The 113,827-nt window shown below is 47.0% G+C and overlaps 14 protein-coding genes across 21 annotated transcripts; 6 read left to right on the plus strand and 8 right to left on the minus strand.

Annotated features, from left to right (window-relative positions):
- Positions 1-1,069: 1,069 nt before the first annotated feature.
- On the minus strand, positions 1,070-7,463 carry hps3 (HPS3 biogenesis of lysosomal organelles complex 2 subunit 1). Of its 3 annotated transcripts, none has more exons than XM_087786748.1 (22): positions 7,405-7,463; positions 6,479-6,586; positions 6,323-6,394; positions 6,152-6,242; positions 5,992-6,065; positions 5,724-5,936; positions 5,564-5,650; positions 5,241-5,491; positions 5,105-5,187; positions 4,679-4,844; positions 4,539-4,620; positions 4,270-4,427; positions 3,194-3,299; positions 2,955-3,133; positions 2,717-2,891; positions 2,416-2,649; positions 2,155-2,343; positions 1,922-2,098; positions 1,755-1,859; positions 1,488-1,688; positions 1,334-1,418; positions 1,070-1,254 (listed from the first exon to the last, which is right to left on the minus strand). In XM_087786748.1, exons 2-22 carry the CDS (start codon positions 6,527-6,529, stop codon positions 1,127-1,129), a joined length of 2,907 nt encoding a protein of 968 aa, XP_087642874.1. In that variant the 5' UTR covers positions 6,530-6,586; positions 7,405-7,463; the 3' UTR covers positions 1,070-1,126. The 3 variants fall into 3 exon arrangements, with proteins under 3 accessions (XP_087642874.1, XP_087642873.1, XP_087642875.1); XM_087786747.1 differs by having other exon boundaries at positions 5,564-5,653; XM_087786749.1 differs by lacking the exons at positions 6,479-6,586; positions 7,405-7,463 and having other exon boundaries at positions 5,564-5,653; positions 6,328-6,388.
- A 1,820-nt stretch (positions 7,464-9,283) lies between these two features.
- fnbp1l (formin binding protein 1-like) lies at positions 9,284-16,504 on the minus strand. Of its 3 annotated transcripts, XM_087786753.1 has the most exons (17): positions 16,354-16,504; positions 14,889-15,004; positions 14,715-14,765; positions 14,497-14,644; positions 14,329-14,391; positions 12,749-12,853; positions 12,562-12,690; positions 12,347-12,493; positions 12,068-12,286; positions 11,794-11,925; positions 11,348-11,457; positions 11,143-11,275; positions 10,990-11,081; positions 10,770-10,924; positions 10,578-10,615; positions 10,379-10,499; positions 9,284-10,254 (listed from the first exon to the last, which is right to left on the minus strand). In XM_087786753.1, the coding sequence occupies exons 1-17, from the start codon at positions 16,375-16,377 to the stop codon at positions 10,247-10,249; spliced, it is 1,791 nt and encodes a 596-aa protein (XP_087642879.1). In that variant the 5' UTR covers positions 16,378-16,504; the 3' UTR covers positions 9,284-10,246. The 3 variants fall into 3 exon arrangements, with proteins under 3 accessions (XP_087642879.1, XP_087642878.1, XP_087642880.1); XM_087786752.1 differs by having other exon boundaries at positions 9,284-10,499; XM_087786754.1 differs by lacking the exon at positions 11,794-11,925 and having other exon boundaries at positions 9,284-10,499.
- Positions 16,505-17,806: 1,302 nt separating this feature from the next.
- On the plus strand, positions 17,807-21,405 carry LOC148083644 (uncharacterized). The gene is made up of 12 exons (XM_087786755.1): positions 17,807-17,879; positions 18,927-19,094; positions 19,162-19,358; positions 19,421-19,599; positions 19,656-19,736; positions 19,792-19,970; positions 20,026-20,218; positions 20,303-20,394; positions 20,466-20,622; positions 20,690-20,812; positions 20,865-21,065; positions 21,137-21,405. The coding sequence occupies exons 1-12, from the start codon at positions 17,860-17,862 to the stop codon at positions 21,212-21,214; spliced, it is 1,668 nt and encodes a 555-aa protein (XP_087642881.1). The 5' UTR covers positions 17,807-17,859; the 3' UTR covers positions 21,215-21,405.
- Positions 21,406-21,493: 88 nt separating this feature from the next.
- On the minus strand, positions 21,494-26,182 carry depdc1 (DEP domain containing 1). Its single transcript, XM_087786750.1, is given in 14 exon segments — positions 21,494-21,643; positions 21,698-21,889; positions 21,990-22,166; positions 22,232-22,404; positions 22,672-23,317; positions 23,320-23,373; positions 23,375-23,550; positions 23,646-23,693; positions 23,768-23,898; positions 23,972-24,081; positions 24,145-24,286; positions 24,348-24,613; positions 25,832-26,026; positions 26,123-26,182. Coding segments are annotated over 13 exon segments (2,289 nt in total). The 5' UTR covers positions 25,880-26,026; positions 26,123-26,182; the 3' UTR covers positions 21,494-21,517.
- Positions 26,183-26,421: 239 nt separating this feature from the next.
- On the plus strand, positions 26,422-39,648 carry aspm (assembly factor for spindle microtubules). The gene is made up of 25 exons (XM_087786756.1): positions 26,422-26,732; positions 27,635-27,778; positions 28,366-29,500; positions 29,560-29,661; positions 29,724-29,870; positions 29,948-30,181; positions 30,248-30,315; positions 30,396-30,537; positions 30,930-31,060; positions 31,130-31,305; positions 31,366-31,511; positions 31,575-31,660; positions 31,732-31,911; positions 31,972-32,173; positions 32,229-32,371; positions 32,428-32,556; positions 32,635-32,829; positions 32,911-37,752; positions 37,827-37,958; positions 38,049-38,240; positions 38,317-38,509; positions 38,707-38,861; positions 38,964-39,140; positions 39,209-39,369; positions 39,457-39,648. Exons 1-25 carry the CDS (start codon positions 26,460-26,462, stop codon positions 39,554-39,556), a joined length of 9,585 nt encoding a protein of 3,194 aa, XP_087642882.1. The 5' UTR covers positions 26,422-26,459; the 3' UTR covers positions 39,557-39,648.
- Positions 39,649-40,055: 407 nt separating this feature from the next.
- On the plus strand, positions 40,056-41,583 carry LOC148083647 (transmembrane protein 69-like). 2 transcript variants are annotated; one of them, XM_087786758.1, is made up of 3 exons: positions 40,056-40,198; positions 40,756-40,797; positions 40,869-41,583. In XM_087786758.1, exons 2-3 carry the CDS (start codon positions 40,756-40,758, stop codon positions 41,541-41,543), a joined length of 717 nt encoding a protein of 238 aa, XP_087642884.1. In that variant the 5' UTR covers positions 40,056-40,198; the 3' UTR covers positions 41,544-41,583. The 2 variants fall into 2 exon arrangements, with proteins under 2 accessions (XP_087642884.1, XP_087642885.1); XM_087786759.1 differs by lacking the exon at positions 40,056-40,198 and adding an exon at positions 40,218-40,241.
- A 41-nt stretch (positions 41,584-41,624) lies between these two features.
- On the minus strand, positions 41,625-43,984 carry slc25a24 (solute carrier family 25 member 24). The gene is made up of 10 exons (XM_087786757.1): positions 43,592-43,984; positions 43,383-43,509; positions 43,219-43,306; positions 43,033-43,144; positions 42,803-42,961; positions 42,591-42,743; positions 42,421-42,528; positions 42,184-42,351; positions 41,962-42,112; positions 41,625-41,886 (listed from the first exon to the last, which is right to left on the minus strand). Exons 1-10 carry the CDS (start codon positions 43,736-43,738, stop codon positions 41,705-41,707), a joined length of 1,395 nt encoding a protein of 464 aa, XP_087642883.1. The 5' UTR covers positions 43,739-43,984; the 3' UTR covers positions 41,625-41,704.
- Positions 43,985-45,756: 1,772 nt separating this feature from the next.
- On the plus strand, positions 45,757-66,091 carry fndc7b (fibronectin type III domain containing 7b). The gene is made up of 58 exons (XM_087786044.1): positions 45,757-45,807; positions 45,875-45,893; positions 46,030-46,290; positions 46,776-47,036; positions 47,098-47,361; positions 47,447-47,713; positions 48,739-48,857; positions 48,918-49,059; positions 49,145-49,408; positions 49,497-49,757; positions 49,823-50,083; positions 50,480-50,740; positions 50,800-51,057; positions 51,158-51,418; positions 51,498-51,758; positions 51,830-52,087; positions 52,148-52,402; positions 52,464-52,721; positions 52,782-53,042; positions 53,117-53,383; positions 53,442-53,705; positions 53,767-54,024; positions 54,092-54,352; positions 54,423-54,683; positions 54,762-55,022; positions 55,085-55,348; positions 55,413-55,673; positions 56,096-56,356; positions 56,421-56,678; positions 56,735-57,004; positions 57,072-57,332; positions 57,394-57,654; positions 57,714-57,974; positions 58,035-58,292; positions 58,356-58,613; positions 58,690-58,950; positions 59,049-59,309; positions 59,368-59,628; positions 59,689-59,946; positions 60,002-60,262; positions 60,326-60,375; positions 60,434-60,644; positions 60,712-60,972; positions 61,112-61,372; positions 61,435-61,695; positions 61,935-62,195; positions 62,264-62,524; positions 62,589-62,846; positions 62,923-63,183; positions 63,254-63,514; positions 63,571-63,834; positions 63,896-64,153; positions 64,213-64,470; positions 64,555-64,815; positions 64,887-65,174; positions 65,280-65,510; positions 65,569-65,631; positions 65,691-66,091. Exons 1-58 carry the CDS (start codon positions 45,757-45,759, stop codon positions 65,963-65,965), a joined length of 13,974 nt encoding a protein of 4,657 aa, XP_087642170.1. The 3' UTR covers positions 65,966-66,091.
- Positions 66,092-66,703: 612 nt separating this feature from the next.
- Positions 66,704-71,460, minus strand: LOC148083650 (fibronectin type III domain-containing protein 7-like). Of its 2 annotated transcripts, XM_087786762.1 has the most exons (14): positions 70,539-71,460; positions 70,453-70,468; positions 70,128-70,388; positions 69,809-70,069; positions 69,222-69,482; positions 68,866-69,132; positions 68,425-68,679; positions 68,110-68,367; positions 67,802-68,053; positions 67,486-67,740; positions 67,151-67,420; positions 67,043-67,072; positions 66,923-66,978; positions 66,704-66,838 (listed from the first exon to the last, which is right to left on the minus strand). In XM_087786762.1, the coding sequence occupies exons 1-13, from the start codon at positions 70,581-70,583 to the stop codon at positions 66,926-66,928; spliced, it is 2,484 nt and encodes an 827-aa protein (XP_087642888.1). In that variant the 5' UTR covers positions 70,584-71,460; the 3' UTR covers positions 66,704-66,838; positions 66,923-66,925. The 2 variants fall into 2 exon arrangements, with proteins under 2 accessions (XP_087642888.1, XP_087642887.1); XM_087786761.1 differs by having other exon boundaries at positions 66,704-66,978.
- Positions 71,461-71,649: 189 nt separating this feature from the next.
- On the plus strand, positions 71,650-77,140 carry stxbp3 (syntaxin binding protein 3). The gene is made up of 19 exons (XM_087786763.1): positions 71,650-71,785; positions 72,224-72,273; positions 72,345-72,426; positions 72,508-72,584; positions 72,667-72,739; positions 72,797-72,897; positions 72,977-73,122; positions 73,194-73,284; positions 73,505-73,629; positions 73,709-73,807; positions 73,898-73,955; positions 74,047-74,112; positions 74,212-74,292; positions 75,300-75,435; positions 75,503-75,609; positions 75,684-75,782; positions 76,528-76,613; positions 76,677-76,822; positions 76,877-77,140. Exons 1-19 carry the CDS (start codon positions 71,740-71,742, stop codon positions 76,978-76,980), a joined length of 1,773 nt encoding a protein of 590 aa, XP_087642889.1. The 5' UTR covers positions 71,650-71,739; the 3' UTR covers positions 76,981-77,140.
- A 146-nt stretch (positions 77,141-77,286) lies between these two features.
- Positions 77,287-79,193, minus strand: LOC148083652 (zinc finger matrin-type protein 3-like). Its single transcript, XM_087786045.1, has 3 exons — positions 79,014-79,193; positions 77,715-77,911; positions 77,287-77,422 (listed from the first exon to the last, which is right to left on the minus strand). Exons 1-3 carry the CDS (start codon positions 79,191-79,193, stop codon positions 77,287-77,289), a joined length of 513 nt encoding a protein of 170 aa, XP_087642171.1.
- A 491-nt stretch (positions 79,194-79,684) lies between these two features.
- On the minus strand, positions 79,685-81,371 carry kng1 (kininogen 1). The gene is made up of 8 exons (XM_087785769.1): positions 81,194-81,371; positions 80,976-81,125; positions 80,808-80,912; positions 80,672-80,747; positions 80,427-80,596; positions 80,252-80,362; positions 80,091-80,189; positions 79,685-80,001 (listed from the first exon to the last, which is right to left on the minus strand). Exons 1-8 carry the CDS (start codon positions 81,260-81,262, stop codon positions 79,729-79,731), a joined length of 1,053 nt encoding a protein of 350 aa, XP_087641895.1. The 5' UTR covers positions 81,263-81,371; the 3' UTR covers positions 79,685-79,728.
- A 2,070-nt stretch (positions 81,372-83,441) lies between these two features.
- On the plus strand, positions 83,442-87,202 carry mccc1 (methylcrotonyl-CoA carboxylase subunit). Its single transcript, XM_087786766.1, has 19 exons — positions 83,442-83,670; positions 83,812-83,855; positions 83,923-84,062; positions 84,126-84,221; positions 84,286-84,407; positions 84,475-84,622; positions 84,691-84,812; positions 84,879-84,990; positions 85,046-85,127; positions 85,190-85,317; positions 85,379-85,562; positions 85,620-85,729; positions 85,968-86,184; positions 86,253-86,339; positions 86,407-86,456; positions 86,517-86,654; positions 86,719-86,826; positions 86,883-86,954; positions 87,011-87,202. The coding sequence occupies exons 1-19, from the start codon at positions 83,615-83,617 to the stop codon at positions 87,116-87,118; spliced, it is 2,124 nt and encodes a 707-aa protein (XP_087642892.1). The 5' UTR covers positions 83,442-83,614; the 3' UTR covers positions 87,119-87,202.
- A 27-nt stretch (positions 87,203-87,229) lies between these two features.
- On the minus strand, positions 87,230-97,431 carry atp11b (ATPase phospholipid transporting 11B). 2 transcript variants are annotated; one of them, XM_087786765.1, is made up of 30 exons: positions 97,191-97,430; positions 95,669-95,785; positions 95,497-95,586; positions 95,334-95,414; positions 95,168-95,275; positions 94,171-94,299; positions 93,303-93,406; positions 93,197-93,244; positions 92,876-92,940; positions 92,726-92,807; positions 92,522-92,672; positions 92,246-92,443; positions 92,037-92,192; positions 91,764-91,951; positions 91,624-91,692; positions 91,364-91,437; positions 91,188-91,291; positions 90,928-91,109; positions 90,649-90,852; positions 89,928-90,081; positions 89,759-89,861; positions 89,542-89,687; positions 89,394-89,453; positions 89,106-89,233; positions 88,895-89,033; positions 88,766-88,831; positions 88,603-88,706; positions 88,377-88,542; positions 87,611-87,774; positions 87,230-87,548 (listed from the first exon to the last, which is right to left on the minus strand). In XM_087786765.1, the coding sequence occupies exons 1-30, from the start codon at positions 97,215-97,217 to the stop codon at positions 87,473-87,475; spliced, it is 3,483 nt and encodes a 1,160-aa protein (XP_087642891.1). In that variant the 5' UTR covers positions 97,218-97,430; the 3' UTR covers positions 87,230-87,472. The 2 variants fall into 2 exon arrangements, with proteins under 2 accessions (XP_087642891.1, XP_087642890.1); XM_087786764.1 differs by having other exon boundaries at positions 88,766-89,033; positions 97,191-97,431.
- Positions 97,432-113,827: the final 16,396 nt, after the last annotated feature.

A 113,827-nucleotide genomic window follows, 5' to 3' on the forward strand; every position in this document is an offset into this window, starting at 1 on the left:
TTTATTGAGTATTGTTTTGATTGTTTAAGCGCGTTGTGACCCTGGTCTGGAAAAGCGCTATATAAATACAAATGACTTTCTTACTTACTTATAATAGATATATGGATATAGTAAGTGTTATAATTTTTGAAACACAGTCAAGTAACAGTCATTACTTCTCACATGTTTCCAAAACTGACAACACGTCAACACACCAAGACACAGCTAACTTCATGCTCAAATGCTCACACTGTACACCACAATGCTACACTACTTTTAGAAATGCAAGAATACACCAGGAGCCACATTCCTCAAGATTTTTTAAAAATCCTCCCACAAAGCTATTAAAAATCCCATCACGGAGGTAGTTTAGGACTGATAGCAGAGCACTGTCAGCAAGGAATAGACAGGAACATTATTACTCTTTTTGTAATAATGTAAAAAGGATGAACCCCCAAATCAAACCCCTTGAAAATAAAATGTATCAATAATGTGTACTTGTAATTTATAATTTAAATAAAATAAAATGGCTTTTACATTAATATAGACTTATATACTATATATATATATATATATATATATATTATATACTATACTATAAATCAAAGTGTGTGCCAACTTAGATCCACTCAAATAATTCACTGCTTGCATTAATTGTTGACCGGCTTATTAGAAGCAGTGTTTGTTGGCTTTCAAATCTAACGTGAAAAGAAAGTCAAAACTGTAACGGAATATTAGCAAAGGTTTCATTCGAGTAAGAAATGCTTTAAGCCTGCAAATGAAAAAACAATTTCCATTCACCGTTGTAGGTAAGTAAGTAAGTAATGATTGGTTATTTCTAAAGACAATACACAGTTAAAATATATACTTGAAAAAAATCGAGACACATAAGACAAACACAGGAGTCCCAGAAAATCAGGGAAAAGCCTGCACAAATAAGAATCTCTTAAGATGTGTGGATACATTGAATAAAGTAAAATTAAACAGAATCTGACCACACAAGCTGATTTTGTGCAATCTGCGCGAAGCGATTTGAAAATGTCTTGGAGTTATTAGAATTTTTACAAAAACACTTGAAAAACATCTAAGAAAGATTTCAATTTTAACTTTATTTTACAAACTTCCAATTACTGATCAAATTGGGGGGTCAGGTCAGCTGGTGTCTCTGGCTGCAGGACAGCAGGTGTGGCAGGAAGTAGGCGGCATCACCATCATCGGGTATCAGCTCCAGAAACTCCGCCGGACTCGTCTCCATGGATACAACTGACAGCGTTTCTGGAGTCACAAATGACTTAATGACATTCATCAATCTAACAATCCTTCAATTCAGTCACTTTCACGTTCACTCATTCACCTTGTAGAGCTGCCAGCAGGATGTTGTCACGTGACTTTCTGAGTCGACTGCAGAGTTCAGGAAGTAGTTCATCCCACCACAGAGCCTGGACACAAACACACAGGCACAAACTAATAGCTATCCAGGATGGCTCCAGCAGGGGGCGTTGTCCTACCATGTGGTCGGCGGTTAAATGGTGGTTCGCATAGGCTATCAGGGCCTGTGGGCAGCGCTGCAGTAGCTTCTGGATGCAAAGCTTGTGCTGGCCCCTCCTGGAGGCACACAGGAGGTGCAAGCTGAAGCTCCATAAACTGTCCTCAGACAGCCCGTCAAGCAGAGGGAAGCCAAGAGGCAGGGACTGGCCACATAAGAGAGACTGGAGACAAGATCATCATCATCATCATCATCATCAACGCAGTGGCATCATTTCTCACACAAGCACCTGCAGCTTGAGGAGCGCTTCCTGCTGACAGCAGTGTGCAGCGTGGGGAGGACTGACCACAGCCAGCCATGGGTGCCGGGCGCCGTAGTGAACACACGAGTTGACCTGTAACATAGAGGACACGACCTGTGATGTCACAGGAAGTCTGGACAGCTCATAGGTCTCACCAGGTCATCGACGCTCCTCAGGGACTTGTGTGTCGGAGTGCTTTCAGAGCGCGCGAGACTTTCGACATAGAAGGACGCCAGACGGAGTAGGAGCTCCTGGATGACCGCTTCCTGTGACGAGGCGACAAGCTCCGCCTCCCAGAAGTCCACCTGCAAGCAGTGGTGACCGGACAACACCTGGACAGACGCACACGTGATCAGATCCAGGAAACGTGGCCCAGCAGCATACATACCTGGAAGAGTTGATCGAGCTGTTCCAGCGTCAACTTGCTGTTCTCATGAAGACCCACCAGGGCAGCGACCAGCAACCCGGGGTGAGAGGCAGCAAGTTGTTCCGTCAATGCCGTCGGTCGCACACTTGCGTGTACGTCACTTTGGAGCAACAACTGAGACTCATCGATGAAGCAGTACACTAGCTGCATCTACACACACACATGCGTTAACACACACATGCACACACACGTTTGTGGACCTCCAGGCCCCCCCCCCCCCACCTCTCCATGTCGGTCCATCAGTTGGCCGAAGCTCGCGATGTCACCAAGCTGCAGCATCATGGTTGCCATGGTGACTGTGAGTGGCACTTGGACACCCGTGGTGTCCTCCAGACGCTGAAGGATCTGATGGGTCCGGGCAGCGTTAACCTGGTTCATACATGGACTAGAACACACCCGGACCAGCTCAGAAGGTTCTGCTTGACTGAAGATATCTACCACCTCATCAGCTGCTTCCTATACACAGAGACACACAAACCGTGAGAGGTTCGGACCGGGAATAACCACGTTGTTCAGGTCTTACTGGACTCAGAATCGGAGTTCCCTCCAGCAGCTGGTGCTTCAGGTAGAACAGAAAACCGGGCCCAAAGGTCTGGAGGCTGTTGGGAAGTAGGCGGTTCCTCTCCATGACCTCAGTGATCGAGAGACCAGACATTCGATAGTAAGGTAGTGCCAGGTGGCAGAGGCGTTCAGCACCTCTAAACCGAAACGGAAGTGATGGTCAGTGGCGAGTCGTGGCGGTGGAAGAGCATCGTGGTCACCTGCTGAAACTGTCGCCCAGCTGGGCACAGTTGTCTCTCAGCGCCCCTTCCAGCTCCTCCCTGTCCGTCTCCTCCGCCGACAGCAGTGAGGAGCGAAGCAAGAGGTGAGCCTCACTGAGGAGGTGCCAGAGACTCTGAGCCTGAGGGTTCCACTCCGAGTACCTCTGACTGTAGTCCACCTGAAAAACACGCACACAGGTGTGAGTGTGTGTAGGTGAGCGAGTGTGCGTTTGCGGTACCATCTCTCTGTAGAGCTCCACTGGGGCCACTGTGTCCACCACATAAAGGTTCCATCCAGTTCCAGGAGGATTTGTCTCTTTGGGGGATGAAAGCGTCCACTTCCTGCTGCAGTTCAAGAGGTCACAGGGGACATGTGATAACAACAACGTGGATTTCCTACACTAAGGTTCAGAAAATGGTGCCCAGACGCAAATATATTAAAATACAAGGACCTTCCTTTGTATCCAAGATTGCCAATTGCATGACCAGAAAAATAAACTAGATGAAAACATGAATTTCAAATGGTTTCTATTTGTTAATAATCAACATCACTTACACGGATCACACACCGGAGCAATCAATCAGGGGCTCGTTAGGCACAAGATGAACAATTCCCTAACATTAAACCACAAATAATGATGATGACGTGAAGATAGAATTTTGGGTGCATATGTGCAAGGTTTCTGGTTGGTTTCCAGGCCAAGCCAACCTTTCCGTGTGGACTTGTATGTTCTCTGCGTGGGTTTACTCCGGGCACTCCGGTTTCCTCCCACAGTCCAAAAAACATACAGAGGTTGATTGAGAAAGTTGGGAAAATTGTCCATAGGTATGAGAGTGTGAAAGGTTGTCTGTCTTTGTGTGCCCTGTGACAGACTGGCGTCCTGTCCAGGGTGTAACCTGCCTCTCGCCCTATGATACTGGGATATGCTCCAGTCTCCCCACGACCCCAGTAAAGGATAAAGCGGTAGACAATGAATATACGGATGATCTTACTAAAAAAGGAACATTTTTAAGTTAAAGCGATCAGACGAGGTTCACTTTGGTAATTATACTGTGAAATATAATTCCTGCACATTCCAAGCATGTGGGTGTGTTAATTTTTTATCAAAGTTTACTATTTATTTGTCTCTAATGTGAGAATCTTAACATGAGCACTAAGTTCCACCACAGGGTCAGATATGAGTGAACGACAGCTCAGATGCCGGCGGGAGGTTATCAGTTTCCACGCTCCTTTCATTCTTGATACATATGAACTCTTACTTCATGAAGCCCAAGATGTCTATGAACTCATCAATTATGTGTATGAAATACTTACAGGCCTCGGCGAGGCGTGGCACGTTCGGGTTCCTCTGTGGCGGGAGCGTCTGCAGTGGAGAGTAGGACGACGTGTCGTCCGAACACAGACACAGACCGCAGTCCGATAAACATCTGCATCCTCAGAGCACAGACGTCCAGACTGGGAGAAGGACACGCCTGCGCACACAAACGTGGGGCCGGCACACAGTGAGTCAAGGATGGGACCAAACGTGAAGGTCAGGTTGAGGAAGAATGGGTCAAGGTTGAGGTGATGGGTCACGGTCGTACCCTAAGCGTGGTGTCTATGTACGGATCTTCCAGTCTGGCAACAATGGCGGAACATCGGACGGTGAAGCACTGAAGAGCATTCCTGAAGACACAAGGTCACATGATGATCTAATCCTCCTTGTCACCCTCTTCCTACCTACCTTGTGATAACGTGCAGCAGGTGGTCCGTCATAACCGCCTGGAGGACCTTCTCTGGGTACTGGTACGTGGAGATTAGCTGGACTGTGCCGCTCACGCTGTACAGGAAGCCCGAGTTGGGCAGCGAGAAGAAGCAGAAGACGCACGCGGGCTGACCTGAGGAATGACCTGTAAAGACCATCATCATCATCATCACTATCATCATCACTATCATCACCACTATCAGCATCATCATCATCATCATCATCATCATCACTATCATCATCATCATCATCATCACTATCATCATGACTATCATCACCATCATCATCATCATCACCATCATCACTATCATCATCATCATCACTATCATCATCACCATCATCACCATCACCATCATCATTATCACTATCATCATCATCATCAGACAGGGGAAGTGCAGAACTCACTGGTCACCAGTGGGTGGAGCTGAAGCGAGTGAAGCTTAGTTTCCTCGACACTGCATCCCTGGAAGAAGTCTGGAGAGAAACGTCTGCATACACAGTCAGTGACTGCCTTGTCTGACACACATACACGTGCACACACCTGTACAGAAGGTAAGTGAGTGTGTGTTGCTCCTCCAGGCTCGTGGACTCCACACTGACTGACACACAGCAGTCTTTGGCTGCTTCCCCGAGCAGCTCCTGGTGGCGGTGCAGCAGCAGGAAGTCGTCCTCTGCCTCTGTCTCTGTCTCTGCAGGTTCATGTGGCCTTGTGGGTCCAGTCGAAGAGCCCAACTTCAGGACCAAAACCTCCAGCTCTGTCTGAACTGCCACATACCCAGAACAGAGCGCCACCTGGAGGACAAAGCAGGGTAGTTCATGTCAGATGGACAGAGATAATCACTGACCCCGAACACTCAATAGAACCTGTCTGGGCTGGGTCTGATGCAGGTGCAAGATGACGGAGCGCTCGAAGTCCACGAACCCGGAGTTGTCCTGGAGGTTCTGTTGACCCTGCTTAAAAGTGGATGTGAGACCAACACATGGGGGCAGAGTAACTGAGGGGCCACAGGGGGGTAGATCTTACCGGGTCCCGCTGGTTCTGCCTCTGCAGTGTAAACAGAACTAAAGAGCCGCCGCAGCCAACAAGAAGATTCCCGCTGACGGGACAGCAGCTCAGGGCCAGAGGCTGCTCCGACATGGGGATCTCAATGATCTCCATCTGGGCTCCAGCCCGCGGAGACGCCCCCCCTAGCAGGTGACCCAGCAGGCGCACGCCAACCCGGGACTTCTCCTCCGCCTGTAACCTTCAGGGGGTTAGCTTTGGGTCCAAAGCGGACCACAAGATGTCTCACCTGGCAGCGCCAGTTGGTATAGGCTCTCAGATAGGTGGCGCCATTTTTCTCCTCGATGGTCACCAAATAATCGCCTGGTCAATAAAAGAAAAAACTCAACTAACAATTGACGAACAACACCAGTCATGTGAAAGCTGCTGGTTAAGTTAACTTCGCGTACCTACGACGCTGTGTTGCAGACTCTTGACGCAACCCATGGTGGAGAACCGACACACGAGGTGGCCACAGTCCTGGAGACTGAAGACCTCCACCTGAATCACACACACACAGAGTTACACACTCACACGATCATAGTGCATTAGTGGTCATGACAACAGCAAAGGTCAGCCACCTTACATCCTCCGGCCGTCACCACGAACAAGACTCCTCCTCCACAGCAGACCAGACCTGGCTCCTGATCCACCTGAAAGATCCACCTCGTTAGACATCTTAAGTTGTTTTTTTTTTAGAACCTAAGCGATGATGTCATGACTGAAAGTCGACTCACCTGCACTATGTTCTGGGAGGCAAATGGGTGACAGTTGTACACATGAACCATGTTGTGACTCGGTCCGCCAGGGGGTGAGGTCACTGAGCACTGATAGAGGGGCAACAACTGCAAACAATGAAACAATCGGTGACATAGGACAACACTAGAGAGTTCACATTTTATTGATCATTTATCCTTTCAATTTAGGCATTTGATTGCACAAATTTGAAACATCATTTAAAATAACACTTCAAGGGAAACTAATGTGAAAAACCCCAACTTTTGAGTACAATAGAGGTCCGAGATGTATTTAAGACACACTTAAATCAACACATTAGTTGCCCTTTAAGTTAAAACTCATCCACGATTGATAGTGACAATGTTAATAGTCTTGGTGATGCCTCATATATACTTAAATTGCGTCCCGCAGGCCATTTGGTTCCCATAAAATAATTAAGGGCCCCCCCAATGAAGTTTATACGGGTGTAAGCCGAGCACTGGCTCCACTTTTGTACAATAGTAAAATAGAGCAAGAATGCCAAACACACTTCACGTTCAAATTAACATCACAAGAAAAACAGGAGTTTATATTTATGGTGTGAAACAGTGACTACTGTGTGAAAAGGTTCTGCTTACTCACTATTCACTACATCTAACCCATGACAAGTAATAATCCAATGACTTGTGTTTATATGCACTAAAATAAAGTACTGATTTGAATTGAATTGAAGTGTGTGTGTGTGTGTGTGTGTGTGTGTGTGGCTCTCTCTGTCTATGTCACGTGACCTGGGATCTCGTGAGTGGCATCAATACATTTTGTGGTACCTTCACGCTACAGTCACAGAGAAGTCAACATCTTGGAGACTCCAGTCTAAACGTCATCGCGAGGACGTCTAAACGCAGCTCCTTGTCTCAGACCATAATCGCAATAATATTTGTCTTACTGGGGTTGTTTCCTGCCGCTCGCTTCCTTCACCGACTCGGAAGTTTCAGTGGTTAAACCCCGCCTCTGCGCTCGGACGTCGCCGTGAGTGGCGTCGGAATGAGCACATGACACCATGACGTAGGTGCTCACCACGTGTTCTCTAGCGCCCTCTTTTGGACACCCTGGGTAACTGACGAGCAAACGTCTGTTGTTGTTTTTTGGTGGTTCAAAGAAGTGTTCTTGTTGATGTACAATTAAAAAAAAAAAATTCTTTGTATATTAGCAATAGTATCAACATCCCCTACAGTTCCTTCTTGAGTTGTTCTCTCAGTAGTGCAGTTATTCATCCACAGTATCTTATATGTAAGTAAGTAAGTAAGTAATGTATATTTATAGAGCGCTTTTCTAGACCCCGGGTCACAAAGCGCTTAAACAATCCAAAAAAAAATACTCAAAAATATATACTAAAAAGATCAAGATAACACATATGTGGATAGTAAAACACAGAATCGTTTGAATGCATCGCTGTATTTATCATTTCTCACATTAATAGGCATGACTTAAATCCTCATTGAGACACTCTATTGATTAACTTTTCACAAGCCCTGTCCTCCATGGAGGGTTTTTTTTTAAATTTTGATTTGCATTACGGTAATGTAGCATTTGAATGTTTAAACATGTGTCATACTACAAATGTCTTGATCTTGCTCATACTTCTAATCTGAAAGGGTGACAAGGTGGTTCTCCTGCAGGTTGCTGTTGCTTTAGCTGGTCTGCTGGGGTTAGAGGTTGTTCTTCTCTCAAAGTGCAAAGGTCGCTGAACGTATTGGTGCCTCACTGGACTGATCTGTGTTTCCTGGATCTGAAATCCTCCCAACAACAGTGGAACCTTCATGACTGCTGTTTTCTGTACACTGTAAAACATTCCAGCCCTATTTTCAATGTATTCATTCAATTTATATTTAATCTATCTGTTCTTTTAACTCCAATCGCTATGATACATTTTGTGTTTTGAATTCAGGTTTTGTAGTTTTTCTAGGTTAATCTAAAATGTATTAATTGTCTTGGCTACTTGAAAACAAAACCTGCAACTCTGAATTAAACACCTAATTAAATATTCTGAATTCCCAAACACAGGTCGATTTCAGGCAAAAATATACTCGCAATTATTTGTTTTACTATTTTACAACTACAAGTCTTCAATTACACAAGTGTACCTTGTGGTTTATGGGTACAAATATGTAGTTACGTGTATGTGCATTTGAAGTAAGAGTACAGCTTTGGAATTACCCATTTTAACAGTGATTAAGGTGAAAAAACAATCTGTGACTCACACCTGTAGAATTTAAGAGGTTGTGTTAAGTAACTTATACTTGTACACTTAGATAATATAGTCAACGTTGTTGTTTTTTTGCTTTTTAAGTCTTCAATTATGCATGCGTACCTTGAGGATTACGAGTATGAATATGTAGTTACATCAATGCAAGGTAATATTACGAGTACGGATCTCATGTTACGGGTACGTGGGACATAAGCACCCGTTTCCACTTCATAGTCTTCATGATGACTCGAGCTCGCCATTTCACAATGATCTGTCACTGGACTTCCCAGAAAGAGAGGACATGCCTGGTTAATGAATGACATATGGCCATCCTAAAGGTTGACTGAAAATTTGAATTACAATAATGAAAAAATTGTGTGTTGCCCTGATAATTAATTGATAACCAAGTTTAGATAGTCGAAAAATCAACTTATAACTACTAATATAAAGCTATCAATCTCATCAAGTTCAGAACCTGGAGGTTTGAAATGGGTTTTTCACAGCGACCAAAGCTGTCACTAAACCAAAATCAAAGTAAAACTAATGGCAGTTCCAAGAATACTGATGACACACAAAAAAACAAGTGGACTGGACTTTAATTAGTGGTTTTACCTGGTCTCTGACAGAGACGCCAATCAAAGTAGAAAATCACAAAATCGAGTAAAAAAGTCATCAAAGTGCATCAACTGTCAATCAACAATCACCATGGAAACATTCGTATGTACAATCAAAAACTGTCACTGACACACAAGTGGAGGAGCAATGAGTACAGAAGCCTGGACTCGGAATGGAGCCCCCGTGACGACACACTGCGGGCAACAGGGGGAGTTAGAGATGATACAATCCGGTCAGCAGAGGGGGCCAGAGATGAGATGCTCCGGTCAGCACGGGGAGCCAGAGAGGAGACGATCCGGTCAGAAGGGGGAACCAGAGATGACGCTCCGGTCAGAAGGGGGAACCAGAGATGACGCTCCGGTCAGACGCGGGGACCAGAGGTGACGCTCCGGTCAGAAGGGGGAGTCGGAGACGTGACGGTCAGGTTAGCAGGGTAAGCCAGAGAAGACACGCTCCGGTCAGCAGGTGGGGGTGGGGGGACAGGTGTGAGAGGGTGACACTGCCTCCTGCTGGTGGCCATGCTGAAGTACAGTATGAGAGTTTCTGCTTGACATTGTTTGACGTCACACGAGTCGACATGCAGCAGGCGGAGCGGTGACGATGAAGATGACGACGATGTTAGTGGGTGGACTGCTGGCCACGTGAGCCAAACTGTTGCACAACATTCACACACAGACAACACACATGCTGACATACCACTCGTAGAGCCTTTAACCATGCGACGGGTCACGCGGTGCGACTCCACGGCTTGTTAATGACCATGACAACTGACGAGCAGCTTAAGACACATACATGCAAGTCACAGATCTGACTCGATCAAATTAGTGTTTAAACCAACAATGGATCAATGATGAGGATGAGCATGTGGCCCCTCCCCCTTTCTTTTTTTTTTACCAGCATGAGTCACCTGTCAATTAGAGTGCCCTCAGGAACCTGCACCACACACACACACACACACACACAGAGACACACACACAGATGAATTGTTTGTTTGATAGCTGCAGGAAACTCTGGTAGTAGGTCACTCAGGCAGAGCCTCAGATGTACGTCACAGCACCTTTGCTGTTCCTCTCCATGGTGATTTCCACGTAGGATGTGGGAACGTAGCCCTCCACGCCGCTCTGCTTCCGCGCTCTGGTCCAGCCGTCACCCTTGTCCTCCTCGATCACGTACAGGACCTAAACCATACGGATCAGAACCGTTACATTTATGCGCGACGATGCATTTGAACTTTGAGGAAACAGAACCAGAATCACCTCGTCATCCGAGATCACAAGAGTCCCCTCGTTCTGACCTGGACACACACACATGCATGTAAATGCAAACACACACACACACACACACAAGCATATATACACAAAGAGAAAGACAAACACACACGCGGAGTTAGTACACATAGACCTGATCTCAACAGACTTGCTCTAGCAGGTGGACCTGGCCTGACGTACCATCATAGGAGTAGAGGACTTTGCAGTGTCCTATGACGGGCAGCGGGTCGTCATCGTCAAACTCGTCTTCAAACTCGTCCACCTGTTTGTGTGGTGGACTGGATCCCCGTTGAGGAGTCTGTTCCTGAGTGTCATTGGTGTAGCTTCCCTCCGGACTGGAACCAGAACCAGGAGGTGAAGACAAGGAAGCTTGATAATAATGAGGACAGGCTGTAGTTACCTCTCTCTGCCTGCGGGTGGACGATGTTGAGTGTTGTCGCTGCTGTGTCTCCTGTCATTCCTCGACTTCCCCTCAACCTCCGACAGCCAGGACTGAAAACAAACAAACATTTACATTGCTGCAAGATTCGAGGGGACCGTCGGACAGCGCCACCTGGTTCTTGTGGATCTCGGACCGCAGCTTCTCCATGGTGAGCATGGTTTCTGAGATCTTGGGCTGCAGACTGTTCGGGTCACCCATCTGAGGGTTCTTCTCATATACGTCCTTCATCTTGTCAAGAGCATCTCTGTAACCATGGTTACCGTGAGTGAGCATGCAAGTGTGTGAGGGAGAGCTTGTGTGTGTGTGTGTGTCTCACCTCTGGTCTGTCTCCTTCTGCAGGTCTCTCTGCAGGTCTTCAATTCTCTGCTGGAGTTTCTTTCTCCTCTGCTCCGGAGGAAGGTGACCGAAGTCTTCCAGAGACGGAGGCTGGTAAGCACAACATAATCAGGAACCTAAACCAAAGGCCACAGTCCAACACCGCAAAACCAAACCCAACAAACAGACCCAGAGCCATAATCAAAACCACGACTAGAACCAGGCGCAGAGGTAGATGTATATGCTAATCTGAGCAAGCCTGTAAAGATTTGGTTGTCAGCTGCTCTGTCACGCCACACGCGCTTTGATCCGGACTCCGACTCTGGCCCCGTTGTCCACACCCCATCACCCAACCACCACAGATCACACTTCATCCAATCACATCATCGCAGAGGACAATGACATCATCAGTTCAGCAGTCCCCCGCCACTTCACTTCCTGTCTCACCACTCGTCGTAGCGCTCTCAGGTTTTGAGGGATTTTGGGGACGCTGGTCAGATACTGGCTCATCAGGTCGGACCCCCGTGCCCAAGACGACCCAGAGGAAGGTGGGGGGGGAGGGGGAGAGGAGTTGGGGGACTGAACACAAGGATGGCCCCCGCGGGAGGAGTGTTAGATTTCTCTACCCGGGTCAAAGGGCACTAAAAGTCACCACGGTGGCCCAGCAGGGGTAGCCGGTCACAGGTTCACTATCCTTCAGATCTCCTTCAGTGCAACCTACCTTTGGTTTCTTCCCGAATAGCCAGAGCTTGTTCTTGGTTCTGCCAGTCAGGTGTTTGGGATCTGGTCTCTGCACCGGTGGGGCCTCCCGCTCTATCTTAGGGGTGCTGATGGTGCCGTCTGAACCGGACCGGCTCATGTTCTGGCTGAAGTCCTCAAAGGGGAAGTCTTCGGGGTGCTGAAACCCAGACTTGAACGACTCGATGACGATGCCCGAGTCCTGAAAACAGACAAAGATCAGCCTCTGTTCTGGCCGCCTCTAGGAGTACCTGGAACTCACCCGTCGCTCATCCACCGCCTTGGCAGCCGCCACCATCCCGTCCCAGCATTTAGACACGATGGGGACAACGCGGCGCTCCGTGTCAGCAAAGCTCCGATACGTCTCGCCAAGTTTGATGGTCCGACGCTCGTCCATGTCCTGCAGGTTCTGGAGAAAAACCGAACAAAGCGTTTACTGACGCCGTTAGGAGTACGGTCTGTGTTCGGCAAACGCACCTTGAAGATGTGCGGGATAGCGTTGTTGAAGTGTTTCCATTGCTCGCCGTTGAAGTTCTGCAACTGTGCTGCATACTCGTTCTTGCTCTCGTCCGCCATATGTGTCCTGGTGTACAACTGGGCCTTGGCCTGAGCACCAAGAAGTGTGTGATCACCTGACCCGCTTCTGTGACCATTGCATGCTCACCTTTTCCACCTCCGACTTAGTGGCGTTGGCATCGTTGTCCAGCCTCTCGAATGACATGTGAGCTTTCTCCGCCTCCTTGCAATCGCGCTCAAACTTACGCTTGCTCTGCAACAAAAGGAACAAAGACCAAGAAACTTTAGTGTCTTTTAGTGTCACGTCAAGATGAAGCAGTGTGTCTGTCATAAATAGAAGATCCAATGACAGGTCTTCTATGGTGGCGGGGTGGCGGGGGGGCGGGGCAGCCGCCCTCCTCAAAATCTGATTGGCCAGCCTGCGGTGGCAGCCAATGATCATTGTTTGCAAAAGTTTTAGTTCAACAGTTGAACCAATGAACCGTGATGCACCGAGCTGCAACAAATGAAAGAAATGTTTTTTAAACTTTGTTAAAATGATCACGAGAGACTGCCCTACAACAACAAAACATGTGTGTTTTACTGTAGTTGGCTCTATTTCTGAATAAACCTGAACACAACTCCACTATTTCAGCAACATTTTTTGCAACCTGAATTAATAGTCAACAACAGTTGTAGCCTATCGTCATTTTTGCTACTATATATACACGATATACAGGTCTGTATGTACATTTTTTTTTTCAAATAAAAATTGTGATTGATGTGTTCGGTCAAATTTCTGTAAATGAATGAATCTGATATCTATTTTTATTTGCTCCTTGTGAATCACGGTATAAAACTTATGCTTTGTATTGTATTATAATTATATTATAACTGTATTATAATTATATTATAACTGTATTATAATATTATAGTACAAATAATCAAGTACAATTGATCAAAAATCGTAATCATGTAGTATGTGCAAGTGATGACTGTCGATCAATACTTTCAGATGCACAAAGGAGAAGACATAACCTGATGAAAATGATGAATCTGAAGGACACTGTAGCAGCTCAAGCAGTCACAGCAACTCCACCAGAAACAGGAACTGCCCGAGTTCATGCTACGTTCGACACCAAAGAGTCCCCGAGTCGTATCTTTATCAGAGGTTCCACTGGATTTTGAGCATGAGCTTCATCAAGCCAAGTGGATATTGAACAGAAGGGAACGAGGCATCTCACCAGGCCACTTCCTCCCACATCTCTCAAGAGGTCTCCTATGAACTTTTCATGTTGTGCAAAACTGCTTTGGTCTTTCCAGTGAGCACAGCTGCATGTTAACACATTTCCTCTGTGCTGCAACTGATCACATTTTTTTTAAATGCAAAGAGCCAAGCTGTGAGAACGAGTGGCAGTGCTGCAAGTGTCCTGATTTGATGTTGTTCGGATGAGCATCTTAAAACACAAACACTCAACTTATTATTCACTACTTATTTATAATCATGGGTTGGGGTTTTTCTTACTTTTTTTAGTGTTTAAAAACTTCTTATCGAACCGAATTACTATGTGCACTTTACACATTATTTCCCCCCCATCATTTTCGTGACTATTGGACGAACCGATGTTACCTCCTGTACCCCCATTTAAATGATTATGAACCGCCCCTGAGACCATCACAGGAGGGAATTGAAGAGAATGGCAAGAGAAATACATACGGCAAATAAATAAATAAATAATATACACTCACATTGTCCATCTGTTTCCAGCATTGGTCCAGGTACTGCTGAGCCTTCCTGCCCTCCTGGAGGTGCTGCACAAACATGCACAGATGCACAGGTTAAAGAAAAAGAAAAGTGTCATTGACAAGAAAAAAGGACTCACTCTCTCTTGCTCACTCACTCCTGCATTGACTCACATGTTTGCGCTCCGTCTTCAGATCCTGACTGTACCTCATCAGCTCCCCGTACACCCTGTGACCCAAGTCCTCGGCCACAACCTCCCTCTGACCTGCATAATCGCTCAGTTCGTTTAGGATGATGTAGAAGGAGGAGCAGGAGGTGAACCTGGACACACACACACACAATGAAGTCATCTCTTCCGGCTTTGCCGATTGGCTGAGACGGCTGTTCTCACCTGGGCTCCTCGTCCTTCGACCTCTTCGGACAAAACTTTTTGACCAGGTTCCTAAAACACAAATACACCCGCCTGGTTCGTTCATGATGACCTAGTTATGTGACCATCTGTGTTGACACCTGCATGAGAGTGTGTGTGTTTCAGGGTGTGTGGGGTGTTTATGTGTGTGAGTACCTGAGTTGTTTAGCGTAGCTCTGCTCTATCTCCAGTCGCTCCTTCACAAACTTTGCGTATCTTTCCAGGAAGTCAATTCCCCACTGAGTGTGTTTGTCCAGATTATCAAACTGGTCCTGACACGGACACACAAGGACACGCACATATAAACATAAACCGGAGTTTAAACCACTGTAGGGGCTACAAAGGGGTCGTATCTGTGTTTCCACGCTGTATTTGTTGTCACAAAAAACAACACACACACACACACATGCACACACAGTGTCAGGTATCAGTCACATGGCCTGGGTTGTTGAACAACTTCCGTTTATGACCCTCGGTTATAACCTGACCAGGTGGAACATGACGGAACCCTTCTGGACCTGCTGTTAGACCTGAACTTGTCATTGTTTCAGACCTGGTAGACCCAGGGTCCTGAACAAGATTAACAAAAAACACCTGTTCTTGACCAACTACCTGGTGGCTCCGCCCCCCTTCTGACTGACGAGTGTATTTTGTGAACTAAATGTGTAAACAACTTCCTTGACGCTCAACACGTAGACCGGATCTGACCTGGAAGCAGACTGAATGAATCATGCAACTACACAAGATTTGTCCCGGACTAAAAACATGGACCGGCTCTGAACTAATACCTGGATTGGGTCTTTCCTGTTCTGACAGAGACCTGAACTGTGTCACTAGTCCAACTAGTCCATATATAGAGCCGAGACCTGACACCTGGGTCTGGAACCTTCCTTCAAACATGACGGAACCCTTCTGGACCTGCTGTTAGACCTGAACTTGTCATTGTTTCAGACCTGGTAGACCCAGGGTCCTGAACAAGATTAACAAAAAACACCTGTTCTTGACCAACTACCTGGTGGCTCCGCCCCCCTTCTGACTGACGAGTGTATTTTGTGAACTAAATGTGTAAACAACTTCCTTGACGCTCAACACGTAGACCGGATCTGACCTGGAAGCAGACTGAATGAATCATGCAACTACACAAGATTTGTCCCGGACTAAAAACATGGACCGGCTCTGAACTAATACCTGGATTGGGTCTTTCCTGTTCTGACAGAGACCTGAACTGTGTCACTAGTCCAACTAGTCCATATATAGAGCCGAGACCTGACACCTGGGTCTGGAACCTTCCTTCAAACTGGGCCAGACGAGAAAACCTGCCCCAGGGTCGAGACAGGTCAAAACTGGGTGTGACGCCCACAAGCTCGCTTCTTTTAAGACTCAGCACATCTGGAGGAACCGGGGGGGGGGTTCCGGCGGGGAGCTAGATAGAGGGTTCGCGCAATCCGCTCCCCTGTGCCGGTCCTAGTGCTCTGGACCCGCCCCGTTACCGCGTCTATTGTTCGGTCTGTCAAGGTGCGCCGCGGTGTTAGCTTTAGCTTTAGCTTAATTAGCATCCAAGGAGTACCGGAGCAGGGTCAGTGTACGGGATTCGGACGGGAGGGACTCTGGGTTCACTTACCCACAGCTCCGTTCCCCAACTCATGGCGGCTTCTCCTTGACTCTTCCCCGGCACTGGACGCACTCTCCGCCGCAGCAGTTCCTTGGGAATCTCCGCGGAGTCGAGTCTGAGTCTCCTCCCCCTCCAACCCACAGGGACACACCAGCCGAGGCCCGGGGCCCGGGTCGGGAGGAGAGAGAGGGAGGCGGTCACTAAATCAACCAGTACTACAAGAAACTAAATCATTAGTACTTAAAATGTGGCCCTTTGACTGTATTTATTGGCCCTGATGAGGTTTACCTTAAAGAAAAAAAATCATTCTAACAGCTTTGTTAATTTCTTAAATGTTTCATAAACTATGTTAGTCGCCTTGAATGTTTATAAACTTTCATCAATAAATTATTTTGTTCATTATTTATTGTACAGAAACATCTTAAGACGTTTTTATTTGTTCAGGCTTTTCATTGATTTTCTGGAACTCCTGTTGTGTTATCAGTTTTATCTTGATCTTTAAAGTATATACTTTATTGAGTATTATTTTGATTGTTTAAGCGCTTTGTGACCCTGGTCTGGAAAAGCGCTATACAAATAAAAAATACTTACTTACTTACTTACAAGACCAAATATTTTTGGAAAAAAAGGTCATTTTATTTTTTGTGTATTTCTTTTGGTCAATAGTCATAGTTTCCATGTTCTAAGTCCTCATTTTATTTTTGATCGACAATGCGAGTTTAGTATTAAACTCTTTTGTTATGAGTCATGCCTTGCTCAAGGGTAGTTTCAAGTCATCATAATTTGGCATTCATCCATTTGCTACTGAGCACTGAGTCATGTCTAAGAAGTATTATTGAAGAAGTTGCGACACGGTTAGGTGTTGTTGGGGAATTCTGACTCAGTGCAGGTTGTATTGAAGGACTGGTGAGTTAGTTGTCTAGAGGGAGTCACTGTTTTTTTTTTTTGTTTGTTGGATGACAAACTTCCCCACCAAGTCTTTTTTCCCTCTTTATTCTGGAAGGAAGATGTGCAGCATCCAGAGAACCAACTGACTGATGAATAGTGTTCTGTAATAACGACATTTTATACCAATATTTTCTAATTGTATCTTTATTTACTATAAGCAAGGCTTTTGGGTAATGACACTTTAAATTGTGTTCTTTCGCTTTATTTTTCTTTGTTCTTGTTCTTATTTTATTTTTATTTATTTTTATGAATAATTGCTGTATTGCTAAGGCTAATTGGAAAAAAAAAAATTCCCGAGGGATCAATAAAGTTCTACCTACCTACATACCTACCTATTATTATTAATATTATTGGTTTTAATCAGGTTTTATCCTTTATGTCCAATACTGTTTTTGTTGCTGTCTCGCTGGACTCCAGTTAATAATTTCGATTAATTCCTAGTGAAAGGAATAACAATGAAAATCCTTGAAGAAACATGACGTCACTTCCTTCAATTTCTGCTGTGACCGGAAGTGTCAAAGAATCTGGTGTCACCTGCAAGCAGGATCGGCGGCGGTGGCTGCAGAAATGTTTAGTAACCTGTGCAAGTAAGTTGTTCGTCTTTTCCGCGTCGTTGTTGCCGTTTTTTCGACACACCGGGTGCCGTCGCCGCCTGTGTTTGACCTCTGTTCAAACTAGCTGCTGCCTCGAACTTTGACACACTGACCTGAATCGAGACTTCACTGGACCTCGAAGCTGATGGAGGAGTCTACTGAGTCACAGCATGTGACCGTTGTCACAGGAGTGTATCGATGTTTTAGCGAGGCTTCGTTTTGAAGAGATGAACTCGAAACTAGTAAAGAAAAGACAAAACTTCGCAGCTATGGAACAATCTTGTTGAGTCTCAAGAGTCGTCAAAGAAGAGTTTGGTAAAGATTAAAGTTGATAAAATATTATATCAAAGTGTAACTTAGTCCGAAACAACTGTTACATGATTTCAGTTTTTATAGTGACGTCCAAGTGATTTTTTTTTTAGAATCTTAAATTGATAAAGAGACTTTATAGCGTTTACAAGTAATTGCTGTATAGATTCCCAGAGTTATCACTGAGTCATAATGGACAGATTGAGGCTTAGATTTGTTATATAGTCGTTATAGTCGAAGTAGAGTTTTGTGCACACATGGCAGGTGGACAAATGCTTCATCGACACAGAACCTGGTCTGGTATTAAACTGACCAGTCAGATCTTTAAATGGAGTGTCCAGAATGAATCTAGGCGCAGCTTTGGTGCTTGGTTTCTGTTCTTCTATTGTTTAATTTGTGTTGGCGTGTTTATTTTTTTTTTATTCTGTACCACAAACAAATCATGTTGTGTTTACAACACTTGCAAAATAAGTTTCTCATTCTGAATCGAACTACACTTTTGGCTTTTAAATGACAGTTCAGTTTTTAACTGCCGGGTGTTTGAATAAAAAATAAAAGGGGAAGTCTGTAAAGACTTGATTAGCATACTGTGTACTCAATGGTTCAGCAGGATATGTTCATACTTACAAGGAATATCATGAATCAATTAATTCAAAAACTTTTCTGTCAAGTCTGTTGTCAATGTTTAATATTAATTCCACCTTAAGATTGTGATGTGTGTTGCCTCTGCAGAACGATAGCACAGCGGCAGCGGTCATGCTCGATGTGCGGTCTCAGGTCAGCATCTCAGCGGCCCACGTCTCGCCGAAGTGTTTTCCCTGTGCTTCGGTGCCCACTGCTGCCCATCCACCAGCATGTGTTTGAAGCCAACTTACGCAACAGTGAGTCTTGCCAGCTCAGGTATGTTTACTTCCTTTCATCGCGGTGTCAAGGTCAGACCGTCACACCTGTCGTCTTGCTGACTCAGGTACCTGGAGCTGATGGAGCAGGCTAGACAGGGAGGCGGTATCGCTGCCATGACTCGACACACGCAGAGAAACAAGAAAATGCTGGTGAGGGAGCGACTGCGCCTCCTGCTGGACGACGATGACTTTCTAGAGCTCTCGCCGCTTGCTGGTCTGGGTCTACCATACGGAGACATTCCGTCAGCGGGCTGCTTAACAGGTCTGAACTGAGATCACAATGGGACAAAACTGGATAGGACTGATATAAATGTGTGCATTCAGGTGTTGGTCGGATCAACGGTGTGTGGTGCGTGTTCATAGCCAATGACGCAACGGTCAAAGGTGGGACGGCATATCCAATCACGGTGAAGAAGCAGCTGCGAGCTCAAGATATCGCGGTCCAGAACCGACTCCCGGTCATTTACCTTGTCGACTCAGGGGGGGCCTTTCTACCGCTACAGGTGACACACACTTATACACTCTTACACACTCAATCACTCACTCGCATGTGTTCCAGTCAGAGATTTTTCCGGACAAGAACCAGGGCGGACGAACGTTCTACAACGAGGCCTTAATGTCATCCATGAGGATCCCGCAGGTAGGGAGCAGATGAGATCTCACCACGGAGACTTGTTTAACCAGCTTTGCTGCAGGTGGCGGTGGTGTGTGGCTCGTGCACAGCAGGCGGGGCTTACATCCCCACCATGGCAGAGGAGGCGGTAATGGTACACCGAATCGGAACGATCTTCCTAGGCGGGCCGCCACTTGTGAAGGCTGCCACGGGGGAGGAGGTTACACCAGAGGAGCTCGGTGGCGCCCGGCTGCACGCGGAGTACGTGGTAGATGACTGACGTGGGTAGAGCACAGGGTAACGTCTATGTGTGCAGGGTGAGCGGTTGTGTTGATCACTTCGCCAGCGAGGAGCACGAAGCCTTCGAGGTCGCCCGCAACATTGTCTCCACGTTAAACTTCAGACTTCCTGCTGATCCTGACGAGGAGGCGGAGCAACCGTACTTGAGTCCAGACGAGCTGCCGGGACTCGCTCCACGCAACTACTATAGCACACTGGATGCCAAGATGGTAAAAAAAACATCACTATCGCGCTACTAACTCACTATCTCTCTCTCTCTCTCACACACACGCATTCACTTAGTTTTTCAACAGGTCATCAGTCGTCTGACTGACGGTAGTCGCTTTCATGAGTTTAAAGGACGATATGGAACGACGCTGGTCACAGGATTTGCAAAGATCCATCGGTAAACACACACCGAAATACAATCACGGGCACATACACAAAGTCGTCACTGGTACCGTGTGTCTGTGTCAGACACCTGGTGGGAGTGGTGGCCAGTAATGGTCAGCTGACATACGAGGCAGCGCTGAAGGGAACCCACTTCATCCGCCTGTGTGACCAGAGAGACGTACCGCTGCTCTTCCTGCAGAACACCAGCCCAGGATCTGGACCGACACTCAACACCGAGCAGGTATACACACACACACAACAAGACACGTATCTAGACACTCACACTCTTGTTTTTTTTTGTGTTCAAGGCAGATCGCGAAAGCAACCGCCTGAAGGCTCAGGGGGCAATGATGTCAGCTGTGGCATGCTGCTCCGTCCCTAAAATCACCGTAGTGATCGGCGGCTGTCACGGAGCGGACAGCTTTGCCATGGTAACATCCACACACACACGTTCACGTGCACAGCTGATGTGTCCGTTTTCAGTGTGGACGGGCCTTCGATCCAAACTTCCTGTTTGTGTGGCCAAATGCTCGCGTGTCTCTGACGGCATGCATAGAGGAGGCCGCCAGGATGGAGGGCGATGGGACGTACACGGCGAAGAGGCTGCAGGAGGAGAGCTCTGCCTTCTTCTCCTCTGGACGGCTTTGGGACGATGGCGTGATCAGACCGCAGGACACTAGACAGGTCAAAGGTCATTCAGTTGCTTGCATCAAAGAAGTGGGGCCTAATGCATGCATGTGTGTGTGTCTGTGCAGGTGGTTGGACGATGTCTGGACATTATTCAACAGCAGCCATCCACTCAGAAACTTCCCTCACCTCTGCTCAGAGTCTGAAGGTTGATCTCCGACCTCATCCGAGGTCACAGGCTGGAGGCAGATCAGACCTCAGCCACAACGGACGGAACCGGTCTTATTGGACGACAACAGATCAGTACAGATGGGACGTTACGTCAGCCCTCAGATTTAAGAGGAGAAGTACCACTTTTAATTTACAAAAGCAATAAATAAAAACAATGTTAAATACACTGTGCGACTGATTGTCGGGTCACTTAAAACTGGTCGCAAGATAGTCAAACAAGAAGTGTAACAAAAAGCTTCATCGGAGTCTGAGGCTTAGGGTGGCTAATGTGCCAACATTTAGCTGCGGAGACCCCACACTTTGCTCCGGGTGATGTTGATCAGTGGTGCCTTGATCTTGGGCTTGTTGTCCGCGGCAGGCGCAGGGACTCGGCGGCTGTAGATGTCTGGGTACTGCTTCTGAAACTGAGCAATAGTGGTTAGAGCTGGTTCTGGTTCTGTGGTCTGAGCTCAGCTCACCTGCTTGAGTTTCTTGCGCCGATCCCGGTCATTTAGTTTCTGGTCCGTCAGCAGGATCTCTAGAAGTTCTTCCATTGCCTGATGGGACGTTAACAACTTCTGCTGTTCGAACTCAGGGCCACTGATCTGACGACAGAATGTGTAGATGGGCAGTGGAGCTCCGCCTTCTTCCTTAGTCTCGCCAACCAAAACCTTGAGGGTTAAACATGTCGGAAAAAACGCATTACAAATATTGTCTTTCCCCAAATCTACCTACAGGGTTTTAAGAATGAGCAGTTGTGCGTGTTCACACCTGGGAGGAGCGAAGATAGCCGACATGGTCACTGATGGCGGTCAGCAGGTACTGGGGCACCTTGAGGATCTGATCCTGGTGGTCTATCAGGAATGAGACCAGCCTAGTGGCCAGTAGCTCGTCCAGGTCACCCTCGTCTGCACTTGCAAGCACACAGCCGGAGAAGTTGTGAACCATCTGGAACAAGAACAGGAGCTCAGAGATGCGCGCACACACACACACACAGACTCAAATACACTCACCAGGGTTCTGGTTCCAATGGCGGGGTGGAGACGCGGCATGTCCACGTTCTGACTGATGCGAGAGATCATCCTCATCAACAGCTGCAACTTCCTGCGAGACGACGGCGGAAGAAGCAATGTGCACAACTGCAGCGCGTCCACTGCCCGACGCTCACACTCTGGCTGGAGGACACCTACACACACGCACACCTTGAATCACATCAGGGTTGGGTAAGACTGGTTACAGGATCAGAGGACGAGTAGTTATTGAGGTGAATATGAGACATTAGTTGGTCGAGTTAGTCGGGTAAACAAATGGATAACTAGATACGAAAGGACTAGTTAAGACAGGGAGGTCAGACTAGTCATTCCAGTAGGGGAGGACCATGACGGGTAAAGAAGACCTTCTAGGATAAGACTGGTTAGTCATAGAGGGCTCATGCACATGCAGAGAGTCTTACTGTGCTGGACTGGGTCACTAGGGCGTAGGGTCTGTGACAGCAGCGAGACATCAAGCGAGCTGAGGCAGCGGCGGGCCGTGGGGGCGCCAGAGGGTCCTGCCCACAGGTTTGAGGTACTGACGGCTCTTAAGCCTCCGGGGGTGAAGCTGTGGCGCTGGGAAGCTGGCATCCTTAAGTCCGTGATCCGGCTGGCTAGTCTTGGCTGACACTTTTCGCCATCTTCTTCTGCGCTTTCCATGACGATGTCAAGGCAGCTGCCAACACTACGTACTCCAACAGAGTGTCGCTTTCTGTCCAGCGCCTGTTCCGGGTTCACCTCTGTTCGTGACAATAGACTTTCGCTGGACATGAAGAGTCTCTGGCGGGTCAGGGGGCCAGGTCCATCCAGGACCGTCTCCTGTGAGCCACTATGAGACAATGTGGTCGTCCTGCAGCCTCGGGATTCCAATTTACCTCCCAGCACGTCAGTCATGGGTGAATCCGTTTCATCACATGACCCCTGTCGGAGGAGTGACAGCAGGAGGCACTCGGTGGAGCGGAACAAAGTTTTGGCGGGCAGGTCAGCTGACGGAGGCTTCCTGCGCTTTCCTGGCTGGTAAGTAGAAGGCGCCACAACATACCCGCAGAGGACTGACGGGGAGGAGGGTGGAAGAAAAGGAAGTGTGGCAACAGCGTGTCAGTGCAGGCAGAGCAGGCAGGACTTCAGGTTAGTGAGTACACTTAAACAAGGAGCACACATACCGAGTACGTTAATGAAGAGCTCGTACAGCTCAAAAGTAAGCAATGGCCGCGGGAGGCTATAGAAGTGATCCGACACCGTTCTGAACACATCACGCTCAAAGCCCGGGTAGGATGGCTGCTCAGTGTCGTACTTAGGCCCTGGAACAAGCAATTGGACACTATGGCAACTGAACATACACAGTCCACATATACAACACTTTTTAAGTACCAAGAAAAAAAAAATGTCCACTCACAATTCGCCAAACTCTTCATTGCAGAGAGAACCCAGTGAGGAAGATCATCTGCAAGAGAGAGAGAGACATTGAGCAGAGACACACGCATACATATACACAACTCTACACACAAACACACACACCGGTCTTGTCGTCCAAGCCCACGACCCCATGCTTGTTGACTCGGGTCATGTTGTGAATGATGTTCTGGGGGTTGATTTGTGTAGGATCCAGAAGTTCCTCCAAAGATGCGACTCCCAGAACCCGCTGAAGGCTGTAGACACAAACCCAGGGTAGTATGAAGATGATGAAGGTGTTGATGGAGTCGATGCCGATAAATAAATTACTGTGTCAGCGTGACGTCTCTCCAGATCTCTTGCTCGTCCGAAACTGTCAAATCGCGCCTCTGCTCGAGTGTTCGACTTTCTTGTGTTTGATTGACGGGCTCCACATTCTCCTGTAAGAGATATTGTGAGTGTTGCTCAGAGTCACCTGCTTCACCTGGACCAGTGGAGCTCACCTCGGTCCCCTTGTCCTTCTTGCTGCTTCTGAAGCTGAGGAATCTGTCTTTGTCTCGCAGCGAAGGACGCTTCCTGATGGACTTGGTTGCTGTGGTGGAAGAGGATCTAGGGATGGGCTTGAGGGGCGAGGAAGTGGGGAACCTGCAGACAGACACACCAATGAACCCACTGCTCCTCTGGACATCACTGCAGCTTCTCTCACCTGTAGAGAGCAGCGTTGTCCTCCAAATCCTCCCTGCCCCAGCGACCCTTCACATCCTCGATCACATGGTTCTTCAGGAACTTCTGCAGGAGTTGAACCGTCTGCTGTCGGGTCACGTCTGGTCCGAAGTTGCTGTTGCTGCGTAGCAGCTGGTGCAGCCAGCCGACGGCCGCCGCTGCTGTGAAACAGGAGGCGTGTGTGCGAAGGTTCTGGCGGTGCTTCCCGACTGGCATTCCGGCACGGAAAAGCCGGACCACCTCATTCCACTGAAACACCAGAAAAAACATAAGCCATCTCCCCCAAGGAGCAACACGTGTGCACTGTTGGACAAGTAACATGAAGTAAAGCAATGTATACATTTTGCTGTAACGTAGTTATCCAAAGCATTATCGAAGAAAATAAAGTAATAACAACTCTTTGTATATCACGATTTTTTTGCTTCATAGAATTCATAGATTCGCCACACACGCGTCGCCTAAGGGAAAAGAAAACTTTGCAAATGTTTACTTCCTTTTTAGCCTAGAAATGATACAAAGGACATCATAGATTTGATAAAATTGCACCCGACATTGAGAACAATCTCCGGTAAATATGACCCATGACAAAGTTACTACATGTGTTACAGATAAAGAAGTGACTTTGTTCAGTGCTTCAAGAAATGTCAGTGTATTGAGACTGAAGAGGAGGAATTGAGTATGTTTTGTTTGAAGTCTGCCAGTAGACATTTAAACAACTTTGTGTCCATTTTTGTCTCATTAAAATAGGCAATAACCCTTTAATGGCCTCTGAATGCATTTTTCTTTTGAAGCAAAGGACAATTTTTTTTAATATTTCATAAAGCACTAACTCTTATGTTGCTTGGAATTCTCTGTGAAGAGAAAAAGGAGAAATATAAAAAGGGTTGTGATCGTATCATCTCATCTTCTAGCTTGCTTATCCTCCCTGTCCACATTCTTCTAGTACATACAGTACTATACAGTCTAGTATATACTAGACTGTACATAACTTGCATTCCTCTTTATTTCTATTTCTTTGTAACATATTCTGGAGCTGCTGAACTGCTGCTGTGAATTTCTCTAAGGAGATGAATAAAGTATCTATCCATCTATTTATCTATCTTCTCTGGTCAGAACTAATGTTGCAGTAAACCATACAAATATGCTGTAGCTCTATTGATTTCACAAGCTATGTGAAATATCAAAATACTACTTATCCATCTGCCATACATGCAGCACCATATTGCTGCATTGAAGGAAAACACACAAAACTATATTTTATGATAGTTATGTAAAGTTTATTTAAAGTACTATAACTCATTCCAATGTAAGGCAGGACTAATGTAAATAATTACGTTGAAATTACAGTAATTCGTTACAAACAATAATGCAGTAACTTGCCCCACACTGCGTGTGTGTGTGTGTGTGTGTCTAAATCTGACCAACAACGCTAAAGACGAACAGACAGTTTGTGTGTTTCTCACTTACCAGCTTTGTGGCTCGATATGGACCCGGAGTGATTATTTGTGAGGCCATATTCGTCGATGATCGGAGTCCTCCAGGTACTTCACTGATCCATTCACACCATCAACGCAGAGCGAGGCTCAGCTGCAGATCTATTCAAAATGAACAGTCGCCTCGTCCTGGAGCGTGATTGGTCGAACTGCGGGTCACGTGACGGCCCTACGGTGGGCGGGAGGGGTGATAAATCAAACGTCCGTTAAAGGTTTTTTGAGATGAACTGACGAAGAACAGAACTTTAATATGTCGCTTACCTACAGCAGGTGATGCCAGGTGAACACCGGACTGACTTTTGGACTTTTGGACTCTTGAGCTCTGCGGCTCCAGCGACGTTAGGCGCTCCAAGCCACACCAGCGTGTTGTTGATCTACGTCACGCCGTTTGTTTAGACTTTAAAACATCACGTGTTCTCTGATTGGCCAGTTATCTGGAAGCCACGCCAATAGAAGCGCATCTCGTCGCTGATTGGCTGTCGACACATGATAATCGCTGGTCATTGGCTCCCGGGATCAACAGCGATATTTCAAACTGTAGTCGCAGTCCAGCATCAAGAAGAGAACATGTCAGCGTCTGTATAGCTCCTACGTTTTCAACCATGTCATCGATGGCGGCGACAGGTGGAGGCCCAATGGTCTTCAGTCCGACGTGGGATGACCACACCGACAAGGAGAACGAGTTGTCGGTGTTGAGTCTTATTCAGTTCTCACGAGCTCCGTTTTTGAGCTTCGGCGCGGTGAAGGTGGGAGCCTGCAGGTCCGTGGAGCTGCTAGTGGAGAACCCCACTGAAGATGGAGAGGCCGAGGTCTGGCTGGAGAGGGTTCCTTCCGCGAAAGGGTTCAGTGTGGACCGGAACCGCTTCACCATCCAGGTGTGTGCAAAGTTTTGTTTGTGTACTTGAGAGTTCGTTTGCGTGCGTGCGTGCGTGCGTTCAGTTAAGTTCTGGGTGAGATTGTAAGATAGAAAAAGTGTCTGACGACTTAATGATAAGTAATATAAAGCCGAGCCTGCATAAATAAATAAACAAGGAGGTACAAGAAAACTTGACATAAACAAGGACAACTGAAGATAACAGTACAGTGAGTAACAGAAACCTGAGTGAATTCCACATTCAAGTCCGAATTGGGGTTGAAACATATAACACTAATATGCGGTCGCTCTGTAGATTTGAAGTGCTATATTTTTGAAAGTTACAGTATCGGACTTGAAGGGAATATGTACAACCTTCTGTGCAGAAAGTTAGATTACAAAAAAAATAAAAAGCAGTTAATAAAAATTAAATATTCTGATATACTTTATTATAAGTGTTAAAGTGTACAAAACAAAGCCGCCTGTGCTATACAAATAACTAATCGGGTAGGTGCAGGGAAATATGACATGAACACACCTCGGTGAAACTATATAAAAATGATGTAAAGTAAGCTACTAAGCTTAAATTTCTATATTTGGATTCATTTAACACCATATAAATGTTGTCCATTTTTCTTTTGCTACAGCTATAAAAGATAAATTGTTGTATTTTAAAAAAGTTATGTGTTTTTCAACAACTTGTGAATGTTTCTTGTCCCTTATCATAAGAGCCATCACAAATAACTACTTATAAATCACATTTTAACATATTACATATCACCACTTGAATGTATTTATTTCTTAACCTGTAAAGGATTAACGTATAGCCAAGCAGCACATCTGAATCCTGCGGTTGCCAAGATTGAAATATAAATCGGTCAACTTGTGGGATCAAGCCAGTAACTGACACCTTCTGTCCTGCAGCCAATGTCGTCCACCATTCTGACTGTCACATGGACGCCAACGGAAGGCGGCGGAGTTCGAGAGCTCCTAGTGTTCAACGCCAATGGTGTCCTGAAGCACCAGGCGGTTCTGTTGGGTATGGCTGAAGCCCCAAAGAAGAAAAGGGTAAGAAACCAGAACTTTGTTGAAGCATTCACTTGGGGTTTGCATTGGTGTTATTTGCTCCTTACCTCTTGTTTAATCCATCTGAGCCCCAGAGGCTGAACTGCTAAATCAATTGCTTGTTAGAGATTAAACAACGGCGAAAGTGAGTGAAAACACTTTACAGCTAAATTTGGACAAAACAGCTCTTGTTATTGCGAATTCAACTGAGGAAAATATCCTTTTTTAGGAAAATGGTGTCACAACATGATCTGTAGTTTATAGTCCATGTGCTTTTCTTCTCGTTTAGACTATTGTAACAGTTTCAGAAATGTTTCCAGGCTGTTGCTCATAAGCTTTGGAATGAACTTCTTTTCCCTCTATGTTTAATAGAGTCTGACTCATTCAAAAAGCATCTCTGGAACTATTTATTTGTGCAGGCTTTTTCTTAATTTTCTTGGGGCTGCTGTGTTTGTCACTGTGTTGTCTTGACCTGTTAAAGCATGTATTTAAACTGTGTATTGTTTTTATTGTTTAAGCGCTTTGTGGCCCTGGTCTGTTAAAAAGCGCTTTACAAATATAAACTAGTAACTTACTTCTTTCTTCTCTAGACCTGTTTGTGGGATAAAATAAAAAGCCAGAAGCACTCTGGCTCCCCCCGTAGGAGAAAGTGGGAACAGCCGCTCAACAAGAAAGCAGCCCACCAGTCAACCAGAAACTCGAAAGTGCCACTCAAGCGAGACAAAGTCCGCAGCCCTCTCGCCTCTCTTAATGAGTCTAAACCGACCCGGCAAGGAGCCGGGTATCAAGACCCGTCGCTAGTGAAGAGTTCTGCTCAGGTTCTACTGGTCCCACCTGGGGAGACTTGTGAGCCTGAATGCAGAAGAACCATCAAGCTGCTCAACAAAACAATGTCTCCTGTCTGCACCCCAGACCACATCAAGAAGCTCATGCCTAAGATTGACATTCAGAGTCCACCCCCCACAACTCTGGACCTTACCAAACTTCCGTCCCTCAGCGGTGCTCTTGCTCTCATCAACTCTGACCTTGGTCTCCATGGTCCGTCTGCTTGGCCACACAGAACCTTGCCTGAGACCATTCCACCCAGGCTCACCTTTTTTGTTAGCAAGACCACTGCGTCAGGATGTCTGGACCAAGACCCACCCAAAAAATTGAAGTTTTGTACTGACACTGTGGTAAAGGGGCCGGCGCCAGCACCAGACTGCAATAGTGGACGTGTTGTGAAGAAGTCTAGGAGGAGGATCATGCCGAACCAGCCGGACCAAGGCGCCGTAACTGAAGACGCCAGCAACCAGTGGAAAGTCCCTGAGTCCAGATGCCAGAGTCAGGATGTGTCTTTCAGTCGCCTGCCTTCTGCTACTCCGGTCCCTTTCACACCCTCAAGTCACTCATCTCCTGTCCAGCCCTGCCCCATCTACTCACTAGAGAACCCTCCATCTTCAATGGAGCCCCCAATTTCCACATTGGAGTGCCCCCCCTCTTCACTGGAGTGCCCCCTTTTCAAACTGAATCCCCCTACCTCCCCCTCTGAACTGGAGCGCCTCCCCTCTGTTCACCTGCAAATGAAGAGCAAGAAGAGGAAGAGCGTGGGCTCTGTGAGCAACAAGCAGTCATCAGCAGCCCTGATTGAGGGTGGTGAGTGCCTCAAGAGGTCAAAGGTCACTGTGAGCAAGTCCAGCAGGGAGGTGCTGCAGAGGAGACACCCCCAGAAGAGCAGACCTACAGGTGGGCAGTTGTGTAGGTTCATCTGCAGCACAAGTACTAACGGGATGTCTCGTATGCAGGCTCCACCTCCCTAAGGTCCTCTCGAACCCCCTCCCTGAAGACTGTCCGAGTTCCTGCTGTCGCAAAGTCCTCTTTGGTGTTTTCCAGATCAGCTCAAACTGGTAAGCCCTGCCAAGAATGCTGCTGAGGGTGAGACCAATTTAACGTGACTTTTATCTGGCAGTGGTCCCACGACATCCGTTGCCCTTTGCTGCGAAGAACATGTTCTTTGATGAACGTTGGATGGAGAAACAGGAGAGAGGATTTACCTGGTGGCTTAACTATGTTCTTACACCAGAAGACTTCAGAGTGACAACTGAGGTCACCACAGGTTTGTGTGATTGCTTGCGTGAATGTGCATGTGATGAAGTGCGAACCAATGCTTTAAGTTGCTCCTGTTGTATCCAGTGAGTGCCGCGTCTCTGTCCGCCGGGGAGAAGGTCAGCGTGGTTAGGGCTCCCACAAAAGAGGAAGTTTCATTCAGCATGTACACAGCTCACAGGAAGTTGAATCGTCTCCGTCGTGCGGCCTGTTGTCTCTTTACGTCGGACGCCATGGTGACGGCCATTCGAAAGCTGGAGGTTGAGGTGGAGGCAGGCCGGCTGCTGGTCCGCAGAGACCGCCCCCTCTGGCGGGATATTGGTACTTTCAAGTCTCATGAGCGCCCCCAAGTGTACGCAGTCTCTCTGACTTTCTTTGTGGTTTCAGGTAAACGACAGCAAGTCCTCACCTGGGTCTTGTCGTACAACCCACTGTGGCTTCGCATCGGCCTGGAAGTAAGAAAACGACGTGCTTTCATTTGTATATTTACATTTGTACATCATATGACCTCTGACAATCGCCCATCTCCGCACAGACCATCTTTGGCGAGCTTGTCCCTCTGACCAGCAACAGCGACGCAGTGGGTCTGGCCATGTTTGTCCTTCAGCGCCTCCTTTGGAACCCAGACATTGCCGCCGAGTTCAGACACCCTACAGTTCCGCACCTCTACAGAGACGGTGAGGTCAGAGGTCATTGTGTGATCTCACAGTGTGCCTTACTGTCTTGAGACTTTTTATTTCTAGTGTGCTACAATTTAGGACAAGCACTAGTCAAGTAATGTGCCAAAACTCGAACTTCACACATTTCTGCCATTAAAACGATTGGGACAAGTTTATCAGTGCACAAACGCATTGTCACATTGACGTTCCGGGTCTGAATCTAGAAGTCAATTAGATATCTGGACATTCTGGTGCGTTGTATTGGACAACTGGGTTTGATCACAACCGGCTCATTGCTTGCAACAATATTTTAAAAGTTAATAAGGAATGGATCATCTCTTCATAGCAGCTTCAAACATGTATAAACATGCTGGCCATCATTCTCATGATATTGATATTGGCTCATCCAGGTCACGAGGAGGCGCTGTCACGATTCACCCTGAAGAAGCTGCTGCTTCTGGTCTGTTTTCTGGACAGGGCCAAGCAGTCAAGGCTGATGGAACATGACCCATGTCTCTTTTGCAAGGATGCCCAGTTCAAGGTGCGTGAGGGTCTTGATTGGGGATTTTTTGGTTTGTTTGTTTTGTTCTTAATATGTTTCTGTCTTTAGTCTAGCAAAGACCTGTTGCTGGCCTTCTCCCGGGACTTCCTCAGTGGCGAGGGGATCCTGCCACGTCACCTGGGGTACCTGGGACTACCAGTCTGCCACATTCAGACACATCTGGATGAGTTTGACTTTGCTGTCACTAATCTCGCTGTGGACCTGAAATGTGGAGTCAGACTAGCGTGAGTGACCTTAGAAGTGGACATGTCAATGTCTTGCTGTAACATCTGTTGTATCTACAGAAGGGTTCTAGAAATGCTTCTTCGTCAGTGGACTCTGTCATCCAAGCTTCGTCTTCCTGTGGTCAGTCGCCTCCAGAAGGTTCATAACGTTGAAGTGACTATGCAAATACTGCAACACCTCGGAGTCCAGCTTAAGGACGAACACGGTACCAGACTATCCTGTTATGGCTCCACGGCTGCGCTAGCTAACGATACCTTGTTGCTATTAGGTTCCACCATCACTGCCAAGGACATCGTAGATGGGCACAGAGAGAAGACGCTTAGTCTCCTGTGGAAGATCATCCTCAACTTCCAGGTGTGACTTGTTAATCTTGTTCCGGTAACAGTCATGTGGTCTGATCTTGCCCCCCAACCTTCCATGTCCAGGTGGAGACTGTCCTTGATGAGAATGAGCTAAAGGAGGAGATTTGCTTCCTGCAGAGGAACTACAGGTCCTCCAAGTGTGAGCTTTCTCTGCTCACCTGGGACTCGTACCCGCACCCATCTGCAAAGATCAGCCTGCTCATGGACTGGGTTCGCTCCGTGTGTGCTTTCTACAGCGTAAAGGTGCGTGTACATGTGGGCACATGATTTTGTGAACCTCCTAAGTAATTCATCTATGTCTAGGTGGAGAACTTCTCTGTGGCCTTCTCAGACGGACGTGTCCTCTGCCACCTCATACACCACTACCATCCGTGTCTTATCCCGCGAGCTTCCATTTGTCTCAGAACCACACAGACCATTGACTGTCCAAGTAGGGGGAACCTGGCACTCGACTGCTCCAGTGACGCAGACTCCTCTTTGGACAGCGCTACTTTCTGCCACACGGGTATGTGTTCCAACGCTGATAATGAAATCGGTTGTGTCTCATATTATGTAATCAGATCCCCAGAGCTTGGAATTTCCAGAGGTTCTCGAAAATGAAAAAAAGAATTTCGGGCTGGTGAACTCGGCTGTGAGCTTTCTTGGAGGAGTTCCAGCAATGATCCAGCTGGGTGACATGTCCAACACCATCCCTAACGAAAAGGTAAGACCAGCACTACAACTTCCTTCTGTGGCCCAGTGTTAACTGTTCCTCTTCAGGTGGTGATGTCTTACGTTGCCTTCCTGTGTGTGCGCCTTCTTGACCTGCGGAACGAGACCCGAGCCGCTCTGCGGATCCAGCACTTTTGGAGGAGCCAACGTATGAAGAGGGAACAGGTGCTGCACAAGGTACCAGCACATCGTGCCAGACAAGACAAGACAACCTAACCTAAACCTAACCTTTTTTCCACTCTATTGTGTGTACAGAAACGCCATGCTGCAGCTGTGAAAATCCAGATGATGGTGAGAAAGTTCTTGCAGAAGCGGCAAGACCAAACTCGAGCCAGAGCCGCTCTGGTCATCCAGACTGCCTGGAGAGGCTCTGTGGATCGAAGGCTCATGAAAAGAGAAAAGGAAGCCACACTTCGACAAAGACAGAACGAGGCGGCAACCTTGATACAGGTGAGTTTATCCCACGCAAGGCCTGATGAATAAAGGCTATGTCGTAAAAGTACACTGATAACTCTATTCCTCTGTCCTCAGAACCAATGGAGGCGTTTAACTGTGACGAGGAGGCGCCAGAGAAAACTTGAGGCTGCAGCACAGGTTATCCAGGGACACTTCAGAGCTAGAATTTTTGCTCGGACTGAAAGACAGACTTTCATCAATATGAAAACTGCTGCTTTGAAAATCCAGATAAGTTTTAGGGGATGGAGGAGGAGAAGAATGGACCGGGAGAACCAGGCTGCCACTGTGATCCAGACTTCCTTCAAAAGATGGTACAAGAACAGGATGCAGCTGAAAACCACTGCAGCTGTCAAGATTCAGTCCTTCTACAGGGGTAAAATGACCAGAGACTCTCTGAAGAAACAACATTTGGCAGCAACTCGGATCCAAGCGGTATACAGGGGAAGGAAGACCAGAGAGTCTCTAAAGAGACTACAGAAGGCAGTGACCCTGATCCAGGCGGTATACAAGGGAAAGAGGACCAGAGAGTGTCTGACTAGGCAACGCAATGCAGCAACCCTGTTCCAGGCGGCATACAGGGGAAAGCGGACCAGAGACTCCCTGAAGAGACAACAGTGGGCAGCAACTCGGATCCAAGCGGTATACAGGGGAAAGCAGACCAGAGACTCCCTGAAGAGACAACAGTGGGCAGCAACTCTGATCCAAGCAGTATACAGGGGAAAGAGGACCAGAGATTCTCTGAAGAGCCTACAGAGGGCAGTAACTCTGATCCAGGCGGTATACAGGGGTAAAAGGACCAGAGACTTTCAGAATAGACGACATAATGCAGCAACCCTGATCCAGGCGGCATACAGGGGAAAGCGTACCAGAGACTCCCTGAAGAAACAACAGTGGGCAGCAACTCGGATCCAGGCACTATACAGGGGAAAGAGGACCAGAGATTCTCTGAAGAGCCTACAGAGGGCAGTGATCCTGATCCAAGCGCTATACAGGGGAAAGGGGACCAGAGAGTGTCTTACCAGACAACGCAATGCAGCAACTCTGATCCAGGCGGCATACAGGGGAAAGCGGACCAGAGACTCTCTGAAGAGACAACAGTGGGCAGCAACTCTGATCCAAGCGCTATACATGGGAAAGCGGACCAGAGAGTCCCTGAAGAGACAACAATGGGCAGCAACTCGGATCCAAGCGGTATACAGGGGAAAGAGGACCAGAGACTCCCTGAAGAGACAACAGTGGGCAGCAACTCGGATCCAAGCGGTATATAGGGGAAAGCAGATCAGAGACTCCCTGAAGAGACAACAGTGGGCAGCAACTCTGATCCAAGCGCTATACAGGGGAAAGCGGACCAGAGACTCCCTGAAGAGACAACAGTGGGCAGCAACTCGGATCCAAGCAGTATACAGGGGAAAGAGGACCAGAGATTCTCTGAAGAGCCTACAGAGGGCAGCAACCCTGATCCAAGCAGTATACAGGGGTAAAAGGACCAGAGATTCTCTGAAGAGCCTACAGAGGGCAGTAACTCTGATCCAGGCAGTATACAGGGGTAAAAGGACCAGAGACTGTCTGACTACACAACATAATGCAGCAACCCTGATCCAGGCGGCCTACAGGGGAAAGAGGACCAGAGATTCTCTGAAGAGCCTACAGAGGGCAGCAACCCTGATCCAGGCGCTATACAGGGGAAAGAGGACCAGAGAGTGTCTTACCAGACAACACAATGCAGCAACTCTGATCCAGGCGGCATACAGGGGAAAGCGGACCAGAGACTCCCTGAAGAGACAACAGTGGGCAGCAACTCGGATCCAAGCGGTATACAGGGGAAAGCAGATCAGAGACTCCCTGAAGAAACAACAGTGGGCAGCAACCCTGATCCAGGCGGCCTACAGGGGAAAGAGGACTAGAGACTCCCTGACCAGACGATGCAATGCAGCAACGCTGATCCAGGCAGCCTACAGGGGAAAGAGGACCAGAGACTCTCTGACCAGACGATGCAATGCAGCAACGCTGATCCAGGCGGCCTACAGGGGAAAGAGGACCAGAGACTTTCAGACCAGACGACACAATGCAGCAACCCAGATCCAGGCGGTATACAGAGGAAAGATGACCAGAGACTCTCTGACCAGACGATGCAATGCAGCAACGCTGATCCAGGCGGCCTACAGGGGAAAGAGGACCAGAGACTCTCTGACCAGACGATGCAATGCAGCAACCCTGATCCAGGCGGCATACAGGGGAAAGCGTACCAGAGACTCCCTGAAGAGACAACAGTGGGCAGCAACTCGGATCCAAGCGGTATACAGGGGAAGGAGGACCAGAGAGTCTTTGAAGAGACTACAGAGGGAAGTGACCCTGATCCAAGCGCTGTACAGGGGGAAGAGGACCAGAGAGTGTCTTACCAGACAACGCAATGCAGCAACTCTGATCCAGGCAGCATACAGGGGAAAGCGGACCAGAGACTCCCTGAAGAGACAACAGTGGGCAGCAACTCGGATCCAAGCGGTATACAGGGGAAAGAGGACCAGAGATTCTCTGAAGAGACTACAGAGGGCAGCAACCCTGATCCAGGCGGCCTACAGGGGTAAAAGGACCAGAGACATTCAGACCAGACGACACAATGCAGCAACCCTGATCCAGGCGGTATACAGAGGAAAGATGACTAGAGACTCTCTGACCAGACGATGCAATGCAGCAACGCTGATCCAGGCGGCCTACAGGGGAAAGAGGACCAGAGACTCTCTGACCAGACGATGCAATGCAGCAACCCTGATCCAGGCGGCATACAGGGGAAAGCGTACCAGAGACTCCCTGAAGAGACAACAGTGGGCAGCAACTCTGATCCAAGCGGTATACAGGGGAAGGAGGACCAGAGAGTCTTTGAAGAGACTACAGAGGGCAGTGACCCTGATCCAAGCGCTGTACAGGGGGAAGAGGACCAGAGAGTGTCTTACCAGACAACGCAATGCAGCAACTCTGATCCAGGCGGCATACAGGGGAAAGCGTACCAGAGACTCCCTGAAGAGACAACAGTGGGCAGCAACTCGGATCCAAGCGGTATACAGGGGAAGGAGGACCAGAGAGTCTTTGAAGAGACTACAGAGGGCAGTGACCCTGATCCAAGCGCTGTACAGGGGGAAGAGGACCAGAGAGTGTCTTACCAGACAACGCAATGCAGCAACTCTGATCCAGGCGGCATACAGGGGAAAGCGGACCAGAGACGCCCTGAACAGACAACGGTGGGCAGCAACTCGGATCCAAGCAGTATACAGGGGTAAAAGGACCAGAGACTGTCTGACTATAAGACATAATGCAGCAACTCTAATCCAGGCGGTATACAGAGGAAAGATGACTAGAGACTCTCTGACCAGACAATGCAATGCAGCAATGCTGATCCAGGCGGCCTACAGAGGAAAGAGGACCAGAGACTCTCTGACCAGACGATGCAATGCAGCAACGCTGATCCAGGCGGCCTACAGGGGAAAGAGGACTAGAGACTCCCTGACCAGACGATGCAATGCAGCAACGCTGATCCAGGCGGCATACAGGGGAAAGCGGACCAGAGACGCCCTGAACAGACAACGGTGGGCAGCAACTCGGATCCAAGCAGTATACAGGGGTAAAAGGACCAGAGACTGTCTGACTATAAGACATAATGCAGCAACTCTAATCCAGGCGGTATACAGAGGAAAGATGACTAGAGACTCTCTGACCAGACAATGCAATGCAGCAATGCTGATCCAGGCGGCCTACAGAGGAAAGAGGACCAGAGACTCTCTGACCAGACGATGCAATGCAGCAACGCTGATCCAGGCGGCCTACAGGGGAAAGAGGACTAGAGACTCCCTGACCAGACGATGCAATGCAGCAACGCTGATCCAGGCGGCCTACAGGGGAAAGAGGACCAGAGACTCCCTGACCAGACGATGCAATGCAGCAACGCTGATCCAGGTGGCCTACAGGGGAAAGAGGACCAGAGACTTTCAGACCAGACGACAAAATGCAGCAACCCTGATCCAGGCGGTATACAGAGGAAAGATGACTAGAGACTCTCTGACCAGACAATGCAATGCAGCAACGCTGATCCAGGCGGCCTACAGGGGAAAGAGGACCAGAGACTCCCTGACCAGACGATGCAATGCAGCAACGCTGATCCAGGCGGCCTACAGGGGAAAGAGGACCAGAGACTCTCTGACCAGACGATGCAATGCAGCAACGCTGATCCAGGCGGCCTACAGGGGAAAGAGGACCAGAGACTTTCAGACCAGACGACACAATGCAGCAACCCTGATCCAGGCGGTATACAGAGGAAAGATGACTAGAGACTCTCTGACCACACAAAACCATGCAGCAACCCTGATTCAGGCGGCCTACAGGGGGAGAAGGACCAGAGTCTCTCTGAAGAGACAACAGTCAGCAGCAACCCTGATCCAGGCAGTGTACCGGGGAAAGATCACCAGAGACTCTCTGAAAAGACAAAGTTATCAGGCTACAGAAATTCTGCAAAACCGGGCAGCTATTGTCCTGCAGGCTGCTGTCAGGGGTTGGTTGAAGAGAAAAAATGAAGCCCGACACCATCGTGCTGCTACATTGATTCAGACGAACTTCCGAAGGTTCTCTGCAGAAGTCAAGTTCCGGACCATGCGTCTTTCAGCCATCATCCTTCAGAGTCATTACCGCAGATGGCGGTTGTGTCAGCAAGACAGACAACGCTTCCTTGATTTAAAACATTCAGCCATCACTCTACAGGCAGCATATAAAGGCCTTTCAGTTAGGCGGGATATCCAGCGTCACCACTGTGCAGCAACAGTAATACAGTCCTACTGGAGGTGCCATGTTTACAGATGCCACTACCTGAAGACCCGTGACGCAGCTGTCACACTGCAGCACCATTTCCGGAGCTGGTGCCAGCACCGCTATGTAAGTCAATGTTTCTTACTCCAAACCTCTCATGCAAGCACTCAGATCAGAAAACTAACTTTTTGGTTCCTCAGGTCCAGAAAAGACTAAGGTTCTCTGCTGCAGCCTTTCATCATCTCGGCGCCATCAGGATTCAGAGAGCTCTGCGGCATCACTGGGCGCTAGAGTCTGCCCGATCACATGTCAAGTCTGTTGTAATCATCCAGGTGAATAGAACTCTGGACAGGCCCCTGACATGTGAAACACAATCTTGAGTGACTACACTGACGTTCCTCCGACTTTGTGTCAATCCTCAGAGATGGGTGAGGACGCAGCAGGAGAGGAAGCGCTTCCTGCAGTATCGCCTGCATGTGATCCTGGTCCAAAGAGCTGTCCGAAATTGGATAGCCTGCCGTCAAGGGGCTGCAACAGTAATCCAGCAGGCAGTCCGGAGGTTCCTCTCACGTCTTCGTCAGCAGAAGTTCCAGCGGGGCATAGTCCTAGCTCAGGTGAGACAAAGTCCTGTCTATTTGATGTTGGTCCCAGCAAGTCCACCGTGCTTGAGTTACCATGGCACTTCTGCAGGCTCTATGGAGAGGACACTGCTCCCGCAGGGTCTACGACAACCCTCACCTGGTCGCTTTGAGACAAAATCTCCGGCAGATCTCCATTGACGTACAAGACCAGGACAAGCTGGGCAACAAAACCTCATCTGCATTGGACCTTCTTCTACACTACAAACACTTCTCTGGGATTTTGGAGGCATTGAAGAATCTGGGTGAGAAATTCACCCCCCTGTGTATGTGTCCATTCATGGCTGTGTGGCCGTCTGAAGGTTTCCCACCATTTAATGTTGGCGGTTTCTGCATAAACAAGGCCTGCTTTTACACATCAACCTTTATTCTGTCAACCTTTGGTATGTGTGAGTGAGTTGGAGAGACAAGGGCTTCTGTAATCCATGTTTTGTGTCTGCAGAAGCGGCCACCAGACTGTCACCTGTGTGCTGCGAGCGACTAGTGGAGGGCGGTGCAACCAAAGTGATCTTCATGTTGATCCGCTGCTGCAATCGCAGCGTCCCATGTATGGAAGTAATCACAGCTTGTGTCCAGATCTTGCTTCACCTGTCAAAGGTAGCACTTAATCATTTTTCTATTCTTTTTATCTTTTTTTTTTTCTTTTTTTTTAAGCCCTCCATTTACTTTGCTTTGGTTGACATCTGTGTTTTGTGTCAGTACCATCGCACAGTCGATGCTGTCGCCTCTGTGGACGAATGGCTGGAGACTCTGCTGGAGCTGCTACAGAAGTACCGGGAGAAGAGCGGAGACAAGGTGGCAGAGAAGGCAGGCAGCATCTTCACACGTGTATGCCTGCTGCTTGTGATTCTGCTGCAGGATCCACGGCGAGCCCAGGTGCTCTTCTTCTTCTTCTTGTGGTCCACTTAATGAAGTCTATCTAGCCCCTAACTCTTTCTCAACAGGAAGTAAAGTCGCAAACCAAGGTTATGGAGAGAGTACAAAGCATCTACCGCCTGATAGCTCGAAAACAACGCATCGACACCCGGAGGATGGTTGCCCATAAAAAGTCATGCAGTAACAGCATCCTTCTTTCCTCCACTCCCAGGCCCCGCCCCCCACCAAGGTGTGTGTGCATGTGTAGATTATCATAGTGCATTCCCAACCTTGAGCTTTTGAATACTGTTGTGTGACTAACTCTGCTGTGTGTCAGGTTCTCCCCCGACTGGGTCCTTGGCAGAAGAGTGCAAGACAATATGGATCCACTCCAGGCGACGCAGATGTTGGCTGACATTTTATGTGTGTCATTGTAGAGTCTGATCGTGATTTGATTTTTAAAAGACGTGCATGTAAATATTTTTTATTTTTTTCTGTTAATATAGCCGATGGTTGAATAAATCCATGTTTTCACACGCCCACTTTTGTCTCTCAACTGATTTGAAGACTCGCCGACCTCACAGCTAATTTGTTTCATTGATCTTCATCACATCAACAATGTCCACCTTGTTTGTTGTAAAAATAGAAAAACATTTATACAATTCTTATACAAACTTGTACAATTCGCAAGTTGGAGCGGATGGCCATTTGGCTATCCCACATATAACTTGGTCCTTGTAGGTATGGTAAGATGTCTTTTTATTTAAAGGTGTTTCATGTCTTGTATAAAGTAACCTCAAATATTTTCGTTCAGTCATTAAAAAAAAAAAAGAAAGGGGGAAAAAAAAGCTCCCACCTGCAGGATGTGACGTCATCGTTGGATGGCGTTTAGGACACTTTTCCTACCTAAACTATATTCACCGTCGTACTACGACAATACGTCCAGTAGTGTCTATAAAAATGGCTTATTTCATAAAATCATAATTTGTTTTCTGCCGGATCTCTAAACGACAGCGGAAATTACGTGTTCGCGACCTCTTCCGGTTTCAAAGTCGCTCACAATAACAGCGCAACCGCAGGTATGTTGTTGCGTGAGTCCAAGACTGGTTCATCGTGCTTGAGGTTTTGTCCTACAATATTTCAATAAACATGTTTCCTGGGTTTATTCACAGTAACGGCTACCGTGTGTGTTCTTTACACAGTGCTGCTAGCTTGTGTTTCGTTTCACTGCTAACGTGTGTGTATTTGTTTTTTCTCACAGCTAAGTCAAACGACTATGTTGGCTTTTTACGCATATTTAGTTGCGTAGAGGAGTGCAGTCTTTTATTGCTTAATTTTATTATGTGTTTATAAACTAATGTTCAGGTTATAGGAGATGTGATCCTGTACCCAATTTGCGTTTCCTGGAAGAAGCTAGCTCATGTTTGTTCTAAAGTTGTGAATGTGAAACCTATTTTAAAATTTCATGATGACCAACGTTTTATTCTTAAGATTGTGTCCTCATTGAGGTCCCTTCAAAATCAGCAAAAGTTTACCTCTAACTTGCTATTGTATAACATACTTTGTTTGTGTGTGATTTTTCTACTAGCGTGTGTCTTGTGTTTATCATCACCTCAAAGCCGTATGTGTGTTTCAGATGTTGTTCTCCGTCAGCAGAAACATGTTGAGGATTTACAAGGTAACAATCATCTCTCAATCATGTTGCAGCGTCACATGACTGAGCCCAACTCTTTTTTTTTTATGTTTCAGGGATTCGTGTCACCCTGTATCTATTGGAGGTCTGTGCCCAGTCATTTGACCAAGTCGCTCTATGCAGCCGAACGTCTTTGGTCCGGTCCATTTGTGGGGAGAAGTAAATGGTTCCACTGTTCGGCGGCCATGCAGAAGAAGCGAGCAAAGCCCGAGCCTCCGCCTCGAGAGCTGGACCTGCTGCGCCATGACATGAAGGAACTGTCAAAGAGCCCAACGCCGCCCCGGCTGATAGGAGCTGCTGGTCTGCTGCCCTTCGTGCTGACACCACTGGCCATGGGAGTGACGGAGTGTTACCTGACGGAGCTGGCCTTCGCCCAGCTGGCGTATTGTGCTTCAATCCTGGCGTTTCAAGGTGGAGCACGCTGGGGATATGCACTTCCTAACAGCAGCCCAGCACGCCCCGATATGTTGAACTTGTGCAGCGCTGTGGTGCCTCCATTGTTGGCCTGCACAGCCGTGCTGATGGCGGACAATATTGTTACGGGTACCATCATGTTGGTGATGGGTCTGGGTGTGGCTCTGCATTACGACCTAGCCCTGCTACCCACGTACCCTGCCTGGATGAAGGCGCAGTGTGCTGTCCTCACAGCAGTGGCCGTCTGCTCACTGATCATTACGTTGATCCTGCGGGAGATGTTGCCAGAGAAGACCCTTTTCCAAAAACAAGACTGATACAGAAGATTCACACCTAATAAACATTTGTCCACTCTAATTTCCTTTCATGTTGGTGGTTTCTGCATGAACAAAACCTAATTTTCCAAGTAAACCTTTATTCTGTAAACTTTGTTGACATTAGTATAGAAAAGCAAACATGACAGGTGTTTGGCCTGAGATCACTTCTGGATCCCAAGTCCTGAGCGCATGTATTCGTACACCACGTAGCTGATGCTGACAGCAGGGATCACCTTCATAAAGTTGGGCAGGATGCCACGGTACAGTCCGAGGGGGCCGTCCTTCTCCAAGATGTTCTTCAACATTTGACCCATGGCCAGCTGCTCTGCACCCTCAACTGATGCTGTTAACACAAAGATGGTTCTGGTTTAAAGACCATAACATTTTCTGGCCTACCTGTTAATTAAACGCCTGGTACCCTGCGCCTGCATTCTCGTCCGGATCAGAGCCAGGGGGTAACTAGCCAGTTGACCACAGGTACTGGAGATTGTCCCACAGCCCAGCAGGACTAGGATACCTGGGTTAGCTGAGTCTTTGGCGTAGCGTGACAGCCAGACATTCTTCAGGCTCTGTTGAGGAGGTCCACAGTTGATAATCTTCCAGAACTAAAGCTGGACCTGCAGCTATCCGTAAGACTTACCTCGTAGACAGCAAGGTCGATGCCAGCATACGGAATGATGCCAATGATGTTTGGGATGTAGCCCTTGTAGAAAGCTTTAACACCCTCTTTCTTCATGATCTTCTTGGCGCAATCTGCCATGCCAGAGTACTGACCAGTTTTTCTCAAAGTGAGCCGAGTCTTCAACACCTAGGAGAAGTGTGCTTCTGTGACAAATGCTCCCAACAGCAACTTGGCAGCATAAAATCTGTGCCTCACCTCCATCGGGTAGATGGCCGTCTGAGCGGTCGCTCCAGCCATAGATCCAGCCAGGAACCGCTCGTGGGTCTTCACCTTCCCCGGCTCACTAGACAGCGCCTTCTTGTACTGAGGGGACAGAGTGCATGTTAGACCAAGCGTAAGATAAGATGAGAAGTTTCTGCATGCACCTGTTCATAGGCCATGAACTTTATGGCTGTCTCAGGTGCAATCTTAAGCACATTGGTCCCGTTCCCCCTCCACAGTGAGGTCCAGCCTCCCTCCTTCAGCATTTTCCGGAATCCCCCTGACAGGCTGATCTTGTTGCTCTTAGAAGAATGTACCTGAAAAAGGCTCCACTTGTAAGGGAAGAAACAAGAACAGGTGACCCACAACAACTCACCTGCATGAAGACTTTCATCCGGTCCAGTGGGGCGGTCCCAGTCCGGGACACAGCACCTGCCATTGCACCAGCAGACAGTTGCTTCCACCATATGCCAGTGGTCTTTTCCTCCTCTGTGAACTCGTCCGGTATGGTCAGACTGTCGCCAATGTCAAGAACCTTCACACATACACACATTTGTTAGGGAGTGGCTGTGTGTGTGTTGTTTCCTGCAGTGGCCAGAGTCTCACCGTGGAGTGTTTCCAGTACCGGATAATGCCCTGCAGGTCAGCAGAGGGGTTGAACAGGAAGTGCTTTCTCCATTCGTTCCAGTCCACTGTCATGGTTCCATCCACGTCGATACTAGACCAAAAGCACAGACCAAGAGTTGGTTAACAGCAGCAAGGTTCTGGACAGTTTTGTGGGAAGAGCAGAACCTCTGCAGGATCTTCTGGGCATCCTCCCGAGTGATGTTCATTCCCAGGTCTGACAGTGATTTCTGGACCTCTGCCACATCAATTCTACCTGCAACCAGAGGTGTAGTCAGTGACCTAGTTTTCATCAACAACAAATGTTTTATTTTTATTTTTAATTATTTTACCATCTTTGTTCTGATCCAAACTCTTGAAGGTCAAGTGCAGTTTCTTTTCATGCTCCTTCAGGTACCTGGAGAACTCCGAGAAGTCCAAACTGTCATCTTTGTCCTGGTCGCCCGAGGACACTATCTTCTACACACACACACACCCACAGTTGTCATATGTTGACAGTTAAACTCCAGTCTGGCTTATCATACCAGTGACGTCAGAGTACCTGAGCGGCTCCTTTGCCAGTCCGGACACCCATCGCGGCGAGACCAGCCTTCAGCTCGGACACGTCTACCCGGCCGTCCCGGTTCGTGTCCAGTTTACGGAAAAGTTCCTCATAAGAGTCTGGACTGCTGCAGTTTGCTCGACGCATTGTGCTCGCTATCGTGAACACGCAACACGGAAACACAAGAGCACGACGGAAGTCACGGCTTGTCAAGTGACAAGAACGAAAGTTTAAGATCGAACCGAATATTCCGGAGGAAGAATCTCTTATTTCTTTTACACAAACCCCCACACACTGAGTTGCAGGGTGTGTCCTCGACGTCCTGGCGAGGGCGTGGAAGTGCGTGCGGACGTCTTAGTGTGTGGGTGTGTGTGGGTGTGTGTGTGTTGGAGAAAATAGTTTTTTAATAGTTTTCCATTTTAATGTGCGTGTCAGCCGGGCCCATTTGTAAATTGTATAATGTAACGTAAGGAACAATAAATCGTTGCAATGCAAACGATGGCGTATGTTCTGTGTGATGTCTCCCCCTGCCTGCCAAAGTTTAAACTACAGCCAATAATGCGCTCGTGATCAATGACTCAAGTATATGACGTCACGCATGCCCTCTGCACCCACGATCAGAATCGGAAACGTTTGTGTTGTGGTGGGAATAAAATAAAGTAATAAGATAAAACAAAATAAACTATATATAACGGAACCAAGCACTATATGTTGTTTGTTGTGAGGTTCAACAAGACCCAGGTGACCCGGAGTTATTTTTCCCTCATCTCCCATTTTTCCTCTGCATTATACTCGTAAGTATGTGTTATTGAACAGATCGATAAACACAACAGAAAAAGAAATTTAACACAAGACACACAAGTAAAAAAAAAACACAAGACAAATTGATAAAAATAAATAAAGTTTAAATGTACGAATAAATAAACGTGTATATACATAGAAATAGTAAGTAAGTGATTTATATTTGTAAAGTTCAAGACAACACAAAGACAAACATAGTAGTAGCCCCAAGAGAATTAAGAAGAAAAAAAATAGTAGTTTTCAAAGGCAAAAACAAAATTAGATGTGGTTCATTTATTTCGATTTTTAATGTATGTAAGTAAGTAAGTAATTTATATTTATAGAGCTATTTTTTACATACATTATACGATATTTATTTTTAAAAATGTTATGTATTAAAGCATCTTTTGAGTATTTTGTCATTTATCACCCTTCATGATCTTCGAATACTGCAACAGAGTCACCTGACCAAACAGTCCTACAGGTTGAAATGGGGCCAGAACCTCTTTTGTTCTTTACAGACAAGGAGGACAAATTCAAGTGAACAGTGAACGATCATGGAACCACAAACAACATCCAGAACAATGCAGGGTTACACATGTCTCCAGAGACCTCACTGACACTGTCTCTTGAGTTTCTTGAATCCCCGGAGAATAGCATTGTCAGAGAATCAAATTGACAATTATGAAGATGTTTGAAATTGTTGTACTGGTGAGCAGCAGCATTTGTAAACATATATGTTTGGACACATAGAGAGTTCAGCAAGAAAGTTTGAGGTAAATGGAGTTTACGAACAACGAGGACATGAAGGTGTGACTGGACGGTGATGAAGAAAAGGGTCAAGTCACTTTGATCACTTCACACCTGCACCGCCTTACTCACTTGTTTCCTCCCATTTCCTTCCATCATCATCATCATCATAATCATCATCATCATCATCTTCATCTTCATCTTCATCATCAACATCATCATCATCATTACTATCCTCACCATTCTCATCATCTTCATCATCATTATAACAACTTGATGCTCATCATCACCATCCACATCATCTTCATCATCACTATAACAACTTGATTCTCATCATCACCATCCTCATCATCTTCACCATCACTATAACAACTTGATTCTCATCATCACCATCCACATCATCTTCATCATCACTGTAACAACTTGATTGTCATCATCACCATCCACATCATCTTCATCATCACTATAACAACTTCATTCTCATCATCACCATCCTCATCATCTTCATCACACGGGTTCATCTCAGGGGGAGGGATCAGCGGAGCGTTGGTCCTCCTGATTGGTTGGAGTTTCGGGTGTATCAGTATCCAGACGACGTTTGTGTCAGACGTGACGAAGGGTGATGAAGAGGGAAGATGGGGATGTTCGGACTACTCGGTGTTTCGGTTCTGTTTCTATCCTTACAGGTAAAAAAATGACTTTAGAACCCCAAATTAAACTTTCTGTGTCTGACCACGTGACTCTTGTTTGCAGACGCCGCTGGCCGTAGCAGGTGAGAGCGGATAACTTCTTCTCTCCAATTTCCATCACCCTGTTCTCTCTCCTCTCCTCTTTTTTCCCTCGTTTATTTTCATTCTTCTCCATTCTCATCTCTTAATTTCTTTTATTGAACTTCTCTTCTCTTCCAGACTGTCCAATAACCTCCGCGACTTCGTCGGGGCCCACGTCCATCCTGGTCCAGTGGGCTCGGTATCCTGGAGCCACTAACTTTTTTCTAGACCTGAGAGTGAAGAACAACTCTTTCATCGCTCCAGTGGTCGTCACGTTACCAGCGAGCGGTACCAAGAAGACCGTCCAGGGCTTAAGACCCGGTCATAACTACACGGTGGCGCTCAAGGTTTTCCAATTCTATCACGTGGTGTGTCGTGACATGACCGAGGCGTCTACAGGTACCTAACATCACACGGAACACTTTATGGGCCGATGTCTCTGATCATCAACGTTATGACACCGTTTACTGAACATAGTTGTAACATTAATATTATTAATATTGTTCATGTTATTGTCATCACGTCACCCAGCCAAATTTAATCGTCACATGACATTAATCGCTTACTTTTACTTTAGTTAATTTTTTCTTCCATGACTAGTTAAGACCAAGCTGTACTGCAACTTCTCCCAAACCAAGCAGGAACACAAGGCTGGTTATAAATGCATGTGTAAGAGAGATTGTGATTTCAGAGTAGTTGTGGTACAGGTGGGTCAGAAGTTCAGAACTATACTCACGCACACACATTCACAATGCAATTGTTGTCCCCTAATGTGACTTGCACCGGTTGATGCCCCCCCCCCCCCCACACACACAAACACAAACAGACACACAGAACTGGGTCAGTATCTGTAGCCTCACCGTGATGTTGACTGTTCTTTCTAGTACCTGACACCGCCCAGATTATCAGGGCCAAGGCTCTGACAAGCACTTCCATCAGCGTCCAGTGGTCTCTGGTACCGTCAGCCAACTGGTACCTGCTTCAGGTGAGATCCCAGAGCAGCAGTCAGGTGCTGGAGGTGACTGCGAGTGGCCTGTCAGTCGTGGTGGAGCAACTGACGCCTTCCACCAACTATGACTGTTTGGTCTTCACCATCAACCACGCAGGTCGCGGCTCACCCAGCAAGGTCCGGACAGCCACCACGCGTAAGTTGGCATGATGTCACATCCTTTTTAAGTGAGAATCACATGTTTGTGCGTCCTGCAGTAACCCAGCCTCCGCCAGAGGTCACAGTGACACAGACGAGTCTGAGTTCGGCACAGATCCAATGGGACCCTGTCTTGGACGTCTTGCTTTATCTTGTGGAAGTTCGTCAAGTGGGGACGCTCCAAGGCACGGCCTACAATGTTTCGAAGACAAGTCTGAACGTGATCGGGATCCTGGCGTGCTCGTCGTACCTGATCTCTGTGTCCTCGTACAGCAAGTTCCTGGTGCCCAGCGAGGCTACCGTTGCCACATACACCACCAATAGTAAGTACACAACTGCCAGTTGTGTTGTGTTCACATCCTGGTACTTAATATCATTGTGTGTCTGATTTTTGACTGAATTTTTCAGGTCTGACTCCAGTGTCGTCGGTCTGGGTGGACTATAACTGTCCTGCAAGTTCGGCTTTAGTCCGCTGGTCTGCCGTCTTTGGAACTGACTCTTACCGGGCCGTAGCGATGAGCCAGAGTGACCAGTCTCAACTGATGTGCACCAGCAGCGACACCAGTTGTGAGATGGAAGGAGTGCAGTGTGGCCAGACGTACACGATACACGTCACACCACTTTCAGAAAACTGCGAGAACATCGAAAATGTCACATCAGCAACTTTTACTACTGGTGAGGCTTCCATATATGAGTGTTCTTGAATCATGAATGTGGTGGCATCATAACTGTAGTAATGTGATCAGTATGGTGACATCATCACCATGGTGACACCATGAGTGTGGTGACATCATCAATGTGCTGACATCAAAATATTATAGGTGTTTTTTTCTCAGCAAATATTGTCTCCGTAGTAACCATGTTGTGTTGTCTGTGCAAACAAACGTATCTTGATGTCCATTTTTAAGGACAAGAGCTTGAGCTTGTAACCACCCTTAGACACAAGATCCTCTGTCTCACATGTCGGGTCACACCTAACAGGTCAAAACACAAGAGACAATTCATAAATGTCAGTCATTTAATCCTGTAAATGAAACAATCACAGCTCCTGACTGAAGAACTTCTATAGGACGCACCCGCTCCTCTGGGACACCAGTGTTAGCACTCCCTTTACCACCCAAGTGTGCCAAATTGGATCTGGGTGGTCCTAACTGGACCTAAGAAGACATTTGTTGACCAGGACCATAGTGGACATGTGCAGACCAGAGTGGACCAGGGTGAGGGACGACCTAGGACAGTAAAGGAGTGAGGGTCAAGTTAACAAAGACAAGTGTCGGGTCTCCTTCAACGCCCTGATCTTCTAGATTTGAATCTTCTCCGGTTTCCCACAACAATGCCATGTCCAACAAAGAACTGCAGCTTCAGAAGGTCTCATAGTCCCACAAAGACCTAGTTATTTCACACACCTGGGTCATACTGAGACAAAGATGGAATGATGATGACTTTACTGTTCTTCATTATCATCATTTGTGATCAAAGATACAGAGTAAATGATGATGAAGATGATAGGGGAGGTGAGAACAATGATGGAAAAGAAGGTTGTGACGTAACAGACGATGAAGGAGATACAGGTGGTGATGATGATTATGATGAATACAACCGTGATATTCATGCTGATGATCAAGATGATTTTGAAAACTTCAATGATGTGGTGATGGTTATGATGATGATAATGATAAAGGTTTTCTACTCTGGTCCAGTCCCATGTCCTCCAGAAAATCTTCACCTAATGCGTGATTGCTCTAGTGAGGTCATTGTGTTTTCGTGGGACCAGACGAACCAGACTGACCACTACCTGGCACGAGCTGTTGATGCTCAGGTAAAGAAGGCAGCATGATGGAGTCTTTGTGCAGGTATGTGAATTTGTCTGTTGTTGCAGGGTGAGGTTCAGGAGTGTCTGACGGAGGACAACTCCTGCCACTTCACTCACACTGTCTGCGGTCACCACTACTATTTTAGTGTGTCATCCATCAGGGGTCTTTGTCAAAGTGTTGCCAGTTCCACCTCCGACATACGCACAGGTGCACAGTAACAAGTCCCCTGTTTTGTAACTTTGTAACTTTAAGCTTGAGTCCTTGTTGAAATTTTCTGTGATTATTCCTCCAGCCCCCTGCATCCCCCAGAACCTGCAGACTTCGGCTGACTGCAACTCCAATGTATTAGTCAGTAAGTGGGACCTGGCTGAGGGAGCCATGAGCTACACCGTTGAGGCTTTCGGCAACAGAGGGCAGAGTCGCTACAACTGCAGCTCACTCTCCAACAGCTGTGCCATGGAGGGAGTCCAGTGTGGTGACTTCCTGACAATCTACATAACTGCCCATGATGAAGAGTGCTCTTCTCCCAGGACCCTGGGCCCCACAGCGGAAACAGGTGAGCCCTTAACTGCATTAAATTCTATGTCAGTCATTTAATCCTGTAAATTTAATCCACACACGTGACTGACTGAATCCACCTACAGTTCCCTGTCAGCCCAAGAACGTTACTGCAGTGCGAGATTGCGGTGCAGATTCAGTCACCATCACCTGGAAAATGTCTTCGGGCGCAATTTTCTATGTTGCTATGGTACAGGATGGCAGCGGTGTCTTCCACAGCTGTAACTCCATGGACCTGATGTGTCAAATTGCGGGACTACGCTGCGGCACTGAATATACAGCCCACGTCATCGCATCCAACTTTCTGTGCAACAGCACAGACAGCAACACTGTCGTCGTAGAGACTGGTACAACAACAACAACTTGAGCAGCTTGAGAGTGAAACATTTCTCTTGATAGTGTTCTGTCTCAGCTCAATGTCCACCAGATCAAGTTTCTGCCTCACTGGACTGCAACACAAATGAGGCAGTTGTCACCTGGGGAGGAGTCCCAGATGTAAACTCTTACACGGCCAGCATCTTAGATGAAGAACAGATCCTGCTCAGCTGTAGCACCACTACCACCAGCTGCCGGATTCCACACCTGAGGTGCGGACAGACATACACTGTCACGGTCCGTCATCATGACGGTGTCTGTCCTAGCATGCCCTCTGAGTCCATCCAGATGGAGTCAGGTAAGAACTGGTGTCAGTATAATTATTGTAGGTTTATCTAGTGACTATCACAACTGTCATCTGTCCTCAGTTCCCTGTGGCCCTCAAGTGGCTGCCAGCGTTGACTGTGGTGCCAACGCCCTTACGGTTGACTGGACCACCACAGCAGTTGCTGAACACTTCATGGCTTCCGTCACAGGTGGCCAAAGTGTTAGATCTTACAACACCACAGCTAAATCCATCAAGTTCAACCATCTAGAGTGTGGCACCACGTACATGCTGACGGTGGCATCAGTCAACGGAGAATGTGCCAGTCTTCCCTCTGTGGTGCCTGTGCAGGAAAGTAAGTTCCCTCAATGCTACCTATGGGTAATGTTAACATGTTTACATATAGGATAACTGTTTGTCATTCTGCAGTTCCATGTTTGCCCACCGATGTGGAGGCACACACACTTTGCACAGACACATCTATGCAAGTGTCATGGGTGTCGGCCATGGCTGCATCTAGCTACCAAGTGACAGTCCACAATCAGGACAACGGGCACCTGTCATGTGTCACAAATGTAACTCAGTGCAGACTGGACGGAATCACCTGCGGGCAGGTGTACGAAGTGGAAGTTTCTGCAGCAAACAGTGAATGCAGCAGTAACAGAACTTCTATGATTACAGTGCAGACAGGTAAGTACTTAAACTGGTTCTTGGAATCTTATCCAGGACTGACCTGAGTTCTCCTACAGCACCCTGCCCCCCGACAAGCCTCTATGCCTCCATTAACTGCACCAGTAACACAGCCATGCTTGCGTGGGTTCGCAGTGTTAATGCAGAGTCCTACACAGCAAGAGCAGTGAGTGGGCAGCATCAAGTGACCTGCAACACAACAACACCAGGTTGTCAGCTGGACGACCTGCTGTGTGGCAAGCAGTATAGTGTGACTGTTTCGTCCTCTGATGGACAGTGTGAGAGTCCCGACAGTGAGTCTACTGTCTTCTCAACAGGTGAGACCCTAACAATTTTTGCAGAATTCTGTAGTGGCTGGGATTGAGCTGTTGCATGAAAAATCATAGCTCGACACTCAGCTGTTATTTTCCTTTGCAGCACCGTGTGTTGTCCAGGATGTGGTCTCGTCTCTGAACTGCAGCACCAACCTGCTGACAGTGAGCTGGATGCCAAAAGTCACAAGTGTGAACTACAGCGCCTCTGCTGTGGCTTCAGACGGTACCACGCTCTCATGTGTGAGTGAGTTCTACTACTGCAACTTGTTGGACCTGGTGTGCGGAGAACGGTATGAAGTGTCGGTGAGAGCTGTGTATGACTTGTGTGGTGGGCCCAGCAGCGTCCCTCAAGTTATCTATACTGGTGAGCCGTTTTTCCTCTAGGCACCTTACTGCCTGTGTCCTCATGTAAGACTCTGGTAATGCGCTTGTTCCCTCGTCAGCTCCATGTGTTCCTGAGAATGTCCAGGGCGAGGTGTTGTGTTCCTCAAACAGCCTGCATGTGTCCTGGGAGGCAGCTACCGGGGCTGGGTCGTACACGTCTATGCTCACAGCCCTTGATGGGGTTGTTAGTTCCTGTGTGTCATCACAGCCCCCGTGCGTCTTTCCGGATCTGCCGTGTGCTAGGACATACCTGCTGAGTGTTTTGGCTAGTGGTGAGCAATGTAACAGCTCAAAGAGCACTGGCATCTCTGTGGTCACAGGTAAAATATTTTCCTGGTTTCTATGGTTGTTATCTGATCTGTCAGTTACACAGTGCCTGTCTCTCCCTCAGCCCCTTGTGATCCAACAGATGTTTCTGTGGAGCTTGACTGCATGTCAGGTGTTGCCACTGTCATGTGGGTGCAGAGTCCTGGAGCTAATTTCTACACAGTCATGGCTGAAACAGGAACATTGTCAGACTCTTGCAGGACCAGCAGCACTTCCTGCCTGCTAGAGGCACTGCACTGTGGAGAGGATTACACTGTATCTGTGCTTGCTGGGGATGGAGTCTGCAACAGCAGTACCCTTGCCAGAACTACTCTCTCTACAGGTGAGTCCATCCTGTGTGCATAAGCTTGCAACCACTCATGACAAATGCTCTTTCTTGCAGCTCCTTGTCCTCCAACTATCTTGCGCCCTCTCTTGGACTGTGTCCTGAATACAGTTGTGATCTCGTGGTGGTCTGACGCCTTCAGTGTGGTGGTCACTGCCCGGTCAGAGCTGGAGTACTCTGCTTCATGCAGCTCCACTAACCAAAGCTGTGTTCTGTCAGCACTACAATGTGGACGTGTATACTACATAGAGGCCGTCGCACAGGGAGCTAGCTGTCATAGCAATGTTAGCAAGGGGCTGGAGGTTATCACAGGTGCTATGATTTTGTTTCAGTAAGGTCTTCATCTGATATTAATACATCTATTTCCTCTCAGCACCCTGTACCCCTGCTTACATGGAACACACCTACTCATGCAATACCGGTATAGCCCTGCTCACCTGGGAAGACTCTCCTGGTCGGACAGGTTTTCAAGTACAGGTGAACTCACAAGATCATGCCACATCCTGCAGTACAACAGACACCCACTGCTCGCTGACCTCCCTGCTGTGCGGTCATACATACAATGCCAGTGTCATAGCAGTTGCTGACCACTGCAACAGCAGCTCTGCGGCTCTGACGGTCTTTCAGACAGGTAAAACTACACTGTTCAAATAACCCTAAATGTCATGACCTGTTGAGTTTTTTTCTTTAGCACCTTGCGCACCTGCCAACCTTAGTGCCTCACTGCTTTGTGATAACAACACAGCCATGGTCACCTGGGTTCCCAGTCCTAGTGCAGAGTTGTATGAAGTCTTGGCTCAGAGCCGTGATGGAGACCTAAAGCGCTGTGCCACAAACAGCACCAGCTGTCTGTTACCAAGCATGCACTGCTCACAGACCTACTTGATCACCGTCAGGCCCTTGTCAGCCCAGTGCCGGGGAATCGAGAGTCCACCACTACTCTATGTGGCAGGTGTGTGTGTCTGTGTTATACAGGTGTGGGTTTGTTTCTGCGATGTTCATCTGGTGCACCCTTCTCTCCTTCAGGACCATGTCCTCCAACAGATGTGCACTTGACAATGCAGTGTGTAGGGAACATTGGTCATGTGACCTGGTCAAGAGCCCCGCATGCGGACAGGTATATTGCCATGGCTATGACTGGGACGGTGGATAGTCGCATGCACGTTTGTTTGTCAAATGGGACCAGCTGCTCGCTCTCAGATCTTCAATGTGGAGAGACATTGACAGTCTCTGTGGTGACAGAGGAGCGGGGCTGCCAGAGTATGCCTAGCCCAACTTTCACGTTCAATTCAGGTGCGTTTGGCAGTAGGACCCTAAGCCAGTCAAGAGCGTGACATTGTGTTCTCAACAGCCGTGTGCCCACCCAAGACTGTCGAGAGTGTGGCCTCCTGCAACACCAATGACCTTACTGTGAGCTGGCCCCCGAGCTCACGGAACTCTGCAATCTACATTATATATGCCCAGAAAGTGGGTGGTTCCAGTTCTGCTTATACCACCGTAGAAACCTCACATGTGATTGATGGGATGTTGTGTGGAGAGGCCTATGCCCTGAGAGTGGCTGTTCAAGACTCTGAGTGTACCAGCGAGCCCAGTGACACATACCTTACACATCCAGGTGACACACAAGCACACACACGTGAAGCCCACATACATACTGACAAGTTTGTCTCCACCAGCTCCTTGTCCTCCTGCTAATATGACTGTACAGACAGAGTGCGGCACAAACCTCGCAATCTTCTCCTGGTCTGATAGTCTGCATGCAGTTTCCTACGTCGTTTCTGTCACAGGACCACAGGGCCACGTGGCCTCCTGCTCGTCCAATAGCACCAGCTGTTCAGTGAAGTTGAACTGCGGGGCTCATTACACTGCAGTGGTTATCGCTAGCAGCCTTTCATGTAACAGCAGTGAAGGAGCGTTGGTGACCTTTGACTCGGGTACGGACTTTTAACTGTGGCCATACTGTGATTCTTTGAAAAGTTCTCACAATTGCATCTCTCGTAGCACCTTGTCTTCCTGACCAGATAGTGGCGTCAACGTTGTGCTCAGACAACTCCTTATCAGTCCAGTGGAGTGGCAGCATTGGTGAACTTTCATACACAGCAATCGCCATTGGCAGCGACCGTAGCCGTCTCTCATGCAACACGACTGGAACCAACTGTACGATTCAGGCCTTGAGGTGTGGGCTCACCTACAGTGTCGTTATCACCACGCCAAGCGTCGATTGTGGGACCATAGAGGGCTCTGACTACCAGGTGCAATCAGGTGAGAAGTGAAGTGAAGCCAAAACTGTCCAGATGTCACAAGCATTGTTATATGACTGTGTCTTCTTTAGCTCCCTGTCGACCCGACACTCTTCAGGTCGACCTCCATTGCAGCAGCAATGTGGCCACTGTGACTTGGCAGAACACTGGTCCAGACCAGACTCAAACAGTCACAGCAACAGACCCAAGAGGTGTGTCCTCCACCTGCAGCTCTACTGGCCTTAACTGTACCTTTGACTCCCTGACCTGTGGCGAGTCCTACACTGTCAGTGTGGTCGGGCACACGCAGACCTGCAGTCTCTCCTCTGCCACCATGGTGACACTCAATATGGGTACAGCCACAGTTTGTTTCCTATGCCCACGTAAACAAGCTCCCTGACTCTGGGCTGTTTATATGTCCTCCCACACAGCTCCATGTCTGGCCACCCACGTGACAGCAACAGTGGATTGTAACACTGGAATTTCTGTAGTCATGTGGGATGCTTCCCGTGGTGCAACCAGCTACACAGTGTCCGCTCACGGAGATCTTGGGTATTCTGCTGAGTGCCACAATGACGACAGTTATTGTGACTTTCTGGATCTACAGTGTGGTCAGGAGTACAGCATGAGTGTGCTGGGTCACAGTGACACATGCTCAGGCCCGGTCAGCCAGGCCATAAACCTTACAACAGGTGGGCTGCACTCATGGACTTGTCAATCCAGACCTTTGTTTATGTGACGGTGTCCTCTGCAGGTCCCTGTCCTCACAGTGGTTTAAAGACCTCATTGCACTGCAGCACTAACAAAGCGCTGGTCTCCTGGTGGCCTGGCAGTGGGATCTTATACTACAATGCAACTGCAACCGGGTTCAACGTGGGTCACTGGGAGAGCTGCTCTACCACTAGTGCGGCATGTAACATCAGCGGGCTGCTGTGCGGCGAGGCATACAAGGTTAGCGTGAGCGGCCAGGGACGGAATTGTCCGAGCCCTGGGCAGGACTGGACTCGACTCAGCACAGGTAAACACCCACCATTATGATCACAGGTCGCCTTAATCGGTCTGATGTACTGCTCATTCATCAGCTCCCTGCCCGCCAACACATCTGGACGTCCAGCATTCTTGCCAGTCTAACGACATAACGGTGTCATGGCAACCCTCTCAAGGTTCAGCTTCGTACCGAGCATTTGCTTTAGATGCTGATGGATCACTACTGTCCTGCAGCACTGAAGGAGGCAACTGTGAGATTACTGGACTAACATGTGGCAGAAGCTACAATGTCTATGCTGTCGGGATTGATGAGGCCTGTGACAGTGAGAGGAGCGAACTGCAGGAGATCAACACAGGTGACACTAGCATTAGTCTACCCTAATTTATTCTTGAAAGAGAAAAATGAACACCTAATAATTGAAGGACAAAAGTTAAACTCAAAAACTGAAATTAAAAACAAGGTGGTTTTTAAATCCAACTACTTGACAGAACAACTACAAGAATATTTGCGCAAAGAATAAATACAATTGCAGCAGATGAACATAAGAGTCCACCAACAGTCATTATTGGAACAAAAATACAGCAACTAGAATGCAAAATTACAAAAAAATATAAAATATAATTGAAAAGTGACAAGGATAATATATTACAATAACCAAATATTCTGTTAAAGGTAAAGTGAGATTATGGGCAGGTAAAGAGAACAGTTTTTTACTTCAGTCTATTTTAAAATATTGTTAATGGGACATGTGATTGTAACTTTAACTTGTGTGTTCAGCTCCGTGTGCACCTCAGCAAGTTTACTATGACCTGGACTGTCTCGCTGGTGTCGTCAACATCACTTGGAGGTCTTCCGGCTTTGCACCCTACTTCCGCGTCAACCTCTCCAATGATGATGGTGACCACCGTGTGTGTGAAACAGACGCCCATCACTGTATGCTGGAAAACCTGCCATGTAGCAGCAACTATAACATCACAGTAATGACGATGGATGGAACATGCAACAGCAGGCAGAGCACAATGACTCGCCTGACCACAGGTGTGTCCGTGTTTAGACTGAGTGCTTAGTGATGTGACTGTTCTGAACTGCTCCTCTCCTGCAGCTCCATGTCCGCCACCGTCCTTCACGCCCTCATTGGAATGTACGTCCAACACAGTGTCGGTCACCTGGATAGGTGGCGTCGACGGAGTGATATATGCAGCAGTTGCAGAGGACGCTGCAGGAAACAAGCACAACTGCAGCGGAATAAACAGTTGTGATCTTACTTCCTTGGACTGTGGTGCCCTCTACAACATCAGCGTGACAGCTTTCAAGGACGGATGTGTGGGCAGAGCCAGCGCTATGCAGCAGATTGCCACAGGTAAGTGACTCAAAGATGCTGTGAATAAGTTTGTTAACAGTCCCCTCCGTTTACAGGACCATGCCCACCCCATGTGTCCTCTGTGGACATCGACTGTCTCACCAACTCGGCCTGGGTCATGCTGGACGAATTAAACAGGGGATTTACTTTAGTGATCGTAGCCACAGACAGCACTGGCCTCGTCCAGAACTTGCCTTGTAATTCCAGCCTGGACAGCATGTGTGAGCTCCCTCCACTCACCTGCAGCGAGACGTACTCTTTTGTCGCACTAACTGCAGATCACCAATGCAGCAGCAAGCCCAGTAACATGGTTGTCATGGAGACAGGTGAGGATGCTGAGAGCTGGTGAGGTATTACAGGTGAAGGTGTGACAGGTTTGGTTGTCCCTTCCAGGTCCGTGTCCTCCTCAGAGCATAGACAAGCAGGTTCACTGTGAAAACCGCAGCGTCAGTGTCTCCTGGACAGCAGTCAAGGGCGCCTCTAACTACACAGCCACGATGGAGCAGGTGGACGGGGGTTCTTACTGCTGCACAACGTCAGAAACTGGCTGTGACATCAGAGATCTGCCGTGCGGACAGATGTTCATGCTGCTGGTCTCAGCTGAGGGAAGAACGTGCAACAGCTCACAGAGTGACGGAGATGTCGTCATGACAGGTAGAGTCATCAGTAACCTAAAGGCCCTGAACAAATTACTTTATAATGATCTTTTTCCCAGGTCCATGCATCCCTCAGGACTTGAGGTTCAGTCTGAACTGCCTGGACAACGTGGCATCTATGTCGTGGAACCACAGCAGAGGGGGGCAGCTGTACCGGGTCAGTGCAGTCAGTGCGGATGGACATGCTGACCAGTGCAACTCGTACGAGAACCGCTGTGAATTAACAAGGCTCCAGTGTGGCAGCATCTACACAGCCACTGTGATAGCTGAAGACCAGGCATGCCAGAGCAAGAGAAGCCTTCCAGTTTACATCAAGACAGGTTTGCTGCAGAAGGTAGAATGTTGTTGGATAAACCCTGACATCTGTGTGCATCTGTAGTTCCATGCAGTGTCGCCAACGTGTCGTCTGTGGTAGGCTGCAAGGAAAGATCTCTAACCGTATCCTGGTCTCAGAGCTCAGGAGCTGACTCATATGTCGCCGAGCTCCAGGACGGTAATGGTCGAACCACCTCTTGCACATCCCAGCAGGGCTCTTGCAATGTGTCTGGCCTCAGTTGTGGACAGGTGTATCACGTCACTGTGATGTCTTCAGACGGGTACTGTGATAGTCGGTCCAGTGAGTCCACACCAGCCCCTCCAAGTAAGTCATGATTGCAAAATCCAAATAGTGTTCAGACAAGTCACTAAAATGTTGTTTCAGTTCCATGCCCACCGAGACTCGTTACTGCAGAGATGGACTGTGATGCTGCGGTCACCACTATTACCTGGCACCCAGGGGACGGGGCTGTGAGCTATGTGGTCACTGCTACGTCATCCAACTATAACGAAACCTGCGAGACAAACTCGACACACTGTGACTTACTCAGTTTGGAATGTGGGCAGAGTTATTCCGTGTCGGTGACAGCAGTTGGTCACGTGTGCAGCAGTGTGGGTCACATGACAAGTCCTCATATCACTGGTATGTTTGTTTTGTGTCCAATTACATCAATTTGAACTAAGACTGAACTGTTGGGCTTCTCAGAGTCTTGCGCTCCAGATGACATCCAAGTCCAGTATGGTTTAAGCATAGGCCAGGTGTCCTGGGGGCAAGCAGCAGGAGCAGACTCATACAGCGTGATAGGTGTTTCTGCAAGTGGCTCCACCTCCTGCATCACAAGGGAAACCTTCTGCGTCCTCTACGATCTGTCATGCAGTCAGACTTACATGGTGAACGTGTCTGCCCACAACCAGATGTGCCAGCACGGCTCTGTGTCCCCAGACACTGTTACTATAGAGACTGGTGAGTTGATCCTTACTGTGGCTGTTCAGGTGGATTTCTGTTGTGATTTGGTCTTCTGACCCTGACTTTGTTCCAGAACCCTGCCCGCCCGCTAACATACAGACCAGCCTGTACTGTGAGAACGATGCCGCAGTTGTGTTCTGGGAATCGAGTTTTGGAGCCATTGGGTATCAGCTTCATCTGGCAGGTCGGGATGGCCACACCCTGTCCTGCTACACTGAGGACGAGTCCTGTAGGGTCGAAGGTCTTCATTGTGGTGGTTTTTACCACACTTATGTCGTTGCTGTTGGAGTTGCTCTCAACAGTAGCGAGTCTGCAACAGTTCTTCTTACCTCAGGTAAGAATAACCTAAGGCTAGGGCTACACTAAAGCCTGCAAAGTATGTTGAATTATGACTGAAGCGTAATAGGCCCCTCTTACAACCCTATGCTTTAGCTCCATGTGCAGTAGTCAACATGAACGTTGCTCTCGACTGCTCTAATGACTCAGCTGAGGTGAGCTGGAGCCCTGCAGCAGGAGCCACCAGCTATGCACTGACAGCAGTGTCAGCTGACGGCCACCAGGTGTCATGGGATGGAGATGAAGAAAGCTGTGATCTGACTGACCTGCACTGCAGTAAAGCTTACAATGTCAGTGTGACCGTCGTCAGTGAGGAATGCCGCACTGAGTCCCATGAAGTTGTCCCCATCAAAACTCGTGAGTTGAGTTGGACTCCAGGCTGTGACACACTTTCAAATGTCCTTCTGTCGTCCAGGTCCCTGTCAACCAGAGCGTGTGAGTGTGGACTTCCTTTGTGGGTCAAGCACGGCCAGTATGTCCTGGGACGAGGGTGAGGAGGCAGAGTTTTACGTGGCAGTTGCCACTTCGAGCACAGGAGAGAGACTGCTATGTAACGCAACACAAGCCAACTGCAGCTTTGTTGATTTGTCCTGCGGAGAAACCTACCGACTCTCTGTCCAGTCCTGCAGCCAGAGCTGCTGCAGTGTCCCAAGTAGGGCGGCAGAGGTTACTACAGGTAATCAGGACATAAAAAAGGTGACATCTCCGTCCTCTGACTGTGTGTGTGTGTCTTCAGAACCATGTCGGCCAAAAGATATAACTGTTGAGGGTTCGTGTGAGAACAACACCGTGGTGGTCACGTGGGCCGAGTCAGCGGGTGCACTTTCTTACCTGCTATCAGTGTCAGGGGATCTGGGGTTCATCACCAGCTTTCAGACTGATGGTGTACAGTTGGAGGCAGAACTTCTGTGTGGGCAAATCTTTACGCTGATTCTGCACGCCCAGGCGGACCACTGTGACAGCCAGCCAAGTGTCTCACAGCACTTTAACACAGGTACCTATTGATCATTAGGACATGGAACAAAGCTAATGAGTCTGGGCTCCACCAGGTCCATGTGTGCCACAGGATGTACACAGCTTCATGCCTTGTGAGGACCACGTAGGAGCCGTTAGCTGGGCCGAAAGTGACGGAGCAGACTCCTACATAGCTATAGCTGTGGGGCAGGACGGACACACTCATGTGTGCACCAGCAACAGCTCCAGCTGCCTCTGGGACGACCTTCACTGTGGCGAGATCTATACTGCACATATCGTAGCTAACGATTTCATGTGCAGCAGCATGCCGAGCAACAGCACCATCATCAAAACTGGTACTACCCACCATCAAGCTGGGAGATTTTTAATGTGTCTAACTATTATCCTCATCACCCCAGCCAGCTGCGTCCCTGACAATCTCCAGGTGGTGCTTAACTGCAGCACAAAGGTAAAATGCACACATGTACACAAAAACACACATGTTGAGTCTCCACTGCCTTACACAGGTGGCGTCAGTCAGCTGGGACCCCAGTGGCTCTGCCCTTACCTACGTAGTCACTGCTGAGACCAATGACGGGCACAAAGTTCAGCAGAGCACGAACAGCATGACAGCTTTCTTCTCAGAATTTATTTGTGGTCAGCGCTACTTCGTGTCCGTCCAGTCAGTGGATGCAGAGTGCACCAGTAGTCCAAGTGCTGTTACAGAGTTAAATTCAGGTGAGCATTGTTACTCATCAAAATGGAAAATTGTCACTCATCATCACCTTGCCCCCTTCCCACTCAGTTCCCTGCCGGCCTGCAGGAGTGTCCAGCTCGATCAACTGTGTGTCCAACATCGCTGTTGTAACCTGGAACACTTCACCGGGCGCAGAGTTCTACACTGCCACAGTGATGCAGGAGGACGGAGAGTCGCAGAGCTGCTGGTCGGACAGTCAACAGTGTGGGATGTCCAGCCTCAACTGTGGCATGAACCACTCTGTGACTGTGGTCGCGTCTGACCAGAGCTGCAACTCTGAGCCCAGTGAAGTCCACGCCCTGCAATCAGGTGATCCCACACAACTGCATCAACATCCAAGTTGCAATGAATTGTATTTAAATACAGGTGGCACTCCATGTCTGTTGATAGACTCTCTTTGTGTTGCTGCTCTGGATTTAACTGGTCTTCTGTCTGTGTTCCTCTCCAGTCCCGTGTGTCCCGACGGATGTGGATGTGAGGGTGGCTTGTTCTAATAAAGAGGCCACAGCTTACTGGACTGCCAGCAGAGGGGCGTTGTCTTACTCTGTGATAGCTCAGAGTTTGGGGGGTGCCATTTCGACCTGCGAGACCACAGACCTCAACTGCACACTCAGCAACTTGACATGTGGTCACAGCTTCTCTGTACAGGTCGTGGCACAGGATGAAGTGTGCACTAGTCTGCCAAGTCCAGCTTATACGTTTCATTCAGGTGACTTAATGATGTCTTCAGTATCAATGACTTGGTAACCTGGACCTTTACATTCTTCACAGTCCCGTGCACTCCTGTCCTCGGCTCGGTCGTCCTGGACTGTGTCACTAGATCTGCACTCGTGGATTGGAGCTTCACTGAGGGGGCACAGAACTACACGGTCTTTGCTCAATCCTCCGCTGGCCACATCTCGACCTGCGTGTCTAATCTGACTCACTGTGATCTGCCCGGTCTGCTCTGTGGAGAAACATACCATGTTGCTGCTTTTGCCACAAACCAGCAATGCAGCGGCGCCACCAGCAGCAAGCAGCTGGTTCAGTCAGGTCAGAACATCAGTCTCAACAACATTGTTGATCACAGAAGGTCTAGCATTCCTTGCAGTTAACTACAACAAAAACAATTACAAAACTTTTTTTTAAATAAAAGAATTATTGTACACAACATCCTACTTTAGAAACTGTTAACAAACAGTTGAAATAACATGAAGTGAATTTTCACTCTTACACCAAGACAATTTGTGATCTACACCAGCCTAAATACTAACAGTTTTGTTCTCCACCAGTGCCGTGTCCTCCTGATGATGTCAGCATGGCTCTAGACTGTTCTACCAACATGGTGGAGGTTAGCTGGGGAGTCAGCACAGGTGCTGACTTGTATGTGGTGCAGGCCATTGGTGTGGAGGCGCACGAGTCTGGCTGTGAGAGCGACGGACTTTCCTGCACCTTACTTGATCTGCGCTGTGGTTTCATCTACAGTGTCAGCGTGACTGCTGTGAACCAAATTTGTAATGTATCTCAGAGTAACGTGACCCAGATCCACACAGGTAACTCCAAGAGTGCCCCATGACCTTTTTACATGTGAAGGCTGTTTGTAATTGTTTTGTGTGTGCAGTTCCATGTGTTCCCCAGCAGGTGGAGGCACACATTGATTGTGAGTCAGGAGGTCTGGCGGTATCTTGGGAGCCCAGCAGAGGGGCAGAGCTCTACACTGCAGTCGCTCAAGGGAACGGTGGCTACACATCAACTTGTAATAGCAGCGAGGCTTCCTGTTGGTTCTTGGAGCTGTTGTGTGGACTCAACTATACTGTCTCAGTCCACGCGGCTGATGGCTCCTGTTCTACCACAGGAAGCTCTGCCCTCCAAGTAACCTCTGGTAATTGTGCACTCCGCATGCAGTCATCTGTTTCCCTTCTTCTCACATTAATTTGTGTTTGCAGTTCCATGTGTCCCACAAAAGGTATCAGCTGAAATGGAGTGTAGAAGTGACGTGGGCTTTGTGACCTGGGAGGAAGGGGAGGGAATGAACTCTTACAGGGTACGGGCATCCGGACCCGACGGACACTATGTTGAATGTCACACCAGCACAACCATCTGCTCATTACCCAGTATGCACTGTGGTCAGTTGTACAACATAAGTGTGACAGCTCAGGACGAGTGGTGTCACAGCAGCACCGCACAATTATCCCTGCAGTCAGGTGAGTAATAGGTCGCGTCCACAAGGCTGTTTGAATTGTAGCCTGGAAGAGTTGATTTTTGACCTGATCCCTGCAGTACCGTGCCAGCCAACTTTTGTTCGTGCGGCACTCCAGTGCCAATCTGGCTTTGTGGCGGTCACCTGGCAGCGCAGCAGCGGGGCACTTGATTATGTGGCTTTGGGTGAAGCAGATAACGGGCACCAGATATTCTGCAACAACACAGAAACCCACTGCGACTTGACCGCGCCAGTTTGTGGACAGGACTACAATGTTACAGTCATGGCCAATGATTCGGTGTGCTCCAGTGTAGAGAGTACAGCTGCAGCTGTACTATCAGGTACTTGTTTTCCATCTTGATCAGTCTATCCCAATTTTCACTAAGACATGATGCCCTGCTCTGCCGGTAGCCCCATGCCCTCCACAGGACGTTCTTGTGACGTTGCTGTGTGAAGAAGAAGCCATGTTGGTGTCCTGGTCAGATGACCGTGATGTCAACCACTTTCAAGTGAAAGCAGCAAGTGACGGCGATGCCGAACTTTACTGTGACACCAGCAACTTCTTCTGCACCATCAGACCCCTCCCATGCGGGCGACGCTACAATGTCACAGTGACGTCAATCAGAGACAATTGTGAGAGTGCAGCCAGCACCTCTGTGATGACAACCTCAGGTACATGCCCCCACTTGTGAATAAGGAAACAGATCTTAGCTCATTGTTCTGTGCAGCTCCGTGTGTTCCACAGAATGCCATGACTCGAATAGACTGTGTATCCAACTCTGCTTGGGTGACCTGGGATGAAGCAGATGGCGCTGACAGCTACCAGGTTCTTGCAGTAGAGGCGGGAATAGAGCATAACTCCACCTGTAGCTCTGCCTCCTCACCCTGCAACGTTCCAGATCTAAAGTGTGGAACTGAGTATGTCTTTCATGTCAGTGCCATCAACCAACAGTGTTCCAGTAACCATAGCAACATCATGGTGTTAGAGACTGGTGAGCAATCTAACAAAGTGATGACGAAGATAATAATAATGAGGATTGTGATTCTTCTTAGGACCATGTGGCCTGTCTTCGATCTGGGTCAGGTCAACATGTGAGGGCAGCCTCATCGTGGAGTGGACACCTGTGGACGAGACGCAGCTCTACATTGTGACAGCTGAGGCCTCTGACCTTTCGATCATCTCCAGCAATAGTTCATCACATTCGTCCAACCTGACGGGTGTTGTGTGTGACGAGTCTTACAGCGTCATCGTGTCTGCCTCATCAGACAAATGCAGCGGCCTCAGGAGCCCCCCCACCAGGATAGATAGTGGTACTGCTCCACTTGTGTGCGTGAGTGCATGTGTGGTTCCTAACTGTGTTTGTTTGCAGCGCCTTGTGCTCCTGCTGACATCCGTGTACTTCCGTCCTGTGACAACAGTGTCACCAGTGTGACATGGAGCTCCTCTCCTGTTGCCAAATCTTACCACCTAATAGCACGTGGCAAAGATGGCCACATGTTCGAGTGCCACTCTCATGTCAACAATTGTTCGCTGACTGGTCTGCACTGCGGTCACACCTACAATCTCAGTGTAGTAGCCTCTGGTGACAACTGTAGCAGCCCTGCCGCCACAGCAAGCATGTACACAGGTGTGGGTCCATTGTGTGTTGCCGGTTTGTGTTCAGTTAAAAATAGTTCAGATGTATGAAACTGTCCACTATCTTTCCACTCAGTGCCGTGCCCCCCCTCAGACCTCGTAGTGGTTCAATATTGCCACACCAGCTCAGCGCTTCTCTCTTGGAAGGCCTCCCCTGGGGCATTGCGGTACTTTGGCTATGCCCACTCCAGTTTTGACTCTACCCTTTCCTGCGAAAGCAATGGCACATCCTGTCAAGTATATGGACTCCAGTGTGGTCACACCTACAACTTCTCAGTCGTGGCGTCGGACGGCATGTGCAACAGTTCATACAGCGGTGTCCTAGTGGCCGGGTCTGGTAACTACATATGCTTTGACATAAAAAAGTTTTAACATTTTAGAAACAAGCCTTTCCGTCTCCTCCCTCAGCGCCTTGTCCTCCAGATATCCCACAACTCAAGTTCAGGCAGATGGATGAAAAGCACTGGGCTCAAGTTTCATGGACGGCAGTCCAATGTCTGCATGTCCAATACATTGTTGAGGTCAGCGGGCGCATCAACAACAGCCCGCAGGCCAGAATAGCCTTGTCATCCTATTGGCTGTCCAGACCGTACTTTGAGACACCGCTGCCCTGCAGCACTGCCTACAACCTCACAGTCCGATCTCGGAATCCTGCCGGAATCAGTGAACAGTCTGACACCTTCACTGGATTCTCAGGTGAGTGCTGATCATGTAGACCTGCTACTGACAACATTTGCTTAGAACATGTAAAAGCTAGTTGTGCTGGTGTTTGCTGACTTCCCATCAACATGATCTCCTCAGTTCCATGTGCACCTGCAACAGTATTGTACAGTGGAGACTCTGAGACTCTATCGTGGTCAGAATCCATGTTTGCCACTAGCTACAGAGTCTATAACGTGAGTGGCGGGGTTAGAGTGCTGATGTGTCAGACTGATGCACTCTCCTGTCAGCTGACCCAATTTGATCCGATGTCCACCGAGGTTACGGCCAGCAATACTAACGGGGAAAGTTTTGCAAGCATGATGGTCACAGGTGAGCCTGAAACCAGGGCACTTGCTCTGCTGTAGCCTGCTAACTGTGTGACTTGCAGGTCCTGTCGAACGTCGGCGCAGGGACCTTTGGGCAAGTAAAGTCCACCCCAGTCTCAGCACAGGTAAATTATTTTGCAAAATTCCACAATGTACTTGTTCTAAAATTGTTCACCTTTTTTAGATCTGGAAACACCAGAGGTAGTCCAGATGGAGGTGCATGGCGTCTCACTCTTCGTGCAGTGGACTCCAGTCGCGGACGCAGCTGACTACACTCTTGTGTTGGAAGAGTTTGAAGGAACGCAACAGGTCATTGTCCGGACAGTGGAGGGAGACACTCATGAAGAACCAAACTTGCGACCACAGACCCAATACTGCCTACGCCTAGCAGCCAGGAATAACGTGAACCGCAGTGGCTACAGCAGGCCAGTGTGTCGGACCACTAGCCGAGAACTTTGAAACCTAAAACCACGACTCAGAACTCTGGTCAAATAACTTATGTAAAACTCTTAGAATCCTAAGATTAGCTTGAGCCTAGTGTTAGTTAAGATTAGCCGATGAATGATGTGGATAAAAAAAGAGTATAATTTAATAATTTTTCAGCCACCAGAAGGGCTAGCTTGTCACTGACATGTTAGCATATGAACATGCTAATGTTGTGAATGTAAAGTCTGTAAGATTAAAAACGTAAAAATGAATAACATGTTGTGTTTCCTTGGTTTTTGTGTTTGGATGGATGGATGATGGATGCAGAATTATGTGTGCGCGAAAGCTTGTGGTGTGTTTGCTGTGTGCTCCCAGTAATGTTTTACCTATAACAGAGTCATCAGCATGAAGTGGAGTGTTTCTCCTGTTGCCAGGACTTACTACCCTTAGCAGATCACATTTTCGAGACACAGGCTAACAACTGTTTACTGACCGGTCGGTTATGCGCTCACGCCAAACACCTCAGTGTGTTGATCTCCAGTGGGGACAACTGCGACAGCCCTGGCCTAACGGTATTTTGTAAGAAAGACTATAACTTAACAGTTTTTCAGCTGTCGGCACAGCTTGCATTACCTTTACAGGCCTCTTGCTTGACCTGAAGACACTGAAAAATAATAACGAAAACTGCCGTCTAGTTTACCCCAGGTACTACCAGACAAATGTGATGCAAAGGGTTTTATTCAGACATGGACACCTTGGGATCTACAAACTTTTAGGCCCAGAAGGTTCTAAGGTTTAGTTGGTTGTAGGGGTCAAGATTGTGGAGTTCAGTTGATTGCGGTGTTCAGAAGATTGTAGAATCCTGGAGGTTCTGAGGCTCAGGTGGTAGGGTTGTCAATGTTGACCCTCAAAAAGAGGAGACAAAAAAAGATGGAGGGGCTGAGGACAGTCTGGGGGAAGGTTTGACCCATCAAGTGGGCAAATACAAACCTGTTAAGGATCACTCCCCCTTGTCTCATTCAAGCTTCTCCTTCGACGATACAATACTGGAGAGGAGCACAGGGTGAGGTGATTGTGACAAGAGAGTAAGATCCAGAAAGAGACACGTACCTGTACCAACATCACTTCCTGAGCATTGGACTAAGAATGAAAATGTGACACCAAAAGTTACTGATAGAGGACAGTGTTATTATGATGACATCATAATGAAGCCTTTACCTGAGAAGAGTTTATGAGGACAGAAGGAGACAACAGTGCCTTCTTCAGTCACAGGAGACACCACTACTTTATAAACATCTCCACAATGGACACCAGTGATGTCACAGCTGCTGCCACCAGGTGTTGTTGAGCAGTTGAAGTTGTGACTAGTGCCAATCATCTGCACTTGCGAGGAGGTGGGGGAGGTGGAGGTAGAGAAGGAGCGCCACTGGACCCGCAAAGACCTCCCGCCAGTCTTGTACGCTCTCACACCTGAGGGACAGCATGGACCTGTCCAAAACATACACACTCTCTCTCAGAATCCCCTCAGCTACTCTCTGTCAGATGACACTCACTGGAGGAGTAGCCTCTATGGACACAATCTCTGCGGCGCCCGCTACTGCTGTAGGTTTCCATCGTGACAGTGTAGTTGGTACCACAGGTGATGCAACCCATCAGACAGTGAGATTCTTGGGTGTGGCAGCGGGCATGACCATGGGAAGATGTCAGAGCTATCCTGAAGGAGGCAGCGCCTCTGGCAGGAGACCATGTCACATTGGTGATTGCCTGCGTCACCTGTTCCACTGTCAGGTTCTGAGGGCAACACGGCTCTGGAACACAGACAGGACATGTCAACCAATGACATCACAGCATCTTCACTGGCGAGCTCACCTGTCTCCAGGAACTCGGAGAAGCTGGGTAAACTGTTGCCGCTGTCACTGGTGGCGACTGCACTGACATGAAAATCTGAGCCACAAGGTAGGTTGTCGATGTCGCAGGTGTCCCTGTCAGTGGTACAGGTGAGTGTGGTGTCGGCACCTTTTGCCATCACTGTGAAGTTGGCCAGGCGATTGGTAGAGTTCCAACTGATCGAAACACTAGAGGAGGTGTGGTGCAACTGCAGGTGAGTGGGCGAGCAAGGAGCTGTAGGGGAGAAACAGGTGTCAGGGAGAGGGGGCTGAGGTGCGTTGCAGGTTTACCTGTGTCTGCAGCGTAATGGGAGCAGGCTCGGTTGCAGCCGCTCAGGTCGTTGCAGGGTGTGACTTTGAAGCTGTAGGTCTTGTCACAAGTGAGGTCAGAAAGTGCACACACTGGCGCTGTGTCGTTACACACGATGACCTCGTAGGAGTCAATTGCTTGAGTCTCATAGAGGTCAGCCCCGCGTGTAGCCGCCCATGTGACCTCAAGCGTGTCGAAGCTGACCAATGATATGACAACGTCCTCAGGACAACAAGGCACTGTACACACACAAACATGTCAATAACCTCCTGCTGCCCGTCGACCCTGTCACCTACCTGTAGTGAAGTTAAGCGTGGGTCCTGGCAGACCCATCCCTGCATGATTTTGACCATAGGCAGACACTAGGTGTGTAAGTCCGCAACCACATCTTAAGGTGCAGTTTGTGTCGGTGGTGTTGCACATTTCTTCGCTGCCGTCACTCCGCTTAATGTTAACCACATAGACCTCAGTATAAGGGACTGCTTCCCACTTCAGAGAGCATTCACCAGCAACTATGTCCTCCAGAACCAACGCGTCTGGAGGGCAGGGGTCTGATGGAGACAAGCCATGCATACAGTCTATAAGAGTCTTATAAATTTAACCTTTTGGTTAATTTGTGTACTGTGTGTTGTTTGAACAAAAACCCTCCCCACCCTATTAAGCTTTCATTGAATCAATCAAAAACCCCAGGGCTGTGATAGTACATTAACATTACTGTCCTTACAGTCAAGACTCACAGGAAATAAACTCATGTGCAGAAGAGTGACTTGATCCGCCAGGGTTGGAAGCGATCACGTGAATGTTGTGGACCTGCCCACAGTCCAATGGTAACAAGATGCAGGAACCAGAGTCCACCACCTCACATGCCAGGTTCTGGTCACTGGACACCTGGTACTGGACCGAGTGGTGAAGTTTGTCCTGGTGCTCCCAGGACACAATGAGCCCAGCTAGTTGCCCGATCGACTGCAGCACCGAGATGCTGATGTTGTTCGGGATAGGGGGTCCTATGGACATCAGCAGATGGATCATCAATGAGGACCAACCAACAACATCAATAACACCATAAATTGTTGGGCCCTGCATGGGTTCTTACGTGTGGTTTGGTTGACGATGGAGCTGGACTCCCCCTCGCGACCCTCTAGGTCCCAGGACACCCCAGAAACAGCATAGAGAGTGCCTGACTCCAGACTCGAAAAAGTAACGTTGGTGTCTGTCGTGTTCTGATTTACTTCTTCATTGGACTCCACGTTTACCAGACTGACTGTGTACCCTACTGCAGAGTCCACAGGCTGCCAGGAGACACTAATGCTGTTGCTGCTTAGAGTTGAGGTGGAAAGCTTGGGGGGTGGCAGGACTGTAAGAAGACGAAAAGAACACCAAGGAAACAGATCAAGTTGCTGCCTTAGGACAGGGTGAGGGCTCTGTCAGGATAGGAGTGTGGGTGACAGGAGGTTGGGCGAGAGGTCTTTGTTAATGACACAGTAAAGCAACAGATGATACCATAGATGATACCACAGATATCCACACTGTGAAGAACATGAAATTGAAGACCTTAAACAGGAGATACTCATCATGAGGTCACAGGTGCCCGAGGGTCAGGGTCTGTGTCGCATGATGAGTTTCAAGAACACAGTAGAGAACACTAGGGAACTGGCGATTAAACCAAAATGGACCAGATACCTGTTCTGGAAGTTATGGATTTAGAGGGCTGGCTCCGTCCACCGCTGTTCGACGCCATGATGCTGAGAGAGTACTCGGTGTAGGGGTACAGGTTTTTGACCACAGCTGGGGTTGTGCTCACCACCTCCTCCCTAAACACACCACCAGGACCAGAAACCCGGACAACGTAGTCAGTTGCTCCAGTCTGTGGTTCAAAGTCCAATTTCAAAGATCTGCTCTCCTGGCACTTAATGGTGGAGGGAGGGTCCATGACTGGAGGAGCTGAGACACATTTACGTCAGTTAAGACACATCTGTGTATTCAGGTGTGGGTGTTCTACCTGTCAAGGTCTGGGTGGCAGCAGAGTCCAAAGGCACCTGGTTGTGGTCCAAGGGTTCTACTGTGAAAGTGTAGGGTACATTTGGAATGAGGGAGTTGACCGAGCCCATTACTGTGTTGCCTCCAAACAAGGCAAAGGCTACAGGGGAGCTTGGGGAGCTGGTCTGGGCCACAGTGACCCGGTAGGACTGGGCTTCAGGAGTTCGGATCCACCTCAGGATAGCACTTCTGGATGTGGTGGAGAAAACTGAGACTGAAAAGTCTGGAAACAAAGAGAGTGTAAGAGAGAGAGCAGCTGTGGGAGGATGAGCAGAGATGAAGCTGACCTGAGGTAGACTCCACCTGGGAACAACAACAAAAGCTGTTAGCACGTCCATATCTAAGACACCATGTCAACTAAAAGGAGACTCACCTGGAAGCAGGTCCATACCAACAAAAACACCTGCAGTAGTTTCATCTTGGGTCTGTTGGTCTCTTCTGTCCAGCTGCTCCCTCAGCCCTTCATATACCTGATGCTGTTGCACCGCCCACAAACACAGAGGGGTCCTCCTCCTCCTTTTCTTCAAACCCTTCATTTGTCTTCACTTGTTCCTTTTCTTGATCATCATTATCATCACGCCCCTCTTTTTCCTATCATCTTCATTTGCCTCCTTTCCCTTATCGTCATTATCCTCTGTCTCCTCATCTTCACCCTTCTCTTTTTTTCTTCGCCCTCAGCATCACCATCCTTCTCCTCAGCATTAATATAATCATCCTCTAACCATCTTTATCGTTTTTAACTCTTATTATTCCCCTTTGCGTCATCATCTTCACCATCGTCATTATTATTAGAATCAGAATCATACATTTCTATTGCCAGTGTTGTAAACACCATATAGGATTTTTGTGGTGGCAGAATAAATAAAATAAAATAACAAATAAGCAATAGAAAAACAGAATCAAGCCTCATCACCATATTCATTACTCACTATTGAGAGAGAGGGTTCGTCTCGTACTTTAATTTTCAGTTTTTGTAAGGTTCAGTTGCTTTTTTCATCTGACAAAATTAATTTGGCTAATATGGAGTTAGATTTGTTTCTTTATTGTTTAATCAAAAAATATTACTTCAATCAAAAAAAAAATACTTCAATAAAAAAAAAAAAGTTTCCTACAATTGAAGTGGTCTTTTTTTTGCAGTGCCACATTTTGGGTAGACGTTTGTGTCTTAATTATTCAATCAAAAAATAAGTCACTTCAATCAAATAAAATCTTGTGTTGAAGTGAAAAAAGTATTTATATTTTTGATTGAGGTCTTTTTTTTTTTAATGAAGTGAAAAGAGTTTTTAAGTCGTTTTTTTTTTTTATTGAAGTGAAAATATTCATTTGGGCACGCCGGTGGCGCAATGGTTAGCAAGACAGCAGAAGGTTGCCGGTTCGATTCCAGGCCGAGCCGACCTTTCTGTACGGAGTTTGTATGTATGCAAGTAATTTTTATTTTGATTGAACAAAAAATAAACAAATCTAACCCCGCAGGCGAACTTTAGTTTGTTGTCTTTAATTTGTTGTTCTGGCAGACAACATTCGGGGTAAACTCCGCCCAAGTGACGAGCAAAGGAATAACATTCAATTCCAAGATGGCGACCGGTTGTGAGCGCGGACTGAAGAAGACGGTCTGGAAAAGTAAGTTAGACATCGATTCGGGGTTCATTTCCAACCCAGTTTTATCATTACACGCGCGTGTTCTCTGTACCTGATAATAAAGCGATACTTCAAGGCGAACCGTATTGTGAAACTTCACTTCCGGTTTAGGGAAGTAAAGTTCGGTCCAAGGGAAGAAGAAGCCAGTGATGCTCCTTAAATTCAGTCCGGCCTTGAGTCCAGCACGGAAGTAAAGTGAAAACAACGAAGCATATTTAAAAACTATGACGTCATAAACATCCGCCGAGACAAAAAAAGTGACGCCTCTTTTCAAGTCATGGCAGTGTTTGGGATGAACTTGGCTGCGGTCGATATTACTGTAAACTGCTGAGACAGGCAAGACTCGAATAGGCGGTTCGTTTCAGGTGATCGAAATTTTGTTAGCCCTCTGTGTCATTCACGCTGCTGTATGTTCTGAAGGGATCCAGGAGACTATCATCGCAGACTGCAGGAAGTCAGAAGTATGGAAGGTACTGTGTGTGTGTAAGAGAGAGAGGATGTACGTGTTCTGGGCCAGACTGGCTGACTTGTGTTGTTTCAGATCCTGATTCTGGACCAGTTTACCACCAGACTCTTGTCGTCCTGCTGCAAGATGTCCGACCTGATCTCAGAGAAGATCACAAGTTAGTGTAGTATTATTTGAAGGACTACATTGGTAGTATAAATATTGCCATGAGTGAACACGCGTTTCTTCACCACCTCAGTCGTGGAGGACCTACACAAGAACAGAGAACCAGTTCCAGAGATGAAGGCGGTCTACTTCATGACACCGACGCAGCAGGTGTGGTAGTGTGTGTGTTTTTTGTTGTTGTTTTTTTTTTTGGTCTCACACGAACGAACGCCTGTCTTTGTGTTTTTTCCAGGGAGTGGATGCAGTCATTGGAGACTTCAAGAACAAACCAAAGTACAAATCAGCCAACGTGTACTTCACCGACTGTGAGTTCTCCTCGCGGTGTTTTTGCTGACCACCAAAATAACGTTTCTGTCCCTCAGACTGTCCGGACGACCTCTTCAACCACATGAAGCTCAACTGTGCCAAACACATCCGCGTGTGCAAAGAGATCCACGTCAACTTTCTTCCTCTGGAGTCTCAGGTGAGAGACGAACACACCTGCCAACCACAAAAAAATAAATGTTTTGTGAGACTCTCTCACTGTGTTCTGTGGTCATCAGGTGTTCACATGTGACTACCCTGGAGCGTTCTATGACGTCTACAGTCCTCACAGCGGCAGAAAGGGCGTTGCCCTGGAGACGCTGGCAGACCAGCTAGTGACTCTGTGTGCCACGCTTGACGAGTACCCCGGGGTCCGCTACAGGAAGTGAGTGTGGTCCATAGTTGCTGCTGACATGTTAACTTGTTTGCCAGGTTAACATTTGTCCACCTTCTCAGAGATGGCAGCATGGACAATGCCCGCGTCCTGGCAGAGCTGGTGGACAACAAGCTGAAGAGACACTACGAGCTGGACGATAACCAGAAGAAGGTTGGTGTCCCTGTTTGGGGGGGCTCTTCCTTTTGAGGGTCTTTCTGTTGAAGTTTCTGCTTCTGAAGATCCTCCTGCTGGAGTTCTTCCTTTTAGGGTCTCTCTTTAGCAGATCTTCTTGCTGAAGGTTTTTCTTTGGTGGAGGGATAGATGGACATCTGTCTTTTGGGGTTCTTACTTTTACTTTGCTTAATAATGAACTGATGGATGATGTCATCAGGGCAAGACCCCGGCCCAGCTGCTGATCCTGGAGCGAGGCCTGGACCCAGTGAGTCCTGTCCTCCATGAGCTCACATACCAGGCCATGGCCTATGATCTGGTCCCAGTCCAGAATGACACTTACAGGTAGGTCCTGTCGTCATGGTAACCTGCCTTCCCAAGAGCCTCTGCCTCTCTAAAGTCCCCCCCCCATGCCCCCTTACAGATACAAGTCCAAAGACGGTTCAGAGAAGCAGGCACTGCTCAACGAGGATGACCTGTTGTGGGTCAGTCTTAGACACAAGCACATAGCCGAGGTGTCCGAGTGAGTCCTCACACATCACACACACAAAATATCACACAAATACAACCGTACACTAACAAACATCCTGTCGTTCTTTCTGCTATATTCCAGACAAATTCCCAAGTTGGTCAAAGAGATCTCTGCAAGTAAGAAGCAACCAGATGGAAAGGTGTTTTACACACACACACACACACACACACACACACACACACACACTCATAAGGTGAACGAACTCATGTGTTTTCACTCTAACGTTTCAGATCACCATCAATAATTTGGCTCAACTCATGAAGAAGATGCCCTCGTTCCGCAAACAAGTGAATGGGGTGATTATTATTCTTGCACACGCACTCTCGCTCTCTCACTCATACACTCGTACACACAGACTCTCAAAGACATGCATTCACACGTGTGTGTATTTACAGAAAACGATTCACCTGCAGCTGGCTGGGGATTGTATGACTCATTATTCCAACAATGTGGAGAAGCTTTGTAAAGCTGAGCAGGTGAGTCGGTGTGTTATCAGTGAGTCGGTGTGTTATCAGTGAGTCGGTGTGTTATCAGTGAGTCGGTGTGTTATCAGTGAGTCGGTGTGTTATCAGTGAGTCGGTGTGTTATCAGTGAGTCAGTGTGTTGTCAGTGTGTTATCAGTGTGAGTGAGTCAGTGTTTGGTGAGTGACTTCAAAATGGTAACTAGGTTAAATGACTAGTTACTTCTTTCAAAAGTAACTCGGTTACTTTAAGTTACTTTCAAAGGAACTAGTTAATAGGGAAAGTAACTTTTTTGTAAGAACAGGATAAAGGATAGTTTGTCAAGTGCACAGGCCAGTGTAAGTTTGGAGACTGTGATTTATCAATACTAAAGGTAGGAACAAAAAAATGAAATGAAAAAAAAAAAATGGAACAAAATAAATGAGTGGAGAGTCTCGACAGGCGATACGCAATTGATTTCCTGCCCTAGAAACACACAGTTTAGTTTTAAACTATGATACCATATGTTGAACGCACCATAGCAATTCCATTGTCGTTGAACGCATCATCAATGTCAAAGAGAGGTGCAAAGAAAGTTAACCGACATCTTGTTTCTTCCAGTCTACCTCATCAGCACATTCATTGTTCATTTTAAAAGAGTACTAACATTAACTTTTATCTATTTATCATTGTGTTTTAATATGAATATCCACTTGTATAAAATAAAACTTCAACCAACACGTTTCACGAAGCATCAACCTTTCGCATGACCACGTGTTTCTCTGCCAAGTGAATTAATGAGGCTGTTGAACTCACAATAATGATAAACGTGTTATGGTTTTGACAAAGTAATTAGTTACAGCACTTGTTACTGTTACCTAACTCAATTACTGTCACCATAGCAAATACTTCCAGCAGTTGCTCCCAACAATGCTTGTCAGTGAGTCGGTGTGAGCAGGAGTGAGTCGGTGTGAGCAGGTGTGAGCAGGAGTGAGTCAGTAGTGTTGTACCAGTGACGTCATGACTTGTCGTGTATTTTTAGGATCTTGCCGTTGGGTTGGATGTCGATGGAGTCAAAGTTAAAGACCCGATGAGGACTCTGCTCCCGGTTCTGCTGAACCAATACTCGGTTCACGACAAGATCCGGGCGGTTCTGCTTTATATCTTCAGCATCAATGGTCAGTACCAGCAGTATACTGGCCATGACTCTCTGACCTTGTGTTTAGGTCTGGTGTTTGTGTGCAGGAACCACTGAAGAAAACCTGAACAAGCTGATTCAACACGTGAAGATTGAAGACGAGAGAGAATTTATCTTGAACTGGAAACTGCTGGGAGTCTCCATCATCACCTCTGTGAGAGCCTTCAGTCACTTGGCTGTCCATTTGTTGTCCATGGATGGTCTTACAGTATGATGTTGGTCTTTCAGGCCAATTTGTTCTCCCGTAAATTGTCCAGACGAGACCGTTCCCAGGAGGAGACGTACAACATGTCCCGCTGGACACCGCTCATCAAAGATGTGATGGAGGTAATACACACTCAGACTTTAACAAGATGGCAACAGTGTCTGGCATGTTGGTGAGTCTTGACCGGCTTGACCAGTGTGAAATAGGGGTGTAAGAAAATATTGATGCACCTAAATATTGAATCCTTTTTCTTTTTTTTATGATATCGATACTCGACAGCACTTAACATGTAAATATTCACAGCGTTTGTTAATTTGTGTTGTAAATAAACATCTGGCCGCTAGATGGCAGCACTCATTACATCTGAGAGGATACAGTCACAGCAGCTTTTAAAGCTGACGTTTGGGCTTCTATTGGTTTCAAAACAAACTAAAGCTGTAATGGTTTTTTGGGTCATTGGGTCTGTAAAATACTTGACAATAAAAAAAATATATAGTTTTTCACAATATATCTTATTAAGTTCTTTAATTTGTCAAATATACATGTAACAAGACATGCAGTATAGATTAAATTGTAGTCCTCTCAGACCCACGATGCAAAACATGAAGTAAACGATGAAAGCCCATTTAAAATAAATAATAAATAAAAATAAATAATCAACAATACATAAATAATTGACTAATTAGGTACCAGTAATCTAGCAGTTATCTAGCATCTGGGGGAGATGTAGGTAAACGTGTCAGGACCCAGTCTTTCACTAGTCACATGATCATCAGTCAATCTGCACCAGTTGCTGGGACTAGACAGAATCTTCAGACTCTAGTCTTTATCTGGCCATATTATGAGTGACACCTGTGCTTCCTTCAGGACGCCATGGAAAACAAACTGGACACCAGGGAGTGGCCGCACCAGTCGGAGTGCCCAGCATCCTGGAACGGATCTGGAGCGGTCAGGTAGAGCCACAACAGTGACACGTCTCGGTGTGCGTCCGTTTAATCGTGTGACCGGTGTTTCAGCGCGCGACAGAACAAGTCCAGCAATCAAGACGAGCGTCGCAGTGGGTCCCGTCTGCTGGTCTTCATCATCGGGGGACTGACCTACTCCGAGATGAGGACCGCGTACGAAGTCACTAAGGCGCTCAAGTCCTGCCAGGTCCTCATAGGTGAGTGACCCGGATCAAACCTCACAGACCCTGTCTCACTCTTCTCTGCTGCAGGCTCGTCACACGTCATCACGCCGGTCTGTCTCCTAGACAACATCAAGGCTCTGAGCAAGAGACCAATGGAGACGTTTAGCATTGATGAAAGGAGCACCGCCTGAGGACCACTTCCTGTTAACACGGTTTCCTTTGACTAAAGTACAACAGACAGTTTAACATCATGTAAATACTTCTAAACAACTATCTGTAGTGACCAACTTCCTGTTTATAACTAATAAAGTTTTATTCAACCCAATAAAATAACAGTGATTTAAAAATCTAGTCTTGTGTGAGTGTTTTTTTTCAGACGACAGTGTCTCTGCTATAACTTTATTACCAGATCAGTGCCGAGAGCAGGAAGAGCATCTGAGAGCTAAGCTAGGAATGACACACAATGTGGTGGCTTTAGGAACACAATGTTGCTAACGTCAGCTGAGACCCTCCATCTCAGTCCGGTACAGACAATCTGACGCTCTGCACTGGTGCTCTTTGCCCCTCAGGTGGCGACGGAAGTCCGACTCCTGCTCTGCTCCACAGTCGCACATGGAGCAGTAGTAGCGGCCGCTTGGGGTCACACACATGGCCAAGTCACGAGGTACCTTTCTTCGAAGTCTGCAGTATGGAACTGTGCCCCCCCGGCCCCCAGATCACATGGTTAGTCTGGTCGTCTGACTTTTGTGTGTATGTGTGTGTTCACCTGCTCCTGGATGGTCCCACGGTTCAGTCACGCCATCAACGTTGATTCTGATCAGACAAATTGTATAATGTCGTGACTTGGTAATTAAAGGCTAAATCCTCTATGTTGCAAAGGTTTGTGAAAGTTAAATGCATCTTGGCGTAACTTTATGACACTCACTTGTTCCTTGGAGTTTTATATAGCCGCACTTTCTTTGCCTGCTTCCTCCCACCGTTGTAAGATTGTGATACCTTTGGCGAGCTGAAGGGGGCGTTGCAGAGTTTTCCACAGTCAACCTGTCTAGCACAATTAAAGGGTTCTTCTGATACATACGACCCAGAAAAGAACGCTCTCAGCTTCCTACTGTGGCTCTTTCCCTGGACAGAGAAGGGTGAAGATAATGAGACGGTGATACAGAAAGAGAGAGACGAGTGATGAGACTGAGTCAGAGAGAGAGACGGGTGTAGAGTCTGAGACGGAGAGAGAGTGACGGGTGAAGAGGCTGAGTCGGAGAGAGAGAGACATGAAGAGACTGAGACGGAGAGAGAGAGAGACAGGTGAAGAGGCTGAGAGAGAGAGAGAGAGAGACAGGTGAAGAGGCTGAGACGAAGAGAGAGAGGCAGGTGAAGAGGCTGAGACGGAGAGAGAGAGACGTGAAGAGGCTGAGAAAGAGAGAGAGAGACAGGTGAAAAGTCTAAGAAAGAGAGAGACAGGTGAAGAGGCTGAGAAAGAGAGAGAGACAAGTGAAGAGTCTAAGACAGGGAGAGAGAGACAGGTGAAGAGGTTGAGACAGAGATAGGGAAACAGCTGAGACAGGGAGAGAGAGAGACAGGTGAAAAGTCTAAGAAAGAGAGAGAGACAGGTGAAGAGGCTGAGAAAGAGAGAGAGACAAGTGAAGAGTGAGACAGGGAGAGAGAGACAGGTGAAGAGGTTGAGACAGAGATAGAGAAACAGCTGAGACAGGGAGAGAGAGACAGGTGAAAAGTCTAAGAAAGAGAGAGAGACAGGTGAAGAGGCTGAGAAAGAGAGAGAGACAAGTAAAGAGTCTGAGACAGGGAGAGAGAGACAGGTGAAGAGGCTGAGAAAGAAAGAGAGAGAGACAGGTGAAGAGGCGGAGACAGGGCGAGAGAAAGACAGGTAAAGAGGCTGAGAAAGAGAGAGAGACAGGTAAAGAGGCTGAGAAAGAGAGAGAGAGACAGGTAAAGAGGCTGAGAAAGAGAGAGAGACAAGTAAAGAGGCTGAGAAAGAGAGAGAGAGAGACAGGTAAAGAGGCTGAGAAAGAGAGAGAGACAGGCAAAGAGGCTGAGAAAGAGAGAGAGAGAGACAGGTAAAGAGGCTGAGAAAGAGAGAGAGAAAGAGACAGGTGAAGAGGATGAGCAAGAGAAAGAGAAAGCTGAGGAGGCTGAAACTAGACAGAGAGACGGGTGGAAAACGAGAGTCTCCCTGGTAAAGAGACAGACACGTCAGACAGACAGGCACCTGATAGTGCGCGTGTCCCTGCTGGACCGAGTTGAGCACGACGTCACACAGCCGACAGTTGAGAGGTCTACAGAGGTCAGCCAGACTCGGCCCCCCGCCACCCTGGACCCCGTCACCATCAGGACCACCAGAACCAGCCTCCAGCAGGTGAAGCTCCTCAGCTCGTCCATCCAGAGCCATGCGGGACAGTTGTGTGGACCCGAGTGCTGCTGCTGGACACATACGGATCTGGTTTCATTCCTTTGAACAGATGCGCGAGAGCTGGTGTCTCTCTCCCCCCAGAGCGGTGCAGGAAGTCTAGTCCAGGTCTAGTCTAGTCCAGGGGACTAATCCACTGTGAAGTCATAATAACAAACAATAATGCTAACTATTTAAATAGTTACTAGAATAATAACTCAATATAATTAAACGCAGCTACTCCCTGTCGAGACTCGACACTCGTCCTCACCTGACCGTCTGTCCAGGCGCGTCCAGACGTGTAAGTGTTGATCAATAATGGACGCTTCAAGAGGCTCTGATGACGCCGGCGCGTCGGAGCATCTCCCTTTACGTGTCAATCAAACTCTTTCTATTTATAGGGACACACACACTTGTGAGTGTGTCTGAGTGTGTCAGTGTGTGTCAGTGTGTCTGTGTGTGCGTGAGGGAGTGTGAAAACACAAAGCAACAAACCGAAGTCAGAGCTTTTATTTTTGCGTCATGCTCAGTTTCAATTTCATCCCAGCAGGTCAGAGTCACTGAAAGTCCCCTCGACAGGGGGCGATGTGGAGCCAGGAAGGCCCTGCACAGGAGGCTTCCATGGGCTGGATGGACAGTGGTTAAGATCGACTTCACCGGTGTCACGCTGCCGGTGAAGGGTCGGGGTCCCGGTAGTGTCCTCCTCCGAAGACTCCCGATTGGCTGGAGGAGATGTGGGCGGTACCACAGTCGAGCCCATCTCAAAAGTCCTGAGAGGAGACATGCCGGGGGGTCGACGTCTGATGCGAGTCTGGTGAAGAGCATTTTGACACATTAAAACCAGTACCGTTAGCTAGGACTTGGTGATATTCGCATTCGGGTTTTTAACAGGCTGCCTACCGATAAAGGCAGGGAGCCGGGTTCACAGTTGATCTGGATCTGAGCGGGCTCGAGTCTCCATGGGGCCAAATCCACTGTCGAGTTGCAGTGTACAAACTCCTACGCGCACACAGAGAATGTTTAGCCAACGGTTGCCACACTTTTCGGCTACAACAGTGTACCTTGACGTCGGCGTCATGGACGCACAAGTCGCTCAGCTCTTTGTGGTCACTCTTCATGCAGGTGGTCCTCCTCATATCGAACATCATTTGGAAACGGATGCCCGCAATAATCTAGACACAGAGGAACCTTGTCTCAAGTCCCTTTTTCCGAAACCGTAGAGAAGGGGTTACGTACCTGTCGGGTGGCCTGGCCCACAGTGTGGAGGGAGAACAGGTGAGTCAAGGCAGACTCCGAGTTGAACTTGACGATGGAGACGCTGAGAGGAACCTTCAAGTCCTCAGAGTCCTCGCTGATCGGCTCTGGGCAGCCGAGACAGGTGGCTCTGTCGGAGACAGTCGGGTCGTCTTTTGGAGAAACCACAGAGAGGGTTCTTGAGTCAACATGTCAGGGCAGAAGACAAGGAGTCTAGGTGGACTCACCCAGCTGACAGAACACCTGTATGGTTTCAGTCTCCGCGTCGTTCACCAGGACGCTGGTGTTGCACAAGAGCGGCGCCTGGACATCAACCGTAAAGTCAACCAACAGTCGCTTCTCTGAGTCAAGAGTCGACCTTACTTTGCGTCCAGTAGACAGGAAGTCACATTCCGTCCAGTTTTTTCTGCCCCCCACTGGACACTCACTCCTCCTGCTGGTGAACTCCAGCGTATAGACAGAGCCGTCCTGTGACACACAAGCAGGGGTCAAGTCCGACCCCCGAGACTGGAGTCCAGACGGAGAACTTACCTTCGAGGCAGACAGAACCTGGAACAGAGCCAACTGGAATCCATCGGTCAGTCTTTGGTTGAAGGTGTTCACGGCGCTGACCGCCGCCTTCAAGACAGACGGGTCATCGCAGAAAACCGGGACTCCCGGCGGGACCGTCGCAGGGGTTTCCTGTAGGAGGACCAGAGTCCAGGTTGTGATCGGACATGCCGACAGTCGACGGCCAGTTCCATACGCACCTGAGCGGAACCTCTCGGAGTCAGTAGAACGGCCAGGACCAACAGAACCAGACCCCCTTGTCTCGTCATGGTGTTGACCTTTGACCTGACTGTCACACAAAACTTAACGACACCTCAGAAACGAACCAACAGAAGAAGGAAGACGACGAACGTGGCGTCGACGCTGTGCAGAGAACAGAATGAAGCCGAGAGCAAAGATCACACACTCAAACAAACACACACACACACACATAAAGTCCATGTTTGCTCATTGTCCTCGATCAATAACGTCAAATCTCAAAGTTTAAAAGTGATTTCCTGTAAACTACGGATGATGTCACCTGTCAATCATCAGACGACTGACACAAGGATTGTGTGTATGTGTATGTGTGTGTTTCTGCTCTGACAGGAGACGACCCAAAAACAGAAGCTGGTGATCTTTGACCTGATGGCTTTCCAGATGTGGGGTAGTGTGCGTCAGTAACCTTCTCTGTAAAGACGCAGCCTCTAAACACAGACACTCCTCTTCCTTCCTGTGTTGTGCATCCGGAACTCTTACGGCGGTTGTCTCAGCGCTGACATAAAAACGTCTCAGAAATGTTGGCTGGAAATTGCCAAGTCTTGATGCTGCCGCTTCTGGTGTCGGGTGAGTGTTTCAGGGGGTCCAGCTCCCTTACTGGACCAGGCTCAGGACCGTGTTGCTGTTGCAGGTGTGGTCTGGAGCAGCAGTGAGCAGCATTTGAACAGCGCCGCCCTGCACTCGGACATCAACACGCGGCAGCTGTCCGTCATCGCTGGAGCCGTCGGCGTGGGACTGGTCCTGATAGTCCTGCTGGTCTTCCTGCTGCAACGAGACCATCGGAGGCCAGAGTACCAGCCGCTCTGACAACATCTTCATCAGTGACATCGCAGACATGGCAGTGGAGGTGGAGTGACTGCAGTTTGTGTCTTTCTCCGGATCATTGTGGCCTCAGAACCAGAGTGAAACACCAATAAAAACATAAATTATTTTCCCATCAATACAAACACAAATGACCATTACTTACTTAACTAGAAAAATGCATTTCCAGAAGAAAATGCAGTGCGAATGCTGACATTGAGTGAAATTAGTAGTAGAAGTTTTTGTTGGAAGTAGTTGTAGTATTAGAAGTATTAGTGGAATAAGTAGTAGTAGAAGTATTAGTGGAAATAGTAGTGGAATTATTAGTAGACGTTTTAGTGGAAGTAGTAGTGGAACAAGTAGTAGTAGAAGTATTAGTGGAAGTAGTAGTTGAATTAGTAGTGGTATTAGACATAGAAGTATTAATAGAAGTAGAAGCGGAAGTAGTAGTAGTATTAGTAGTAGAAGTATTAGTGGAAGTAGTAGTGGAATTAGTAGTAGTATTAGTAGTGGAAGTAGTAGTGGAACAAGTAGTAGTAGAAGTATTAGTGGAAGTAGTAGTAGTATTAGTAGTAGAAGTATTAATAGAAGTAGAAGCGGAATTAGTAGTAGTATTAGTAGTAGAAGTATTAGTGGAAGTAGTTCTGGAAGTATTAGTGGAAGTTGTAGTGGAATTAGTAGTAAAAGTAGTAGTAGAAATAGAAGTAAAAGTAGTAGTAGTATTAGCAGTAGAAGTATTAGTGGAAGTAGTAGTGGAATTAGTAGTAGTATTAGTAGTAGAAGTATTAATAGAAGTAGAAGCGGAATTAGTAGTAGTATTAGTAGTAGAAGTATTAGTGGAAGTATTAGTGGAAGTTGTAGTGGAAGTTGTAGTGGAATTAGAAGTAAAAGTAGTAGTAGAAATAGAAGTAAAAGTAGTAGTAATAGTATTAGCAGTAGAAGTATTAGTGGAATTAGTAGTAAAAGTAGAAATAGTAGAAAAGTAAAAGTAGTAGTAGAATTAGTAGTAAAAGTAGTAGTAGTATTAGTAGTAGAAGAAGTATAAGTAGTATGTAAAAAGTGGAAGGAGTTGAAAGATGAGTTGAATGGGGTAGAAAAAGAGGAATAAAAGAAAGAATGGAAGAGACAAAAGAAAGTTAGAACATAGCCCGCATTTCGGAAACGGGCTGAAGGTTTGAACGGTTCAAATCGGATAAAAATTGTGTGAGGAGAAGCGACACACAGTTTATGTCAGAAGAAAACAGGATCTCAAGCGTGTGAATGCTTCCCAGGATTACATGCCAACACAGAGTTGGACACCAGAAGAAAGACGAACCCTGCTGGTTGATGTTCGTCACTGCAGCTTCGCCGCCCCTGTGTCACCGCCTCTTATTGGTCAGTGAAACTACGGGTACTAGTCAGGTCAAATTTAGGTTTCTGATCGTCGTCCCCGTGCAGAGGAGAGGGGTCGCTGGAGGACACACCTGCTGAAGACACACACACCTGATCCTGATGTGTTAAATGAACCTTTAAAGTTTTCTCATCAACTTTTGTAGGACGACGGTGCTAAGCTAGCTGTTAGCATGGCCGCGGTCGTCCTGAGTCTGTCGACCCTGCAGGGTCTGAACAGGATCTCACGGTGAGTACGGACAAAAAACATTCTGAACTAAACCAACTCGCACCAAACAGTAGTTCGTCCTCACATCTTCCGGACCTGCTAGTGATGGTCTTGTCTGACTTGTGTATTGTTGACATGGCTAACGGCTAATGTCCCCCTTAGGAACTTGACGTGGTCCAGAAGAAGTTTGAGGTTCATCTCTGGAGGTGAGACCCACCCGAGCGACCCCCTGCGATGCATGTTATAACGGGACACTGGCTTGTGTTCGAGCAGGTGTGGAGCGAATAGAGAAGGTTCTGATCGCGAACCGGGGAGAGATCGCCTGTCGGGTGATGCGCACGGCGCGCAGGATGGGAGTCCGTTCCGTGGCGGTGTACAGTGACGCGGACAGAGACTCCATGCACGTCGCCATGGTGATGATGATGATGCCATAGGTTCTGTTCTGGACTCGTCTCAGTAAGTGTTTTTTTTTCTAGGCTGATGAGGCCTATCACATCGGGGCTGCGCCCTCCCAGCAGAGCTACCTGTGCATGGACAAGGTGCTCGGGGTCGCCAAGAAGTCCGGATCCCACGTAAGTCAGAAGGCTACTGTGGAAGATCCAACACAAGCACAAACACAAATGTGTGTGTGTTCAGGCTGTCCATCCTGGTTATGGGTTCCTATCAGAGAACACAGAATTTGCAGAGGCGTGCCAGCGAGAAGGGATCATCTTCATCGGACCCCCATCATCCGCCATTAGAGACATGGGTATCAAGAGGTGAGGGAGAGACACACTGACGCTCACTGTGAAGTCGTTGTGACATGCGTTACTCCCTTTTTGTCAGCACGTCAAAATACATCATGGCGGCCGCCGGGGTGCCTATCATCGGCGGTTACCATGGAGACGACCAGTCGGACACACGACTGCAGGACGAGGCGGCCGACATCGGCTACCCTGTGATGATCAAGGCCGTTCGGGGAGGAGGAGGCAAGGTTTGTTTTTTGGGAAATGATGAGTCCGCGCCTGAGGGTATGAGTGACACCTAAACCTTTGTTCGCAGGGAATGCGGATCTCTTGGTCGGCCTCGGACTTCCTGGAGCAGCTGGAGTCTGCGCGACGTGAAGCTCGCAAGTCCTTTAATGATGATGTCATGCTGGTGGAAAAGTTTGTGCAGGATCCCAGGTAGGTTTTCATGTATTCGTGCAAGTCCCCCCCTAGTATGTACTGAAGGTGATCCTGCCTCCTCAGACATGTGGAGGTCCAGGTGTTTGGCGACGCCCACGGAAACGCGGTTTACCTGTTTGAGAGGGACTGCAGTGTCCAAAGGAGACACCAGAAGATTATCGAGGAAGCACCAGGGGTGAGCGTGTGGGTGAGCTGCACATGGACAGATCTGAAGAGCGTGTCTTCCGCAGCCTGGTATCAGTGCGGAGGTGAGGTGCAAACTGGGTGAGGCCGCGGTCCGAGCTGCAAAGGCTGTAAATTATGTGGGAGCAGGTGAGTCATCCTGGGCAGAACAATGTGTCAGTCAAGTTCATCACCTGACCTCTGACTTTCAGGCACGGTGGAGTTCATCATGGACGCCGAGCACAACTTTTACTTCATGGAGATGAACACCAGGCTGCAGGTGGAACACCCCGTCTCCGAGATGGTGACGGGCACAGACCTGGTGGAATGGCAACTCAGGGTGAGACCACTTCCTGTCTGTCTGGGTCGTGTCGCTTTATCTTGATGTTCTCCTCCACCAGGTGGCAGCAGGTGAGCGCCTGCCCCTCCTCCAGGAAGACATAGTCCTCAGAGGTCACTCCTTTGAGGCCCGGATCTATGCAGAGGACCCGTCAAACGACTTCCTGCCAGGGGCGGGGCCTCTGCTGCACCTCTCCACGCCAGCAGGAGATGCCGACATCCGGATAGAGACGGGTGTACGACAAGGTGAGTCAGGTGAGGAAAGCTGTGACAACGAACTGACTGTATTGTGTGTGTGTGCAGGAGATGAGGTCTCGGCCCACTATGACCCTATGATCTCCAAACTTGTGGTCTGGGGAGAAGATCGTCACGCAGCCCTGAAGAAACTTCGCTACTGTTTACGTCATTTCAATGTAAGTGTGAAATTAAAAATTTTGGGCCTAATACTTTAATTATTATTCATTCCTGACTTTTTTCTGAGAAGAATCCAGAGAGGGTTATTTGGTTTATGACTTTCTGTAAAACAACATTTGGGGACCCCTGTCACTCTGTCACTGACCCTGGCCCCCCAGAGAAGGGAAACGTTATGTGGCCCTCACAGGAAAAGGTTTGGGGACTCCTGATTGACACCAACCATGACACTTGTTGCAGATCGTCGGGCTCAACACAAACATAGACTTCCTGCTCACACTCTCTGGTCACCCCGAGTTTGAGGCAGGAAACGTCAACACCAGTTTTATCCAGCGTCACCATGACGACTTGTTCCCAGCCGCCGCCCCTCCTTCTGCTGCCGCAATGTGCCAGACAGTCCTTGGACTTCTGTTGACCGAGCAGAGACACACGGAAGACTTCAGCGAGACCAGCACAGGTGAGGACCTGCTCATGACCGTCAATATTGAGGCTACTACAGTAGAGGTGACTAACACTATGCTGCAGACTGCTTCTCACCCTTTGGGTCCGGCCATGGTTGGAGACTTAATACTCAGATGGTCAGAGATGTGACGCTGCAGCTGGGAGACCAGAGTAAGTTCTTTAAACCACCTGTTCTGCCTCTGAACCGACTTGGTTCTGACCAACTCCTGATTTTCAGAACAAAATGTTGCTGTTACAATGAACAAAGATGGAACTTTCCAGATGCAGGTGAGTCTGAGTTTTGGTACTGTGGTGTTGGTCCGAGTCACTGACCGGTCCTGCCCTCAGGTTGGTCAGGACCTGCATTATGTGACCGGTCATCTGGAGGACGAGAACGGAGTTTCTTATCTGCGCTGTTCCGTCGACGGAGTCAAGTCTCGACCTAAACTGCTGGTTCTGGATGATGCTGTCCACCTTTTTTCTTCCGTGAGTGCTGCATCACTTGACCCAGTACCGGCAGAGCCGGAGTCATTCTCCTGTTCCTGAGCAGGAAGGAAGCTGTAGCGTTTCTATTCCTGCTCCAAAACACCGGGCTGCAGCAAGCGGTTCCGTGGTTCAGGGCGGAGCTTTGGCCCCCATGACTGGAACCATTGAGAAGGTTTGTAAGACCTACTCAGTCCCGACACCGGGTTTTGACTGTGTCTTTGTCTGCAGGTTCTGGTGAAGGTGGGAGATCAGGTTTCGGCCGGAGACCCCCTGATGGTGATGATTGCCATGAAGATGGAGGTAAGAGACTGACATAAGGTTAGCTGCGGATATTTGACTTGGGTTTCTCTCTCCAGCACACCATACGGGCGCCCAAGTCTGGACGGATCAGAAAAATCTTCTTCAGTGAGGGGTCGCAGGCCAACAGACATGCCGCCCTGGTGGACCTGGAAGAATCCGAGTGACTGATGGGAGCCTGACCTGCTCAAACACTCCAAACGTTTGTTGATTTTCATAAATTAGTAAATAAATTAGTTGAATGGAACAAGTGAAGTCGTGACTGCTGACCAACGATCTCTGAAAGTAAAACTTTTATCAACACGTCAGCAAGCACACAAGAGACACAAGAATAAATATAGAACAGACATGATTGACAGTATCCATGGTAACAGTCTCATCCGTACTTTAACATTCAGACTGTCTTTATGGCTTCTGAGTCAGAACCAATGTTGCTACAGGCACGTGACAGCTGGTTCAGGAGGTCCTTCTGGGTTCAGAGACTTCATCTCTGGACCCTCACTTTGGTCTCATTGTGGCCTTCAGCAGTGACTGACCTCCAGAGGGGACAGGGTCAGGATGCTGCGGTCAGTGGTGAAGGGCTCATCGGCCCACGACCTGCGGAAGGAACGGCTGGATGAGTTTAGAACAGACCGGTGGTCCGGGTCCCTCACACTCACCTGCTTCGGCCTGAGACGGGGCACGCTCTGGTCTCCCCGCTCTGGCAGCTTCCTCTCATGTGGTCTAGAAGTGGGATCAGTCTTGAACAGCCGCTCTGTCCGTTCTGGAAGCAGCAAAGAGACTCCACACAGCTCAGCGTGGGATCCTCTGGTGCCAGCAGAGCCTGGACACAGACAACAACACCTGAGTCACATGACAACACACAAGCAACCTGGAGGCACAAGACTCTTAGAACAACTATAAATCTCAATATAACATTGACATATTTTCAACACCTTTTCGGTAAACTTTAAATTCTTGCAGTTGAGGAAAATGTGTTAAAGTGGTAACTTTTCTAATGTCAATTACTTATACAACTGTGATTCTTTATTTAATGTCACATTATTTTTCACAATTGTATTATGTTATCACAAGGTCATTATTATAACCGTATCAAAGTATGTAATAATTACTGTTTAATATAACTTTACAAATGCATTATATAGTTATAATTTAGCTGAGATAACATGGTTATATAATTAATAATAAAGTGTTATATTACATCAGAAACTAACAATAAATTAGAAGATTATCATAACTATGTTATAGCTGTTATAAGAATTATCACAAATACATTATTATAAAAGTGATATTACAATTGTTTTATATTAACTATGTCACAACTACATGATTATAACTGTATTATTTCAAAATCTATTATTTTGCTGACATCAGTCCTTCAGGGAGTGGAGGACTTTAGATGTTTTTTTCAGTCCACTACTGTACCTGGCTCTGGTGTGTCCCAGTGGGCCAAAGGTGTCGATCCAGAACCTTCTTGAAGACGTCTGGAGCGAGGCAGGTGATGGTGATGATGAGCATAGAAAACCAGACGGAACCACAGGAGAGCAGCTGCACGAACACTGCGTACATGTCCTGTGTGTGGAGGAACGGCCTGCAGACAGAACCACTGTGAGAAAGAGAATCAAAGCTCATGGCAGAACTTTGGGCCTACCAGAGGATTCCACCATAGAAGAGCGAGAAGACTAAGTAGAAGGCGATGGATCCCCAAGTCACTAGGTGACTCATCCAGGTCCAGAAATGAGTCTCCAGAGCCAACTGGATGAGCAGAAGTGTTAGACTGGACCACCTGGCACCACTCTCGAGTTTCATCTCACCTTCAGTGTGACGGTGAGAACCATGACGGTGAACACCAGAGTCCCAAATGTCCAGGAACCAAACATCTGCGGGACACAAGTGACACTGGTGAGACACAGACACACACTCACACTTGTTCTGAGACAAACCTGCCCGCTGGACATCAGTGACGTGTCCTCTCCCAGCAGAACCCGAGATCCAAAGAAGAAGATGAAGGCGTGACAGAAGCCCAGAAGAGTCCAGTAGATGAAGGTGCGAAGAGAGAGTAGAGAGTTTTTGCTGATGTCTCTGGAAACGAGAGACACCGGTGAGACACACACACACAGTAAGCATATGGTTACAGGACTGGTCAGTCAGTACCTGTACAGGCTCGGTTGGTTCAGTAGAACCTGAGGATGAACGAGCTGCTCGAACAGACTGTAGACCAGGATGGGCAGTGACGTGAAGCAGATGTTGTACAGTGTCAGATACACACTGTCGTACAGAGTCTAAAGAAGACACATCAGCAGGTTTTAGTACCTTGTTTGGGTTTTGGCATCATTTTCCTCATATTTTCCCTCGTCTAAGATGTTATTCAGCGTCGCCACTAACATCAAAAACATTAAAGTGACACCATTGCGATGCTTTTAAAACCTGATTGTCACTCACTTGTTGTGAGAAGAGACAGAAGAACTGGTACAAGAACTGTGGGGTGATGAAACAAACATTCTGGAAGACAGAAGAACACACGCTAGTGTTTCAGCACGTTTGCTCCTTTTTCAAAAATTTCAAAACAGATTTTCAGTTCAGCAAATACCTTGTAGAAGAAGTACTGAACGAGCGTGGAGATCCTCACGTAGTAGAAGTGTCCGTGGACCAAGAGGAGTTTAGACAGAAATCTGAATCTCGCAATGGCATAGTCACTGTTCCTCACGGCCTGACGTCCCTCCTTTCCCATGATTCCTGCACACCATTTCCAGAGGTATAAGTGTGTGTGCATGCATGTGTGTGCGTTTGTGAGTACGTGTGCATACCTATACCAACGTTCGCCTCTTGGATCATACTAACGTCGTTGGCTCCATCTCCAACAGCTAACGTGATGGGTTTTTCTGGAGAAGTCTTAAAGAGACGGACCACCTGGACAACACACAAGCATGCATTCAAAAGGGTACTTTAGTGATAGTTGTGTGTATTTGTGAGTACCTTGGCCTTCTGCAGTGGAGACATCCTGCAGCACAGAACCGCAGAACAGTTTTTACAAACATCAAGAAAAAGCTTTTCGTGTTTCCTCAGAGCCAGAGAAAGACTTGCACCGTCGACGACCAGACCGTACTGGGTCACATGGTCCTGCTGCACCCTATAGACACACAAACATAATTCGAATGTCAGAACTGTGCCAGAAGCCCCTAAACCTGCACGTCACACACCTCAGTCTACTGACATACCTCCACAACTTTATGACCATTTTTCATAAATCAATCACATGCATTCTACTGTGTCAGTTCTTTATATAATTCACATCCGCTTATAACACGTTGGTACAGAAATTGTACACAATTGACCTCCTTCCTCTGATAGATTTTAGGATTCATAATCTCCTTAAAGTCATGTAAAAAAGGTGTTTTGACTTTGATAAACATTATCCATGTTGTGACAATTCATTTTTGTAAAAACACTCTCCCTCTGCATTTTCAGGAATAGTTTGTGTTTAATTTGTGTCAGAACTTAAAATGAGAAAAGTGGACACATCTGTTGAGAGCCACAGGTGTTTGTAGGAATACATCCTCTTTATGCTTCTGTATAGTGACAGGCCTTGCCCTCTGTTGCCCGCTCCAATAGTAGAGGAAGTAATTCAAATCAAGCCCTTCACGAGTCACACTAAGGTTGTGCCTGGAGTGAGCTCGGGTGTTAAAATGAGACTAACCGTCGGCTGAGTCTCCGCAGCTGCTCTACACACTCGTTGTCGGTCTGCTGTCTCAAAAGTTCCAGGATGTTGATATTTCTGGTAAAGTGTCCACAGGACACACTGACGCTGACCGCCGTCTCGTGTTTATCTCCCGTCAGCACCCACACTTTGATTCCTGCCATACGCAAGGCCTGGATGGTCTCCTGGACCTGGTCCTGTAGCCTGGGACACATCATCGAGGCACATCATTAGTGTAAGGCACCTTTTTGTGAGCCCCACAATAACACGTGCACGCACCGGTCCTCCACACCTGTGGCTCCCAGCACGTGGAGGTCTCTCTCGATGAAGCTGTAGACCTCCTGCAGCTGCTCTTCTCTCTGCTGCAGAGCCGTCCGGGCGGTGTACAGTCGTTTCTCAACATCACTGTACTCTTCTGGACTGAAGTGACGGCAGGCAACCACCAGGGTGCGTAGTCCTTTCTGTACGAGTGGAAGGTCGTTAGGACTGTAACGAGTGCACAATGTGATCATCGTTATCATCCTTATTCATGACATCACCCGTGCAAATTGATCCACATGGTTCTGCGTCTGGTGGATCTCTCCGCTGGTGCTGAGAGGTAAAACTGCCGACTCGGCTCCTTTGGTGAACAAAATGTTGACTCCTAAAAGAGAGCAGGCGATGACTTGATGAGCCAACTTGATGGTTCGAATTATGAACGGAGTCGGCCGTGTACCTGACGGCGTCTGCACGATGACGCTCATCCTGCGGCGCTCGGCGTCAAACTCCAGCACATGCAGACGCTTGTACCTGAAAGAGGCGCCGTGTCATGGATGTCAACGAAAAAAAACGAAGGCCAAACATTGACTTTTGGATGTCACTTCAAGCACCTGAAAAGTAGCTTGGAAGACACCACACAGCAGTTATTCTGTTGTACAAACTTAGCCGTTGGTATGTTCAGGAGACAGCTGACACACGCTAGACTCATCAACTTACTTCTCTGATTTTCCCAAAGTTTGAATCTCTATGACATCTGCGCTGCTGTTGACAAACTCCACCCCTAGTCTGAAAAACAAGGAGACGACAGTGTAATCTGAGGAAGTTTAAGATGATAATCAAAGTGTAAATCATCTTACCTCTTAGCTGCCTCAACCAGTGCTTTTTCATCAGGCGAGGAGGCGTAGTACTCGATGTGTGGGGACGAGAAGCCGTTGATGTGAGAGAAAGGATCTGATCCCGGGGAGAGAGGGTCTGGCTGGTCATAACTGATCTGGACGGTGTGACACAGAGAGACCGCCTGCAGAAAAAGAATCTCCTCCTGACCCTGAAAACAAACGGGAGTCGTCGGTCACACTAACAAGCGAGTGTGGAGTCCTCAGAACAGTGATGGTTGAAAGTTGGACTTTTACCAATTTGGCTCCAGAAGCGGTTGCAGGGTTCTTCTGTCCTTCTTGTATCAATTTCCCATTGATTTCCTGGTAGTTTATGCCGTTGATGGAACATTCCCGGAAGTACATCTCATTTTCTGTCAGAGTTCCGGTTTTGTCCGTGAAGACATACTCCACCTGCAGCAGAACACCATGAGTAGCCCGGAGCACTGACGACGTATCTGACCTACCTGTCCCAGTTCTTCGTTCAGGTCCGAGGTGTTCACTTGGGCTCTTTGGTGGCTCTCAGGGTGGTACAGGTCCATGTCCCAGCCAATGAAGAAGGAGCCCAGGAACTTCTGCATCTCCACAGTCACATAGAGTGAAATGGGAATGATAAAGTTGTACAGGACTAGGAAGGCAAGAAAGTCTGAGATGAACTTCAGGATCTGCAGGAACCAAGGGGGCAGAGGTCAGTGCTGGAGTAAGAGGAGGAGGCAGCAGTGAATGTCAGAGAGACCGCTGACCCGACTACTGTTCCTCTCCTGCTCAGTCATCTGGTTGTAGAAGGGTTCCCTCCAGTTCTCCCGGGCCTGCCAGGCATACTTGAGAACTGTGCTGAGCCCAGCCTCCACCAGCAGGATGACCAGGTAGATGATGAGAAAGGAGTTCATGGACCTGTGACCAAAGACCATTACACACTGAACACGTCAACAAACGAAGCTGCTTACTTTTCAACTGCCGAGCGCTTCTGGGACTTGCACTTGTAGTTCAGAGCCATCTTGGATTCCATGCCGGTGTAGATGGCAACGCCTGACACAGAGCAACAACACGGTTCTGAGAACTTGCTCTGTGACACAGTCAACGACGAGCTGACTCACCAAAAATCTCCTTGGTGTTCTTCAGTCGAGCTCCTCGTAACAGCAGGTTCTCCGGACCCAGAGACCTGAACCATGAATAAGTGTTCAAGACTTGAACTCACCCTCTTTTAATCAATATTGTAACTATGAATAAAATACAGTTTATCAACTGAAGTGAGTCAGTCTAGATAAAGTGGAACTGGATTGACAATAACAAAACATTTGTGGTTTAAACTCTCAAATTCTGTTTCCTCCACTGTATAGAACTTCTTAAACTTGGATATCATCCAAAACCTGTTTTTTTTTGTGGCAAAGATTTTGATCAACCATTCCAGAACTCACCTGACAATCTCTTCACCCTGTTGAGTCACCGTGATCCGACCCACGAACCTGCAACAACGTCACTTGGTCAGTGGAGAAACCAGCACAAGACGGACCAGAGACTCACCGGTACAGGTCCGATTCTGGTTGTTGACACTCCACTACAGCCAGCAGGGACTCCAGCCGGGACACCGACTGACACACTGATGTCTCCGGCACAGAGAGGTGGGTCTGTTGAAGGGGCACAGAGAAGTCACGGATGCACAAAGGCACGTTGTCAAATCAGGGTAATGAGGAACTTGAAAATATTTTTAAATTTTGTTCTTCTTTTAATGTTTTATGTTCAATTAAATTAGGAAGTTAGTTAGAAGTAATTTCATACTCTGTATACATTAATTAACAATAGTTTCGAACAGTCATAATTTCATAACGAATTTGAGCCCAGATGCCAACACATGAACGTGCACAGACAAACACAAACGGACAAAGACAGACAAACACAAATTTAAAGTATATACTTTATTGAATGTTGTTTTGATTGTTTAAGCGCTTTGTGACCCTGGTCTGGAAAAGCGATATACAAATAAAAATGACTTCCTTACAAATGGAAACACAAACAAACAGACACATAAACCAAAACTAAAACAGACAAAGACAGACACACATCGGACTCAGAACAGACACATACGTGTACAAAAAAGCAAAACAGAAAGACACATGGAAACAAAATCAGATGAACACCCACAGAAAAAAAAGAAACAAAGACAGAAACACATAAAGAAAACAAAAAAGTCATAGACACACAAACGGATAGATCCACAAACATAAACACAACAACTAGACACAGACAGACAACAAAACAAAACAGACCTACACAAGCGCACAAAAAGAAAACAGACATAGAAAGACACAAAAAATAAACAAAAACGAACAGAAAAAGACGCACATACAGACACACAAACAGAAAAAAATCAGACATAAAAACACCAACACACCTTGAGGTTGGTCTCCCCATCCAGACTTGCTGTGGTCACGTGACAAGTTCCATCTGCACGATCTGACGACAGCAACACGAGGTCGACTGGGAACGTTTCATCTTTGGCAACTCGTACGATATCTCCGACCTACATGAACGCAGACTTGGATTTAGCCACGGCTTATCTCGGCTGTAACACTCGTGTTCTTCACACATTCAAAATCTTTAAGCAGATATGTACTCAAATCACTGTAAAGGTGGACCCCAGAAATGAATCACAAAGCATGTGCAAGAGATTTTTGTTCTTCTGGAACCACAGAGCAGCTGATGAAGAAAGATAAGGAAGCTAAATCCTGACACAACCTGTCAAAAAAAGGTTCACAAACACAAACACGTACTTGTCTGAAGAAAACCTGAAACTTACAGGAGCAGCTGACCGTAAAAAGGCGTAAAAGTCTTGGTACAAAGAGACCGTTTTACTTTCGTCATAGTGGAAAAAATATTCATGGATGGTTGGCCGTTTGTCACATGAGCTTTTCCTCATCGTTGGTAGAAAACAAATCAGGGGAAAAACATTGACTGACTATTATACTTTCCATTTGAAAAAAAATGCGTTCAATTTTATCAGTGCACCGTTATATTTTGAGTCTGAGGGACTTTCGTTTTAATTTTATTTTTTTAAGTCAAAACAGTTATATAAGCATTTACTAAGACTTCAGTCCAAATGTTTTTATCCTAGAACTTGATACTTTAAACACATGACTTTAATGTATTTCATTCAATCCCCCTACTCCGATCTGAACTTACAACAGGAAGTCCCTGGTATTATATCGTTTACTGATCGTCTCTTCCACTCCGACAAATAATCATCTTTTATCAGCTCAAAGATAAATAAAGTAGATGTACACATGAACTATGAAAGCACTCTCAGAGACAATCTCCTAAAACCTGATCCCATTCCTTTTGTTTTTTTAAACAAAATATGAAGGCCTTTGAGAACATTTGGATCTTCCTACCCGGATGTTCTTGGAGCGGGTCTGTACTAGACCTCCACTGCGGACCACGTAAACGGGAGCACCGTTGACCTCATTGTCAGCCTTGTGTCTCAGCCAGTCCTCGTAACCCTGTGGACCAGAGCAGGTCAGTGAGCACTTCACGTGAGGCAGGAAGACAAAGACTCGCCTGTTTGATGGCGGTGACTGTGATAACGAAGAAGAGAGGAAGACCACTGGTGACGGGCGAGGTTGGCGTGTCGATCATCAGCTGCGAGAGATAACAAGAGTCAGGTCAACTTCCAGTACAACAGTCTAGTGGGGGGGAAGGGGTCACTGTGAGGGGTCAGCACCTGCACCAGGAAGATGATGAGGAAGTAGAAGTTTGCAATTCTTCTGAACTGTTCGAACAGATTCTTTGGGACAAAATTCCAGACGGTGTACTGAAACACAAATATAATGTAGGCGAACAAACCCATTTTAACACAGATACACAGGAGCAGCTGAAGGATTGACATCTCGTACCTTGGATGAGATGATCCGGTTGTCAGCAAAGCGCTCAGGGACATAATGTCCATGTTGGGGGAAGCGGTTAGCCACGTAGACTGTCCTGGTGTCACTCTGGTGAGGGGGGTCCAAACCCTGACGGACACACACACACAGCTTTTATGTTGTTGTTTTTTTAAATAATAATTAAAACACAATGACCAATACTTCTCACATATTTTTAAAAACTTTACTTTTTCTTTTACAAACGAGCTTTAACAAAGCCAAAACAATTGACTTTAACTCACTTGTTACAACTTATATCACACAGTACTACAGAATAGATCAACTAAATGTTCCAAATGTAACCAATCGTGATGGTGAAGTGAGCAGCAGCGTATGGATAAGAGTACGTCTTCTTCTTTCTAATGTTCGTTGAAAAGCAGCTGATTAAAGTTATGTAAATGAGTCAAATAATTGAAGTCAAATATTTTTCCTTTTTAAAAAAAAAGTGTTATTTGTATCCACACTACAGAGATTTATTTGTTTTATTTGTTTTTGTAAAATCACATTACAGTTTTGACTGTCTTTTATAGCATAAACTCATCCCCACTGGATGTTTTCTATATAGAAAAAAGGTATACACATTGGTTACTATACACAGACAAAATAAAACAAAAATATACATGTGTTTTTTTACGACAGCGTTATAGGTGGAGGTGTTTTGGTTGACCTGGACTATGAAAACTAATGTAGGCGTTTGGTTTTCAATGTGAGCTTTTGAGCATGAATTTGTTATTTGTGTTGGTGTGTTACTAGTTTTTGGAAAAGTGTGAGATGTCATTGTGTTCAGAAGAGTGTAAAAAAAAAAACAACCTATAATTCCAGTGTCAGTGTTGAAAACCAATGCAGTGAATGTTAATCTAACGAGCGGATCTTCATCGTGTGGGAACATCACAGTCTCGACCACAAGGCGCTGCTTCAAGATCGGATTTCCGTGTTAGTTGTGGTTTATTTGCGAGGCTAGAATCACAAGTTCGTGTCTACTGTGGCCCACATGAACCGGTTGACTTGCGAGAACACAGAGTTTAGTCTGTTTGCAGACAAACACCAGCTGGTTTAGAACAAACACGAGAACAATTGCATCTTCTTTTTTTTATTATTTCAACTCAAACCTATCCACGTACACCTGAGGTGAATAAAGGTGGAGGTGGCGGAAATAAACACGCAGACATGCTATAGCTAGTGGAGACGCCGACAGGTTGCTAACCCCCGAGAAACTAAAGTCTATTGTTGTGACAAGATACCCCAACAATAAAAAAAATGTTCCGAGAGTAACCGAACCCACAAAGATGACCGAGTCGTGACGCTAACGTGTTGCCAACTAGTCCACGTATTGACATGCTAGCAGTAGTTAGCAGCCCTAAGAGTTCCCTCTCAGCAAGTTACTAACTTGTTAGCTTCAAACCACTAAACATTGTTTTGGTTTTTTTCTCTCCATGCGTTTGAAAAAGTCAGATGAAAAAAAGTAGTGACGCGGGTGAGAAGGTGGCAAAGTTACCAGCTGCTGTCGAATCCATCGCAACATCCTGTTAGCCTCGTTAGCTCCGGCTACACTCCAGAACCGGACCTGAGTTGTCCCGGCGGCGGGTTCTTCTGACCCATGTTTACGCGACACCGGCAGCGAGTGTCGCCTTGAAAACGGAGGAACTGTGGCTCATCTTAAGCGCGGGGGACCAGAGACGAAGCACCAGTGGCTGTCAACGAGTCCAGCATCAGGGTCGGACCACCACCGCTTGCCTGTCTGGTGACCCCCCCTGCTGGCCAAACAAGTCGCCTGTATAATCCGGATTATTTCCCCTCAGATCTGTTCACTTTTGTTCACATCAAATTCAAATCAGTTTTGGATTCTATGGAGGTATCTTTGTGTCTTTAATATTCAATTGAAAATGGGTGCAACAATAAAAATAATTTCAATACAAAACCAGGGATCTTTTTAAGTTGCTTTAATCATTAAAAAGTGACAAAAAGTTGAATAAACAAAATTTTAATTAAAAAAAAAGTTAAATGAAAAAAGATGCTTCGATAAAAACAATTACTTTCACAATGTTCAATTTAAAAAAAAAGAAAAGTAGCTTCAATTAAACATTTTTGAAACGGTTTTCTTTTACTGAAGTATTTCTTTTCAGTTTGGAACAAATTGTCTGTCTTTGTATGGCCCTGCGACAGACTGGCGTCCTGTCCAGGGTGTCCCCTGCCTCTCGCCCTATGACACTGGGATAGGCTCCAGTCTCACCCCACAACCCCGACCGAATGAATGAATGCATATTAGTGTCTTTATTATCAAATCCCCCAGTAGTAATTTCAATTAATTTAAGTAAAACAATGTATTTTAATTAAATAACTTGATTGAAAATAGTTGTTTTCATTGAAGCAACTTTTTTTTGATTGAAAATATATATTTTAAAATTAAAACTTTTAAAAAGAGTCAACAGATGTCACCACAAGATGGCAGCAAACACTGTGGAATGATCTTCACTCTCGGTTTTTTCGAAGCCTCGGAAGAAAGTGTTCCTTCATCCTTGGTTTTGACTCTAAAATTCCCAAATACTTTAGAACCGGTCTATCTGTTCTGGCACCGACTCATCGTCGCCATATGGATCTTTGTCTCGCTTCCCATTTAGTCGATGACCAGACTCATTAGGAAGAGTGTATTACACACGCACGCGCACTACTCTCTCTACCTTCATTTCACACGCACCTACTTCCACGCGGTATACGCACGCGCTCACACACACACTTTCTCTCTCTTACACACACACACACACACAAGGCTCGGGTGGCATCAGTGGGAAAATCTGTTATCACCCTCAACCGTTCCCACACATGTGCACACACTGGCGTACACACGCGGACACACACACGCCCGCGCTCGTTCCCACACACTCACCTTACATCATTACCTGGTCGCTCAACTACACAGCCAATGGGAACGCGCGGACGCTATCACGTGACTCGATCAGAAACTTTATCAGATGGCTGAAGTTACAGTACTGATAACGCCCTCCTCCCCCGTCCACCTCATCTCCCCACCTCACCCCTACCTCCTCACCCCCGTTCCAGACCAATGAGCAGTTGTCAGATTTAGTTTCGGCCTCTGCAGTGTTTGTTTGGTGTGTCGTGATTCCACATGTGGATGTTTTTTTTGTGAGGCAACTCTTATAAAGAAGAAAACACACCATAAGAAACCGTTTTGATGAATACGTGAACGAAAAGATCATCATCTCCACGTGGTGTTGTTAAATTTTCATCTTCATTTTACCATGAAGAGAACAAATATCACTCCGTACCACCCTCTACCATTTAGTTTCAAGAATTCACTGCAGTATTCTGTTGAAGCAAGAGGGGAGCTTGACTTCTCCACCACAGCAACAGCTTGAGATGTGCTAGTTTTTCATGTGTTTTATCAGCTTTTATTATAAAAACAACTAGAAAAAAACACAAGTGCCTGATGCTGTCAACCTCTGACACTAAACACTAAGACAATTAGCAGCTGGAGGTGTTGCCAAAAAGTTTTTTTTCCAAATTTTTGCAACACCATTTTCAGAGATTTTCATGTGAGTGAGTGTGTGACTCGGGACATTTCTTCTACAATTAGACCTAAGGACCCCAGACAGTTGGACCTAAGGGTCTGAGACAGTTGGACCAAAGAACATGTGAGTGTTGGACCTAAAAACCCCAGTCAGTTGCACCTGAGAGTCTGGCACAGTTGAACAAAAGAATACAAGACAGTTGGACCTAAGATCCTGAATATTTGGACCTGAGAGTTTTGCACAGTTGTACTGAAGAACAATGAACACTTGAACCTAAGAACCCCAGAGAGTTGGACCTGATAGTCTGGGACAGTTGAACCAAAGAAAACGAGACAGTTTGACCTAAGAACCCGAAGAGTTGGACCTGAGAGTCTGGGTCAGTTGAACCTAAGAACATGGGACAGTTAGACCTGAAAGCCTGGGAAAGTTGGACTTGAGACCCCTTACAGTTGGACCTAAGGACCCCAGACAGTTGGACCTGAGGGTCTGGGACAGTTGGACCAAAGAAAACGAGACAGTCGGATCTGAGATTCTTGAACAGTTGGACCTGAAAGAATGGGAAAGTTGGACCTGAGAACCCAGTACAGTTGGACTTAAGAACCTGGTAAAGTCGGACGTAAGACCCCTTAAATTTGGACCTAGGAGGATCTGGGAAGGTTTGACCTAAGAACACAGGAAAGTTGGAGCTGAGAACCTTGGACAGGTGCACCTGAGAGCCTGGAACAGTGGAACCTAAAAACCCAGGACAGTTGGATCTGAGAACTCGGGACAGACAACAGGACAGAGTATCAGGTGTGAGTCTGACAGACAAGGATCGGCTGGGTGAGAATGACACAAGCGAGTCGGTATCAGTGCTGAGGATCAGACCCTTTCAACAGTGCCCCCCACCCCCTTCAGCCCCCTACTACGCCCAGAAGCCTCTCGACCGCTCCCAGTCCCAGAACAGATCCCGATACCTGGTCTCGGCCCCCACCCCACTCCTCCCTCGAGCCTCAACATGACTCCCCTTACAGTCCAGTTTGAAACCAGAACCGTGTGAGACCGAGACACACACACACACACACACACTCTCTCACACACTCATGCTCGCACAGTCTCGCACGGTCGCCCGTCAGATGGTTCCGTCCTGGACCTCTTCTTGACCGTCGTCATTGTCGGGGCTGCTCTCACCTGTTGTTGCGATGACCTCCTGCTACACCGATGAACTCTCTAGGCCTCGTACTCAGGTCTCCAGCTGCCGGTCACGGTGTCAGGGTCTGACTGAGACCCGTGTGTTGTTTCGGAACCAGCAGGACCAGGACCTCGAGGGGTGCTCACTCGCCGTGTGTGTTTATGTTCTTCTTCAGTTTGTCTTCACGTCGGCCGTGTCTTCCGTCCTCCTCTGTCCCCGAAGACTCAGATTAGCAGTGCGTCCAGATTAACTCCACAATCCCCCCCCCCCCTCATTGACCGCTCCATTCTTCCATCCTCTCGCTGCTGGGATCACTCCGGGGATGTAATGACAGCACATTTATTAATTAATTGCATGTGTAATTGGCTGAAATGAAGTTTTGGAAACTTGTTAATGATGAGAGGAATTACGGGGGGGGGGCTTTGAAGATGCGCGCCCCCCCGACCGGGGTTCTTTAGGGATGAAAGATGGGGGAGGACGGAAGGATGGAGAGGGAGCGATAGCAGAAGAAAAGAGGAGTAATCCAGGAGGAGCACTGATGGCGCTAATCTCCTCCTCTGAAGTGGTGTCATGGCCGCCAGTCTTCCCGCCGCGACGTCCGTCTTCATTCATCCGTTAATTAACTTCCTGTCTGAGATAATGACGCGACCAGCTCTGAGAACAAGTTCAGCCGCGGAGCCTCCGTCCGCTCATTGTGGACCCGATTCTCCGAAAAATGAGATTGAGCGATGTTTATTGTTCGGGGATCGGGAGCAGACGGAGATCGGGTTAAGAAACTCTCATTAGCAGAAGTTGACTGGACCGACCACTGCACGCCCTTCAAGAGTTCTGACAGAAACCATTGGTGTCAAAACTAATCCAGCACTTCAGAAAGAGTCATCCGTCAATCACGGAGCTTCACCGAGGTGCCAGACCCCGGAACCAGGATCGGCCTCAAAACTGTCGAAAGACTCAGAGAACGCGACTTCGGCCACCGCTTCGACCTGAGGTCATCATCATCATCATCATCATCTCTTTACTTTCCTTATCTTCAAGACATCATCGTCACCACCGTCATTTTTAAAAACTTCATCATCAATCTGACGAATCTTTAAAGACTCACAAGTACACACAAACAGACACACACAGGGAGAAAAAAACGCACAGAATAAAAAAAGAGCCGTTAAGACAAGCTGCTTGTGGACATCCAGCCTGTTACCCATAATGCATTGGGTCGGATGCTTGTCACCAGGTTCTGGTCGGTGTGGTAACAAAGCTTATTAATCTCCTGGTGAAGGAAGCAGTGCCCGCTCGCTCGCTCTCTCTCAGACGCACACACTTACACACACTTACACACACATTCGCACAACATACCAGTAAAAGTTGTGGGTTTAAAAGCAAACTAGTGCAGGCTGTTTTATTTGTGCATAATACTGATCCAATACAAGTTTTTCTTTACGTGTCTATGGTCTCTCACCATCTCTCGCACACCAACACACACACACACACACACACACACACACACACACACACACACACACACACACACACACACACACACACACACACACACACACACACACACACACAAACAGTGGGAAAGAACCATGGGCCTTGTTCAAATCTTCGTCTCCAGGCAACCGACGGGAATATTCAGAGGAGCAAGATGAAGTTGGACGGACACACACAAACACACACAAACACACACATGCACACACACACACACACACTCTTCACTCTGTGCAGCTTCAGCAGAGACTATATGTGTGTTTGTGGAGGCGGAGGGACAGAGAAGGCGAGGGGTCTGTGAGTGTGTGTGTGCATGTGTTTGTGGAGTGTGTGAGTTTAAACACATTGGGGAAGTTTTGTCTCATCCTTCCGACATTCCTACCTTGACTCTTTTTTTTTCCGACCGATTATTTTCTTTCTTCTCTTTCCCCCCCCCACCCTTCATCTGTCTGTCCTTCTTTTGCTTCTTGCTTTCCTCTCTCTCTCATCCTTCCTTCCTTCCCTCCACTGGTTCCTCACCCATCCCTTCTTCCCTGGCTCTTGTCAGATGTAAATAGGAACGTCACCTGACAGCTGCACAAAGACACAATCATCTTTGGGAGACAATGCCCCCCCCCCACACACCCCACCACACACCCCACCACCACCACCATCACCACCACTCCTGCCGGTTGCGGGGGTGACTCCCCTGACGTGGGCGTCGTCGGAGTGGCGTGAGTGGATAAGTGGCACTTGTCAGGGACGTTGTTTGAGAACGAGCCGCATGATATCTTTGTACGGGTGTCGATTTGTCCGGGCCTGCTGACGAGCTCCGGTACGAGTGTCACAACACGACTCGGTTCGCGTCTGCGGCGCCACACAAGTCTGTAATTTGGAATCAAACGAATTATGTTGCGACTTTTGTCAGACGACTGATGAGAGCAGACGTCTAAACTCTCGTCAAGATGAAATGATTTGTAAAGGAAAAAACCAGCTACTCCGACTGAAGTTTCGGTGAGACGTAGAAGAAGTCGCGTGACCGTGACAGCGCCATCTACGGACCATCTTTGGAGACTCACAAGAATACAAAAGGCAACACAAATGAAAGAACTGTGGGACATTTTAAAGTTGCAGAGAACTGCCCCAGGACTCACTCACTCGCTCACTTACATGGACATACACACACACTCGTTCACAAAGTCCCACACACACTCATTAATACACACACTTACACACTACATGTATAACAGACAGCCTCTCTCTCTTTCTCTCTCTCACTCAGGGCAGCTTCACACACACTCGCTCACAAACACACATACACACACACTCTCACGCGCACACTACACTCTTTCACAAACACTACACACTTAGAGACATACTTTCTCTCACACGCACACATCACACAAACAGACACACACTTTCACACTCACTACACACTTACAGACACACGCATTCACACTCACTACACACTTACAGACACACTCTCACACACACTACACACTTAAAGACACACTTTCTCACACACACTACACACTTACAGACACACACTTTCACACTCACTACACACTTACAGACGTACTCTTTCACACACAGACCACACTACACATCACAATAACAGACACACTCTCTCACATACACTACACACTTACAGACACACGCATTCACACTCACTACACACTTACAGACACACTCTCTCACACACACTACACACTTAAAGACACACTCTCTCACACACACTACACACTTACAGACACACGCATTCACACTCACTACACACTTACAGACACACTCTCTCACATACACTACACACTTACAGACACACTCTCTCACACACACTACACACTTACAGACACACTCTCTCACACACACTACACCCTTACAGACACACTCTATCTCACACAGACAAACGTACAGACACACTGTACCACACACACTACACACTTACAGACATACTCTCCTACACACACACAAATGGGTGCACATATAGTAAGTAAGTAAGTCATTATTATTGACAAATAATAATGTGAGACATAGACTCTCTGTCACACACACACACACACACACACACACACACACACACACACACACACACACACACACACACACACACACACACACACACACACACACACACACACACACACACACACACACACAGATATACTCTCACACACACACACACTACACACTTACACACATGCACTCACATACGCACTTGCACTTGCTGTCTCTCACTCACGCACACACACTCTCACACAAACACACTACACACTACACACTTACAGATACACATGCACGCATATGCTCTCTCTCACACACACACACATGCACGCACATACACACTCACACTTGCTGTCTCTCACTCATGCACACACACACTCATTCTCACAAACACACTACACACTTACAGATATACTCTCTCACACACTTACAGATGCACATACACACACTTTCTCTCACACACGCACACACACACACACACACACACACACGCACACACGCAAATGTCAAAGAGCCCAGTGTCTCAGTGCCCCAAAGACATGATATTTGTGTGTCTGCTCTTGGAGAGCTTGTGTCAGCTCCAAAATCAAACCAGTGTTTCATTAAAGTCAGAGATAGGTCCCCTCCTCACCCTCTCCCTCCTTTAACTGCTGTTTTGACCTCGCTGGGCGGAGCGGTGGGTCTCCACAGAAACGTTTCTGTCTGTCAAATTTCCGGCTGAAAAATTGTTGGAGACGTTGAGTCACCCAAACTCACCCGCTCTCCTAACGCACACACGCGCACTGACACACACACACACACTCGGTAATTCCCTCCCTCCTCTCCTGCTTCAATCTCAACATGCATTAAAGAAGCTGCTGGAAAGAGCCACAATTTTAGATACGACTTAACATTTGAATATGAATAGAAGTGTGTGTGTGTCAGTGAGAGTGTGTGTGTGTTTGTGTGTTACTGTGTGTGGGAAAGTGAGAGAGTATATGTGTCTCTGTGTGAGACCGTGAATGGCTGTGAGAGAACGTGTGTTTTTATGCGTGTGTGAGCCTGTGTGTGAGTGAGAATGTATTTGTGTATGTGTTTGTTTGTTTCAGTGTGTATTTAATGTGTATTCGTGATTGTGGTTATGTCAATGAGTGTGTGTTTGTAGAGAGTATGTTTGAGTGTTTGAGATAGAGAAATAAAGTGTGTTTTTGTGTTTGTGAGAAAGTGTGTGTGTGTGGAAGTATGTGTGAGCTTGTGTGTTTGAGAGAGGTTTTTTGTGAGTGTGTATGTTCTGAATGTGCATAGGTGTCTGTTTAAGTGAGTATACATAAGTGTACTTGTGTTTCTGTTTCTTAAAAGGAACCTTTAAATAAAATGTATTATTTATTGTTGTGTGTGTGAGAGTTTGGTGTGAGATAATATATAAGTGAGGGTGTGTGTGTAATCGTGTGTTAAAGTGAAAGTGTTTGTAAGAGTGTTTTTAAGGGAAGTTGTTTGTGAGTGTGTGAGAGTGTGTCTGTGTAAGCGAGTGTGTATGAGAAAGTATGCAATAAAATAGGTGTGTGTCTGAGAGAGAGAGTGTGTGTTCGTGTGTGGTCTTTCTTGTTCTGATCAGAACTCACAGAGTTGTGATTTGACCTAAAATGGAACTTCATAACCTGTTACATCATCATTTGAGTGACCACATAACACTAATGACATCATCATAGGGCTGACATCATCCCTTGAGTGACCACTGGTGACATTATCACTCCAGCGGCACCTCACCAATGAACCAATGAATCAGGGACATGACTAGTGACATCACAACCAGTGAAGTGAACAGTGACATCATAACCCGTCAAATTATAATCAGTGACATCACAACCAGTGAAGTGAACAGTGACATCATAACCCAACATATTAAAACCTGTGACATGAACAGTGGCATCATAACCAGTGACATGAACAGTGACATCATAATCAGCGACGGGAACAGTGACATCATAACCAGTGACATGAACAGTGACATCATAATCAGCGACGGGAACAGTGACATCATAACCAGTGACATGAACAGTGACATTATAACCAGCAACATAAACAGTGACATCATAACCAGCGACATCAACAGTGACATCACAACCAGTGAAGTGAACAGTGACAACATAACCCGTCACATTATAACCAGCGACATGAACAGTGACATCATAACCAGTGACATCATAACCTGTGACATGAACAGTGACATCATAACCTGTGACATGAACAGTGACATCATAACCTGTGACATAAACAGTGACATCATAACCTGTGACATGAACAGTGACATCATAACCTGTGACAACATAACTAGCGACATAAACAGTGACATCATAACCAGCGACGTTAACAGTGACATTATAACCTGTGTAATGAACAGTGACATCATAACCAGCGAAATGAACAGTGACATCATAACCTGTGACATGAACAGTGACATCATAACCAGTGACATGAACAGTGACATCATAACCAGTGACATGAACAGTGACATTATAACCTGTGACATGAACAGTAACATCATAACCAGTGACATGAACAGTGACATCATAACCAGCAACATAAACAGTGACATTATAACCAGCAACATAAACAGTGACATTATAACCAGTGACATCAACAGTGTTATCACAACCAGTGAAGTGAACAGTGACAACATAACCCGTCACATTATAACCAGCGACATCAACAGTGACATCATAACCAGTGACATCAACAGTGACATCATAACCTGTGACATGAACAGTGACATCATAACCTGTGACATGAACAGTGACATCACAACCTGTGACATGAACAGTGACATCATAACCTGTGACATGAACAGTGACATCGTAACCTGTGACATGAACAGTGACATCATAACCTGTGACAACATAACTAGCGACGTTAACAGTGACATTATAACCTGTGTAATGAACAGTGACGTCATAATCAGCGACATGAACAGTGACATCATAACTAGCGACGTGAACAGTGACATTATAACCTGTGTAATGATCAGTGACACCATAACCAGCGACATGAACTGTGACATCATAACCTGTCTAATGAACAATGACATAATAACTAGCGACATGAACAGTGACATCATAACCTGTGACATGAACAGTGACATCATAACCTGTGACATGAACAGTGACATCATAATTATTTTCTAAGAGGGAAACCTCCAAACTTTCTTATCAGTTCACAGGATCACTTGATGATGTCATCCACCTGTCGACGCCTCCATCAGACTGTCACATGCAGATACAGCGACTCGTCTCTGCTGATTAATCGCCGTCTCATCGTCGCTCTCGCTAATTTCCTCTCCGGGGTCGTTAGCGTCGTCTGCGGCTGTAATTGTCAGCTATTTGCTGCTAATTTGATAATAATTGGAGCAGGTGCAGCTGCAGAGCCGGAGCTTCTGTCTGCGCAGACACTTCCAGGACTGTGGTGCGAGCTGACCTGTTGGCAGGGTCAAGGATGAAGGTGACCCTCCTGCTGGTGGAGCCCCCTGGAGGACATGTTGGCAGCTCCTTTGAACTCGTGAAGCGGCGTTCGGAGCGATTAGACACCGCAAGACGTTTAAGACCTTAAATCTGGAGGCTGCCGCCCCGCAGACCCCCCCACAAACAAATAATCCAGCGCCCCCCACCCCACTGAAATCATTTGGATTAGAAAATAATACAGAATGTTCCTTTAATGTCACACACAGTGAAATATGCCCCCCCGATCCCCTCGCCCCCCCACCCGGGTGTTTAGCCCCGCTTAGCCAAATGAAGTGCTAATAAAAGCGGCGCTGAGCCGTCTGCTGTTGAGCCGCCGCTTATAATTGAAGCAGAAGAGCAGCGTCTTAATGAAGGTGTGTGTGTGAGCGTGTGAGTGTGCGTGCGTGTGTGTTCTACCTGCCTCTTATGGAAATACTCACTCATGTTGTTCCAGAAAGACGCCGATGCTATCATCGTCCTCGCTCCTCTTCTCACCGCTAATCCTGCTTCTGTGCAGCAATAATAGTCAAATTATATTTTTATAGATTCATTTTGTTCAGTGTGTGTGTGTGTGTGTGTGTGTGTGTGTGTGTGTGTGTGTGTGTGTGTGTGTGTGCGCGGTGTGTTGCTGAAAGACATAAATCCTCAGATTCTTGACTCGTTCATCTTCAGTTGTGCAGAAGACGATGTGTTCAGCCATGCTTGTTTACCTGATGGGTGTGTGTGTGCTCGTGAACCAGGAAGAGAACCTGGTGCAGGGTTCCAGATGGAGGGTGAACCAGAAGACCCTGAGGACAAGTACTACTTAATACAAGATGGACATTACAGACAAGCAGTATAGAAGTATTTGGATGTTTTTCAGGGTATTTTTGGAGGAAGTTTGTCCACTGAGCTCCAGTCACTTGTTAAAATGAACTTACATTTTGGTCCATAACTCTAAAAAGAAACAGATTAAACTGAAAATAATCCCAACACTTAGTCAACATGAGGGTGAGTAGAAAATGAGTGAAGTTTTAATTATGGGTGAACCATCACTATTGGAGTAGAAATCTAGGATCACGGATAAATCTGTAAAATCTCAAAAATAAATCTTAAGATTAAGATTAAAAAATATAAATTAAGTCTATTAAGTCAAGCTTCAACTAGTTTGTCCAAAAACATGTGAATTCTTTGCAATTTCATATTAGACACCGACGAGGCTATCCAACAATTGTTGGTGAAAATGCAACAAGAAAACAATCAAACATTTAGACCAAATATGACCGAGTAGCAGGGTTTGAATTTTTTTTTTTTATACAATAACAACTTATTATGTTTGTATTTGTGTCTCTTTTCTTGCTGCCCCATTTTTTTCATTAAACTATCAAAAATGTAATCAGTGTATTAGAGGAATATAATTTATCAACCTTAATATTGCATGTTACCAAAAATGATGGTCACATCGTGCCCTTGGAGTAGCTCCTCAAGAGTTTGGTGGCCCCTGATTTAGACGATCAGCACCGTGTTGTATACATTATAAATGGCAGGATTCATTTTTTTTAAACCATAACAATTAATACCATTGATTGATTACCAATGAAATCAAATGTCAAAACATATTAAAAATCTAAATAAAATGATTGCGTGACTCCCCAACATGGATCTCCTCTACATCCTTCCTGCTTACTTGAAAATAAAATCCATCCTTTCTTAACTCAAGAAGCTCTTAATGGCTCTGTTGAACAGTTTATCTGTGCATTTGCAAGTCTTTTTCTATATCCCCTACCAAATCTATCAGCTCTCCTTCTTCAGCCTTGGTGTATATTTGTAAAAATGGTGTGCCGCTTACGGAGTAAGTCATTTTCAAATCACATTACACATACATGCCAGTTTACGTGACGCCCACTAGCCACCCTACTAACTGCACTGAGAGCTGATTGGCTGCTAGCACATATGCTAGTTTCTATTCACTTTAAGCCCACAAATGTCAGCTATCTCTATTCTCCTGACCTTCACACGTGATGTTAGTGATATCACTTGCTAGCTGTAACGACACTGGACACTAGAAACAGTGCAGCCAGGTGGATATAACATGACATAACACATTTTCTGAGTATGTTGCGACCAGCAGAGAATCCCTTGCTGGCCCTGACGGTCTGCCATCTTTGAAGTAGGTCAGTGTTAGCGATTAATGGGTGCAATAATTTAAATTCATGTTTTGAGGTTAAAACATCTTAAAGTCTTCCTCTCCAAGATGCTGCAAGTCCCTCATCATGACCATGTTTTGATGTAACTACCTTATAAAGTTTGTCTGAAATCTCAGCGAACAAGAGGTTACGAGAGCAGAGTCCATTATGACGTAATAATGGTCTTCACTCCTCCTGCAGCCAGCTGTAATCACATCCCGCTTTCTTGATACAACAAGACCCTTGGCGGTGGAGACCTCGGAGATTGATGACTCGCAGTGACAAATAGTGATGCTTGGCCAATTGCAGCAGAGTGGGTGAGGTTATGGTAAACAAGATTTAATCTCCAGAAAAACATCTTTAATGTAAATATTTCAATGAAAAGAGAGTTTTGTACAAACAGACACTGATGATACAATAGAGTACAACATTTTTTTAAGACACACTTAAATCAACCCTTTAGTTGACGAAAAAGGTCAGAGCTCATTAAAACATTTACAAAACTAACTACTACTAATGTTTTTTTTTTAATTATCACAACATCTGTCATTTATCTGAATGTTTTCCGAATGTTAACTTAACGAAAAACTTAATTTTAAAGCGTTTAAGGCAGAATGGGGTGTTCTGAGTGCAGACGAGTGAGGGTGTCAATCACAAGTCGCTGACCCGTCAAATGATGGAAGAGGTGATGGACACGGTCCAGTTGAAACCTCTCGTTTTGGCTTCAAATTGCTATAATGGAACGACGTCTCTTCTGATTCAGTTACGCTGCTTTCATTTGGGGACAAATGGAAATTAATTAAGTTGTCTTTGTGTGGCTTTAAGGGTCAGAAGAAAGAAATGTTTGTCATAAACGATGAAGTAAAAGTAACCACTAATAAGAAGATGCTAGTTAGCAACAATGCTAATGCTAGCTTACGGTCCAGTGATGACGATGCACTTTCCTCAAACCAACAAATAAGTGAGTCATTTATATTTGTAAAAAGCTTTTTACTGAAACTTCTGTGATATATAAAGGTGGTTCAAGTGTGTGTGTGTGTGTTTCTGTGTGTAGATGTTTGCGTGTGTGTGTCTCTGTGAGTGTGTGACTTTGCATTTGTCTGAGCTTGGGTTTTGTGTGAGTGTGTGTAGGTGTGTGTGTGAGTTTGTCTGTGTGCGTATGTGTGTGTCCGTGCGTTTGTATGTAGGTGTGCGTGTCTGTGTGTGTTCATGCTTGTCTGTGTGTGTGTGTCTGTTAGTGTGTCGGCGTGTGTTTGTGTGTCTCTGTGAGTGTGTGACTTTGCATGTGTCTGAGCTTGTGTTTTGTGTGAGTGTGTGTAGGTGTGTGTGTGAGTGTATCTGTGCGTTTGTATGTAGGTGTGCGTGTCTGTGTGTGTTCATGCTTGTCTTTTTGTGTGTGTCTGTTAGTGTGTTGACGTGTGTTTGTGTGTCTCTGTGAGTGTGTGACTTTGCATGTGTCTGAGCTTGTGTTTCGTGTGTGTGTGCGTGTGCGTGTGTGTGTAGGTGTGTGTGTGAGTTTGTCTGTGCGTTTGTATGTAGGTGTGCGTGTGTGTGTGTGTTCATGCTTGTCTGTTTGTGTGTGTCTGTTAGTGTGTTGACGTGTGTTTGTGTGTCTCTGTGAGTGTGTGACTTTGCATGTGTCTGAGCTTGGGTTTCGTGTGAGTGTGTGTAGGTGTGTGTGTGAGTTTGTCTGTGTGCGTGTCTGTGCATTTGTATGTAGGTGTGCGTGTCTGTGTGTGTTCATGCTTGTCTGTGTGTGTGTGTGTGTCTGTTAGTGTGTCGGCGTGTGTGTGTGTCTCTGTGAGCGTGTGGCTTTGCACGTATGTGAGCTTGGGTTTCGTGTGAGTGTGTGTAGGTGTGAGTTTGTCTGTGTGCGTATGTGTGTCTGTGCATTTGTATGTAGGTGTGCGTGTCTGTGTGTCTGTTAGTGTGTCGGCGTGTGTATCTCTGTGAGTGTGTGACTTTGCATGTGTCTGAGCTTGGATTTTGTGTGAGTGTGTGTAGGTGTGTGTGTGAGTATGTCTGTGCGTATGTGTGTGTCTGTGCATTTGTATGTAGGTGTGCGTGTCTGTGTGTCTGTTAGTGTGTCAGCGTGTGTGTGTCTCTGTCTGCGTCTGCATGTGTGTGAATGCACGTGTTTTTGTGTGAGTCTGTATGTGCGCACGCACACGCATCAGCATGTGTTTGAACGTTAGCGTCTGTGTGTATGTACGTGTCGTGCTGTGTGTGTGTGTGTGTGTGTGTGTGTGTGTGTGTGTGTGTGTGTGTGTGTGTGTGTGTGTGTGTGTGTGTGTGTGTGTGTGTGCTCTACGTGTGTCAGTGTGTGAATGAAAGCGCAGCAGGAACAATGGCGTGTCTGCTGGACTCCGCCTCCTCGCTGTCAGTTTTAATGTCACTTTGATTTGAGTAAATGTGTGTTTTGTGAGTGTGTGTGAACGACAGAAGAGATTGTGTAGGATAAAGACGCCTCGCTCCGATCGCTCGCACTAATTAATCCTGCAACATTCGTCGGCGGCGAGATAATTAAGGAAATAATTTACGTATTGTTTTGTTCATCAGTGAAGATGCGTCGCCGCCGTCTGCTGTATCTGTGAAGACCAGTCGTCCGGTGTGTGTGTGTGTGAGAGTGTGTGTGTGTGTGTGCGTTTGAGTCGATGTGTGTGATAGTTGTGTGTCTTAATCGGCGGGAAAGCTGGCTGAAGCTTGTTAATGAGACTAATTTGCTACATCAGCAACATCTCATCACACTGAACAAAATCCTGACGATGACCTTTGACCTCGACATAACTCACCTGCGATAACCCGTCAATCAAACCCATCCTACAGACACTGTGTGTTTATGTGTTGGCTTTTATTGTATGTTCTTTTCTTTTTGCTCAGTTTGTGTCCAATAAGTGTTGTGTGTCTAAATGTGTTTAGAGTACACACATGAGTGTGATTGTGTTGTAGAAGGTAAAAAAGTGTGTATGTTGAGACGCATTTGTTTGAAAGTGTGTTTGTTTAAGACATATGTGTATGTGTATGTATGTTACATGTGTGTGATTGGGTTTTTGAGAAAGTGTGTAGTTTATGTTCAAGAGTGTGTTTTTTGAGATTGTATGTACGTTTGTACGTGTGTTTGCATGTGTGTTTGTGTTCAAGAGTGTTTTTTTTAGAAAGTGTGTGTGTTTATTGGAGAGTCTGTGTGAGTGTGCATGTGTGTAAATGTTTAAGAGTGTTTTTTTTTTAAGAAAGTGTGTGTGTTTAAGACAGTGTATGTATGTTACATGTGTGTGATTGGGTTTTTGAGAAAGTGTGTAGTTTTTTATGTTCAAGAGTGTCTTTTTTGAGAGTGTGCGTGTGTTTGCATGTGTGTTTGTGTTCTAGTGTTTTTTTTTTAAGAAAGTGTGTGTGTTTATGGGAGAGTGTGTGTGTGTGTTTGCATGTGTGTTTGTGTTCAAGAGTTGTTGTTTTTTAGAAAGAGGGTTTGTATATGGGACAGTGTGTGTGCGTTTGCATGTGTGTTTATGTTTAAGAGTCGTTTTTTTGAGAAAATGTGTGTGTGTTTATGAGAGAGTGTGTAGTTTTTTTATGTTCAAGAGAGTGTTTTTTGAGAGTGTGCGTGTGTTTGCATGTGTGTTTGTGTTCAAGAGTGTTTTGGTTTTAGAAAATGTGTGTGTTTATGGGAGAGTGTGTGTGTGTTTGCGTGTGTGTTAGTGTTCAAGAGTGTTTTCTTTGAGAAAATGTGTGTGTGTTTTTATGAGAGAGTGTGTGTTTGCAGGTTTCTGCGAGCGTGCCTGCATGAGTGTGTGTGTTAAAGTGTTTCTGTGATTGTGTGTGCATGAACTGTATGTGCGCGTTCAAGTAGTGTGTATATTTGAGAGAGCGTACGTGTGTGTGTGCATGTGTGTGTGTCATGTCAGATTAGCAACATTTTAATGACAGTTTAGTTCAGGGACTGACACACACACACTCCTCCTGCATCAATGACAGCAGTAAAGCTCATTAGTGTGTCACTCACGTCGTTAATCTAATTAAAGGAACAGAATCAGCAGCTCTTTAAGTGTCCGTCATGTTGGTGCCGGGACTCAAACCTGTGACCGTTTCTTCTGTCCCTCCGTGTCCTGTCAAATCAAAAGATCACATGCAACAATCAGGCAGAAACAAGAGCGACCTGCAGCTCAGATACACTCACCTGATGATGTCATTACACCACTGATGTCACATGACCCTCTGGCTTCAGGGGAATAAACACACAACTCGGGAGTGACTGAGAGAATGTTGCTGTGGTTATTATGAAGTTAAAACGCACACACACAGACGCAAATGATAACACACACACAAATAGA

This window comes from Callionymus lyra, chromosome 3 (genome assembly GCF_982586985.1).
Source record: "Callionymus lyra chromosome 3, fCalLyr1.hap1.1, whole genome shotgun sequence".
NCBI classification, from domain to species: domain Eukaryota; kingdom Metazoa; phylum Chordata; class Actinopteri; order Syngnathiformes; family Callionymidae; genus Callionymus; species Callionymus lyra.

Coding starts and splice junctions, on each gene's coding strand:
- LOC148083652 (XM_087786045.1), bottom strand. CDS start 79,193: ATGGCTCTGGATGGACGAGCTGAGGAGCTTCACCTGCTGGAGGCTGGT. Junction 77,912..79,013: donor AGGGACACGCGCACTATCAG/GTGCCTGTCTGT, acceptor TTCTCTGTCCAG/GGAAAGAGCCACAGTAGGAA. Junction 77,423..77,714: donor TATAAAACTCCAAGGAACAA/GTGAGTGTCATA, acceptor TGTGACCCCAAG/CGGCCGCTACTACTGCTCCA.
- fndc7b (XM_087786044.1), top strand. CDS start 45,757: ATGGGGATGTTCGGACTACTCGGTGTTTCGGTTCTGTTTCTATCCTTA. Junction 57,655..57,713: donor TCCAGTTTACATCAAGACAG/GTTTGCTGCAGA, acceptor GTGCATCTGTAG/TTCCATGCAGTGTCGCCAAC. Junction 58,293..58,355: donor GACAAGTCCTCATATCACTG/GTATGTTTGTTT, acceptor TGGGCTTCTCAG/AGTCTTGCGCTCCAGATGAC.
- mccc1 (XM_087786766.1), top strand. CDS start 83,615: ATGGCCGCGGTCGTCCTGAGTCTGTCGACCCTGCAGGGTCTGAACAGG. Junction 84,063..84,125: donor ACTCCATGCACGTCGCCATG/GTGATGATGATG, acceptor TTTTTTTTCTAG/GCTGATGAGGCCTATCACAT. Junction 84,408..84,474: donor AGAGACATGGGTATCAAGAG/GTGAGGGAGAGA, acceptor CCTTTTTGTCAG/CACGTCAAAATACATCATGG.
- aspm (XM_087786756.1), top strand. CDS start 26,460: ATGTCATCGATGGCGGCGACAGGTGGAGGCCCAATGGTCTTCAGTCCG. Junction 30,316..30,395: donor GGCTTCGCATCGGCCTGGAA/GTAAGAAAACGA, acceptor ATCTCCGCACAG/ACCATCTTTGGCGAGCTTGT. Junction 38,510..38,706: donor GGAGGCATTGAAGAATCTGG/GTGAGAAATTCA, acceptor TTGTGTCTGCAG/AAGCGGCCACCAGACTGTCA.
- LOC148083647 (XM_087786758.1), top strand. CDS start 40,756: ATGTTGTTCTCCGTCAGCAGAAACATGTTGAGGATTTACAAG. Junction 40,798..40,868: donor ACATGTTGAGGATTTACAAG/GTAACAATCATC, acceptor TTTATGTTTCAG/GGATTCGTGTCACCCTGTAT.
- slc25a24 (XM_087786757.1), bottom strand. CDS start 43,738: ATGCGTCGAGCAAACTGCAGCAGTCCAGACTCTTATGAGGAACTTTTC. Junction 43,510..43,591: donor CTGGCAAAGGAGCCGCTCAG/GTACTCTGACGT, acceptor GTGTGTGTGTAG/AAGATAGTGTCCTCGGGCGA. Junction 41,887..41,961: donor GACGAGAATGCAGGCGCAGG/GTACCAGGCGTT, acceptor TTGTGTTAACAG/CATCAGTTGAGGGTGCAGAG.
- hps3 (XM_087786747.1), bottom strand. CDS start 6,529: ATGGTTCATGTGTACAACTGTCACCCATTTGCCTCCCAGAACATAGTG. Junction 3,134..3,193: donor TGGAGCTCTACAGAGAGATG/GTACCGCAAACG, acceptor CGTGTTTTTCAG/GTGGACTACAGTCAGAGGTA. Junction 1,689..1,754: donor AAGCGCTCCTCAAGCTGCAG/GTGCTTGTGTGA, acceptor TCTTGTCTCCAG/TCTCTCTTATGTGGCCAGTC.
- stxbp3 (XM_087786763.1), top strand. CDS start 71,740: ATGGCGACCGGTTGTGAGCGCGGACTGAAGAAGACGGTCTGGAAAA. Junction 72,585..72,666: donor TCATGACACCGACGCAGCAG/GTGTGGTAGTGT, acceptor TGTTTTTTCCAG/GGAGTGGATGCAGTCATTGG. Junction 76,823..76,876: donor GTCCTGCCAGGTCCTCATAG/GTGAGTGACCCG, acceptor TCTCTGCTGCAG/GCTCGTCACACGTCATCACG.
- LOC148083650 (XM_087786762.1), bottom strand. CDS start 70,583: ATGAAACTACTGCAGGTGTTTTTGTTGGTATGGACCTGCTTCCAG. Junction 67,073..67,150: donor TCCTCATAAACTCTTCTCAG/GTAAAGGCTTCA, acceptor TTTCATTCTTAG/TCCAATGCTCAGGAAGTGAT. Junction 66,979..67,042: donor AGGAAGTGATGTTGGTACAG/GTACGTGTCTCT, acceptor GCTCCTCTCCAG/TATTGTATCGTCGAAGGAGA.
- fnbp1l (XM_087786752.1), bottom strand. CDS start 16,377: ATGAGTTGGGGAACGGAGCTGTGG. Junction 14,392..14,496: donor TGAAGACGGAGCGCAAACAT/GTGAGTCAATGC, acceptor ATGTTTGTGCAG/CACCTCCAGGAGGGCAGGAA. Junction 10,925..10,989: donor CCACCCGCAGGCAGAGAGAG/GTAACTACAGCC, acceptor TTCTGGTTCCAG/TCCGGAGGGAAGCTACACCA.
- LOC148083644 (XM_087786755.1), top strand. CDS start 17,860: ATGTTTAGTAACCTGTGCAA. Junction 19,359..19,420: donor GTCAGCGGGCTGCTTAACAG/GTCTGAACTGAG, acceptor GTGTGCATTCAG/GTGTTGGTCGGATCAACGGT. Junction 20,395..20,465: donor GGATTTGCAAAGATCCATCG/GTAAACACACAC, acceptor TGTCTGTGTCAG/ACACCTGGTGGGAGTGGTGG.
- atp11b (XM_087786764.1), bottom strand. CDS start 97,217: ATGTTGCGATGGATTCGACAGCAGCTG. Junction 92,808..92,875: donor GAACACCAAGGAGATTTTTG/GTGAGTCAGCTC, acceptor GCTCTGTGTCAG/GCGTTGCCATCTACACCGGC. Junction 88,707..88,765: donor TTCTCACCGTCACACTGAAG/GTGAGATGAAAC, acceptor CTGCTCATCCAG/TTGGCTCTGGAGACTCATTT.
- kng1 (XM_087785769.1), bottom strand. CDS start 81,262: ATGACGAGACAAGGGGGTCTGGTTCTGTTGGTCCTGGCCGTTCTACTG. Junction 80,913..80,975: donor AGGTTCTGTCTGCCTCGAAG/GTAAGTTCTCCG, acceptor TGTGTGTCACAG/GACGGCTCTGTCTATACGCT. Junction 80,597..80,671: donor ACAGGTGTTCTGTCAGCTGG/GTGAGTCCACCT, acceptor TTTCTCCAAAAG/ACGACCCGACTGTCTCCGAC.